The sequence below is a fragment of the Sesamum indicum genome, linkage group LG16, assembly GCF_000512975.1.
Source record: "Sesamum indicum cultivar Zhongzhi No. 13 linkage group LG16, S_indicum_v1.0, whole genome shotgun sequence".
In the NCBI taxonomy this organism is placed as follows: Eukaryota; Viridiplantae; Streptophyta; class Magnoliopsida; order Lamiales; family Pedaliaceae; genus Sesamum; species Sesamum indicum.
The window spans coordinates 3,649,294-3,787,017 of record NC_026160.1 but is presented as its reverse complement, the minus strand read 5'-3'; the positions used below and the strand labels follow the sequence as shown (position 1 = coordinate 3,787,017).

General features: G+C 35.0%; 8 protein-coding genes, 2 long non-coding RNA genes and 1 pseudogene across 17 annotated transcripts in view; 6 read left to right on the top strand and 5 right to left on the bottom strand.

Annotated features, from left to right (window-relative positions):
• LOC105178682 (transmembrane emp24 domain-containing protein p24beta2) lies at positions 17,707 to 20,675 on the top strand. Of its 2 annotated transcripts, none has more exons than XM_011102212.2 (5): positions 17,707 to 17,837; positions 17,963 to 18,184; positions 19,478 to 19,664; positions 19,767 to 19,874; positions 20,249 to 20,675. In XM_011102212.2, the coding sequence occupies exons 2-5, from the start codon at positions 17,963 to 17,965 to the stop codon at positions 20,380 to 20,382; spliced, it is 651 nt and encodes a 216-aa protein (XP_011100514.1). In that variant the 5' UTR covers positions 17,707 to 17,837; the 3' UTR covers positions 20,383 to 20,675. The 2 variants fall into 2 exon arrangements, with proteins under 2 accessions (XP_011100514.1, XP_011100513.1); XM_011102211.2 differs by having other exon boundaries at positions 17,708 to 17,832.
• On the bottom strand, positions 22,187 to 27,731 carry LOC105178680 (acetyl-CoA acetyltransferase, cytosolic 1). Its single transcript, XM_011102210.2, has 15 exons — positions 27,585 to 27,731; positions 26,969 to 27,027; positions 26,561 to 26,659; positions 26,285 to 26,458; positions 26,014 to 26,119; positions 25,248 to 25,386; positions 24,773 to 24,850; positions 24,627 to 24,692; positions 24,083 to 24,168; positions 23,492 to 23,591; positions 23,272 to 23,382; positions 23,141 to 23,182; positions 22,917 to 23,003; positions 22,546 to 22,651; positions 22,187 to 22,421 (listed from the first exon to the last, which is right to left on the bottom strand). Exons 2-14 carry the CDS (start codon positions 27,000 to 27,002, stop codon positions 22,562 to 22,564), a joined length of 1,212 nt encoding a protein of 403 aa, XP_011100512.1. The 5' UTR covers positions 27,003 to 27,027; positions 27,585 to 27,731; the 3' UTR covers positions 22,187 to 22,421; positions 22,546 to 22,561.
• On the top strand, positions 31,009 to 31,614 carry LOC105178708. Its single transcript, XM_011102238.1, has one exon. The coding sequence runs from the start codon at positions 31,009 to 31,011 to the stop codon at positions 31,612 to 31,614; it is 606 nt and encodes a 201-aa protein (XP_011100540.1).
• Positions 43,312 to 51,267, bottom strand: LOC105178679 (uncharacterized protein sll1770). Of its 2 annotated transcripts, XM_020699426.1 has the most exons (19): positions 51,249 to 51,267; positions 50,948 to 51,082; positions 49,916 to 50,517; positions 49,665 to 49,808; positions 49,322 to 49,447; positions 48,852 to 48,939; positions 48,680 to 48,773; positions 48,192 to 48,285; positions 47,687 to 47,741; positions 47,461 to 47,552; positions 47,197 to 47,367; positions 46,729 to 46,785; positions 46,536 to 46,619; positions 46,085 to 46,169; positions 44,804 to 44,865; positions 44,644 to 44,715; positions 44,436 to 44,540; positions 43,621 to 43,762; positions 43,312 to 43,497 (listed from the first exon to the last, which is right to left on the bottom strand). In XM_020699426.1, exons 3-19 carry the CDS (start codon positions 50,501 to 50,503, stop codon positions 43,424 to 43,426), a joined length of 2,133 nt encoding a protein of 710 aa, XP_020555085.1. In that variant the 5' UTR covers positions 50,504 to 50,517; positions 50,948 to 51,082; positions 51,249 to 51,267; the 3' UTR covers positions 43,312 to 43,423. The 2 variants fall into 2 exon arrangements, with proteins under 2 accessions (XP_020555085.1, XP_011100511.1); XM_011102209.2 differs by lacking the exon at positions 51,249 to 51,267 and having other exon boundaries at positions 50,948 to 51,242.
• Positions 61,122 to 72,890, top strand: LOC110013256 (annotated as a pseudogene).
• Positions 61,380 to 66,987, top strand: LOC110013267 (asparagine--tRNA ligase, cytoplasmic 1-like). Its single transcript, XM_020699410.1, has 6 exons — positions 61,380 to 61,506; positions 65,069 to 65,079; positions 65,571 to 65,765; positions 65,867 to 66,028; positions 66,166 to 66,224; positions 66,942 to 66,987. The coding sequence occupies exons 1-6, from the start codon at positions 61,380 to 61,382 to the stop codon at positions 66,985 to 66,987; spliced, it is 600 nt and encodes a 199-aa protein (XP_020555069.1).
• LOC105178678 (AP-1 complex subunit gamma-2-like) lies at positions 77,780 to 84,618 on the bottom strand. Of its 4 annotated transcripts, none has more exons than XR_002288422.1 (8): positions 83,449 to 84,618; positions 83,131 to 83,294; positions 82,448 to 82,502; positions 82,130 to 82,293; positions 81,450 to 81,504; positions 80,233 to 80,355; positions 78,015 to 80,132; positions 77,780 to 77,879 (listed from the first exon to the last, which is right to left on the bottom strand). XR_002288422.1 is itself a non-coding variant. In XM_011102208.2 (8 exons), the coding sequence occupies exons 1-8, from the start codon at positions 83,467 to 83,469 to the stop codon at positions 79,877 to 79,879; spliced, it is 720 nt and encodes a 239-aa protein (XP_011100510.1). In that variant the 5' UTR covers positions 83,470 to 84,618; the 3' UTR covers positions 77,780 to 79,876. The 4 variants fall into 4 exon arrangements, 2 of the variants coding, with proteins under 2 accessions (XP_011100510.1, XP_011100509.1); XR_002288423.1 differs by having other exon boundaries at positions 77,780 to 78,091; positions 79,179 to 80,132; XM_011102208.2 differs by having other exon boundaries at positions 77,780 to 79,918; positions 80,037 to 80,132.
• LOC105178677 lies at positions 84,658 to 88,812 on the bottom strand. 2 transcript variants are annotated; one of them, XR_002288420.1, is made up of 5 exons: positions 88,373 to 88,812; positions 88,167 to 88,259; positions 86,985 to 87,343; positions 86,685 to 86,859; positions 84,658 to 86,427 (listed from the first exon to the last, which is right to left on the bottom strand). It is a non-coding gene; the product is annotated as an uncharacterized LOC105178677 (long non-coding RNA). The 2 variants fall into 2 exon arrangements; XR_849156.2 differs by having other exon boundaries at positions 84,658 to 86,859.
• On the bottom strand, positions 94,812 to 96,313 carry LOC105178676. 2 transcript variants are annotated; one of them, XR_849154.2, is made up of 3 exons: positions 95,879 to 95,941; positions 95,668 to 95,782; positions 94,812 to 94,922 (listed from the first exon to the last, which is right to left on the bottom strand). It is a non-coding gene; the product is annotated as an uncharacterized LOC105178676 (long non-coding RNA). The 2 variants fall into 2 exon arrangements; XR_849153.2 differs by lacking the exon at positions 95,879 to 95,941 and adding an exon at positions 96,135 to 96,313 and having other exon boundaries at positions 94,814 to 94,922.
• Positions 103,587 to 104,453, top strand: LOC105178706. Its single transcript, XM_011102237.1, has one exon. The coding sequence runs from the start codon at positions 103,587 to 103,589 to the stop codon at positions 104,451 to 104,453; it is 867 nt and encodes a 288-aa protein (XP_011100539.1).
• Positions 134,871 to 137,724, top strand: part of LOC105178675 (switch-associated protein 70) — a 7,181-nt gene continuing 4,327 nt past the window's right edge. Inside the window, exons 1-5 of the mRNA XM_011102205.2 lie at positions 134,871 to 135,039; positions 135,178 to 135,282; positions 137,138 to 137,199; positions 137,300 to 137,383; positions 137,528 to 137,559. Of these exons, the coding sequence (XP_011100507.1) occupies positions 135,016 to 135,039; positions 135,178 to 135,282; positions 137,138 to 137,199; positions 137,300 to 137,383; positions 137,528 to 137,559 (307 nt within the window). The 5' untranslated portion in view covers positions 134,871 to 135,015. The remainder of the gene's footprint in view (positions 135,040 to 135,177; positions 135,283 to 137,137; positions 137,200 to 137,299; positions 137,384 to 137,527; positions 137,560 to 137,724) is intronic.

Genomic DNA, 137,724 nt, shown 5'->3' with positions numbered 1-137,724 from the left:
CCCCCCAACTTTGAGGGGGAGGTCCACTTGCTCCTTCTCGGAGTAGGAGGTTCTTCTAGGGAGTGGGAGCTTCCTCATTCCTTCAGGGAGGATGGTATTTGAAAGAGACCTCCGTACGTCTCCGAGGGAAAATTGACTAGTCCTTAGACAACCTAAAACACATAACCATCTATTTTTCAGTTGTTGGTTTTCACGCTAATGCTTCGACTCTTTCAATATGCAGATGCGGTTTTCTTGGTCTTGTTGTAATTGGGATGTGGACATTCTTTAGGCGTCAAAGAAATGGAGAGGACGTTAACGCGGCATACAGAACACTATTGGCAGCATTTGTCTATCACATTTGGCAAGAGCGTAATCATTGGAGATTCCAATAGCTTTGGCAATCGACTAACTCTTTAACTCGTATAGTTGTCGAGGAGATTAAACATAAGATTGTTAGTACTGATTTATTAGTTAATGTTAGTACTACAGTGGTGTTTAGATTATGGAGGATGCCTTGGTCCCATACATCGGAACCCTCTAATTGATTGTATTGTACATTTGTACACGTTTATTTATCTATGCAATTTATCGCTATCGAGAAAAAACTTAAAAGGCCTTATTCTTGGGCTTTGTGATTTACTACTTGTCAGTCTTGATTTGAAGGCTAAGCCCTAGTCTAGCCATCTTTTCATGTGCCTAGGGGGGAGGGGTGCTGGTAACTGCCTTCCCGCACACCCCATACTCTTGGTAACCGCCCAATGAGAGGTGGTTATTTGTGCTTCAAAAAGGTTAACCACCCACCTTCTCCTCATTCTTCTACAAAATTTTCTCTTTTCTTACCCCACCATGATCTAGAGAAAGTCTTCTTCCTTATCATTTTGTTAGCTATTCTGTGCTTCTAAGTTCCTTCATCTTGCTCCTTCTTTTCCTTCCATTCTTTTTCCTTTAGTTTTTTGTGTGCATTTCTTCTCTATTAATGGTTTTTTCGGACGAACATCTATGAGGTTTATAGGAGAGAGGTTGGCAGGCGATAATCCTTCTGAGGTTACTTCTTGGAGAATGGGCCTAACCTTGTTCGCTTTTACCAATGCCTGAGGTGGAGCCTAAAGCAGGCTGTTGCCACCACTCGTCATCTTATATGAATCTTCATAGGGAGAAGGGAAAGACACGGGGGAGAATGAGGAAGAGGAGGGTTCTTCCCCTAGAGAGGAATAAAGGGATGAACCAGAGGAAGTGAGTGATGAGGAGGAGAGGGAGGTTTGTGCATTTGTGGGGCACTGGACCCTACCTCTCTTAAGTTGGCTGACGTCCGTCGTTTGATGGAGGAGTTTGGCATTCCCCCTGATTATACTATTTATGTTCCCTCTCCCTATAGTCACTCTGACTCTCCATTTCCTAACTATCTGTGTTTCTCACCACCCAACTCTGGCCTAGCCTCTGTTTTCCTATCCCTGGTTTCTATGAAGAGGTTGCCTATCTTTTTCGGGTCCCTCTTAACCAACTAGTTCCTAACTCCTTTAGTTTGATGGCTAGTTTTGCTATAGTCTTTAAGTTTAATTTTGCCCCCGTTTCCAGGGAGATCTTCTTTCAATGTTGTTATTTAAAGCGTTCCAAACTTGGGGATTTTTGCTTGCTCCTAATTCACTTAAAAGCTAGAAGGGTGGTTGTTTTTATGTTTTGCCTCCTCAACGATGGGCTCTCCTTCACTAGTAGATCCATGATCTTCAACTTGTTATTCCCTTTGCTTTAAAAGATAGGACTACCACGATCTCTCTCCTTTTGGAGGAGTTAAATGATAAACCTTATGACTATAAAAGCTTGATAGATGAGAAACTTCTACATCATTTCAAATTGAGTCCTTGTGCTGCCCCTTTGGGAGAACCTTTGGGTATTCACATTGTCCGCGTGTTTTTTTTCCTTCTTGACTTTTCAGTCATGGAATCTTGATGCCATTTTGTGTACTTTGCAGAAAGGATAATGTTTGTCAAGCTACTCTAAGAAGACTGGGTTGTTCTGCTGCCACCCCTTCCTCCAAGGTCCCTAGAGGAACACCTGCTTCCAGAGACCCTAGATGAACACCTGTTTCTAGTGGCCTTAAAGGAATAGGCCAGCTCTTGTGGGTCTAGGGGGGTCTTCTAAACATGCCCGGGTAAGTTCTTTGAACCATCCTTCTCCAGCACTTCCTTCAGGTTCCACGCACATCGTTGTTACTCCCCACCTCCTCGTAATGTAGGAGCTCATCTACAAAGCCTCCACATTTGCTACCTGAGGGGAGTCTTTACAATCGCTAAAGGAGGTGTCTACTTGTGGTGACAAACGACTCTTATTTGCTCTGTCAAAGGAGGAGGTGGACAAGCTATTATCCTCTAGTGTGGCTAAGGTCAACAGTTCGATTATTTTCTTCGTGATATTCCTCAAATTATTTAGCTCTCATATTTAGACTTATGCACATTTTTCTATCCCCGAGTAGCCATGCTGTGGGGGAGCTTCTTTCATACCCCCAGGTAATACCTTCCCCCACTTCAAGGGGACGTCCAAAAGCAAAAACTGGAGGACCGTATGGAGTGTCTGGTGGTTGAGGTAATCAAGTTAAAAGAGGCAAAAAATGAGGTAGGGAGTAGATATCAACAAGTTGAAATGTAGGCCAAGAAACTATAGAAGGACTCCTAGCCCTCACGGAGAGCCATTTGAAGGAGCTAATGAAATAAACAAACTGGGGTCGTTTGGACTTCCCCTATACTAAAGAAGGGCAGTGTTATCTGGAAACTTATTGGCAGAGTCGCCTTCTTGAGTACCAAATCGAAAGATTTTTAGGGAGAAGTGGTGAGGCTAGTTGCGCCTTTCCTATAGCATAGTTTTTAGGCCTGTAAGAAACAGTTCACAACTAAAAGATACCCTCCGCTACATGAGGAAGCCTCTTTTTTTTAGCTTTGAGGCGGCTGTAGATAGTGTCTCCAACCCCTTTGCTGATATTCCTGGGCCTACTACTGAGACCCCCTAGTTGATTCAGGTAATCCATGTGCTCGCTTCTTATTCCTCCTTAATGAGATTTTTTCTAAACTATTTGAGCTCTCTCAAAAATATTTTTCAAATGATGATTCAGATCATATACCCGGGGGGAAGGGGGTTGAGCCGGAGGTACAACGTCCCCCTCCCTCTACGGACACACCAGCAACTGTCCTAGCGGATGCTTCTAAAGGGGATCCCTCTAAGCCTGTTATTGGAGACACCTCCAACCTCTCTGAAGGGCCTGCTGCTAAAGGAACCCGTCCTTTGTCTGTGCAAGAAACTAGCAAGAACATTAAGAAAGTCGAGCATGCGGGGTAAAAGTGATCTGTACTTCTTAAAATGATTTCTTTTTATGTGCTCTTTTTCCCTTCATCATGAGATGGGGATGAAACAATTTTTCTACTTTTTTGTTTTTGAAAATTGTAGTTTATGACTATTCTTAGTCGATTTAGCTAAAGACCTACTATTGCATTCATCTCTTCTTTGCCTATATTTACTTTGAGGGTTGGACCCCACATATTCTGTAGAATTGTTCCATACTTGTCTATAATTTTTTATGTTTCTATGACAATGCTCTTCCTGAAGTTTGGTGTAAGACAAGGTTTGCTTTTGAGGAAAATATCTACCTAGAGGGCAGGGATTATTTTTTCGAGAGCTGCCTACCTGAAGAGCAAGGATTAATATTTTAGGGGATGGCTGCCTGGGGTGGTAGGGCATATTTTTTAGAGGGATGCCTGCCTAGGTGGCAGGGCTTAGCTTTTAGGAGGATGTCTCATAGATAGAATCTTTTGAGATTATGCACGTTCTAGGGCCTAGTCAAGGGGCGACCTTCTCCGTCTTCAAATTTATATGCTCTATGATCTAACATACCCATGACCTTACATGGCCCTTCCCAGTTGAGATCTAGTTTTCCTACGGGTTTTAGGCTATCCACCCTTCAAAGGACTAAGCCCCCTACTTGAAAACTACGGGTTTTTACCCTTTTTTTGTAAGCATTGACCATCATGTTTTTGTATCTCTATATGCAAAGAAAAGCTTTTTCCCTTAATTCTTCCCGGAGGTCAAGGTTTTCCTTGAGAAGTGCAGTGTTGTTTTCCTATAGGTAATATGAAATCCTATGAGATGGCATTTCCAGTTCAGCAAGGATGGTAGCCTCCATTCCATATACCAAGGTGAACGGACTTTCGCCTATAGAATCTCTAGAGGTGGTTTGAATGCCCACTAGACACTAGTTAACTCTTCAACCCAATTTCCACCTGCATGATGTAATCTTCTTTTGATCCCTGGTACCAGTATGCGATTAGTAACTTCTACTTGTCCATTTACCTGTGGGTGAGCTACTAAAGTAAATGTCTGCTTGATGTGCAAATTCTTGCACCAATCTTGTGCTTTTCATCCTTGGAATTGTCGGTCGCTGTTTTAATTTATGTTTTGTGGCAGCCTAAAGCGGCAGATGATATTTTTCCTCACAAATTTCATAACTTCTCCTTCCGTAATTTGTGCAAGGGGCTCTGCCTCTACCCATTAAAATAATCAATAGCTACTATGAGGAACTTCTCTGACTCGGGGCCAAGAAAAAAGGTCCCACTATGTCCATGCCCCACTGGGAGAAGGGGCAGGGCGAGAACATGACGATGAGAGATTCCGCCGGCTAATGTATAAGAGTAGAGTATTTTTGGCATCGTTCACATCGACTTACACACTCGTTTGGCATCTTCTTTCATTGTGAACCAGAAGTAGTCAGCCCTTAGAGTTTTGTTAGCTAGAGCCCCTGTTCCTGCATGGGCTCCACAATACCCACTATGAATCTCTTTCAGTACATGTAAGTCTTCTTCTCAGGACAATCATTTTAGTAGAGGATGTGTGAAGGATTTTTTGTATAAGAAGTCCCCCTGCATTAAGAAGCAGGATGCTCGGACCTTCAATCTAGCAGTCTCCCATCTATTCTCCAAGAGATGTCCTTCTCTCAACCAAGCTACTATGGGTGATCTCTAGTCCTCCATGGGGAGGATAGTTTGCACCTCTAGGGGGTTCTGGACCTTAGCAAATGTTGTATAGTCATCAGGTTCCGCAGTCATCCAAGGCACTTCCCAACTTGGATAAGTAATCCACCTTGGTATTTTCTTTCCTAAGAATTTGTATAAGTTAGAAGCTTTCAAACTTCATCTTTAATTCTTCTATTTGATGTAGATATTGCACCATGTTGTCTTCTTTAGCTTCATATATTTTGTCCATCTGTCTCACCACAAATTGGGAATCTGAATAAGCGATCAGGTATTTGGCTCCGACTTTGTGAGCCATTCTCATGCCAGTTTCAAGAGGCTTGTATTTGACTTCATTATTTGAGGCTTTGGAAGTTAAATTTTTACAGCAAATTCCATATCTTCCCCTTGATGGGATGTGATGACTATACCAGCTCCGCTCCATTATGAGGTGGCTGACCCGTCATGGAGCAACCATACTTCCTTGGTGGGGGATTCCTCTCGGGAAGGACTTGTCATTTCATAGAGGAAATCAACTAGGACCTGAGCCTTAATGGGTGTCCAAGGTAGGGGTGGGCATCGGGTCGGGTTTATCGAGTTCGGGTTTATCAGGTCGGGTACCCGACTCGTCGGGTAGTGTTAACCCGAACCCGAGTAAGGCGGGTACCCGATTAGTCGGGTACCCGTCGGATTCGGGTACCCGGCAGTCGGGTTTCGGGTAATTTTATGCAATTTTTTTTCATTTACCCCAAGGACAAGCCATGTTTTTCATCTAACTGGAGGAATAGTTAATTAGGTGCACAATATCTAAAACTCACCATGCACACCAACTGCAAAGTATGAACAAATTTCACAGCCACAGAGATACTGAAACAATGAAACCAATAAACCGGCCTAATGCTTGACACCTAAAGAAACATACTGCAGCATAAACCTCAAACAAAACACTCTCTACAAAAATCCATCAACAAGAACAAGAATCATACTCCTCTTATTGTATAACATCAAGACCACAGAAGAAAAACGAAACACAAAAATCCTATGACATCAATGTTACAAAAACTGTAAATTCTGTTCAAACAATATCGTACAACATTATCCAGGAGAAACAGTTCAGTCCCACAGGGATCTAAAGAAAACGTCAACACGTATATCACAAACAAACCCACAAACTATTAACTCGCCGATCATCAATTTTACATCCCAAGATCAAAACTTTTACCCATGAACCCCCAAAGCAATCAATTCCAATACACGAGTATCAAAAGAAATCAACAGAGGACAACCCACATCAACCATCAAGTCATTAGCAAACATCATTAGCAAACAACATGAACAAAATAATCCATCAAGTCATTACATTCTAATCATTAATTTACAATTACATGTGAAGTACTCGATCCAAAATAGTCCAAACTCCAAAGTAGTCCAGTCCAATATCAATTATGGTTGAATCAACTCCCAATTTTGTCAGCTCTACAAGAAAACAAACAAAAAAAAAATGAATTGAGATTTATATAAATAAAAATATATAGAATTTAATATAAAACAAAACAAAAGAAAAAATAAAAAGTACCTTGCTCAAACATTTCAATTTCACTTAAATCTTCTTCTATACTTATTGGCTTGGAATCTTTACGGATCCAATCTTGAGCACAAATAATAGCTTGAACAATTTTAAGAGATAGTGAGCTCCTAAATGCATCAAGAACTTGACCACCAGTGCTAAATGTGGCCTCTGAAGCAACAGTTGAGATAGGAACTGCCAATATATCTCGAGCCATCTTTGAGAGAATCGGAAACCTCTGAGAATTCACTTTCCACCATTTTAATATATCAAACTTTTCCCTATACTCTTCGACATCCTCACTGAGATACTTCTCTAACTCTGATTTTACGTGATCTTTTCCTCCTGTCATGTACAACATGTACTCTTGTTGTAAAGAAAACCTGCAAGTCTCGTTCTATTCATCATGCATAAACATTTCCTTTGATGAGGAAGAAGATGAAGAAACACGACTAGACGATGAACCGGGCTTTCTAAAGTTCCTTGAAGAGTGTGGCCATATCTTAACTTGTAATTTATTGAACAACTCATGAAGACCATCCCGTACTCTCTCTTTCATTGCATCACTTTGTCCAATACCACCATATAACATGAAGACCATCCCGTACTCTCTCTTTCATTGCATCACTTTGTCCAATACCACCATATAATTTATCAAAGAAAAATTCTACAAACCCCAAATTGTGACGTGGATCAAGTATCACACCATAATACAAAACTATATTCATCTTTTCAATTGATCCCCAATACTTATCAAATTTTTCTTTCATTTTTCTTGCCATATCACTTAATTCAACATCATCACTATTCAACCATCTTCGGAGAAGCAAATCAACTTCACATATTTCATGAAACACAATATTAGATGTGACATATGAAGAACCGGAAATGCACAATGTGAGATTGTAAAAGTGCTTCAAAAACTTCAATAGCATCTTTGCCCTATCCCAGTCGGATTCAATAGGAACCCCATCAAATGGTTTCTTTGAAAGATCAGTCTTATATGCAAGATCTATATCTTCATAAGCATCAAATGCCCTTTTAAGACATATCACAGCTTCTAACATCAAGTAGGTAGAGTTCCAACTGGTAGGTACATCAAGAGACAATAACTTTTTTGTTTCCATAAATTCAGCGCATTTTTGAAATTTTTTGTACCTAGCCGGAGAGTTTCTCACGTACCTAACTGCCCCTCTAATACGAGATATTGTCTCATGCTCATCCTTCCCTTTCAAACCATCATAAACCACAAGGATGATTATATGTGCCATACACCTCAGATGCACATATTTTCCACCTAAAATATTTTGACCCCAGTTTTCAAGTTTCTTTTTCAAGTGAACCATAGCTCCATCATTAGAAGATGCATTATCAACAGTAATCGTAAAAATTCTATCAATACCCCATTCAAGCAAATATTTCTCAACACCTCTACTAACTTCTTCACTTTTGTGTCCAATAATTGGATAAAAGTTCAAAATTCTCTTATGTAAATTCCAATCATCATCAATAAAATGAGCAGTAAGACACATGTAATTGACTTTCTGAATAGATGTCCAAGTGTCTGTTGTAATGCAAACCCTTTGAGCATGATTTTTAATAAATGACTTAAATTTTGCTCTTTCACTGACATACATATGGAAAATGTCTTTTATTATTGTCCTTCTTGATGGAATAGCAAACATTGGACAAGCCACCGACATGAAATGTCTAAATCTAGAATTCTAAACCATTTTAAATGGGAGCTCATCTACAACCAACATATAAGACAAAGCCTCTCTAATTTTCTCTTGATCAAATCTCCAATTGATAAGAGGGGCCTCTTTTTCGCCTAAATGAATTGATTGAAAAGACAATCTCGTCTGATTGGTGGAAACATCATGAGGTTTATTCTTGCAGGATTCAAAGTAAGAGGGGCCTCTTTTTCGCCTAAATGAATTGATTGAAAAGACAATCTCGTCTGATTGGTGGAAACATCATGAGGTTTATTCTTGCAGGATTCAAAGTGGTTCTTTAGAGGCCTAGTTCCATGTACTTTTGGATCGGCTTTGATTTTCTTACTACAATACTTACATCTAGCCTTTTGTACTTTATCCTTTTCATAGTAAAATTTATGAAAATGATCCCACCAAGGTGATCTAGAAGTCACTACCCTCTTTTTTTTTTCTTAGAATCAAGTGGAAAATCGTCCTAATCCTCTGACATATTATCCATACCCTTATCAATATCAAAGTCAAGATTATCAACATGATCACCACTGACCTGATTATAAACCATGTTCATATTTATGCCTCGATCTTGAGCATCTGATAAGTCTACAGTAGGTGAAGATTGAGATTGAGAATTTGACATCTGTAAGATTAAAACATCCACATGTAAGAATTATGATACACAAGATAGTCTGAGAATATAAGATTATGGATATATAAAATCATGTTTGAGAATCTGAGATATATACTCAACTCGAACAGTAGTTGATGTAATGTAAAGCACAACTAACCCCAAATAATTCTTGTTTAATCGAGAAAACATAGGGAAAAACTACAACTGGAAACTTGCATTACTTTTTGAATTGTTTACATTAACTCCTACTCGCTCTATATGGATGCTCATATCTGCACTCTCTTTCTTATCTCTCATTTCCACACAAGAACAGTCACAGGCATTGAACTAGATTAAAAATCACAAATACATATACACACATCCACATGTAAGAATTATGATACACAAGATAGTCTGAGAATATAAGATTATGGATATATAAAATCATGTTTGAGAATCTGAGATATATACTCAAAGTCTCGAACAGTTGATGTAATGTAAAGCACAACTAACCCCAAATAATTCTTGTTTAATCGAGAAAACATAGGGAAAAACTACAACTGGAAACTTGCATTACTTTTTGAATTGTTTACATTAACTCCTACTCGCTCTATATGGATGCTCATATCTGCACTCTCTTTCTTATCTCTCATTTCCACACAAGAACAGTCACAGGCATTGAACTAGATTAAAAATCACAAATACATATACACAGAAAATAAATGAAAATATACACACAGTTAATAGTTTTTTATGATCTTAAATTCTTACTACATACACATCCTGACAGTTTGTATTGTTACATTAAATAGTTTTCATTTAGCTTCTATTTATAAAATTGAGGGGATATGTAAATAAACACACTTCTAAACTTTGATCCAGTTTCCAGGATGTTCAAACACACCATTTCATCAACTATCAAAATCTATAGACATTACTCATTCAAGAAACAAGAATATATATCAAGTATCAGTCAATTTGTATTCCCATCATCAACACAAAACAACTCTACAATAGTTTGTCAATTAGCAATTAGCAATTTCGTACAGTAATGCCCTGAAACTCATTATCTAAATTCTAAAAGCCTAAAACCCGTAATGCCCTTAAACCAATTGTAGAAAACTTTCTTCAAAAATTGAAAATATAGAGTAGATAATTTTTACAACCCCATGTAGACTATAGTTGAAGATTCAAGGAACCCTAATTCAAAATTGGATCTTGGAAAAGATGTGTAGACAGAGTAACAGCAATGTCAGCAAACGACAGCGACTCACGAGTGGTGGTAGACTGGCTGGGAAGGGAGAAGAGCGACGGCGACTTGCGAGTGGCTAACTGGCTGGGAAGGGTGAGAATCAGACGCAGAGGGAAGAGAGAACTAGTTTGAGAGAGAGGGAACTAGTCTGAGAGAGAGGGAGAACGAGTTCATAAACGGTAAACCCTTTCAATTTTTGCCCCTTTTAATTCGGGTACCCGATCGGGTTAATCGGGTTTGGTTTTAAAAACCGAACCCGATCCGATTAAAAATAGGTGGGTTTCGGTTTACCCGAACCCGCCTTAAAAATCCGAAAAAGCCTCCCCGTTTTACCCGAACCCGATCGGGTCGAGTTGGGACCCGATGAACCCGACCCGTTTGCCCACCCCTAGTCCAAGGTAAGTAAGAGATGTCATACTCGCTCAATCTACTGCTTATTTTATCAGTCTTCCTGAGGTGTCAGGTTTGCCAAAAGTTCGTTTTAGGAGGATGTTGGTCCTTACCCCTATGGGCGCAAAAGGAAGTATGGGCGTAGTTTTCTACCGTGACCACTAGGGCAAGGGTCATTTTCATCAATGGGGATATACCGTCCTTCTGCACCATTGAGTACTTTACTAATGTAGTATATAGGTATCTGTCTCCTAGAGTCTTCTTGAAGAAAGACGGAGCTGACAACCTGGGGGTTATAGAGACATAAAGGTATAAAATATCACCCGATCATTGTTTAACTAGTAATGAGATTCTGGCTAAGTAATATTTGAGTCCCTCGAAGGCTTGGTGACAATCAGAAGTCTATTCAAAATTTTTAGGCTTTCTTAAGGTCTTAAAGAATGGTAAGCTTTTTTCAGCAAACTTGGATATAAAGCGACTGAGAGCTGTTATCCTTCTTGTTAATCATTGTGCTTCGTCGATATTGGTTGGAGCCTTCATATCTAAGATAGCTTTAATCTTAAGGGGGATTGCCTCGATGCCTCTCTCCATTACCATGAACCCCTAGAAATCGTCCTCCTTGAACTCTGAATGCACATTTGGCTGGATTAGGCTTTAATTTGTACTTCCTCAAGACTTTAAATGTCTCTAGATTTACTATGTGATCTTTAGATTTTCTACTTTTTACTAACATATCATCCATATAAACTTCAATATTTCGTTCCAACTAATGATGGATTATCTTGTCTACCAAGAGCTGATATATGGCACCTATGTTTTCAGGCCGAAGGGCATAGCAGCATAGCAGAAAGTGCCAGTGGACGTGATGAAGGTGACCTTCTTATGGTCTTTTAGGTGCTAGCATAATTTGATGATGCCCCTAAGAGGTATCTATCATACTTAATAACTCAACATCAGGATGTGGAATCTACTAGTTGATCAATTCTAAGTAATGGATAGAAGTCTTTGTGACAGACTTTGTTGAGGTCTCAGAAATCTACACACATTGTCCATTTACCCTTGGTTTAAGGAATAATACAAATTTTAGACAATCATTTCGAAAATTATATTTCCTTGATGTGCCCAGCTGCCATGAGTTTGTCTACTTCTGCTTGAATGATTTTATCCTTCTTGGGTCTGAAGTGCCTCTTTTTTTATTTTACCAGTTTCATGCTAGGGTCTAACTGGAATCTATCCCTTTTAAATCTTGTGAGGTCCATCAAAAACATCCGTATTTCGTCAAAGACACTTGACTAGCTCTTCCTTGATTGTTCCTTCCAACTAAGATCCGAGATAAGTAGTTTTCTCAGAATTTCCTGGTGACAACTCCAGAATGAGCAATTCTTCGGTAGGTTGGACTTTGACCGACTTGTCTTTGTGGATGGTGTTCTTTTCTAGGGATAGGGGCTTTATCGCCTATATTTTCTAGGGTTCTTTTGTCAGCAGGTCTTCTAAACTTCCTTTTATCCCTTTTTAATGGATTCTACGTAGCATTTACAGGATTGAAATTGATCCCCATGTACTTCCCCTACTCTTCCTAGAACGGGGAACTTAATGTTCAAGTTAAATGTGGATATCACAGCTTGAAGATGTTGAGTGTGGGCTTTTCCAAGATGACATTATACGCTGATGTGATATCTACCACCAAAAACTCATAAGGCAAGTTTTCCTAAATGGTTCTGTCCCCAAAGATGGTGGTAGCGAGATCATGCCTCGAGGTCGCACCATTTCCCTCGTGAATCCATATAATTAAGTATCCACATTCTCTAGAGTGACATCCCCCAATTGCATTTGATCATAGACTTCTCCAAACAAGGTACGAAACTTCCTGAATCAATAAAGATTCACCTACTTCATAATTGGCCAAAGTGGATGTAATGACCAAGGCATCATTATAGGGGATGGCTAAGTCGTTCCTCTCGGTATATCCAAATTGAATGATGGGGGTTTCAACAACAGTCTCCACATCCAAAATTTCCTCCAAAGACATTTTGTTGAATTCTCGTATTTGGGGCTTCCCAGCCCTATAGGAATCTCCTCCTACGGGTCCTCCAGAAATCATGCGAATCACTCCTTTACGTGCAGGATTAGTATTTTCGGTTATGGGTGCCCTAGGAACTTCTTTCCTAGAACGCTCTGGACTGGCTTCTCCAATCGTCTTTCTTTTATCCTATTCCCCCTTGTCGTAGGGACTTGTACGTCTGGCTTTCTCTCGATACATAAATTCTTGTAGGTACCCATTCTGCATGAGTCACTCTATTTTATTTTTTGAATGCGAGCAATCCTCAATGGTACATCCATAATCATTATGGAAGCAACAATACTTATGAGATTTGGGGCAAGTGGGGCCATGTCTAGCCGTCCTAGGCCAAACTAGGAGACCCTTGCCTTCCAAAGCCATGAGTGCTTGAATAATAGGAGCATTCAAAGGAATGTATGCAGGATTCATCTTTTGGAATATAGGCTTCTTATCTCGGAACTCCTGCTTGGCCTTTCTGGAGGAAGTTTCCTCCTTGGACTCCTTTCTTTTCTCACCACGTCCTTCTCTCTTGGAAGCTTGGGCGTCCTGATGTATTTTGTTGCTTAAGCTAAAAGGACATCAAATCTTGAGGCAGGCTTCTTAGCCAAGGATTTGAAGAAATCCCCATCCAGGAGTCCCTGGAAGGAAGCGCCAGCTTTGGCTTCCTGAGTGGCCAAAGTACCTCCAAGGTTGCGATATTGAATCGATGGAGGTAATTCTTTAAAGATTCCCCCTCTTTTTTTTTTGGAAAGAAAAGAGATTGAGCTCCGTTTTCCTATGCTTCCTACTACTAGCGGACTAATGCAAAAACAAAGATCAAAATTCTTGAAAGCCTCCAATTGCTCCTGCAGGCAATTGGTTAAGCCATTGTTGGGTTGCTCTAGTGAAAGTTTTCATGAAAACATGACGCTTAATCCCATCCATCTAACAATGCAAGAGAGTCGTGTTCTCAAAATAAGACAGATGCTCTTGAGGGTCAGCGTGCCATCGTATTCTGCAATGGCTGGGGTTTATAGTTCATGGGAAGTTCATCCATCATGACTCTTTCGGTGAAAAAGATACCTTGTTGCTCCTCCAATGGCTCTCCCATTACTTGGTACTAAACATTCTGGAGACTCTTCTGAAGGCACTCTAGATGAGCGAGCCATTATGGAAGGACTCCCTTAGGATGCTGTAGAGTATGCCTCTATACTCCTAAAGCCACCAACCTATGGGTAGGGAGCATCTCTTTTGGTTCGTTTCCCATTGTTGGGGCTATCAAGGGTGTGGGTGCAGCGGCCAGCATCTGTTCCCACATAGTAGAAGTGATCATGCGTCGTATGATCACTAGCAGCCCAGGTGGCAATCCACCTGCTGCAGTATCTGACGAGGTGCTATTTCATGGAGATTCAGTTGAGGTATCAACAAGTCTAGAGGATCCTGCCACCACCTAGAGAGCCTGGGTATATCCACGAAACAATCTTTTGCTTGTTTGAAGCATTATTAGGTGCTTCCATTAATCCTCATGTTTTACCTCTAGTTTCCACATTTGGTGCCAAATGATACGTACAAAAAATGAACAATTCAGTGAAATATGGATCTAACTACTGATGGACCAAATTCTTTGCAAGCCTGAAGAGAGGGACCTAGAAAAAAGAGAGCACTTCTATGCGCAAATTAGTATGAGATAATGAAATAAGAATATCAAAATAAAGAGTAAAAATGGTTATGAAATGTGGAATAATGACGAGGATTCAAGAATGATATGTGTAGAAGGTGAGTTCTTGCAAATGAGCACTTTGAAGAAGTAGAAACCAAACCTGATTTTATAGCAGGAGTTCCCTAGTGGTGAGGGGACTGGTGCTCGAAGGTCGGGGAAGGTAGTTACTTTCAGATAGAGCTCCGTGATATCCTTATCCAAGCTGGCTAGCAAGTCCTGCGAGAGTCCCTCTCGAAAGGGAAACTTCACTGAGAAGAGTTGTCTACATTCTCAAAAGTGCATCCCATTTTGGATCTCCTTATCCTATTCAGATCATTTGAGCTTTTTTCCACTTGGGTAAGCGTCTAGCTGGCTACCACAAGGGATTCTGGGCTTACGGGCTTGTTCAGGCTCCATCTTTGTTTGGGCTCGTTCATCATTTTGGGCCTTTATGAGGGGAGGTTTGGGAAAGTCCTCCTCAATGCCTTTATTCATTTCGTGCCTTTCGGGCTCCATGTTGGGTTATATCTTGGGTCAATGATTTGTGATAATACCAGAGAAAATTTATTTATTTGCTTGTTGATTAGATTGAATTTTTTATATTGATTTGAATAAACAAATGAATTTATCTATCTAATTGTAATGCATCTACTATTTTTTCAATACTCGACCAAACAAATATTTTAAATTAATAATAATTAAAATTAAATAGCAAAATCAATAAATTAACATTTTTTATAATTTCAATAAAATATTTATAATCTTTTATAAAATAAAAAAATGTTTAGTATTATAACAAGTATCAGAATAGCACGCTTTAATTTACGCTAAATAAAATTGAGTACACATCACTCAAAGTTGTAAAACATCAGAGAAAATTTATATGACATTTTCTGCCAAACAAGCGAGACTCAAATTATATAGAATTAATTAGCAAATTTACCATAAAAACTCTCTCGCCTATGGACTCCTACAATTCTCTCTCTCCGAATTCACACACTAGCACACCACAAATTACACACACACAACCCCTAGGCTCTAATTCGATAGACGGAGATGGTGGAGACGATGGCGAGGATGAAGGATGTGATGAGGAGGGCGTTCAGACGACGGATGCGTTGAACATGATGGTTGAACGTCTCCAAAAGATGGCCACTGACAATTTTGGCGGTGACTTGAGGCGCCGCCCTACCCTAGGGTTTGCAAGCGCAAAATCAAGGGGCTCTCATGGCGAACATGGATCGATCTTCCACATGCTTGAGTTCTCAAAACTTGCCTATACAGTGATAGATGCCCGCGATAAACAAGCTTTGGATGCATTGCGTGAACTAAACAACAAGTGGACGGAGCGTTTTGGGGAAGAAGCAACAACATGATGCTTTCCGCCATCTAGGGAGGCGATTACCACGCCGTTTTTGCCCAGAGTAAGGAATATTCGGCCACCGGTCAGGCGAGTTGAGAAGACGGAAACACCATATCCGAAACCGCTTGAGCCGGCGGTAGATTGGAGCCAACCACCGTCCACGGATGCCGGGCAGTTAGTAGCTGAGTACGTGTCAAACACTGGTTACGTGACATCGGAAAATCGGACTGCAGAGATGGTTGAAGATGGGGCACTAGACTTGGTCAATATTGACTCGATCAATAATAACACGGTCAACGTGGAAAACGTGAAACAAGATTTGATCAATAATGACTTGGTCAACGGTGACTTGGTCAATAATGACCCGATTAAAATTGACTTGGTCAATAAAGACGCGATCAATGTGAAAATCATGGAACAGGACTTTGTCAATGATGACTTGGTCAACGGTGACTTGGTCAACAAGGACCCGGTCAACGTTGATGTGGATGGGGAAAAGGACAAAGATAAAGATGTAGACACGGTCAATAGCAATGACACTGTTGGATTTGGACAGCAAAGAACATATGAGACTAACTCTACTCATGCCGGCTTATTTATATGGAACATCCCGTTGCAGTCATACCCAATTTCAGGCGCGGATGATAAAATTACTGACGATTTCAACAACTCCTCCCGTAAGACGCTCTCATATATCCCCCCTACTATACAAAATGGGAAAATAGTTACCAAACCTACGATTGATCTATTCGAAACGGAGCTAGTAGGTGGAAAACTACCGCGGTCGGTTACTTTCTGGGAAAGAGACCATACTTTTATCATATCCAAGAATATTCCATGCCCGTCTGGCCTGGATTACGTGATGTTAAGGCCATCATGAACGGATTCTACTTCTTCCAATTCAAGACAGTGGTATATATGGAAGAAGCAATCGAAGGGGGACCGTGGTTGTTCCAAGGGCAACCAATTGTGCTGCAACAGTGGGAACCGGGAATGATGCTGTGAAAATTAAAACATACACAGGTCCCAACTTGGATAAAATTGAGATATTTGCCGGTAGAATTGTGGACAGAGGAAGGCCTAGCACGGTGGCCAGTGGAATTGGCAGACCCTTATACCCAGATGCGATTACAAGAGCATGCACGAGATTGGACTTCGCTCGTGTATGCGTGATGCTAGATGTGAGTTCTAAATTACCAAAGCATATTATCATCATGATGCCTAACGAGAAAGGAGGAGAAATACCATGAAAAATTGATGTTGAATATGAGTGGCTACCTCCTAAATGTACAAGTTGAATGACGTTAGGACATACGGCAAAGGTTTGTGCGTTCACCAAGCCATCCAACCCAGCTAAACCATCGGTCTCTGTCTACGTTCCTAAACGGTACCTGCAAGGTCACCACCCATGCACGATCAAGAGAAAATGCTGCCGACTCAAGGGGTGGACAACCAGAGAGAGGGACGAGAGCTTCCTCGCAGGGAAAGCCGCATTCCTAAAATGAGACCTTCGAGGCCACCACCTATGCATGATCAAGAGAGAATACTGCCGAATCAAGGGGTGGACAACCAACAAGAGGGACGAGAGCATGATCAAGAGAAAATGTCACCGACTCTAGTGGTGGACAACCAAAGAGAGGGACGAGAGCCTCCTCATGAAAGAAGGTTGAGTCGTGAGGAAAAGGGTAACGCAATTGTCGTGTATAGTACGTTTGATGCTCTACAATTGCTAGATGATGCAAAAGATACACGACGGGATCATATACCGAGTCCAGAGACTGGAATACAGACATTACATCATGTGTTAACCTCATTTGGAAGGAGAGCAATCTCAGACAATTAAAGCACACGGAACGAACATCCACCAGCATGGCATTAGTAATAGTCGAGGATATTAGAAAGCGAATTCATAGCATCACCTTGCCTAGATCGATCAGTACACGAGCTTTATTTAGACTAGGGCGTATCCCTTGGCCTGTCAAGGGAGACACCGCCGGATGATCGAATTGTTATAATTTTTCTTTCTTTCGTTTTACTTAATGCAACTTGCCTTTCCCGAAATTATATAGAATTAAAAAGAAAAGAATTAATCATTTGAATTTGTTTCATATCAATTATCATGCTTCCCAACTACTTAACACAAACACTTGTTCTTTGTCTTGGATTCAATTCTGCCTCCAAATTTGAACGGCAATTTCCACTATCATAGTCAATCTCCGAAATCCGCAGTAAGGTCCCTGAAACCTTGTCATTCTTATTCCATTCACCAGAACAGTATTTCAAATGCTTATTCTTTGATTAGTGCATGGATTTTTCAGTTTTATTTCTTTGGTATTTGTGTGCGATTAATGAGTGCAGATGGGAAATGGGTGGTCAAGAATGTTGATGAAAATGCTGTTCTGGATGACAATATGGTTAATGGTGCAATCGAGAGGAGGGTTTGGGATCAGATTTGTGATCGACAGACAGGAGTGTCTCTCCCACAATGTTCTGTACGAGGGTGACACCGTCCATGTTTCGTTTGTTGTCATCAAAGCTGATAACAATTGGATTTATAGCGATGAGGGTGTTGATCTCCTGGTAGCAACTTCCTTTCTTTCTTCCCTTTTTTTTCAGGAAAAACAAAATATTTCAGCAACTGGGATTTCTTGATTTTCTAGTGATTTTGTACACATTTTGGTGTCTTTTTCTTGTCTCTTCTTTGATGATTGCGACGAATTATATGCACCGTTTATGCTGTTTGTTTTCCCTTAAAACTATGTCCCGAAGAAGTGCTATGATTTATCTTACATCTATTAATGTCCTCCAATGATATCATTGCCTGATTCGGTATAATCTTGTAGATTTTGGAGCTTTTGTGTTTATGTCACTGGGTAGATGAGTGGGCGTTTGTGTGAATAATGCTTGCATCAATGTAACCAGTTCACCTTTAGGTAATGTGTGCTCTTGAGGGTCTTGATTCCATGTCCCCTTTCATATTTGTGTGGTCCGAATCTTCTGACTGTGTCCATGGGTGGATGTGTGGAGAGATAATTTGGTGGCTTCTCTTTGACTTCTTGATAAGGGTATGAACAACATTGAACTATTGTGCACGAACCTTGTACTAGCCTTAGATACTAGGCTGAGTGGTAAATGTAGCAAGTGTCATTAAAGTCAATTTCATGTGAGTTGGTATATACGGACTTTTCTTACACGAACCAGCTTTGAAGACAGCACAATGTATAGATTACGCTACTTTAGGACAATGTTGATCCCATACCGCGTGTTTTTGGACCGGTCCTATATAAGAAAAACCCGGTAAATGCTTGCAAGATATATGACTATGATTACGGCTCAAGTTCTCAAGGTTTATCGGATTTGAGTATATGTTGTAATGTGCTAAACTTGATTCCACATGAAAAGGCTTGGGCTTTTGATCGACGAGGTTTGCTTAAAGAAAGAGTCTAGGAAACATAGGTAGAATATGATGGCTAGGCTCATGTTTGCATGACGTGATGAAGAAATCCCTTGCGAGTAATCTGTATAATGTTGTTGTTATTCTTACACATCTCCACTAACAAACTTCTGAAAGAAATTGTTGGGAAGCATGAAAGACACTGTGTCAGAGATGATAATTAATGGTAATTGATGTAGCTTTAACACTACGAACAAATGACAACTACAACAATAGTACTACTTAAAGTCATCCTTAATAACAACAATGGTAATGGCACTATAACACTTGTATTGCATTGTTTGAGTTTTGTCCTGAATCCTGATTGGCTTGACTTGTATTCACATGGATACCATGTTAAACTCGCAGACTTTTTCTTCTTTCAAACCGCTGATACATCTCGAATTTCTTTGGGTTATAAATTATGTTTTAATTATCAGATAAAAGGGCCATCTGGCGAGCAAGTTCATGAATTCCATGACAGGATAAGTGAAAAGTATGAGTTTTTGTCTCAAAGAAAAGGTATTTATCGGTTTTGCTTCACAAACAAGTCGCCGTATCATGAGACCATAGATTTTGATGTGCATGTTGGCCACTTTATGTACCATAACCAACATGCAAAGGACGGTACGATCTCTTGTTGCTTTTCTTGTAAATTCTTCCTAGCTATCAAGTTTTTGTTTTTCTTCCCCAATAGTCCCAAGTAAAATAAGAGTTCTTCGTCTGCAGAACATTTCAACCCCATGCTGGAACAGATTTCTAAGTTGGAAGTAGCTCTTTACAATATCCAATTTGAGCAACACTGGTTAGAGGCACAGGTTGACCGCCAAGCGCTAGGTAACTTTGTAATGATATATAGTTGTACATTGTTCCCATATATGTTATGTTATTCATCGAGGGAAAATGGTGGAGACGAATCACTTATTTTCAAGGGAATTGAGGAACTCGAGTTCATGGCTTAATGTACAAAGAACATATATTCACTCATAGGATACAAAATTCTGTCAGTATTACCTTTGTACAAAATATATATTGGCGTTACAAGAAAAGAAGTGAAACACATTTACACATTCTGCATTATCTCCTGCCAAGAAATATCATTTAAGCATAAATAATCAGATATCGTGCCGTAGTGCTTTCACAGAAGTACAAAACAAACCTTCCATTTTCTTGAACTGCTAATGTGCCACATTCTTTTCCAATGACTGCAGTTAATGAAGTGATGGGCCGGAAAGCTTTCTACAAGGCAATCTTCGAATCATTAGCACTTCTTGGAGCTAGTTTCCTTCAGGTTTACCTCCTTCAACGACTTTTTGAGCGGAAGCTCGGAACATCTAGAGTCTAAAATTTGCATACTCTATTCATTCTTATTCATTGAAACCTTAGGAAGAAGAAAGATCGATGTTGGATTAGACAATGTGAGTGCATATATAGCTCATGCTCGTCGATTTTCTTATGATGTTATTGTGCTCTTTTCATTCTCGGGGATTTGTCATATCGCACCGTGCTAGCTGTGAGTTTCTTGGCGTTGTTGCTTTTTATGCCTTTTTTGAGTGAATGGGATTTCGATGCAGATTTTGTGTATGATAAGTCCTAGCGGCTATGAATTAATCGATTTATGTAGGGATGTTTGCATTAGTTTTTATTTGATGGGAGTAAACTGTAAAGAAAATTATAAGTCTAATTATAGTAAATTTTAGGAGTGTTTGAAAACAAAACCGAAAAGGGCCGACAAACTATGAAGTTGGAATGTTTGAGGCAAAAGTTTAAAATATGTACGGGTTTACCTCTAAGTTATAAAAGTTGGTGGCCATAAGGTTATACATTTGGCTTAAGTGAATTTAATTTAAATACTTTTTTTATTATTTGGAAACAGTTAAAACAGTGTAAAAGTATATGTTGTACATAAAATTTAGGATAAATTACGACTCTTCCTGATGTTTAATATAATTACGAATACTTTCTTGTTGTTTGAAAATTATCAATACTCCCCTGATTTTAATGATCGTATAACAATTAGCTCAATTCGTTAGGTTTTCATCTATTTTTTATAACGAACTGACCAAAATGCCCTTGTGGATAAAAAAATATAACATTATTTTTTTTTTAAATTTTTTTCAGGGCTAAGTGGATATTTTTTTATAATTTTTAAAAAAAAATTCATCCATCCCGTTCGATTTTTTTAATAAGTTTTTAATTTTTTTTTAAAAAGAGAATTCAGTAAAGGCAAAGTTAACAATTTTATACTTACATTCAAGTATTATATAATTCTATCAAATGTAGGAGTATTTGTAATTTTTCAAATAACGAAAATGTAATTGTAATTATGTCAAATTTCAGAGGAGGTAGTTATAATTTACCTAAAATGTATCTCATTCTAGGTAAAAAGTTGAAAATTTTCACAATTTGATGTAATTGCCCTGACATTCATTGGAGTTTCAAGAAATACATAACAGTTTTGACAATAATCTATACCTTATTATTAGTCTGTCAATTTATAATTTTTTATTATTTAATTTAACTTATTTATTGATTTCCCACTCTCCCATTTTTCTAACACTCAAATCGTTCTTTTTTTTTTATTTAATAAATGTAAATTAAATAAAAAAAAAATATAGAGGTACAATACAACATGTTTCAATGCGAAATGCTAGACATCCCCCTCAACAATCGATCACTCTTTTCAGTTTCTACTGATAACTTTTTATAATTTTTTTTATTCTTATTTTAATATTTTTCACTTTTTAATCATATTGAAAATTAAATTAATTTTTAAATTTTTTATTTAATTATGCACACTCTTTTCAACTTCCATCGCATATATATGGATGTAGCAAACATATTTCTAGCTTTTTATACTAAAAACATAAAACATGTGTATATAAATTTATAAATAATTAATCATATAGAAAAAGTATAGTCTTTTATTGTTAAAGAGTTGTGATGATGCTATTTTCTATAATTATACATAAAACGTTTGTTATTTAATTATCCACTATTAACGCACGTTAACCCACCCACTTGTGAATTGAACTAGACCCATTTTCAGACCCGACCCGATACTGATCAAGGGAAGCCAAACAGGTTTCTGGGTTTGGCCCGTTTTGTCATACGACCCAGCTGGGTCCATTAGCCACACATTAACCCACTTTGGATACCAAAGGAACATCTATTGAGAAAATAGTGATACACCCTTTTCTTGCATCAGAAATACACACTCTTCTACAGTCTAAGTACATTGATTTTATTGGGAAGAAAAGGAGAAAAAAATGGGGAAAATAAAATCAACAAGAAGTTATGGAACTGAAAAGTCTAGTTTGCCCTCATGTTCTCGATGCGGCTAACGACCAACGGCAGCTGCAAGATACATCAGCTGGAAGAAGTCTGCGATAGAGACGGAGACAGTTATTAATCTGCGCAGACCAGACCTTTGACGCAAGACTTTGCATTACACAACACAGAAGAAAGACATAGTAAAGACATACCAATATGCTAATCTAGGACTTACCAAAAGTTGAAAAAGATTAGACAAGTTCCAAGACGAGGGCTGAAGCACCTCCTCCTCCGTTGCAAACACCACCGACTCCATACTTTCCATTCTTCTGCTTCAGCACCTGAGACGACACAATGTCACCATGTCAATAAACGTAGCATATATCATCCTGTTCTGAGATCAAACAAGTGTATGAATAGACAATTGAATTCGCCAGCCAAGATGCTCCTGATTTCTAGTGGTGGTTATTAGTAAGTCTGAAACCGCAAGTAGCCAAAAACGGCCTTCGCTCAACACTTGCTGGTGTTTTTGCCCAGAAACAGAAGAACTCTTTTTTTTCCCCAAGAAACTTGAAATTAGCAAGTTCAATGGAGAGAAAAACACACCCCCAAAAGAGTGACCAAGATACGAGCTCCACTGCAACCAAGAGGGTGTCCCAGTGATACAGCACCACCATGTACGTTGACTTTTTCCTGAAAAATATATCAGTTCAGTAAGGTCGAGCCAATCTATCACAACACAATAAGTGAAAAAATTCCATGATAAGTGATTCTCATGCAAACACAAACATGGAAAAAATCAGCACTGAGAGTTGAGGCTAAAAACTCACTGGACTAAGGCCCAATAGCTTCTGATTTGCAAGAGCAACGACCTGACAAAATCACATTATGGAATAAGATGACAGATTTTTAGTTGGCAGACTTTTCTTGTTTATTTAATTGAAGAAGCAGGAGAACATACCGCAAAGGCTTCATTGATTTCATAATAGTCTATTTCAGATGCATTTAAACCAGCATTTGAAATTGCTTTGGGAATTGCAAGAGCTGGTGCAGTTGTAAATAATTCTGGGGCCTGCCAATGTACTTGATTTCAGTTTTCAAACTCCGACATTGAAAATTGAACAACAAGAGAAAAGAAGGGGCCACTTTAAATTCCACAAACAATGCTCATACAGACGTACCTGAGCAGCATCAGCATATCCAGTGATCTTTCCAATGACTTCAAGCCCAAGCTTCAGTGCCTTCTCTCCACTCACTAGAACAAGAGCAGCAGCACCATCACTGCAAAAAGGGATCAAATTTGTTGAGGAAAACTTAAAAATTCTCAACATTTAATATTTTCATCGATCAAAACTTCAAGAAGAGTCAAGGAAGTTACACTACACAACCATATAGATGCAAGAAAGTATAGGGTTCACTTATGAAAAACTCATTTGTCCTTCGCCCCTCCCACACCCGAAAAAGGAGTAAAAATATAAAAATTTGGGGAAAATTAAGTTCCTCGAACATGTAGGAGAAATTAGCAAGTTCATTTTCATATTTACAGAAAGTTCTGAGGACATTAAATATTGGAAATCAAACCCAAAGGGAACGACCAAATTAATGTTTGAGTAGAAAAATGAGATAGGTGCAGTTTAAATATGTCATTCATTTCATATAAATGGAGAAGGAGGTTCTCAGGATCCTACTAAGCTGTGCTTCTCTATTTAGTTATGTTATATAATCAACAAAAACTAAGACTGACTGCAAGAAGGGAGAAAAAGGCTACAGACCTTATGCTAGATGCATTGCCAGCTGTTACAGTTCCACCAGTTTCCTTGAAGCTTGGTCTTAGCTTCCTCAACTTTGCAGCATCAAACTGATCACAAAAGGAAATGTTTACTACCAAGCAATAATGGTGCCCATGAACTGCACAGTTAACATTCCCCAGCTCATGCAAATTCACACACAAACTCACAAGTGTGGTCTCCGCTTTTCGCAATTAGAAGGAATTTAAATGCATCACCAAGTCCCCAATAATCAGATATAGTTTCAGGAGGCAGAAAAAAGTTACTAAGGTTGTTTTAAGGAACTCTTCCATATCCATAAGAGAGAACTATTGAACATTTCTTTCATGTAGTGTGTAAATGACATTACCTTGGCTTGATCAAATACATATTAATACCTTTAAATTAGTGGCATTTTGTTTAAAATCAATGATTTTGAAGGATATGTTGATGGAAATAGGCTGTCCAGTTAGAACTCTGGACAGAGAAACGATGATAATATACTCATAACTGATCCATGTATATACTGAGGAATGATTGGTGAATTCACCTTTCCTAAACCTTCGTCCTTATCAACAGTTGTGGATGGTCTTCCTCTTCCCCCAGATACTTCAACCTGCATGCACAAGATTACAGTTCATAATGTAACAACAAAAAAATGAGCTATGCCTAGCAGCTAAGATCCAGCAATTTTACCGGGACAATCTCCCATGCAAAGGCACCAGCATCTTGAGCAGCAATTCCACGCTCAAAGCTTTGGACTGCATAATCGTCCTGCATAGTTTAAGTATTATAAACATCAGAACAGAACTATGCTACAGATTCAAAGATAGATTGGGAAAAGAACACAAAATCAATTGGTGATTGCAAACAAAAAAGGTCAACGAAAGATTGTTATTCCCCCCTTTCAGAATATGTTTAGATATGACGGTTGAAAATGCAGATCTTAGGTAAGACTTTAACAGGCCAAAAGAAATGGCAGTGGTAAGAAAAACGTTGAGAGAGAGAGAGAGACAGTCCAAATTTCTACTGGTGAGAAGACTACCATATATATCGCTTTAGAATGTAACAACTTAAGTGAACATGAAATAAATTGCCACAAACCCTTGCAAAGGTTGAATGAACTTTTTTGGGACAATATAATCTTTATCAAGACTGAGAATAAACAAACCTGCTGCTCTCTTGTAATACTATGGTGTTCAGCACATAATTCAGCACAAACCCCCATGCCAACGTCATTATAGACATCCCACAGTCCATCTTTCAGCATTCCATCAACAAGAGAGTCATGTCCAAGTCGAGATCCTTTTCTGGAATATGTCAATATAGAGTAAACATGAGAGGTCTTTAATAATGTCAAAACATCAACTGACAAATTACTATACAGTTAGGTTCAACATGTGCCAGGTTAAGGGTAAAATGTGGTTGATCTAATCATTTTACTGCAGTAGCTGCAATATGCTTGAAGTTGACTGCCATTGAGAATGTCAAGGTGCTTTACAGCAAGTTTGGCTTTGGGAAACCATGAAATCTTAATAAATATCATTTAACTTGAAAAACCATTTGGTAAATCTCTAGAGAAAGGTGATCTGTGCCAACAGTATTGTTCTTCAAACTCCACACTCCAAAAGAAGACATTGCAGTCAGTACTTGGTCGGACAGACTCAAAATATTTTAAACATGATCAGCATACGAAAAAGCTTTCACTATCGTGCACTTTGGGAAATTCTAATGATTGCTCCCCTGTTTCCACACAGTCGCAGAATAAAGACAATCGAGATAGGCCACAAAATACCTTGATAGTTATCAGTTAAATTATCATATTTATTCATTTTTTTGCCTCCTTCAGTTAACAACTTCTCATAGAGAGAATAAAGATAAAGAAATTCATTACACTCAGGTTAATAATTAAAGCATTGTCCCTTTGAAATACAAACCTTGCCTCTGCCAGGTACTTTGGGACATTGGACATGCTTTCCATGCCACCAGCCACTACAACATCATTGATGCCCAACTGGATGCTCTGGGCCGCAAGCATAGTTGCTGTCATGGCAAAAACATAATATTCAAGATCACAAAAAAAAAAAAAAAAAGATGGCCTCCCTATTAGGTCAGAATACACCAGCAAATATTCGGTATCACAAATAACGATTGTCTTTCGATTAGGACAAAGTAAACCCCTTCAGACGATTATGCTATTAGCCGAACCTTTCATTCCAGAGGCACAGACTTTATTCACAGTTGTGCAGACAACTGTATTAGGAATCCCTGCACCTATTGCTGCCTGCCTGGCAGGAGCCTGTCCTAAGTTTGCACTGAGTACATTTCCGAAGAAAACTTCTTGTACAGATGATGGATCAACATTCGCTCTCTTTAGAGCACCTAAAAGTTGGCAGGTTGGAGAACAGATTATAAACCATAAATGCTAATAGTTAAGTAAGGCTTTTCCATCTGAAAGATCAAGTAACAAATTCGTAATCTTACTCTCAATTGCAATAGATCCAAGCTTGGTAGCTGATAATGATGAAAGAGAACCAAGAAATCCACCCATGGGCGTCCGGGCAACACCAACAATGCAAACATCTACAATTAAAGCATAATTCATAAGGACAAGAAACTGAACCTTATAAAGATTGTATTATCCAAAAACGTTTGCTTTATGTAAGATAAATGTCCGGCAGCACAATAGACACTGGGGACAATTTTGAACTACAGAGAGATAAAAGGCATCAAAACAAACTTTTAGTTATTCAAACAGAAAGTAAGAAACGATCACAGAAGAGGCTGGAAATGCAGCAGATACAAATAGGGAGAAGGATAGAATCAGAAATCTAACTTGAGCAAACACATACTATACATATTATGGGAAAAAAGGAAGAGCAAAGAAGATACCTCTCGGCTTAATTGAATCCCCTGCTGGCGCCATGATCAACTTTTGTGTAGACTAATGCCTGTTTTATCAAATTCAATCAGATTCAGAAGCAAAAACATATACTGATCTAAGACTGATATACCACATTCGAAACAACATTTTATGCATAAAACTTAACTTCCTCAAAATTCTGAGTAATTATACTGCTTCAATTATGCCCTTAGACTACATCAGCTCACAATCAGTTTCAGTGAACTAATGCATCCGAAATTAATAACAAAAAAATCCCCCCTTTGATATGACTGCATCCAAGTAAACCTCCTTTCTTTTTGCCTCTTTTTGCACCCAAGAAAGACATGTAGATCCCCAGACAGAGGAAAGAGCGAGAGAGAGAACACATACAGATGTACGTACACATATACATACAGATCTCCAGCTCATAAGATCACCCAGTAAAGTAACACTTCAAAAACACATCAGTGATAAAAAAAAATTTAGATCCAACCAGAACCCAGAAACAACCAAAGCGGAAACCAAGCAAGAAGTTCATTCACGTGCATTTTGCATGAGAACTGAAAGGCACTCTTCAAGTTCATTTGATCGGAATAAAAGAATTACATCAGACCAAAAGATTACCTGCAAAATGGCGAGAAGTGAGGAAGTTTTGAGCGGAGGTAAAAACAAGATACAGGGGAGAATGGGAATTGAAGTGAGGCAGAGGTGGGCGCTGTGTATATATAGGGGCCGAGGGGGTTTGGTGGGTAGGCGGTTGTGCAGTGTGTTTAGTGTGTGTATTTTGAACAGTTGACTTGATAGCATTTTCATCTTCACCGGCTTTCTTGACCCACCAATCCCCATTTGCCATTTTCAATTCAAAAAACCATTACAAACCCAAAGCTGCCCTCATTCTTCTTCATTTTATATATTAACTACTATTATAATTCGACACACTCGATGCATGTGCAACGAATAAGTATATAAATATATATTATTTTTATTAATTAAATATATATTATTATAAAAAAATAATTTAAATTTGTACCTCAAAAATTATACATTATGAAGATTTTCAGTAATATTTCTTTTAATTTTTAAAGATTATTTCGAACTTCGAAACGAGCCCAACTTTTCATACGTATGGAGGTCCATGTTATTTTTTAGATGTCAATCTACTATTACGTTTGTCCTCCATTTTCACCCCAAATTCGTATGTTATCCCATTTTTAATGGTAAGTAGGATTTTTGCTACTATATTTATCCTCACTTTCGCTCCATGTTCATCACTTGCTCTATTTTTAATTATGTGCTTGTTTTTGTTTCTAAAAGTTGTGATATGTCCATTAAATTGTATGCACGCACGTATTGTGTGACACGATAATTAATATACATATATATATAATGCAAAATTGTTCAAGGGTAATTTTGGTAACTTAGAGCTTATGCAAGGACATTACAATTATAGAAGTTAGGGTCAAATATTTTATAGACTTCATTACAAAATTACTAATACTCGTTTAGATATCCAAGCCATATCTCACACTAAATCACCTGGACAAAACAGTATTTTGGGAAATAAATGGTGTTAAATCTAATCTTATGGTTCCCAAGACTATAGAATGGAGAAATATCACCTAACCAAGAACTTGGAACCTACCTCCTGGGACAATACCACTTATTCAGCCTATAAAAAATTCAAAAATTAACTAAATTACTCAACATCCTGATGGATCTGTAGGAGTCAAGTTTTGTAGACAAAATTCATTAAAAACAAATAGGACCTTCTATCTCATCCTATTACTCCTTCCAGACATTCAATTTCGGAAATCATTAGATCTACTACCTCAAAGTTTTAAGGAATAAGAATAGATCAAAACATTGCACAGCCAATTTACCAAGATTACGAGGAAACAAGATATCCTAATTCTACACTTTCACAAATTCTTGCAATTACCAAAGAATTTTTAATTGCTAAGAATTTCTCAAAAAAGGCTTTCTTTCAGAAGAAAATATTTCTAATAGGAAATGGTTCATGAGTAGTTATTCTGAATTTCAAAGAGTATTATCAAATCTGAATGGTATGAGTACATGTCATACATTAAACAAAATATTCTTTTTTTCTCTTATTTATTCCAAACATATGGAGATGATAAATTAGCAGTCATCCAAAAAAACTCTTAAAAAATGGACAAAGCTTGATAGGTCAATAATCTCCAATGAACATCCATCATTAGAAGAATCAGGTATCTCTAAAAAAGGCCAAGTCATCAAGTGTCTCATGTTAGTGAGCCATCCACCAGTGAGGTAAGTATGGTTCAGATCAAACAGAATAATTTTTCGAATTTAATTCTCCATTCTATTTGAAAACTATTAAATTGAATAAAAAATACAATTGAAGAAACTTTAGGAAAAAGATATTCAAATCCTTCATCCTCTTCTTTAATAACTCCTAAAGATTCGACTCTTCATATTACTGCTGATAATCTTCTTTTTCAGAAATCTAATGTATACCAAAATTAAATTCCAAAAAATCTATTCTTTTAGGAATTCAAGAAAGATTAAGAGATTTAGGCAAAAAAAAAAGTCATTAATACAATTGAACAAAATCGTGAAGATTCTGATAAAGAACAAATTCCTAATTCAATTTATCCCGTCAACACTTATCACCTTATAAAAATTATTATAAACCAATTCCCCCTGATTTAAAAATTGAAGAAGTCCAAAATTTTAGGTTTTTTAATGGAAGCTCAATATATGAATGGAATTTAGATATATTGTGTGAATACCAAACTCTTAGCTTGTGTAAACAAATGGTTATGGTATCAAATATTTATAAAGAAAGAGCAGGTCTAACAGACGAAGATGCTGCCAAAAATTTTATATTAGGGTTCAATGGTCAATTTGGACCAGAACCACAAATTCTCCTAAATCAGTTCAAGAAGCCTTCAAATTCTTTTCAGAAAACCTGAAAATCAGTATGTTTCCAGGACAACACCTTCCCAATTTGTTCAATTCTACATCAAATTCAATCTCATCTGGATACTGAAAATTGACCACAATTTAGACCTCTTCAAATTGACGAAGAGACAATCATATTTTCTTTGTGAAAAAAATATTATGTTAAATGGTACGACAAAATGAATACAGAAACTTTTGAACGGATAACAATCATTGAATGGTTCAAGCAAAATCCCATAATGTGTAAAACTTCAACAATACTTGGAAAAGATATCAATTCAGATCAAGAGTAATTTCTACTGAAGAAAAAAAATTTGTCTGCAACAATAGCCAAAACAACTACAACAAAAGAAATGCAAAAAATTATTGAAGAAATTCAAAGTAACAAGGAAGACTCTCTATCACCTATCAACCTTGGAGATGAAAATGAAGATGATTGTTTTGGAATATATATTTTGTTAACTAAGCCCGTTCGACCCTACAATTGAACAATCTTCAACCTTGCGTTTCGAGTATAGAATGTAATTTCCAGTTTGGTTTGACCAATTTTCAATTATTACGTTTTGGATTAAACTCAATTCAAACAATGCTTTTAATAAAAAATTATCATCTGTAACATTTTATTTTACTACATGTTTTACCCAAAAAAGGCAATAAGGTATCTGGTTATGTTACACTGAGTGTTTAAGGTCCTTTCTGTTAGGAATGACTAATATATCCATTGGATTAGGATTAGATAACTCCAATTGATTTTATCTACTTAGTTAATTAAGGATTGGATAAGTCCAATTGATCTTATCTACTTCGTCATGGCTCTATAAATAGGCATGAGTTCTCCTTCATTTACACACCACAAAAAACTTGAGAACTCTCCTCTTCTAGCTCATTTCTCTTCTTTCACTTCTGAGTTTTATATTTCGTTCGTTGTTCCAAGCTTTCTTCCACGAGTGCGCGTGTAAGAAAGTAATAGCTGTGTTAACCTTGGGGAGCGATCGGTTTATACTATCTGCACCACGGTAGTATCGAAATTTCGCTTTCAAGGCAGTGGTTTTCCACGGCACAGTCATTCAATATTCCAACAAGTTGAAAGCGAAATATTGTTATAATGGTTGTTCCAATTGCTAAAACACTATCTGACCTCTCCAAACTAGAGCCACTTGACGGGACCAACTATAAACGATGGTCACAAAAGTTGCTCATATTTTTTGAACAATTGGACATGGACTATGTGCTATTCCAGAATCCACCGGAAACTACAGCTGAAATCTCCACTCTTGCCATTACTGCAGCGGCAATTCCAGCAGAAGGGACGACTACAAAATCTGAGCACGAGACAAAACTGAAATACGACAGAACGACTACAAAATCTGAGCACGAGACAAAACTGAAATACGACAGAGATAATAAAACGGTGAGAGGTCATCTACTGAATCATATGAACAATTCCCTGTTTGATTTATTTGTCAACTATAAGAGTGCCAAAGAAATCTGGGCTACAATGGAAGCAAGATACAGAGGTGATGACGCTGGAAGAAAAAAGTACGTCGTCGGCAAATGGCTTCAATTTCAAATGGTTGATGAGAAGCCTATAATGGACCAAATCCATGAGTACGAGAACCTAGTAACTGAAGTGCTAAGCGAGGGCATGAAAATGTGTGAAATTTTACAAGCCAACGGTACTAGTGGAGAAATTCCCTCCTACTTAGAGTGAATATCGCAACCACTTGAAGCACAAGAAAAAGGATCTAACACTTCAAGAACTAATCAGCCATATGAGAACGGAGGAAGCAAATCGTCTAAAAGATAAGGAAACTTCTCTCTTTTCTGTTTCAGTTAAAGCTAACCTTGTTGAGTCTACTGGATTTAAAAACAGGTTTCCCCAAAATAAAATAAAAGGCTTTCAAAAGAACAATCAACACAAGACGTTTAAAGGACCTGACAGCAAGATCCAAAAGCACAAAATATCGTGCTACTGCTGTGGGAAGCTAGGACACAAAGCGTATCAGTGCTACCATAGAAAGGATCAACAAAAGACAAACCAAAATCCAACCACTAAATCAACTCCACAAGTCAACTTGATAGATATAGAAAATGATGAGATCATCGCTGCGGTAGTTGTAGAAGCCAACTTGATAGAGAACAAAGAAGACTGGATACTAGACACTGGAGCATCCAGACATTTCTGCTCCAACAAAGCACTATTCCATGAACTTAGCGACGCAACGGACGGCGAGTGTGTCTTCATGGGAAACTCTACAACCGCCGGAGTCTTGGGTAAAGGAAAGATCTTCCTTAAACTTACTTCTGGCAAAACACTTGCTTTGAATGACTACTATATGTGCCTTCATTACGTAGAAATCTAGTTTCTGGTAGTTTATTGAATAAAGCTGGCTTGAAAATTGTGTTAGAATCTGATAAGGTTATAATCACTAGGAATAATGACTTTGTAGGAAAGGGATACTTATCTGGTGGTTTATTTGTTCTAAACACTGTTTCGCCTGCTATTAATAAAATTTCTTCCAGTTCTGCTTATTTGATGGAATCTGTTGATATTTGGCATGGTAGATTAGGACATGTAAACTATTCCTCTATTAAAAAGTTGAAAACTATGAATCTTATAAATATTTCTGACACAAATGGATGCTCTAAATGTGGAGTCTGTGTAGAGGCAGAATACGTAAAGAAACCTTTTAATTCCATCACATCTAGAAGTACTGAATTACTAGAATTAATTCACTCAGATCTAGCTGATTTCAGAAATACATTAAGCAAGGGTGGTAAAAAATATTATATCTCCTTCGTTGATGATTTTTCTAGATACACTAGAATTTATTTGTTAAAATCAAAAGATGAGGCTGCTAAAATGTTTTTGAAATTTAAGGCTGAAGTCGAAAATCAACTGGATAAGAAGATTAAAAGATTTAGATCTGATAGAGGTGGAGAATATAATACTAAATTCTTAAAAGAATTTTGTGAGCTTAATGGAATAATCCATGAAATGTCTGCTCCATATACACCTCAACAAAATGGCATAGTCGAACGAAAAAATAGAACTCTAAAAGAAATGATGAATGCTATGCTTTTAAGCTCAGGTATGCCTGATAATATGTGGGGGGAAGTAGTTTTATCTGCATGCTATATCCTTAATAGAGTTCCACATAAAAAATTGGATAAAACCCCTTATGAATTATGGAAAGGGTTTGCTCCTAACTTTAAACATCTTAAAGTGTGGGGTTGTCTAGCTAAAGTAGCATATCCAGAACTTAAGAAAACAAACATAGGACCTAAAATATTTGACTGTGTGTTTATTGAATATGCCCAAAATAGTACCGCATATAGATTCATGTGTTTAAATGATAACTCTCTTTGTGAATCAAGAGATGATGAATTTTTTGAACTAGTTTTTCCATTAATTAAAACATCTAGAACGGACATAGCTTCGTCAAGCAATAAATCTCTGTTAACTTCCTCTAATTCTATTGTGAATGAACCTAGAAGAAGTAAAAGACAAAAAACTGAACATAGTTTTGGACCAGACTTTTTAACTGCTTTCATAACGGAAGACCAAGGAAAGATAAATGAAGACTTTGTTTCAATGTTTTTAGTTGAAGACAATCCTAAGACATATACGGAAGCAATAACTTCCATAGATTCTAGTTTCTGGAAGGAAGCCATTAAAAATGAACTAGATTCTATAAAGTTAAATCATACTTGGGATTTAGTAGATTTGCCTATAGGAAGTAAGCCTATAAAATGGAAATGGGTATTCAAGAAAAAATTAAAACCAGATAGATCAATAGATAAATTTAAGGCACGATTAGTGGTTGTGGGTTATACGCAAAAGAAAGACATAGACTATTTTGATACATATTCACCTGTGACAAAGATTGCAACCATTAGAACTCTAGTTGCACTATCAGCTATTCTTGCCTTAATAATTCATCAAATGGATGTAAAAACAGCCTTCCTAAATGGAGACTTGGAAGAAGAAATATATATGGAACAACCAGAGGGGTTTATTATACCTAGCCAAGAAAATAAAGTTTGTAAACTTAGAAAATCACTATATGGGTTAAAACAAGCACCCAAACAATGGTATGAAAAGTTTGATCATACTTTAAAAACTAATGGATACAAAACAAATGTATCAGATACATGTGTATACTCAAAATTGTTTGGGACAGAATGTATTATTACATACCTATATGTCGATGATATGCTGATTTTTGGTAGTAACATAGAAAGAATTGATGAAACCAAAAGATTCTTAACAGCACAATTTGACATGAAAGATCTAGGAGAAGCTGATGTAATCCTAGGCATTAAAATTAGAAAAACAGAAAATGGGTTCTCTCTTAGTCAGTCTCACTACATAAAGAAAATCTTGGACAAGTTCTGTGGTCAAGATGAAATACCAGTCAAAACACCCTATGACACAAGTATATATCTCAAAAAGAACAAAAGTGATAGTGTGTCACAAGCTGAGTACGCAAAAATCATAGGGAGTGTTATGTTTCTCATGAACTACACCAGACCTGATATAGCTTATACGGTGAGTAGACTGAGTCGGTATACCCATAATCCTAATAATGAATATTGGAATGCACTACGTCGCTTGTTAAGATATCTAAAGGGGACTATAAACTTGAGTTTGCACTTTAATAAATTCCCCCCAATGTTAGAAGGATTTTGTGATGCAAATTGGGTTACCGATAATGATGAAGTAAGCTCAACTAGTGGATTCGTCTTTACTTTGGGTGGGGGAGCTATTTCTTGGAAATCTGCAAAACAAACTTGTATAGCTCGCTCTACTATGGAATCTGAATTTATAGCTCTTGAATTAGCAGGTCAAGAAGCAGAGTGGCTGAGAAACTTATTGGGAGATGTGCCCTTGTGGGGGTCAACTGTGTCAGTGTCTCTGCACTTGACTCTTAAGCTGCTATTGGAATTGCCAAGAACTATGCTTACAATGGCAAAAGGAGACATATTCGTATCAGATATGAAGTAGTGAAAGAACTTCTAAAGAATGGGATCATCTCCCTTGATTATGTGAGGTCCGAGAGGAACTTGGCAGATCCTCTCACTAAAGGACTAACCAGGAGAATTATCTTTGAGTCTTCAAGAGCAATGGGGTTAAAATCCCTTAATTGATGAAATATGGTATTAACCATATAAATCCATAGCCCTGTGTTTTGGGTGGTCCTAATAAGGACTTGATGGATAACTCTGACTCTATTCAGAAAGATAGCCTCATAGCTCAGTTGTTGAGTGGTCTATAGACTTTATGAAGCTATCTGTGTTGAGTGTGGAGGTGGGCCGCCTTCTATGAAAGAAAAATGAAAGTTCTTTCTAGGGCACTCATTGGAACCCAAGGTATAAGCGCATGGCCATTAATAGCGCTCGGAACTTTATCGCGGAACAACGAACACTAAGGAATTCATACGTGATTGTGGGGGTCTCAATTTGAACTATCGAAAGTTCAAGAGTCATATCACTCTCGTTAGCCAAATTGATTGCCTCACTTCACTACGCATTAATTCAATCGAAAGATATTAATGCTTAAGTATATCTATTCCTTCACTCAGAAATCATACTCTTCTTCTATATTAGTCATTTGTGGGGGATTATTAGGAATGACTAGTATATCCGTTGGATTAGGATTAGATAACTCCAATTGATTTTATCTACTTAGTTAATTAAGGATTGGATAAGTCCATTTGATTTTATCTACTTATACTTAGTTAATTAAGGATTGGATAAGTCCATTTGATTTTATCTACTTAGTTAATTAAGGATTGGATAAGTCCAATTGATCTTATCTACTTAGTCATGGCTCGATAAATAGGCATGAGTTCTCCTTCATTTACACACCACAAAAAACTTGAGAACTCTCCTCTTCTAGCTCATTTCTCTTCTTTCACTTCTGAGTTTTATATTTCGTTCGTTATTCCAAACTTTCTTCCACGAGCGCGCGTGTAAGAAAGTAATAGCTGTGTTAACCTTGGGGAGCGATCGGTTTATACTATCTGCACCACGGTAGTACCGAAATTTCGCTTTCAAGGCAGTGGTTTTCCACGGCACAGTCATTCAATATTCCAACACTTTCTACATGAAATGCTCTGAATATGCCCTAGATGAGAAGTAAACTCTGCAAAACAAGACGACGTTAAGATCAAGTCGGAAGGAATTCTGGCGATGGCTTTCTGACACTCAAGTCAGTCTTGAATCCAAGGTTTCTAAGAGAAAGAGCGTAAGAGTTGGAGTAGCAAAAGTTGTACTTGATGCATGAGATCCAGTATTTATAGCTATCGATCTGATCGTACGATTTCACGTGCATCCTAGATTCCAAGTATGATCAACGGTGTGCAGTGGGTCGCATATATCCATATAACAGCGATAGATGATGGCCAAAGTAGACAGAACATGCCATATTGTCAAAAGTGACTATAGCACTATCAGTATTGGACATATATCATTTTCATTAAGTACGAAAGTCTCGCAAATACCTTTACACTTAGGTGTCTTTAAGAGTAACATAGCGCCCGGATACTAGAGGTCGAGTCCGTCCAAAAAAGATCTCTTCGGAGACTAAAGGTCTCTCATCAATCTTGCAGGTCTCTAATAAAAATATCGCCATATCACCACAATTATTTTTCATCTAATCACCAGTTATGCGCTTTAAATACTTTTTTTTAATGTCTTGATCAAAAAACCTTAAGAGTAATTGAAATTTAACAATAATATGCATTTGAATAAGCGATGATAAAATTATAAATCCAAACATCACAAGTGCTTTTAAAAAATAATAATTATTATTTTATAATTGATTCTCGCATGATTATTTGATGCGAAAGTCGCGTCAAATTGAACCTAAATAGAAAATAAGATAAAAAAGAAGGGCAAATATGTCAAACCCATATTGCAATATTCATAACTCTATTAAGTATTTTTTTTATTATTTATTAAAGCTCATGGCAAAAGACAAAGTTAATGTCACAAATACCCTATTTGAGCGGTTTTCTGAAGATTGGTGATATAACAAGAAACAAAAATAGGAATTTCCCACATTGTTAGTATACTCAGTTGCAACTTTTGTTTACATTAGGCTGGCATTTATTACATTTAGGCTAAAATACAACCTGACCCCTAAACTATAGTATATTTACAAAACAATCCCCTAAATAATCGAAAAGAGAACAAATGCAAGCAACCCCTTGTGATATCGCGAATGAATAAATTATCCCATTACGCAAAAATAAATAGCGATTTACCTCCCTATATTTTTTAAAATATAATTTACCTTCCTATGTTTTTTAAAATGAAGCAATTTACCTCCCTATATAAGAAGGTAAATTGATTCATTTTAAAAAGTACAAGAAGGTAAATTGCTAAATTTTTTTCATAGGGAGATAATGTGCTCATTTTCAATATCACAGTGGGTAAATTGCTATTCATTCAATCAAAAAGTAACATTAAACTATTGAACAATTACTGATATCACATTTTTATCCTTCAACAAAATATGAATTTCCACCAACACCCTTAAAAATGAGAATTACAATACGTGATGCGAATATTTTACTCATCAAGATCAAGATTTGCAAGTTGGATTATAGAAGTTTTTTTATGGGAACTCCTCTAATCATGATTGCTCGATCCAGATATGAATAACTTACTCAACATTTATTTTCTGTCATCTGGTTAATTATTAAGAACAATTTCCTGAAATTTAGTGTAATTATACGTAAACCCTCTATAGTTTGAGAAATTATATCTAAAATTCTTGAAGTTTGCTCCCATCTAACAAATAAGTTCCTCCATTAGTCAAAATTCACTGAATTTGTTGATACTGACAGAAAAATTGAATGAAAATTTATATTTACCCTCTATTGACTTATTACTGATTAAAAACTACGACAATGTTTTGATTTAACTAAAAATCATGACAAATATTTGATTAATCCTGGTAAAAAATTAACATACTGTTGATTTGTTTTCTGAGTGTTTTGTGGAGATATATAGAGAGAGAAAAACAAAGATAATTAAGTGTGTGTTAGAGATAGTATGTATGTTTGGATTTGTTTTTAGAGATAATTTAAATAAGTATTGTATGTTTAATGTTGTGTTTTGAGAGACAAAAATTACTATTCATTATCAAATCATGTCTCTTTTACATATATTTATGTATATGTATGCGTGTATATATATGCATGAATTTATGCTAAAACAGTTAAAAGCACCCAGGTAAAGTATTTACGAATGAAGGCAAACATTGGGTATATTTTTTGACTCGTTTCGGAGATAACATGAAAATAAAAACAAACATAGTGTAAAGTTTTTCGTATTGGTTTTGTTCTGCCGTAAATTTCTTATAATTTGTAAGTTATAATCATTTATGATGTACGAAAAATCACTTTCTTTGTGGTGCAGAAAAGCCTAAAATTTATCTATTTATACTATTACAAAAGAAAATCTCTGGCCTTACCAACTTTTGAATACTCAAATTTACCCTTTAATTCATTTCTTTCGTTCAAAAAATTTACTGGGCAGAATCCCAACTTTAATATTTTTTTTAATAATCTCACATTTATATAGTTTTTTTCTTCGAACCACATCACTTTTTCTATATTTCTTTTTTTCATAAATTTTTATATTTTTAATGAACCAATAATTATAATTTATTTTTTTCTCTCTCACCTCACTTGACGTTTTTTTTTCCTCACAAACTTTTTTCTCTCTCATCCTTCCACGCAACAATTATTATTATTATTATTTTAATCTTATACTATAAATTTTTTTTATATATTTGCGAAGACCGCATGCAACGACGATTAGTATTGTAAAAAAACATTGAGGCGTTGGACCAACTTGAGCAGCCTGATTTAATACAGCAAACAAACTGTCACGAAAAGAAATTAGAGTGATTAATTTTGGGTGTACTTATAACAACAAATTAACAATGAATGGGGACATATATCTAAATATTTCACCTACCAACCTTTTTAATTAAATTATTCTTTCTTTTTATTTTCTAAAATAAAATTAATGCTTACTTTCTATTAATATTCATACCACCGCAGGTTTTTTTTTAAAATAAAAATTCGGGATGATGTTTATATTTTTCTTTATAAGTATAAAATTATTACATGAGAATATTAAATAAGAGGTAAAATTAAAAGTTTATGTAATTATTTTTAGTCGATTTCATCATTTTTGTCCAGATCCTAACAAAAATATGTCGGGTGCAAATGGTAAATTTTTAGAGTGGAGTTAGGTGTAATTTTATAATTGTTTTAAGAAAAAATATAATTTTATATTTAAAAAAAAGACATTTCTTGGGGAATGAGACTTGAAGTCTTGACTGGGACCCACTAAATGAAAGTCCTATTTTTATATTTATATAATAAATAGTTTGTTATATTTTAAAATATATTATAAATATAAAAAAATTAGATAAAACCAACACAATATTTCAAATAAATAAAAAAAATTAATTTAAAATATTATTGATACGTCAGAAAATCCAAAATAATAATATTATATATTACCGTTTGTGAGCGAAAAAAATCTTCTCTTTATATATATATATATTAGTATAGATACTCTGAAATCAAAGAAATTATAGCAAAGTTTTGTGAGGAGGCTTTTGTTGACTTTGATCATTAAGTCTAACGATGGCGGCTTCACCAAACCCTCATTTACTATTATTATTTCTCATGTTCTCATTGCATTCTTAATTATTAGTAGGTTGTAAGACTTATTACAACCAATCATTATCAATTAGTATTTAAATTTAAATATTCTCACACCCACAATGTGTGTTCTGATATTTATTGAGACATTTTATAAGGTTCGATTCTTGGTAACAATAAATTAGTTTTAACAATCATCACTGATGTGTTTCACATCGTTTATCTCATACAGAGCGGTACACGGGTTGTAGTACGATTGTGTAATTATACAACGTTTTACGTTTAATGAAATTTGGCACGAGAGTATCCGTTATAAAGGCTATGATTATCATATATGATAAAAATGTAATTTTTTATTTAATCACAATATAAAATTCCAAACATCAAAATCATTGATTTGTGGATGTTGTATATAAATTCATATGACCAACGACTATGATTTTTTAAAATATATTAGTTGCTAGATGAATATGCGCTTTTTCGTTCTCATTGTTTGTTTTTTTTGCACATATAAGTATTATTTTTTGAGCCCCTCTTAATAAATAAATGAATATTATATTTTTGTAATTTATTAGACTCGAACGTATTCAAGTCTTATGAAATTGAAAACAAGAAATATAAGGAAAGAAGGGAAGACATACGGCTAAAATGCATTTTATCCTGTGTGTGTTTTTTTATAAATGATTAAAATTTTTTAATATTTAAAACCTGGTCAAAAAATTCTTGTAATCTCAAAAACCCTGCATGAAACGCTCCGTCTATTAGAACTTAACTGAAAGTGGCTCTCACGCAAGGTGAGTGCGAAATATCCTCATAATATTCGAATTCGTTTTTTGAGTGTTTTGTTGTGTTTTGTGGAGATAGAGAGAAAAAAAAAAAAAGATAAATAAGTGTGTGTTAGAGATAGTATGTATGTTTGGATTTATTTTTGGAGATAATTTGAAATAAGTATTGTACGTTTAATGTTGTGTTTTGGGAGACAAAAATTACTATTCATTATCAAGTCATGTCTTTTTTATATATATTTATGTATGTGTGTGTGTATATATATGTATATATTTATGCTAAAACAGTTAAAAACACCCAGATAAGGTGTTTCTGCATGATAACAAATATTGGGTATGTTTTGACTCATCTCGAAAATAATTTAAAAATGAAAACAAACATAGTGCATGATTTTTTACTGCTTTTCACCTATTTTGGACATACAATTGATGATAGGGATAATTATATTCCCTTTTTCTAAAGTTTGGTGTAATTACACGTAGACTCTCTGTGGGGTTTGAGAAATTACATCTAGCATTCATTAGGTTTGCTTTCGTCTAACAAATAAGTCCCTCCGTTAGTTAAAATTCACCTAATTTGCTGATATTAACTATTTGCCCTCGTTTGACTTATTACTCACTTATAACAAGTCAAATAATTTTTTTATAACAAAATTGCCCTCATACGTCTTTACACATTAATGCATGTGAGGAGGATGTATATCTTCATCGTTATAAGAGTAGTTTAGTCCAAAAAAATATGATTGGCCTTTAATAAGTCAATTTTGAGTCAATTAAGGATAAATGTCAATTTTCATTCATATTTATTTGTTAATATCAGCAAATTCAATGCATTTTGAGTAATGAAGGGATTTGTTTGTTAGACGAGAGCAAACTTCAAGAGTGGTAGATATAACTTCTCAAACTATAGAAAATTTACGTATAATTACATCAAATTTCATAGGGGAGTGTAATTATCCCTTGATAATGATACCCCTAGTTGCTTTTATAAGTCACCCCTTTGTTTCTTTTGGTTTGAGGGTATATTTTGTGGGTTTATTTTTTTTTATCTAAAAAGGTAAATAGTTTTGTTCTTTAATAGATTTATTTAAATATCTAAATACCAAAAAATTAAAAAGTTTTAAAATCTATAATTTACATTGAAAATTTAAATTAAAACACAATATATACAAATTAATATAATAACGTTCATTTTACAAATTTAAGTATCTTTATGAATATAAATATTAGTCAAATGTAATAATTATATATTATCACTTAACTTAAATTATTATTTAGTTTAAATGTATTTAAATAAATTTATTATTACTATAAATAATATTTAAATTTATTTTTTATATATAATATAAATCAACCATTTTAGTTCAAATCAATTTTATAAAATATAAATCAATTTAGTATATTAAAAACTTAAAAATAAAAATTAAAAAAAATAAATTTGACAACAACGCCTCGCCAAGAACTCTACCCTACAATTGACCAAATTTATCATTGTCGTCTAAATCTCACCTGGGCGATCACGGCGGTCACCCAGGTAAGGGGGTGACGGCCACGTTGACAACATTGTCGTCGCCCCCTTCTGCGTTGGGTGGTGGGTGGGTGATAAGGGGAGGGGGGTCTGGTGGCAGGAAAAAAGGATAAATTTGGACCGTTAATTTTTTATAAATTCACGATTTAACAGTTGAGATACATTGATTAAATTCTACGACTTTCATGTAATAAAAAATTCAATTATTATTAAAATAAAAAATAATATATAATAGATAAAGACTTAATGGTCTTTTTAATAATAAAATTAACGTTGTTAGCTTTAATTAATGGTGAGAAGCACATGTGCTACATTTAAGAAAATATAGGAAACATCTTATTTTTTAAATACAAGAAAACTTTTAACTAAAATTTTAAAACACACATAATTTTATGCAATTTAGCCAAAGATAAATAATGAGAAAATGGAGCAATTTCATGACCAAAATTGAGGTGCATTATCAGCAGCAGTCCTTTTGGACTTGGATGGCAAATCAAGTGATCACTCATCAGTTAGCAATCCACTTTTGACTTCTGCCATAGACTTGAGAAATCATTGAAACACATCATCAGCTTTTGTCCTAAAAAAAGTCCAGTTCTTTTAGTCACATGCACTTAACCACAACAAATTTATTATCTTTTAGGGGTTAAATTCCATTACACTCTTGAATGTTTTGTTAAATTAGTAAAAAAGAAATACTCATTGTATTTTGAAAATTGACAAAAACCCTTCTTCTGTTTTCAAAATCCCAGCAAAAATATCCGATTCTATTACAAATTAATGGAAAGTGGCGTGGATGTGCTCGCGGTGGGCCAGATTGTCGATTTGAACATTTTTTGTTAATATTTTAGTCCAATTTGATCTAAAATACCCCTTATATAAGTATATAAGATACTAAAGTATTTTTGACAGAAAGGTATAATTATCTATTTTTAAAACAAGAGGGGGGAGGGGGGTTTCCCTAAGTTTTTAAAACACAGACGGGTTTTTTGCAATTTTGCCTATTTTAGGGGTACACATCATACTCTAATATCTTATTCATCCAATCCAACTTGTTTCAAATTTTGATCAGAGTTTTAAAAATTGAGTTGAAAATTTTTAATCGAGTCGAGGTCGAGTAGTTTGAATTTAATGACATAATTTTACCAATCTTTTATTAATCGAGTCCAAGTTAGATGTCAGAACTTGTAAATAAAAATAGCATTACAAATCAGACAGTTCTTGAATAGATTTTTATCAATCGATTTCAACCATTCTTTTATATATAGAGAGAGAGAGGAAAAAAATGGCCCAAATAAAAAATGAATAGGGATTTTATTCAACATTGTAAACAATCAAATAGAACTATTCAACCTCTTTTTTTCTATCCCTTTTTTGCTTTCTTTTTTTAAGAATTATACACATAAATAAATATATATATATATAGATATTTTTCTTGATTAAATCTTTTTCCATCCTTTAAGCAGGTCTAATCAATGGAACAAGGAGAAAAAACCTGTACACATGAAGCAGATATCAAATCATTTTCTCAAATTTATCAAGTCTGCTCACCCTCTGCATGGATCTGATAAACAGAGTGAAGAAAACACCTGCATTGTATTGAAAATATATGATTACTACTACTCACCACCAAGTACAATATAGACGAAAACTGATCGAATGATGGATGGATATATGAAATATGTGTTCGCGGAGACGAGGATCACACTCACCTGCAGCAACGAAAGAACCGTTTGCGATGACTTCACTGCCTTGGTTGCTGAATGTGACCCCAAGATTTAGGAGGGTACCGCCGGCAACGGTATATATGGTTGCCATCTGTAGTACTGTAGCTTTTCTTGCTGCTCTCTCCGACTGGAAATGCAGGTGTTTCAGTTTTCTTTCATGTTGAATTGATTTGAGGGTATAGTCCTTTTTATCGGACAAGGAAAACAACATACGGAAAGTGACATTGTCGATGTGATGGGGGAATGGGATTATCATAATAGTTGAAGACATAACGAATATTTTCCCTAATCAGGGTGAGGACACAGTCTGGTGGGATTCCTTAGACTACAGATAGTCTGGTGGGATTCCTAAGACTACAGATCGTATCACGGGATAAGTGAGTTTTTCATATGGATCAAGTGTGAGAAGATCAAACAGCGAGAACTAAGCTACGTTAGCAGAGGGACCTATATTGTGCAAACGTGTAAGACTCATACCTTTTTGTATTTCCACGCTCAATCTGTATAAGAAAAATCCCTAATGATAGTTAAAATTCAGCTACAAACATCACATTTATGATGAGTTTTGATATCTACACGTTCAAGTGTTTCGTATTTCATTCCATAGTTTGCTATTTACTCTCTTGACCTAGATGGTTGGTTTGAAAGTCAAGAGGGTTTCAATAAAGGACTCTTGGCTATTTTAAGCCAATCTACCTTTGCTTGGACTATGTACCAAAAAGGTAACTGACTCTCCCACCTCTTAGTGAAGTTAGACGACATTGTGATGGAAGAATGGAGAGTGTTAATAAGAACATCACCTCGAGGACTCGGACTCGGAGCTTCAAATCTCCGGATTCAAGCTGTTTCACTATGTCTTCTATCTGCTGGATCCGATAAGGCATGGAGATCGTGGACGATCTTGCCTGGACAAACAATTGAAAATAAAGCACTTTATAAGTCATTGTTCATATAACTATGAGAACATGTAATTGTTGAAAAATGAGAATAAGACGAGAATTGAAGTACATCGTCGGCTTGTTTCCTTATTTCTTGAACGAGTGTCCCAGTACGCTGCTGCTGTCTTAAGTCCAAGAGCTCCTGTACAAAAATTTGACCCATGTCGGAGTTTTAGAGAGATTGTTCATGTATTACATTGATAAGAGCAGCAGCAGAAGTAATGTAGAACCTGAGCATAAGGTGCAGCAATCTTCGGAAAGGAAAAATCCGGGTTGAGAGTATAGCCGATGCCTACAAGAGACATAACCTCTCATTTTCAAAATATCATGAAAACAATACAAGATTATTACGTAGAATTCCACGTTCGGCAAGTTATAAAAAGATCTTTTCAAAATTAGTGACAACCCCTGCAACCATGCATTATATCACAAATCCTCTTGATCATTACGTATTCAAGGGTAAATATGTGATGTAAAATATGGCTGCAAGGTGCTGCATAATTTTTCATTTCACATGCCAAGAATAACCACGATTTAGCAAAATATCGTCAGTTGACTTTGTTGCATAACTACCTCGTTTAAAAGTTTAAGTAATTATAGAAGAGAATCATTTTAATACTGAATACCTTCGGCATGCCCTCTGGTATGCATGTAGTATTCTTTTTGGTGAAGTCTAGTACATGAAATTCTTATCAGTGAGTGGATGGTAATGATATCAACCTTAGGACCTCTTATTTAGCTACTTGGTTTGACTTTGATACTGACTACGTCGACTAAAAATTTAAGCTATTCGAAAGGGGGAATCTTTTCATATTGGGATAGTTACACTTCCATCCCCTAAGGTTTGGTGTAATTACACGTAAACCTCCTGTGGTTTGAGAAATTATATTCAACACCTCTGAGATTTGCTTTCGTCTGACAATAAATCCCTCCATTAGTCAAAATTCAATGAATTTGCTGATATTAACAAAAACTGAATGAAAATTGATATTTATCCTCGATTAACTTATTACTGACTTATTGCAGGTTAAATAATTTTTTCGGACTAAACTACCTTTATAAACGTGAAGATATACCTCTTCACATGCATTAACGCGTGAAAAAGTAGGAGGGTAATTTGGTCATAAAAAAATTTATTTGATCTGTAATAAGTCAATCGGGGATATATAAATTTTTTTTTATTTGTTTTATTAATATCAACAAATTCGGTAAATTTTGACTAATGGAGGACTTATTTATCAGACGGAAGCAAATATCTGGGGTGCTAGATGTAATTTTCTAAACCACAAATATCTGGGGTGCTAGATGTAATTTTCTAAACCACAGGGGTTTACGTGTAATTATACCAAACCTCATGGAAGCGGAGAATAATTATCCCTTTAATATTTAATATCTCTAACACACCTATTAATTAATCAAATTTTGTCAACCATGAGTCTTTGACCACTCATTCTTATCTTCCTCTTCTATTTCTTTTTCATAAAAGAAAGAAAGAGTGAAATATAGATCACCTTCAAGTGTTGAAAACGCCCTCAGCACGAATGTAAAAGTGGAAGGAAAGCGGAATGGCTGATCTGTTGCTATTGCAAATAAATCCTGCAAACAACATTTCCATGCCATTTTAAATTCCAGCCTTGGCAGGACAATCAAATAAACCAGTAACTGATGGGGAGCCTTCCTATGCTCGACTGCTTTCATCAAAAACCAAATTTTATACGAAAAATTATGATAAAAACATGATGTCAGGATTGGTTGGATCGTGCTATCAATTGTAACTTTCACTTAAATAAAGGAGATTGGTGTGATTGGTGCAATTTTCTAAGCAAGAGAAGAAATGAACAGCACCAAGCAGATGTAGGCCAAGCGGCTGATCTTATTTCAAGAAGTGACTTTTTCTAAACTCTTTGGGGATTTTATATTTGAAGAAATGATTTCTGACAGACTAATTGGTTTTCTTTGTACCTCACCAATTGCTGACAAAGTTTGCTGTTGATCGGGTCTCTGGTTTAGCAAATTATCCAAGAAAAACTGCACCGATCTCCTCACCTGAAAACACAACGTTTTTTTTTAAGAATGTCTAACATAGTATTTGTTGTAACATGTCTGTTATGCATTGTTTGACAACGAAAGATGAATTTTACATCAAGCAACATACCGATGTCATGTCTCCTGTGGGCTGAAGTGCTCCAAGATCTATGAGACCTTGCATAACCTGCATGGATAGCTTCTACATTTTAGCTTCTTGCATTATGCCCTTAGTTTTTACAATGATTATGGAGCATTGTAGTAGTTGAAAATGGACATTTTCTGAGCCTAACCATTCTTACAACCGATCAAACCAGCGACGGGTTCAAAACATTGGACCAAAAGACACTTTTGAGCACTTTTTCTCTTTGGTTAAATATCACGACCATTCTTGATGCTATTATAGTAAAAAATTATGTTTTACTTAATACTTTTTCTTTTTCAGAGACACGGATATTATTCTTTATCTAATCTTCCACATGCAACGAGTGTGGTTGACTACAAGTACTAAAGAATTGATGCTCTTGTTCACCAAGGGATTCGCGGCAAGAATGCAAAAGTACCAGACAAATTTAAAATATGAAATAAGAAATTGGACCTTTTTTGCATCCTTTTCATAAACAGCATAGAAAACCTCTAAGAGTCTTTCCTTTGTAAAGCTCTTAATTTCTCCCATCATGCCGAAGTCGTAGTAAATAAGCGCTTCGTCCACATCAATAGCAAGATTTCCAGGATGAGGATCAGCATGGAAGAAACCAGTCTTTAGTATCTGAAATGGTAACAAGAGCGCAGGTAATCATGTAGGAAATCAAACGAGGAAAAAAGGGGTCATCATTTTATAAATTGACTGCAGGAAAAGCACCTGAATTAAGTAGGCTTCAATAGCACGTGACGAAATATTAGCCCGACTGTATCCCCGCGCGTCTATCATATCTAACTGGTTTATCTTAATGCCTGATTAAAATGGTGAAAATTTCAAAGTACATAAGCACTACAGTGTTGAAGAATTTTACCTTTAGGAAGAAATCAATATACATAAACAAATACACCAATGTCATCATGCAGAAAGAAGAGAAATAAAACAATACCGGGAGCATACTCCAACGTCAACACCTTTGTTGCTGTATAATCCCAGTAGACCATCTGGAATGAATAAAACAGTAATACCTTTAAAATGAAGAAAAATTCAACATTGTACATCTTAAGTAGCGTATTATAGGAAAATGACGTTTCAGCAGTATGTCCAAGGTTGCGTATTCAGGGCAAGTCTTCCACATAATGTCTTCTTGATGGTTCTTACAACTTAGAGAGAGAAAATATATGTCGAGAATTGAAAAACATCATATTCTGTTTCTCTTTTTAGTCTCAGTCTCTATAACATTTCTGCAGACCTTATTATGTTCATAATTGATATTAGTTTAAGGCTTTAAGGTCTTGGAGAACGAGAAATAATTTATTTAAGGAAATGCAACAAACAACTATATTCGAAATCTAAATATAAAATATAGCTGATGAAACATATGTTAATTATCTGAAGAATAGAACAAGCCAGAAAGGGACAGAGAGCTTCAAGTCTTTCAGGAGGAAACATACAGGTACTCGGACCCACTTTATATTTCGAAAATCCCGACGAAATCTATCAGCATTCTTTCCTTCATTCACGTAATCAATTTCCTCGTACAAGATCCTAAAATTTCCAGGATATTTAATGAGTCAGATTGAATTAACAGCAGATCAGAATTAACTCAAGACAACAAAAGAACAGGCAAATGCTTTCATTTCAAGGACGATTGCCAGCCCACAGAAACAACACTAAATATAAATTCTTTTTCACATATCTCTAAGTGCAATAGGCATTGAATAATTGGTCAAAGAGCAACTTGCTCTACGTATGCAAAGGATAATCATTGAATTGATCATGAAAAACATGACACAACACCATGTTGAATGTTGAATTTCCAGAATAGAGAGGTATTTTGATTGATATTACTATCATACGTACAGTTTTTGTTCTTTTAAAACTATAGTTACCACAATAATCATCATTATCAGTGAAAAACTTGTTCATTTATACAGCTTACTTAGCACATTCTTCATATATTCCAATCCAATCCCTTGTTGGGCCGCCGAGAGTTTCACTCCTTTGAAAGTATTCAGCGATCAGCTTTAAATTTTCTGAAGAATGGGAATGTTACAATCGGATAAACGAGACATTACACTTATAAAAATTGTCAAAGAGTAGCTAGCACTCACTAAGATCAATGTTGAAAAGTTTCTTTAGTCCTGGTCTTTGAACTTTCACGACTACTTTCTCTCCGTTGTGCAAGATAGCCCGGTGTACCTAACAAAATTCCAAAATTACAATCAGCATAGTTGGGGCATTTGAAACAAATTACAGGCATGTGAAGAAAGTAAATCTTTCCAACTTTTATATGATTGAGACATTGAAATACATATACTTTTCGGTGGATGCTTCTTTCTTGATTTCTAGATAAACTAATGACAATTTGAATCAAAAGAAGGTAGGCAAGAAGGTCCCCCAGGGCACGAAAGCCAAACAAACTTTTGCATATATGTTTGAATGCTGCAATTAGTCAATGCAGCAAAATACGTATTTCGTATTTTTTCCGTAGATGCTTCCAACGAACATAAATTCACAAGATTTATACTACTATGCTGTTTTCCCATTTCAGCAAAAAGAGGCAAAAACAAAAAGCAAACACCTGACCAAGACTAGCAGCTGCAATTGGTAAGTCTTCAAACTCCTTGTACAAAATGTGGATAGGTGCACCCAATTCATTTTCAACGAATTTCTTTGCTTTGCTTGGTGAAAAGGCAGGTACTCTATCCTGAATCATAAGCCAATTTTGTTAAAAGCAATTTGACAGACAAGATTCAACAATTTTTACAAGACAGAAGTAAAATATGTACAACAGCACAAGAACACAAGTTTTATGTGGTTCCAAGATTAACTGCTCCCAAGTTTACAGTCACTCAAGCTGTACCACAAGAATCTGTGATAGAGATATGCGAGCAACGCCATTTCTCCAAGAAAAAAATCTTAACCTGCAACTTCGCAAGCTCATCAACAAATTCTTTGGGAAACAGATCGGATCTAGTTGATGACAATTGACCAAGCTTTATAAAAGTCGGACCAAGTTGCAACACACATTCCCTTAACCATGAGGCAGTACGTCGTCTCCTCTCCCCCTGAAAACCAAGCCCATAACATAAAATTACAAGGATCCAATCTGATTAACCAGGAAATGAAAGAGGCTGCTTTAATATGTTAAAAGTCGTCAATTAACCAAGCCCACCTGCTTATCCTCGGAGAAGCCTCCAACATATGTCCACTTTGCATTGTCCAAAAAGATTCGCGCACGAAGTGAAAGAACAAAAGACCACACATCTATAGTTCTTTGTACTGAGTTATAATTTTCATTGGCCCAACTAAAACCTTCATCTGAAGGTAAAACTTTCAGGTCTTCAATAGGAGGAAGCTCTTTAGTAGTTGAAGTTTTTGAAAGGGGTGGAGTAGGATCTCTCTTAACAAGACTTCTTCCTCCATTCACATCACGTACCCCATTCACATTCTTGGGGGCTCCATTTACGTTGTCTGTTGTACTTATGGATGGAGAGATTCGTTTCTTGACCTCGGTTGCAGGTAACATTTTAGTAGCTCGTCCGTTTGTACCTACTTTTGTGGGAATTTCTGTCTGTTGCATTCTGACTCGAAACCTATAGAATTTCCTAGCTTTAGCCAGATTGTACAAATCTTTGTCAAAATCTGCATAACTATTGTGCGATAACAAGCCTGAAAAACTCAGATCATCTTGCACCCTTCCACGATATGCTAATTCTCCAATGCTACAACAGCAGCTATATGAAGCCAGTATCGCCGCCATTCAAGGTGTTAAACCTGAAGAAGAGCATATAATGACATTGGATATTTGAACAATTCACAACTTCTTAACAGTAAAATCATCAGAAACCAGGTTGTAGTAAAAACTTCTGAACGAAAAATCCGTAAAACAGCAAATGGCTGCAAAGAGAAACGTTATCAACACAGATCTTCTTATCCAACTATCCATTTCCAAGAACTTATAGCACAGACAATTTCACTCTGATATACTTTTAACAACACAGAAAATGTAAGTTCAGTGCAAAGACAAATCCACCCAAAAGAATCACCAGCAACTTCTAACCAAACAAGAACAATACAAACTACAAATCATCGAGCAAAATATCAAACAACATGAATGCAGTCGGGTTTAACGTAGGATCATAGCAGACGCAGAAGCCATAATTCTACTCAAAGCCCTCAATAAAACCAACTTATGGGAACTAACCTTTCAGTTGAAAATCAGGAGAGCCAGAATCAGAAGCACTTATGATTCACTCAGAACTCAAATCCCTTGAAACTGAGCCCCGAAACTTAAAGGGCAGCAAGAAATGAACACAAAGAAAAACGGGCCTCCCACGTTCTTGCAATTTGTACCACGTTTGACAACCAAAACCAAGAATTAGTTAGATATTATGAAGTGAAAGCAAGAAACAGACAAGCTAAATTTCGTGTGAAGCTGAACTACTTATTTTTTCATTTTTAGACGAAAAAGAAACTGGAAATGGCTTTCTTGAACAGCAACCAACCACCACAATGTGGGAATCATCACTTGGCTTTGTCGTTGCCTTGCTTGGTACACTCCCATTGGTCTCAGTTCCTTCTGACGTGTTGCATTCTTCTCCTCTCAGTCTCATCACTCTCATGTACTTCAATTACACAAATTTCGACAGTTACGTCGCATGATATTTTCTCATGGAATGCGTGTAAACCTCGTTTACAAGTTTCGTAATTTTACAATAAGTTTTTGTATAATAATAAGAATATATTATAATTAATTAGATTTGGTTTATTGAGAAATTCAGTTGAATCTGAACTAATTATAAAAATGCAAGATGTTTATTGTATGAATGATATACAATTGAGAGAAATTGATTAATTATATAGCAATTGTGATACACTTGCTTTGTGATTGTTTTGGTTCGATCGAACTTGAGGTTAGAAAAATTTTTTTGGTTTATGTTGTTATTGCTGCAAAAATAATATTTTTTTAATTTATAAAAATGATAATTTTATTTTTTTTATTGTCAGAACTATCAAATAAAATATACTTCTGTTTAAAAAATTTAGTCGTCGCCACACATGATCCTACGATCATATGAAACAGATTTAGTGGGTAATGAAAATTAAAAAAATTGGTAAGAAAAGAAAAAAAAACAGAGAGAGAGAAAATAAATTGTACATAGTCGGGTGAAAGAGAAACATGAAATGTAACTGTGACATTATAAAAAAATGTTAAAATTACTATTCTGTACATATTTTTGAGAAGGAATGAATTAAATGATAAATTTGAGTATTCAAAATTTAATGCGACATAAATTTTTTTTTTATAATAATATAGATATAGATGATAGTTATATTTTTCATTGATTTAGAATTATAGTAATGACATATTAAAGTATTATGAAAAAAGAATATTTTTTTATTATATTAGTTTAAAAAATGGATGATTGAAAGGTTTTATGTATTAAAAAATAATAATTAAGATGAGAATGATAGTAAAATATTTTACAAATAGGCTTTAATTTTCAAAAACTTAAAACTGAAAATGAACTGATTGTAAATGTAGATCTTAATTTGGAGTAGATTTAAACCTTCTAATTTTTATTCAAATTTAAGAGAAACATAATATTCTTTTTTTGAGTAATATACAGACAAATTACATCAATCTAATAATATAACAAGGTACAAATTACAATAACTTACAAAACGTGAGACAAATACTCACATGAAGTGAGATAAATATCCAAATATTCAGTAGAATTCGAGCTCATGATCTCAAACTTGTTTATGAAACTTCAATCTTAGACTTGACAGCTAGGCGAAGACATCATTAGTAGAGAAACATACATTGTGTTTGGATTTGTAATTTGGGTGTTTTGGTTTTGTGTTTTGCAGATAGAGATAGAAAAATAGAGATAAATAAGTATGTGTTTGAGATAGATGGTATGTTTGGATTTGTGTTTTGATATAATATAAAATAGTTTAAAATAAGTGGTGTATGTTTGATGTTGGGATATAGGAGACAAGTTACTGTTGGATGTCAAATCATATTTTTTTTTGTATATATTTATTAATACAATTGTGTATGTATATAATAGTTTGTTTGTTAGTGAAATATAGTATATATATTTAAATTAAGTATCTTTGTTAAATACTTTTTTTTAACATTTTAAATAATAATTACAAATTTAATGAATAATTTACTGCACTGTAGTATTCTCTCGAAAATTATCTTGTTACACCTACAATTTGGATTGGAAAAATATAATATATAAACATTTGAATAATAGATATTTTTAATTAAGTATGTATTATTGGTATATTGTCCTCAATTTTCAAATTTATCAAATATTTCACAGAAGTATTAAAAATTTTGAGTTCGAAATATTAAAATAGTGTAAGTACAAAAAATTTGTAATTAATATTTAGTAAATTGAAGTATAGTAATGTGATGAAAATACATTCGTTAGACCTTATATTCAGATTGATTGATTATAATAGATAATTAAAGTAATAAAAAATATGAATTTCGTATATAGTACTGGTGTATTATCCGCAATATACAAAAGTAAGTAATTTATTGAGGTAGAAAATTTAAAAATATTTTTAGTCAGTAGCATTGATAGTAAATATTTTTAATATCAATATTTTTGTAAGTTAGAAATTATTTTTATATATAATTGTTGCTTAGATTTAACATATAGCATATACATTAAATAATATATAATATACATTATATAGATAATTTAGAAAAATTCACTATATCTCATCTGCTTTGGTGTGGAGTTTATTACTTTATATTAAATAATAATTAAAAATTAAATAAATAATTACATGCACTACAACATTATATTGAAAATGATTTCATCCGCCTTTATATTTGCGGTGAAAATATTTAATTGATAAATCAAATAATAAGTACTTGCATTACGCATGCAGTAATTATACAGTGTTGATAAATCAAATAATAAGTACTTGCATTACGCATGCAGTAATTATACAGTGTCCACACGGTTCAAATTTTAAAAAAAATTTCGTTCAAATAGAAAACTATATTGAGTCCAAAATATGTAAATTATCAAAGTTGAATCAATTAGCATTGATTAGTCAAAAAACAGAACAATTAAAATTATTTTTAATCATGACATACAAGGCTGTCAATTTTTAGGGAATGATGAAAATGTAATTACACAACTGCACGATATATAAGAAACGAATGCATTTGACACTCACAAACTGCTCGATTAGTTGTTTTCTTTTTAATGATTAAATCAATATTCGACTAGAAAGTTTCCCAGTCGGCATTGTATGCCTAAGGACCGTCACGACGGCGTGGTGGTAGTCCTCGTGGTCGCGGCGAGCGCACTGTGCTGTCTCCCTCACTATACGTCTGGGCACCCCGATCAGACTGCACACCAATCCGACGAATGTAGTCAGTCCACGATCCAATCCCCCCCACTTTCGAGCCCATGTCGATACTTCGTCGTGCAACTACTGAGGTATTACGTGCTAGCACCGGGCCACCATCTCCACGAGCTACATGGTCCACTACATCCCAACTGGCGATGTGCGTATGTGACTGTAACGATGGGGCAGTAGAATCCGATATAACAATAGGTGCATCCACGCTTCCTCTCACCGGATTACTCACAGTATTACCACTTTCGTTATTTTCTGCTTCGCTTTGTGCCTCAATAGGAAGACCTGGCAACCTGATGGGCCCCCACACCTCTAACATGCTGGAATAATGTGGCTCTAGGTACTCATAGTACCGTCTAACCAATGAAAAACGCTGTAAAAAGGGTCCAATTATAAATTTGTTAGTGTTGGAAATTACAATAGTATTTTCAAACGATGATTGTTAAGTAGTTGTAATCAGATTGGAACTCAATTTATTCAGTAGCTTTGGGCCCGGTTCTGTCAATCTTCCCTTGAACTGATTCATTCAACTTATCCATCGTCTCACACTTCTTAGCTTGCAACTCACTAGCTACTCGTCGGAATCGACGCCCACTTCCAGATGGACCAGCGGAAGCCTGCGATGGTCCTGGGGAAGAAAAGTATTCGTCTGGGGACGTCATGGGAACAGATTGAGAGAATATTGTATCTTCGTACTCATCTCGTGAACGACGGCTGCCCGATTGAGTGCCATCCATCTGTTCATCGTCTATGTGGTTGGTGCTGTGGATTGTCCAACGTTGTTGTGATGACGAACGCACGAGCCCACCAGTTGCGGTGTTCCGTGAGAACATTTCAGTGCATAGGTCAAAGCGTTGAAGCCCATGCTCAACTATTTTTTTATATTCTGGATTTTCCTGCATTCATTTACATTGTCAAGATATGTAATTAGTTTGTGACTCTGTAAGGACATTGCAATCAAGAAGGCAGCACGAGTAGATGTTTACCCGATACAGCTCCTCCAAGCGTCCTGCATCGTCTGTTATGGTATTCCTTTCTGAATCCCATCCCCACCCAGTCCCCCTATTCAAAATTTTGTTTAACAAACGCCAAGCACGACGCAGCCTGTTAAGTTTGCCCTTAAGTTGTACCGTCATAAGAAGACAACCCTGACTCACAACCGAGTTCATTCGCTCGGTTACATGAGCCCAGACTGACGGTGGAAATGTGGATGATTGGAGTGTGTGTGTGATGAACTTCTCGTGCATTAACTCAATGAACACGCGTTCCATTTTCGTGGTCCATAACACTTTATCATATCGAGATGAGTGGGAGGAACCAGCGTCATTTGGGTGTTGCCTCTTTGTGGGTTGTCTTATATATCAAAGTGTCGTAACAATTAATTACAATCGTTTATATATCCATAAAGAAAAAAACTGCCGCCCATCACAAAGGATTGGAATTATAAACAAACAATCATTATCTCGCTGATGAGTTACTAGAACATAAAACCATGTGTTATTATTTCTGTTAAAGTATAATATTTATACTTTTTTATTATTTAATAAATTATATATAAAATAATAAGTTAATTCTTAAAACTATAAAAAATATAGTGAGAAAAAATGAATGAAAATTAAAATAAAAAAGAAATAACTATTGAAAAATAGTAAATGAGTTCAAATTTGAAGCACATATTTGGTTGCAGATCATGCCGCGTTTCTAATAACATAAGGCACCGTTTATTTATTTAGGTTATTAATCCTATTATTTAACATTTATTTACGTTAGATTTAGTATAGAATTATATATATATTTGTTATATTAAATTAATTGTGTTTTGGCCTCATCAGTCACATAAAAAAACGAATCATTCCTTTGCTATATGGAAAGAGCCAATCAAAAAATTTCATTATATCTCTTCTAAGCATTCTATTTCATCTGATAATTCGTAAGGATAAAATAAGGGATAGAGTATAAAATAGACTTCTTTCTGTTTTTTTATACAAAATTTCTTAAAATAAATTTGAATAAAAATAATATAAAGAAACCTAAATTTAATAAATAAATAAATTGCGTTCAAATTAAATATTAAAATTAGCATATCAAAACAATTGAGACGCCAATTTATCAATTTTCAATTATATATAGTATAGGTAAAGATCGTATTAAAAAATACCTCTGTACTATTAAATTTAATCAATACCTATTATATATTAAAAACGAACACTTACTGTTAAATAGAAAGGGAGTTTTTATAGCACCTTCGTAGTACAAATGCGCAAATTGACTAACATTGTTTTTAAAATTTCACTTTTAACAGGCAAGCTACATTTTTGTTATATAAAAAATATTGATATTCACCAATTATAATAATTTATCAGTAGGATCCCGCCTTTGCTTTGATGTTGAATTAAGCATATACATGAAGACTTATTGGAAGAGATCCACAAGGAGCAACTAGAGGGTTTCAAATTGACTTGAAATTTTTTTACCTCTTTATTGAAAAATAGATTGTACAGTATCAAACATCATCCATAGTGGAATAATGAATTCACATACCTAAGACCATTTCAGGTAATTTCTTCATCAAGTATGAAACGTTTTGATGGTGTATTGCTTATTTCAATCACAAGCTGATACGACAGGATGCCAGCAAAATTTAATAAGAAATCTGATCAAATTATTCACAATGAGAGACTCACATTACTCCCAACACATAATTTCAGGATATCTAATCTTTATTTATCGCAAAATGATACATCAAGAAAGTTCCTAAAAGTTCAATGTAAGCAAATTGAGAGCAATCATCACTGTGCTATGGAAGTGACAAAAGCAATGACACTATTAGTATCTTACAAATTCTATAAGTGTAGATCTTTTCTTGTTTAAGTCTATGCTTCCCCCCTTAATATTCTAACAGATACATATCAGCACATGAAGCATACAACTGGTTTTAGGTTTATGCTATGCCCCAAGCAACCTGAAACATGTTGCCCTCATCTGCTTGTCATATGAAAAGTAATGCCCAATCATTTTCATAGTAAAGCAAACAGCCTACAATTTGAGAGAAAGATTAAAAAGAGAAGAGACTATGACATCCTTGTCATCCTATGACATAATGCTGCAAGTAATCAAGGCCAGATCATCTAGTGCATTTGAGAGTCAAACTACTAGACTTAAGAAGTTGTTCTTGTAACTTAATCTTTTAAGAAAACGGAAACCATCATAAATTCTACTCCTTATGTAGTTAGACAAATACAAGAAGTATGAGCAAAAACCTCAAAGTGGCACATTTGCTGGAGTTATCATATATATCTCTATAAGGTATGAGTTACATGAATATGGAGAAAGGTAGGCAATTACTTGCCACAATGAGTGTTAGAGATGATAGTTACCTAAACAATCCAATCCTCAACTAAAAGATATATCGACAGGAAATTGCCGGACGCACTCCACAACCAATTCTCCGATTGATCACACAGACAAAGTGAAGAATATATACTACCATAAACATTACACATGTTCAACACCTACAAAATTGAAAGTAACATAACATAGAAAGTAACTTAACCAAGTGATAACTGCATTAACAAACATAAATCATCACTACAGATTTCAAACATCAGATTGTTATGAAGGCAATAACAACACATCATTGAATACAAATATAGGTATTCAGTTTTACTTACCGGAAAAGGTACCGAGGTTTCGCTTTTACTGGCAGCTTCAAAAACTTATAAAACGAGATCTGAATGAATTATGAAAGCTTCAATGTGGTGTTTATATCGCACTATATATTGTATTTATAGACATACAACCGTTTGCAGATTATTGTAGATGCAAAATTGAATCACTATTCAATGTGTGAATCAACAGGAACATCAGGAAAAGGTGAAAATCTGACAACAATTTAAAGAAAGAAAGCACTGTGCACATGCAAAAGATCAGATCATCGCAGACAATAATTTAAGGCAAATACTGTTGAACCGTACAAACTTTTCAGTATAATACATCCACACCCAACTCTGAAGACATCAGAAAATTCAGAAATCAGAATTGAATGGAAGAAATCGTGCAATTAAAGTAAAAGAACAAGAAATTGTCGGCAAACTTAACAGAGGAAAATCCGCCCTTTCCCTTGATTGACGCACGGTGTGGAACGAGGACTAGGTGGTGCTTGAGAAATCGATTCCAATAGCCGGCGGCACACCTTTGACGTGAACGGCCAGTGGCGGCGGACTCCAATGGAGTTTGTGGCTTGGTCATCGTAACACCGTCGTGGTGGGAGGACGCGGGTGATAGCGGCCCTGGGCTATGCTGTCGATGGAGTTCTTCTCACTACGCCGTGGTGGGTCTGACGCCGGTGATGACGGTGCTAGGCTGTGGTCGGTTCGATCGGAGTTTGTGGGGAGAAAAGGTTGAAGACGATGACAAGGAGCTGCAATTTTACACTTTAAAAAACACTAATTTCTGTTATGGGCTAGGCCTATATAAAAAAAAAATAGGTTAGTAACCCAATTTTCGTTTTTACACCTAGTCAAGGTGTAAAAACTAAAACCAAACATTGCTGTGTTTTTGGCCCATCTCGGGAATGGGCCAAAATTGGAATCCAAGCACAGCGTTAGTATTTAAATTGATACATGTTTTGTCAATCTAAATCAATATTATCAATTATTAGGGTAAGTTATAGGAACTTTTTATGAGATTTGGCATAATTATAAATATCACATTATTTGAAAAATCACAAATACCCTCTGATTTTAACGAGAGGCTAACAACTAGCCTAATGTGTTAGTTTTCTATTCATTTTTTATCTATTGTGAACTTAGTTTTTCTATCCCTTTTTTTATGATAAACTGACTAAAATGTCATTGGATTATAATTTAATGGTACTCATTTTTTAGAATTTATTAACCAATTGAATAATTTTTTTTACAATTTTTTCATCCATCCCGTTCGATTTTCTTACAATTATTTTTTTTATTTGAAAACAAATACAACAAATGCAAAGTTGACAATTTTAGGCCTCTATAAAAAAAATAATATAATTTTATCGAATATCAGGGGATGAGTAATTTTTTAAATAATAAGCGCGTATTTGTAATTGTGTCAAACCTCAAAAGAGTTGGTTATAATTTACCCTAATTATTAGTAACCATTAAGCAATTAATTTTCACAAGTAAGATGCAATTATATACCTTGCACACCTTGTGCTTGAGTGGAATATTACTGATGCAATTTTCAGGTTATATATCTTAGGGACGTACACCTGAAATTAGAATCAACGCATGAAGCCAATTGGAGAAAAAGATGAGAGTAAGATTCCGATTTAGTTTATCTTGCACCCTCTCGGTTTCTTCCTTTAATTCCAGGGCCGGTAATTTTATGTTATTTTACACCGAATGCCCGAAAAAGATCGATGGTACACCCTTGATCATAGTTTTATGCTTTGATTTTGTTTATTGTTTGTTTTTCACGCTTCCGCCTTGCATCCCTGATCGATTCCCTTCCTTGAAATGGTATTAGAGCCAGGTTTCCTTAATAAAATTTGCAGAAGCTGTTATTTAGCTACCATCTTTAGTGATACTAATTACTAATGTGTGCGGCACACTTAAATACCTGTGCAATTAATATAAATTTAAATAATGAAAATATTAATTAAAGAGAAAAGTATTATTTTAGTCTGCTAAGTATGCCTAATTTTAATTTTAGTCCGATAGCTATATCCATTTTTGTTTAAATCAAGTAACTTACGAAATTGCTTACTTTTAGTCCTCTGGCAGATTTTCGAACAATTTTACCCCTATGAGTGCATATGAACTAAAACTGCCTTTCAAAAGTTGCATAGGGGTAAAATTATCCGAAAATTGCCAGATGACTAAAAATAAGCAATTTCGTAAGTTACTGGACCTAAACAAAATGAACATAGTTATCAGACTAAAATTAAAATTAAATATAATTAGCAGACTAAAATAATACTTTTCCATTAATTAAATATAAAATAATAAAAAGATAAAATTTGTGAGAAGTTGAGAGAGAGAGAGAGAACGAATTGGAAATTGAGAAAAGTTAAAAAAATATTGAAATAATTTAAAATATTCAATTTCTGGTATTATGCACGGTCTTTTATTATCAAGTGGACAAAGTGATCTAATTAAATAAAATTCTTCAGATTACTAACTAATGACATTTGTATAAACTATTTCTTCACATGGGCAGAGTAATAAGAAAAATAATATAATTTACCCCCTTACGGAAAAATGCAAGCAATACTCTTGTGATATCGCAAATGAGTAATTTACCCCCTTATGAAAAAACAAATAGCGATTTACCTTTCTGTATTTTTTTAAATACAACACTTTACCCCCTATGATTTTTAAAATGAAGTAATTTATCTCCCTGTATAAGGAGGTAAATTGCTTCATTTTAAAAAGTATAAGGGGGTAAATTGTTATATTTTTTCCATAAGGAGGTAATGAGTTCATTATCAACATCACAGGGGATTAAATTATTTATTTTTTTTAACCGTAAAAAGTAGGTATAAATATGTTTTCGACCCATAAAGTATGCTTGCAGTCACATTTACCACGTAAAGTATAAAAGGTAACATAAATTCTGTTTATACATCGACTATAAATTTTTTGGATATTCTTATCATTTGGGCCCTTATTATATGTTTGAGGAAATGTCAAAACTATATAAAAAAAAACCCAATACAGAAAGTTGGTCAAACGATGATATAATTTGAAATTGTACTACAGTAAATGAAATATAATTTAGGCTCTATTCAAAAATAGATTATCTTAAAATGTAAAATTTTAATTAATTTACAATAAAATTTGGAGAATTTATCTCCACCTAAATAATTATAAACCCAAACTTGAGGATGAAAAAAATAATAAAAACAATTATAAGGGTACTTTTGCAAAATATGAAAATACTCGTTCACTCCCTTTAGTCTAGTTTGTACAAACCTACCATCAAACCTCATTTGTTTTTCTGTCCAGATTCAGGAAACTCTTTTGTAGAAACCCTCAAAATCACTGCTCACAAACCCACATCAAATCCCCTCCATCCCCGGTAAAAAACCTCAAGATTCAAGAAAGAAAAACCACCGGGAAGTGTTGGACTCCACATCAAGGTAGCCCAAGGGAAATGTTGGAGGTCTTCGCTTTGTGCCCACATATCCTCGGCGAAATTAGAAAGAAAAAACAGAGGAATGAACCCGAGAAAAATCTGCCACTTAGCCTCGGTGAATGAGCCACGGTGGAGTTAGTGGTGCAGTGCGCCGACAATTGCGACTCAAGGCGGAGAATGTGATGGGGCCTGATGGTGCCCCTATGCAAAGGCAGCACCCACAGGAGAAGCAGTGGCGGAGGTTGGGTACAACACAGAAAAATCGAAAAAAGAAAAAACCCACTGGTAAAATTCCTCAAAACCACTGTAATCTTCCTTTCATTTCGTTTCTTGAATTTTTGATGAAGAGGGTTTCTTCGTGATGTACTTTTCGGCCGTTGTTGGAGAGTATGCTTTGTGAATCATACTTTCTACGTGGGTATTAGTGGTGACTTCATGATATAATTGCTTGGATAATGTTTGACCTCATCTATTTCGCAATTTCTTGTAAAGTACGGCTATTATCATAACAAGTACGAATGTCTTGTTTAAGAAACTGTACTTTTGGCTATGGTGTGTCCACAAGGATTCTTGCTGGTCTTAGTTCTATGATAGTATTCTAAGTTATTGAAGGATATATGGTTAACGCTTTGTGTTATTATTTACTTATCGTTTTCGGCAATGCAGTCATATGTTCCACGTGAAAGGACTTGGAATGCAAGTCTAAAACTGTTGTTGTACATGTCTGCTCCATTCTTTTGATAGTTAGTTTTAGGATTTTCACCTAGGAGCGAGTTCTGCAATTCAAATATTGTATGTCGGTGATTTCTTTGTTTCTGCATTCTTATTGCCATAACTAATCTATTACTCTATTCCTCCACTGCTCGCTTTTGTTTTCTTTGGATTTACTTGTTATCTAATCCCAAGACTTCCTTATCAAATGTTATCCTCTTATTTTGCTTTCTGAAATGTTGTACTTGATAAACTCCCCACACCTCATTTTTACTTCCTGTTTGATTCTTTATGAAAAAAGATTTGATTATCGTCTGTAATTTTTCTTGCTTTAGTTGTCTCATCGCTCATGTTTTTCTGACACAAAGAACTAGTACTATTATTGTTTTTTAAATGAAATGGCTGATGGTTGCTTCTGTAAGAAATTTTTTAATTAGTGGAAGAATGAAATCAATTGTTGCTCAAAATTGAGACCTTTAAGGTCTATTTTTGTGGTTATCGTAACCAGAATTTGTTTAACTTTCCATGGTTTTGATTTTTCATTATTGAGACTTGATCCACAAATTAGTCTTTAGACTGTAGTCACTGTACTGAAATCTGAGATCCTGCAATTATAATGCTTTCCCCTGACCCTTTACAATTTATTTTGAAGATATCAAGATTGAGCTCAACTCTACTAGTTGCAGTTTATTCTTTTTCTTCTTTTAGTTTGATTGAGCCTTTCTCCCATTGTTCCCTGGTTCCTGTCATATGTTCCATTGCTTACTTTGCAATATCTTCTAAAATAGTGGTAGTTATAAACACATTATATGTCTCCTTTCATCTTCCAATTACAGACTATGCTGAGAAAAGCTGTTTCAACGGAGGGAAAAACTACAATCTTTAACATTTCTGCATCATCAATTGTTATCAAATGGAGGGGTAAGATACTTTTCTTTCTCACTTCTCTTATTATCATCCTTGCTTGGGCCAGCTTGGCTCATCATGCCCAGTTCAGTATTTCTTGGTTGCATTGCTATGATTTATATTGATGATCTTAGTTGTTTTGCTTTCTTTCTCCTCTTTCTTTTCCCCCTTCATTAGTTATAGCCTTACCCACGTTGTACATTGAATTAAGAGTAATTAGACCTCTTTTTTAGCTAAAATCAAGTACAACATATTTTATATGATATTATTAATCATCTTCTAGTTGTGTGGCCACATCATTGTCTTTGGTGCACTTCTTTTTCATATCAACAATCTTGTTAACTGAAGCTTTCTACAGGTTATATTTGCTAAACTGTGGTTTATTATGATAACTGATATGGTTCATTACATTTCCTGCACTCCAAATCATTCTGGCTGATAAAAAGTTAGTGACAGAAGAGGTCTTTGCGTTTGTAATTTTATAAATAGAAGAACAGTTGGCACTTTCGTATTCATGTATCCCTAAAGCATAGAGTCAACGGCTCGTGGCGCAAAGGACTCCTGGAGCCATGGCGCATGGCACATGGCACGCACATGCCTTTGCTAAGGACAACGCTAATGCACAAAAATAATTGATATGTTTATATAATTAGTATTTTTCATAGTGAACAATATAAAAAAGTACATTATATTTCTCATAGATTAGATTTCAGTAAATCTCTGCACTTCTAAAGTAATAATAGTAGATAGATATACTTTATACTATAGTATTAGAAATTAAATATCATGATATCATCAAACTATTAATCAGCAACAATGTTATAATAATTTCAACAACAACAAACAATTAAACCTTATAAATTTCCTAGTAATTACTAATCAAAATAGATAATAGAATATACAAATAGAAAACAGAGAAAGAAGGAAAGAGGAGGAAAAAAACAGAAACTAAGTTGTGCAAAGACAGTTGGCAGTGTGCAAAGACAGTTTTCCTCAAGCATAGTAGTCAATTAGCATAAAGTCCTGATTTTATTAATTAGTCATTTGGTTGATTTATTATTTTTTTTGTCTATTACAAGTTGAACTTCGATAAGTTAATTATGTTTTCATCAATTAATTTGCAATTTATCTTCTTTAGAGTTTGCCTAAATTCTACTAACAAAATTTGAATAGTATGAATTTTCTTCAATACCAAGATGGTTGTTTTTTAGCATATAAAAGTCATACTTTTTCATTTATTTCAATTGATATATCTCTTTGTATATATATTATGAACTTTTATTGTTTTTAATATTGATGCACTGTAATTTGAAGAACAAAATTTTTTTGTATTATTTATCTAAAAGCTTCTATTTCATTCGACTTTTACATAATTTAAGTTTTTATGAAGTATCTTTTAATTATTGATTAATTTAATCCCTGCATAGCACGGGGCACACGCTACCTTATATATATTTCAAGGTTTATTTATACAGAATTTCTATTTTTCACTAAACACTGCAGCTTCAGACTCTTGGCTTTCTTATTCTTGCTGCGTATTGCAAAAACTTGACATTTGCTTTGCTTCAATTTCAATGTTCCTTCAATTTTATTGCTACTTCAAAAGCAGAAGTCTTTGTGAACACTGCCCTGAATGACTTTCAGCCTTGACTCTCGTCCAAGTTAACAACATATAAACTATTAATATGAGCAATTATACATCTACATTACTAATTAGGATTAATTACATTTACAGCTCCTCTGAAAATGGGTAACTACACTCCTCCCCCCTAAAAAAAATAGTTCCGAAACTACACTTACACTAGTCATCCTTTGGGGAAAAAAATTGTTGTTCCTCTAATATAGATTATGTTGGACTGTTGGATAAAGCTAGTAAAAAACTTTACTAGATTGTTATATCTTATATGATCCCTAATATGCAAGTAAGCTTGTTAGCAAACTTCCTTTCCCTTAATGCACTTGTCTCTAATTCCCATTACTGGAATAAAATTTTCTTTTGGTCATGTAGATTTCTGCAGTTGCTAGAATTCGAATTGCCTCAGCATATGCTACCCACATATTCTTCCAGAAGCATGGTTTCCTTTATGCTTTCGGGCCAACATTTCGAGCAGAACATTGCATACTTAATTCTTAAAGACATCTTGCTGAATTTTGGATGGTGTAACCTGAGATTGCTTTTGCTGATATACAGGTGTGCTGATTGTAAGCTTCTCTATGTATTCGCACATAATTTTGGATACACATGAAAAAGAAGGCAATTCAACTTTTTGCCTATCATGCTACATATTCCACTCCTTGAGAAATACACAGAAATGATCTTATAGGTCACTTGTATGCACACTGAAAACCTTTCTGTGCGCTATAATAACTAATGGTGTAAAATCTGTGAGGGTGCAACATATCCTGACTTTGCTATGACCCAGATTTAGTGGGAGTGTTACTAATATTTTCCTATCCTTTTGGATAGGATTAGTTGAGTTAAATCGACTAGTTTTGTAACTTTGTCAACAGATTCTTTTCCTCATCTATAGCTACAGTTAAACAACGAGATTACTAATCCATATTTAAATTGACACTGAACAACCATTGTGTTTCCCAGAAACTTGCAAAGTTTATTATTGGCTATTATAACCTTTTTAAATTCTTCCAAGTATGCTCTAGCTTAGCAAATAACAGAATTGACACTTTTGTAGGATGATATTAAATGTGCGGAAGCATATGTCAGGTTTCTTTGTGAGAGATTGCTTGACCATTGCTATGATGATATGGAGTTCATGACCAAATTTATTTATAAAACTGCCCTCCAACGACTTGAAGTTGTTGCAAAATCCAAGTTTCACAGAGTCACTTACACTGAGGCAGTTGCCATTCTTGAGGAAGTAGCGAAAGTGAGGAAATTTGAGAATAAAGTAGAATGGGGGATTAATTTAGCTTCTGAACATGAAAACTAAATTGCCATATCTTCTATCCATCATCTTCAATTCATCAGCTCATAGATTTCCCCCCAAATTATGATAACGGATACTTGACTGAAGAGAAGTTCAAAGCACCTATTATTGTCTATAACTATCCAAAAGCAATCAAAGCCTGGTATATGAAGGTCAATGAAGACGATAAAACTGTTGTTGCAATGGATGTGCTTGTACCTAAGGCAGGCTCTAATTCTTCTCTCTCCTTTTCTTCCCTTCTCTCCATGACATACTATTTTTCCAAGTAGATTGGAACCTTATGTAATTCATTGATAAACCTTGTTCTGAATTTTCAATAATTTGATTACTTTCTTGCTAGGTGGGGGAACTTATTGGTTGTAGCCAAAGAGAAGAGAATTATGACGTTCTCAAGCAAAGGTAAGAAAAACTTCATTAGCACTATAGCTTCATCTCTAATAGGCACTCCGTAGACTCCCTGGCTGAAGTTTAGGATTCTGTCATACTTGAAAACAATAGTAATTTTATATAGCTAGATTCTCCTTCTGAAACGACAGGAAATTGCATAGAGCCTGGCTCCTCTGTTTCTCTTGTCCTTCTTACAACATATAAACTTGTGTAGTCTTTTTACCTATATAATTTGGTTGAAATTGAAGAAGCCATGATACACTTGAACACCTTTCCGTAATATCCCTTTATTATCAGTGATTCAGGTCCACTAAGTGATAGTAAATGCATAGTCACATTTCCTATCATACCTGTTACTCCAGTTCCCTCATGCCCTCATATTTTAAGATTGTAATTTATTCACTTTGGAAATGTCTAAGTTTCCATGGGCAAAATGGATGGCCTTGTATGCATTTTAGGAGTCTAGTAACACGGGAAGAGTACATTGTAACTTCTCTAATGTATCATGCATGGTAGCAAATATTTCAGTCGAGTTAAGACTTTGTGCTATAAATAGAATGTAGTTGTATCTTTAATGTGGATAACTGAACCAATATTAAGAAATGGATCTCTTCTTAAGTGTATTCTTAATCCACATTTGGTAAGCCTTGCTTACTTCCCTAATGGCAGGACCACTCTAATATTTAGAATTGTTATTGATTTGAAACTTAATTTGCCTTCAAAATTCAGGCTTCGCTTTAAGCATCATAAGCAGTTGTTAGAAAAGGATTATTGAAAATGTAATCAGATGAAGCCTATGTGCTTTTAGAAAATAACTAACTGCATCTCTATTTTCTTTGTGAATCATACTTTGTGTGTGGGTATATACTTGTAGTGGTGACTTCATGATTTCATTGCTTTGAGTAAGGTTTGACCTGACCTATTCTGTGATTTAGTCTAAAGTATGGCGATCATCATAACAAAGAGTAAAAATACTAAAGGTCTTGTTTAAAAGACTTTCACTTTTCTTTGGGCATCTATTGTGTGTGTGTTTCATGCTCTTCTTAGTTATATGATGGCCTTCTAACTTATCTTTTTTAAGCATTGTATTGGTGGTTCGTCTTTTACATGAAGACGTCTTGCCATATCTATGCATTTGACAGTTGGTTTATATTTGAATGTTTTTTCACTACATAGGTGAGCAAGCTTGTGGACTTCTATAAGGGAAGTTCAGAGGAATGGTCGCAGAAGGCGATAGAGCTTGAGGGAATCATCAAGGCTTTAGACGTAAACCCTGTTTGTGATTTATTTATTCAAAATTACCGAATGACACACAACAATACACTAATTCCTCTTATGAACATGCAGTGGCTTACGTTGAGGAATTGCAAACTTATCTATTTGTCTTCATGCATGGTAGCTACCAAGGGGATGTGTATGAGGTGGCAACGAGGAGGAATACTACAGTTGTGTTGGAGGTTGGGGCTTTGAGAACAATGACACAGGTGGTGATTAAAGAAAGTAAAAAATCTTTGCAAAGTGATAATGGTGGTAAAAAGTTTTCTTGGCTTCCACTTTTCATTTCATTCATTAGACATGTTTTCTTTTATGTGCGTGAATTGTTATCTTGAAATCTTGATATTCATCATTTGCATCATAATGCAAAGGTACTTTTCTTTATATCTCGCAAGTTTGTTATTTTGAAAAATATTCTTGGATGGTTTTCCAGTGATTTTCCAATTGATTTACTACTGTGGGTGTTTCTCATCCTTCTTTATTCAGATGTACTTCAGTGTAATTTCCTTCAAGTAAACTATATGCCTTGCTCTTTATGGTATATCAAGTTTTCTGAGACATTTGATTGTCAGAATGTCAATATGTTTGTGTAGCATTTTTGGATTAGACTCTTGGTTCAATTGACATAACATGGAAGTACTCATCCAATTTTCATGTGAAGGACCCAATAAACTATTTCAAGTGTAAAGAATTCCACCTTTTTAAGTTTTCATTTGTCTTCTATTATATTATCAAACTACTACTTTTTTTTTCGAGTTTATCGAGAATGATAGTTAGTAATTTGACAAATAAATGTGATTTAGGAAGCATAAGATTGAGACATGAATGTGCACTTGCGTTATGTGATTGTTGCTCTGAGTAAATGTGGAGTAGTTGAGGCCTAATTTCATGCATTTTGAATTGTTTTGAAATAGAGTTGGAATGTCTCTGCTTCCACTTAATCATAGGAGTTCTTGTGAAATCATATTTGTTTGCCAAAACGCGGCCCAATTGATCCTTATAAGCCTAACACGGGACATGCATCATTTTGAAAAATTCAAAGGCCCTTCCTCTTAGAAATTTCTTTTACCATGAAAAAAAAAAAGAAAGAAAGAATAGCAAGAAAAAGGAAGACTACATCTACTCCGCTGGTTTAGGTCACTTAGTAACTGGGTAACTTCATCACAAATGTTGTTATTCACGTAAAACGGTGACTAGAGCCATGAGTATGCAAAGCACTTTAGGTAAAATGTTTTTTGGTTGAGTAACCGGGTGCCTTCACCACAAGTGTTGTCATTCGCGTCAAAAGACCGAAATACGACGTTTTTTGGTTGAGTAATCGGGTGCCTTCACCACAAGTGTTGTCATTCGCGTCAAAAGACCGAAATACGGCCTAAAGAAAGTAAGTCACAGGCAAAAGCAAAGAAAAAAGAAAGGAAACAAAAGCCGTGACAACAAAAGGGGAAGAAAAAAGGAAAAACAAAATCATTAGTGGCCAAAGAAAAGAAAGAACAACAAAAGTCGTCCCAACTTAGGCAGAAATAAGGAGATAAGGTTATTGTGTTGAAGCGGCGAGTATGGTGACATTTAGAAACCTATGATTTTATGGAAGCTTGATTGTTCTACTCTCTACTTGGCGAGACAAAGTGTTGTGATGTGATTGGCCTCTTACCCTCATTATGATAAGTTAGCGTTTGCATAACGTATTGCTGCATTGGTGTTTAGAGATTATCTGCATATAGGTTATAGGTTACATTTGTTGTTATGGAATATTAGCACAATGTTGAGAACATGTTTTTTGCTGTGTCAAACTTTCGCTTGAGGACAATAATTGTTTAAGTTTGGGGAGTTTGATAAGCTTAGCTTTACATATTTATAATAGCGGATAATAGTATTTCGTTTTGTGTGGGAGGCAATAACTTCAAAAAATTGCAACAGTCCTTTCCTTTTATTTCTGGTTATCTAAAAATTGTCGCATTTCTTGATGGCTATCTGAAAATCCTGTGTAAGAGCCTTTATTTATTCTTTATCTAACTACTGTTTTTGGTTGGGAGGTGATAGATTCTGACCGCGATACTATTTTACCAGTATAACTGAAAATAATTATTCTAAAAATGTTTAAATGCTATATTATAGTTGTCTTTAATTGTATGCATTATTCCTATTAGATGACCATATCAGCAGGGTAAAGAGAACCTCCCAAAGCTACATGAAATATACAATTTGGCTAAGAGATGTTTGGTGGTGGCATTCCGAAGAAGGATGGAAAAATTGATTATGCTGAAGACTCTTTCGCCAGGGAAGGAGCATTTTTTATTGTATCAGGACAACTGCAGGTTGAAACATATGCCTGTGCGCTCAGTCGTGTGTATACCTTCAGGCCAACATTGCGAGCAGAACACTGGCATACTTCAAGACATCATGTTTCTTTGTCAGTGGTTGCTTGACCATTGCTATGATGATATGGAGTTCATGACCAAATTTATTGATAAAACTGCCCTCCAACGACTTGAAATGGTTTCAAAATCCAAGTTTCACGGAGCCACTTACACTATGGCAGTTGCCATTCTTGAGGAAGCAGCGAAAGTGACGAAATTTCAGAATGGAGTAGAATGGGTGATTGATTTAGCTTTTGTTATGAAGGTCAATGAAGACAATAAAACTGTTGCTGCAGCGGATGTGCTTGTATCTAAGGCAGGCTCTTACTCTTCTCTCACCTTTTCTCCCCTTCTCTCTATAATTCATTATTTTTCCAAGTAGATTGAAATCTTATGGGTAATTCTTTGATAAAGATTGTTATGAATTTTCAATTACTTGATTACTTGTGCTTGCTAGGTGGGGGAACTTATTGGCGGTAGCAAAAGAGAAGAGAATTATGATGTTCTCAAGCAAAGGTAAGAAAAGCTTCGTTAACACAATATCTTGATCTCTAATAGGCACTCCAAATTCCCTGGCTTAAGTTTAGGATTTTGTCATGCTTGAAACAATAGTAATTTTATATAGGTAGATGGTCCTTCTAAAACGACAGGAAATTTCATAGAGCTGGGCTCCTCTTTTCTCTTGTCCTTCTTATAGAAACTCGAACACCTTTCCATGATATGCAAGGCTTTATTGTGAGTAATTTAGGTTTACTAAGTGGAGAGTCAATGCATAGTCACATTTCCTATCATACCTCTTACTCCAGTTCCCTCATGCCCTCATTTTAAGATTGTAATTTATTCACTTTGGAAATGTCTAAGTTTCCATGGGCAAAATGGATGGCCTTGTATGCATTTTAGGAGTCTAGTAACACGGGAAGAGTGCGTTGTAACTTCTCCAATGCATCATGCATGGTAGCAATCATTTCTCTCGAGTTAAGACTTTGTGCTATAAATAGAATGTGGTTGTATCTGTAATGTGGATAACCTAGCCAATATTAGGACATGGTTCTCTTCTTAATTGTATTCTTAATCCGCATTTGGTAAACATTGCTTAATTTCACAATGGTAGGGCCTCTCTGATATTTAGAATTGTTATGAATTAGCATCATAAGCAGTTGTTGAAAAAGGATTATTGAAAATGTAGTCAGATGAATGCATAGTAGTCAGTGGCACAAGGCGCACAATGGCGCCAAGGGCTCCTAGAGCCATGGCGCACGGCACGGCACGCGCCTTTTTGAAGGATGGCACAAATATAAGAAATAATCTATATATTTATATAATTAGTATTATTTTGATTAGATTAATGTATAAATATAAATAGTGGCAATGTATGCTATCAATCTACAATAAATACTGACATAAACATACAATAAAATATTGCAATTAATCATCCCAAAAAGAAAACACCAACAGAACAACTAAAACACTCAAAGATTAATAAAATCACATCAATTTCAAAGATTCAATCAGCATAATTAGACCAAAAATTTTTACACTAAATAAATTTAGAAAAAAAGTCCTACCAGTGAACAGCAGTGGCACATACTATGGAAGAAAGAAAAAGAGAAGAACTGAGAAGAAAATGCGTTGAAAGAGGAAGAAGAAAGAAGTGAATAAATAAGACTCAAGAATGAAAGTTACCCATGCATGCAAACTTCTTCATTTGCTAAAATTCCTTTTATAAACCCTAAATTCCTTTTATAATTAGGGTTAATTAACCTAATTTATTGTTTTAACTCATGGGCCTGGGCAGCCCAGCCAAAACCCAGGCTGCCCAGGCGGATTTCTCCATGGCGCACCTGGCGTGCGCTTGGGCAGTCCGAAATGGCGCCCAAGTGCGCGCTATGGCGACGCCATAGAGAAGGCGCACGCTATGGCGCGAGAGGCACAATTGACTACTATGGATGAATGCTACCTCCTTGAAAGAGAGATGTCCTAAACCACTAGACTATGGGGGCCGACTTACCCAACCGCCCTCGTACTATGATCATAGTATGATCAGTTTTCAGAAATCGGCAGTATAATAGAATGACATGATTAGATCCAAAGGATCTTTTCGAATTGTCTAGAATATTTGGATTCATCATTCATATTCATGAGTTGTTCATTAGAATCGACATTCTCTGTATAAATTTTTACTAAAATCAATCTAGTAAGCGGGATCAAGAAGTTATCGTAAATTTTCTCTAAGGATTTAGTTCAGAGGGACAAGTAGAATCTCTTCATCACATGATTCGGGTGAAATATCTTGAAGTTTCTTTTATGTCGTATTGGTAAATGTACATGTATGTTATGTATCAATCAAGTGTTTTTTGTTTTGATAGGGATGATCTCATCATGTGTTTCATTTGTCATTTGTGAGATTTTGTGTTTTGCTTGTGTTGCTATTGAAGCAGCTACTCATTATCTCATTATCTATTATTAGCCGATTGCAGCACATTTAATTATTGGGGTGCTGGTGATGATGACCACAATCACATCAGACATGCAAAGTTTCTCAACACAAACCTTGGTTTATTGAAAATGGTCTGTTGAAAATTTATCATTTTATAGACATTCCCTTTCTCATAAAATATTGACTACTTTTCCTAAATTAATAATTTTCTATGTGATTCTGTAGACTTTGGGAGCATGGATGACATTTGTGAAGTCACTGGTGGAAATGATGCAAATGATTCTGAGTATGAGCTTCTGGTTTGCAGTCCATCCAAAATTGAGGTCAGTAAATCTAACAAAAAAGTGCTGACTATACAATGAAATTGATGAGAGCAATCCAGAAGAAGTGTGGTTGTTAGGAGTAATGGAGAGTGAATATTCAAATTTAAGCATTGAATAGAAGTTAAATGCTTTTATTTTCAAAATCTGGTAGTCAGCTTACCAGCATTACTTTAATCACAAACACTGAGGTGGATTTAAGCTTAACTGCTCAACATCTATGCAAAAAGAGATATTGTATGAGACTACAGCAAAATGATGAAACTGTTAATGTTCCTCTTTTATTAGCAGAACTGGGATTAATATGCTTGGATGAATTATATGATCCCTTTTACTTATTTATATTTAAATTATTTTATTAAACTTTTTATATTAAATTACATATTTAATTGATATATTAATAGTTTAAATTAAATAAAAATTATCTATTTTTAGATTTGAATTTTTTTATTTTTGTCCATATAAATTTTATTATTATTATTGAATATATAATTTACTACAAAAAGATTGGGCACTATTAAAAAACATGGACCGCACAGACTTGGGTATTGGGCTGCTTCTGCATTGGGCCCAAAGCTTTTCTAGGCCGCAACATTTGACTGGGCTGCTCCCGCAACTTGGGCCGCCTCATCTGCGGGCTCCCTCTGCTGGGCCGTTCATCCACACAATTGGACCATTTTGGTGTTGAAATCTGCCAAGAATTTTTGGGCCCAAAGAGTTTTTGTAATAATCTATATTCTTATTTTCTTATTATTTATAACAATCTAAATTCTCATTTTTTTTTATGAATAAACCTCTTTATAATAAATTATTTAATTAATATATTAGATTATAAATTTAGGTTAAAAGTTATCAAGATTAATTTTTTATTTTTGTTACTCGAACGCATTAGAACAATATTTATAAGAATGAATAATATGACCCGACTCGTATATATTTTTATTTATATTATTTTATTAATTTTTTTATTAAATCAGTATATAAAGTATATCTCTTAATAATTAAATATTACATTATTTAATTAATATACTTATAAAATTAGTTACTAGGTTATGAATTTAAAGTAAAAAGTTATCGTTATATGTATAAATAATAAAAGTTTTTATTTTTATTTACATATCATCCCATATACTTTTTTATTATTTATACTAATTTATATTTAAATTATTTTATCAATTTTTTTTATTAAATCAGTATATAAAGTATATCTCTTAATAATTAAATATTACATTATTTAATTAATATACTTATAAAATAGTTACTAGGTTATGAATTTAAAGTAAAAAGTTATCGTTATATGTATAAATAATAAAAAATTTTATTTTTATTTACAATATCATCCCATTTACTTTTTTATTATTCATACTAATTTATATTAAATTATTTTATTAATTTTTTTATAGAATCTTTATATTAAACTACATATTTAATGGATAGTAATAGTTACAAAGTAATAAATTAAATTAAAATTATCTATTCTTAGAATGAAAAGATTTAATTTTTATTTTCTTTATAACTAGAATTTTATTGCTAAAAGATAGAGGGAGTATGAAAGCAATATTTATAAGAATGAAACATTTCATATCTTTTTGACTTTTTATTTATTAAACATCTATATATAAAAGCATCTAATTGCAATAGTAAATTATCTTAATTAATATATTATAAAAACTAAATTATTTTAAATTTATAAACTTAATCTTTTATAAATTGCTAAATTATATTTACGGGAATGAACAATATGACCTCATTAATTTTATTATTATTATTGAATTTGTAATTTACTCTTCTTAATATTAATATATTCAATAATTTGTTAATACAATATTGACAGTTATTTCAAAATTATCATAAATTAGTTAAATCTTTAATTAAAAGATTAATTTTTTATTTTTATTTATAGCTAAGTTTTTTATTACACAAAACATAGAGGGAGTGTCAAAACAATATTTATGATAATAAATCCAATATATTTATTTTTATTTATACTAATTTAAATTTAAACTATTTTTTTATTAAATCAGTATATAAAGTTACATCTCTTAATAATTAATAAATTAGTCTAAATAAAAAATTAATCTTTGATAATTTTCAACCTAAATTTATTGCTTAAATACCCAAATTTATATTATTTATATTTTCAGCTTGCGTCACCATCTCTTTTCTTATAACATGATTGGGTTGGTCAAGTTTCACCGATTTTGTATACTTATACTTATAATTTATATAAATTATTAAAAGGTGTAACTTTTCAATAAAAAGGGTTAATAAAATAATTTAATTTTAAATAAGATAAATAGTAAATAAATTAACGAGATCATATTATTCATTTTCATAAATATTCTGTTGTTCGCTACTTTTTAGTAATAAAAGTTTAATTAAAAAAAATAATTAAATAATTTATAATTTTTTTTAATTTAAATTCATAACCTAGTAACTAATTTTTAATTTAATATTTTAATTAAATAATTTTTATTTTTAACTTTTAAGAGGTGGATTTTTTTAATTTTTAAGAGGTGTAATGTTAAACATATATAATAAAAAATATAAAATAATTTAAATTTAATTCATTTAATAGAAATTATATTTGTGCACATATTATTCATTCCCATAAATATTATTTTGACACCCTCTCTACCTTATGATAATAAAAGTTAGTCATAAATAAAAATAAAAAAATTAAACCTTTTAATTTTAAACTATAAATTAATTTATACAAATTTTTAATTTTATAACCTAGAATTAATATATCAATTAAATAATGTAATATTTCAATTATCTAGATGTGTGATTTTATATGCATATTTGAAAAGAAAGTTAATAAAATAATAATTTAAACTAAATAAAAGAAAGTTATATTATTTATTCTCATGAATCTTTTATATCCCTCGAAATGTGATAATTTTTTAATTTAAGTTTATAACCTAATAACTAATTTTTATTAATATGTTAATCAAATAATTTAATATTTCAACTTTTACTTAGTAAAATAATTTAAATTAGTATAAATAATAATATATTCCCACCCCTCTCTGTCATTTGGTAATAAATTTTATTTTAAAATTTATAATAATTTATAATTGAATTTAACCTAGTTATTAATTTTTACTAATATATTAATTAAATATTTAATATATAAGTTAGTAATAGGTATAATTTTATATATAAATTCAATAAACAAATTAAGCAAATTAATATAAAAATAAACAAATAAATCATACTCATTTCCATGAAAATAAATAAGTCAATAATTAAATTTATAATTAATGTTTCAACGTTAAATATTAATCTATATACTAATATTCTAATTTTCATTATTACGTTAATTAGATAATTTAATATCTTAAAATTTTTAAAATACCAATTCAATAAAAAAATTAATAAAAAATTTAAATTAGTATAATAAACAAACAACCATAAATATTATATATGGATTTAATAAAAACTGTTATTAATTATATTAAAATTAGCATATATAAATAAAAAAATCTATGTGGTCCTATTTACTAATAAAAATTTGTAACTTAATGGTAATTTTTTAATTTAAATTTATAATCTAGTAATTAATTTTAATTAAATAATATATGTTTATGATAATTTGAAATAGTATAAATAATTAAGAAATATAGGTGGTTCTATTATTCATCCCATAAATATTACTTTGCATAAACAAAAGTTTTAGTAATAAAAGTTTAATCATAAACAAAAATAAAAATTTAATCTTTTACAATTTACACCAAGTGTAGTAATTTTTTAATTTGAATTTATAACCTACTAACTAATTTTTATAATATTTAATTTTTAAGACATGTAATTTTATATAAAAATTTTATTTAAAACAATTTAAATTCTAATAACAAAATAATGTATATGATATCATATTATTCATTCCGTTAAATATTGCTTTGACATGCAGTCTACCTTTTAGTAATATAAGTTTAGTTGTAAATAAAAATAAAAATCAATCTTTATATTTTAAAACCAAATAATTTAAAATATTTATAAATTTTTAATTAAAAATATAATCTATATACAGATTCAATAAGAAAAGTTAAAAAAATAACTTTTATCTAAATTAGTATAATTAACAAACAAATATATAGAATCATATTACTTATTTTGTAAATATTGCTTTGACGCCTCCTCTACCTTTTAGTAATAATTTTTTTTTCATAAATAAAATTAAATAATTTATTAAAAAATTTAATTTAATTTGATAACTTAATAGCTAATTTTTATAGTATATATAATTTAATATTTTAATTGTTAAATTTAAATATTGGTTATAAATAAAAATTAAATAATTCTTAATTTTTTTGTAATTTAAATTCATAACCTTATTAATATATTAATTAAATAACTTTTACGATTCAACCAAAAAACTAAATAAAATAATTCAAATTTAAACTAATATAAACATAAATAAACAATAAACTTAAAATTTTTAATTAATATATCAATTAAATAATTTAATATCTCAACTATTGAGTGGTAGTTTACATACAAATTCAATTAAATTATACTATTAATGTAAAAAATTTTATTTAAATTTAAATTATTGATATCTCTCTACCATTTTCAAAAAGTAAATAAAAATTTAATTACAATCTCAATAAAACAATTAATAAATAAAATTCTATTATTCCCATAAACACCACCCCTTCCAAATAAATATTTAATTTAACTCCATATCTATACAGATTCAATTTTTATAAAAATTTAAAATAACAATCCATTCATTAAATCTAGTCCAAAATATATGTCCTTGTAAATAAATGCATTTGTACTAAATTGTTGATTATTCGCTTGTTATTAGATAACTAAAATATATGAACTGAAGATGTAAATTAAAATAATTAAAATATACATTCGATTGGGCTCAGTAGTGCATTATTCAATCCCTACCTACTATGCATTCCTCAAAGCTAATTTTCATTGTTATGTTAATTAAATAATTTTTTTAACAGATGTATCTATATACAAATCCACTAAAAAAAGTTAATACAATAATAAATTTATAATTCCTTTCCGAAAAAATTTATTAGCATAAACAATTTAAATTTATAACCTAATAACTAATTAAATATATACAGATATTTATACCCCTCTACATTTAAATTTTAATCTCTTAATTTATATTTTAAATTAATATAAATGATTAAAAAATATGAGGTCTTATTATTCATAAAAATTATTAATCAGAAGCTCAACTCATAAATTTAAAACAACTCAGTACTGTAACCAATGGAATGAACTTCATTGACTTCTTGGCAATAGGCTGTAGCAAAACGAAATGAATGGTTAGTAAAGAACACAAATAAATGAAAAAACAAGTTTGTTTATTAATCCTGTTTCTTCCCTAAGGTTGAAGTAGGAATGGAAAAGAGCTACATTAGAATGTAGATGTTCTCACCGTGCAAAGTGAATCCGTGTTTGACCGTCACTGGAAGGTTACGATCCTCAGTTCAGCAACTGTTTTGTTTTCATTCCCTGCAAAGTGTTATTACGTGGCTACAAGGCTGTCTTTACAAGGTGATAAAATTGAGAAGCTTGAAGCTCAGTCCAAGCTCGCAAGAGCATAGTGAATACCACAAGAACATATTAATTCCCAGTTTACATGAAGTTTAATTAACAAGACATCTATCAGAATGAGTTACAGAAGGCAAGGCAAGGCAATTAACTTTTTTTCTGATGTCATTCCAATTATGAGAAACAAGGAAAGTCACTTTTTTCAAGATGTCAATCCAATTATGAGGTATAGAAATATGTTTTGCAAGGTGCCTGCAAAGACTGCCCAAGTGGCAGAGCCCATGGGCTCTCTCCAGGTTGGAGGACTCTAACGTACACCCCTAAGAAACAACACAATCAATGCTAGATAAGTTTTTAACATCTATACAATCAGCCAAGCACATTAATCCCATCTCGGCTGATAAAGAGGAACATTAACATTTTCATCATTTTGCTTTAATCTCATACAGTATCTCTTTCAACAGAGAAGCGAATTTAAGCAGTTAAGCATAACTCCACCCCAGTGTTTGGGATGAAAATAATGCTTGTAAGCCGACTCCTAGATTGACAAAAAAGAAAAGTAATATTTGATACCCAAAAACTTCTCTTGATCCATTAGTGAAATAATTATTAGCAACACAAATAAAGAGGCATACAACAGACATGTTATCTCCATAATATACATAAAGCCACAAACAAACACCAAGTGGACCTTTAACTCTTATAACACAAAGAGCTGAATTGACTCTTATAACTACTAATTGTGATGTGTCAACTCTCACCTACCTCACACTCCCATCTTACACGAGTTATTTTGTTATTTTTTGTATATGTGAAAAATATATTGACTATCCACTCCAGGAAGTAGAATCATCATGGGCAATGCCATTTCAAAAAATGCTAGAGGCCATACATTCACATACTTGTACAGATGTTTCAATTAACACTCAGAAAGCAAAATCGCAAATTAGAAACTGCAAACAAGAGATTTCTGTAGAGAGAAGAAGAAACATACTGACCCTTATAACGAAATGCATAAAGGAGCTATTAAAAAAAATAAAAGGGTTACCTCCATTTTGATACTGGAACCAACTATGAGCAGATCAATCAACGCAACAAAAGCATTTAACTTCTCTTCAATGCTGAAATCTGGATATTCATTCTCCATTAGTCCTAACAACCACCTCTCCTGGATTGCTCTCATCAACTTCATTGTATACTCAGTAGTGATAATATCAACCAACTTCACAATATAATTAATGAACTAGGCATGCCCAAAGACATGTAAAGAGAAGTACTTACGACATGCCAGAGAACATGTAAATGAAGTACCTACCAAAAGGGACTGACAAGAACCTAAACTCATGTACCAACATCATGCTCATTATGAGACAGATACTATGTCCATCCCGCTCAAGACCATGTATGCAAACCAAGTTACTGTGATGCATTTCAGATTGTTCTCTCCTCTCTAGACCCAAAAAAAGAAGCAGAAGGTTAAAATGGATCTAAAACAAAAGTATTGCAAACTATAACTTGAAACACTTCGGTTATTGCTCACATAAAAGAATAAAGTTGAGAGAAGTGCCAGCGTTTAACTTTTCCAATTGAGATAAGCATCTTTTCCTTGACGGAGTAAAGACTTCCGAATTGTCAAGGAGAGTTAGTTGACCCTGACCGGACAAAGCCAGAACCTTCCATTTTTCAGCAAAGCACCTTCCCAATGTTTTAACCTTACTGAATGCTTAACACGTAGTATCATGATTGTCAAAAGGTTATTAGTTCTTGGTGTCTAATGGACAGGATTACCTACATCCACCACAAATTTGTGGACAACTTTAACAATCCGCACGCCCAATTAATACAAAAGTCTGGAATTCTGATGATAAAAGAAAATTAAGAAAACTTTCAAAAAGCATGAACATACATTTATCCTTTCCTCCACATCAAGCATGCCAGAATTACCAACCAACATCTCCCGATATTCTCCAATGCACCATACAGCAACTCGAACAAGAGTTTCCTGGTGCAGACATAGCATATATTTAGGACATGAGTGCATGCATACAAGAAAACTTAATCAAATTTCACAATGAATTTATATTGCTGCTGCCATAACATACCTGTCCGCCTGCTGTTTGTACAGCCTTGTTAAGTGCTTTAACAGTATATCCATGGAGGTTAGGAGCATTAGTAATTACAATGATAAGGGCATGCCAGACTTCATCCTTCACATAATTCCCAGCCTGCAACACTATCACAACAATCAATTCTCTCTTTTTAAGTGAGACAAAAGATCAACATAAAATGCTGAGGTCACCCTCTGCCCAAGTCTACAGAAAATTGTAAAATATCATGTTCCTAGACCTCATTGGTCATAGGATAATATATGGCCGATAAGCGAATCTTGAAAATCTAAATTTTACTACCATCAAAATTAAGCTATCTTTGCTTAAAGGCAATATCATTTACTGTTACCAGGCGAAAAGCTCATGACGACAAGACAATAAAATAAAAAATTATAAAGGTTAAGTATCATGTTGGACCAAAAGGTCAATCTGGTTTATTATAATGCAACCAAACTTGTGCATTTGACGCAATAATCACAAGAAAGTACTAGGAAAAGACCTGCTCTTTTTCATTTAGATAAGAGATTGCAATTTTTCAGTTAGATAAGAGATCATCATTTTAACTCTGTGATCCATAACAACCACTTCCTAAGTAACCAACTTCTTGACTTTCTGACATACTGCACTCACACCAATATATTAACTACAACTAGTAATCGTGGCACATTCAATGTGCGTGCAAAATGGATCGAAATTCACTTAATACCTATATAAGTATATAATATTAATTAGATAGGATAAATGTGATTTGTTGTTATACATAATGTATTATGATTTTTTTCAAAAATAAATAAATGAAAATGATAGTTATCGTGAATACTGCAATGTATTTTACAAAAAAAGGCTGGGAAACTTACATAGATAAAAAGTATAATACAATGGAGAGGAGAGGAGAGAGAGAACAATGAGAGAAGGGAAAAGTTGACTTGTCATTTCTATTGATCTAGGGTTAATCCATACATATAGTGCACACCAAGGTGGTTGTTCTACACCCCTCAACCTAAAAAATATAGTATACATGAAAATGAAATCACAAGCTAGAGTTGCATATTTTTCTTGATACTCTAGGTACATGATAAAATAAGAAGGGTTTAATATGATTTCATGCCTCAAAGCTTAACATGGATGCTAATTTATCAATCATCATGGCAGATCTCTGCCTTACAGTGAAAATCAGTGAAATAAGAAATCCAGAAAGGCACAAATTTTACCTGTGTTAGAACCTTAACCATCTGATCAATGCACCATATTTTTTCAGGGGAAAACCTGGCACCACGCAGCAAGATGAATGAGATTCTGTATAACTACAATAAACTGGAGGATACATCATAATTCAAGTTCAACCAATTTATTTATATTGTCAACCTATATAGCAGGTCACGCATGTTTTACTACTTGGGTGATCACAGGCCACAGCACAACATGGAAAAGAAGAGAAAAAATACGTGAGGGCATAGAATTGAGGTAACTGAGAAATATGTGGCGGTGAAAGACAATAATGAGAGCAAAATAAGGTTTTGACATGCAATACATTTTCAGTAGAGGAGCTAGAGGGGCCACTAGTAGGGAAAAAGAAGAAAGACCTTCTAAATGTCCTGTTACTGAAACAATTGTTTCAGAACAAAGCAAATATCTGACCTATAAGACAAAGCAAAATCAATCAATAACCACACTTTCTTAAACCTTGAAAGTTGGAGAAAACAACTCATGCAGAGACCAAATCAAGCAGATATTTTGAAAAGTACTCCATATTTATGAGCTGCTTCAAGACACACGGACACACATTCACATGAAGTCATGAACATAGCATGCTTCAAACATCATATTATAAAACTAATTGGACAAGAAAGTGAGCAAACCTTATAGACAAACTATAGATCATTCAACTTACTTCTCCATAATTGAGCAAATTTTGGCCGTGAGGTCTCCCTTAAATTCTGGTTCACTTACTTCTAGATAATCAACAAGCTCCTTTGTCAAAGGCTTCACATTGCTTTCATTTACTAGAAGACAAACAAGCTCTAGGGCCCTTTTACGGATCGAAGAATCTGGACCCTGCCATCAAATAAGAATCCATAAGCACCCAATTCTATTCTTATCATAGTAGTTAATGGCGCGCGCGAGAGGCGCAACCCTCGCGCCATTTGCAGCCTATGGTGTGTGAGTGAAAATCAGTGAAATAAGAAATCCAGGAAGGTACAAATTCTACCTGTGTTAGAACCTTCACCATCTGATCAATGCACCATATTTTTTCAGGGGAAAACCTGGCACCACGAAGCAAGATGAATGAGATTATGTATAACTACAATAAACTGGGAGATACATCATAATTCAAGTTCAACCAATTTATTTATATTGTCAACCTATATAGCAGGTCACGCATGTTTTACTACTTGGGTGATCACAGGCCACAGCACAACATGGAAAAGAAGAGAAAAAAGACGTGAGGGCATAGAACTGAGGTAACTGAGAAATATGTGGCGGTGAAAGACAATAATGAGAGCAAAATAAGGTTTTGACATGCAATACATTTTCAGTAGAGGAGCTAGAGGGGCCACTAGTAGGGAAAAAGAAGAAAGACCTTTTAAATGTCCTGTTACTGAAACAATTGTTTCAGAACAAAGCAAATATCTGACCTATAAGACAAAGCAAAATCAATCAATAACCAAACTTTCTTAAACCTTGAAAGTTGGAGAAAACAACTCGTCCAGAGACCAAATCAAGCAGATATTTTGAAAAGTACTCCATCATATTTATGAGCTGCTTCAAGACACACGGACACACATTCACATGAAGTCATGAACATAGCATGCATCAAACATCATATTATAAAACTAATTGGACAAGAAAGTGAGCAAACCTTATAGACAAACTATAGATCATTCAACTTACTTCTCCATAATTGAGCAAATTTTGGCCGTGAGGTCTCCCTTAAATTCCGGTTCACTTACTTCTAGATAATCAACAAGCTCCTTTGTCAAAGGCTTCACATTGCTTTCATTTACTAGAAGACAAACAAGCTCGAGGGCCCTTTCACGGATCGAAGAATCTGGATCCTGCCATCCAATAAGAATCCATAAGCACCTAATTCTATTCTTATCATAGTAGTTAATGGCGCGCGCGAGAGGCGCAACCCTCGCGCCATTCGCAGCCTATGGTGTGTGAGTGAAAATCAGTGAAATAAGAAATCCAGAAAGGTACAAATTTTACCTGTGTTAGAACCTTCACCATCTGATCAGGAGTGCAAATTCAATTTCTATCCTGATATTGTCATACATTTATACTTTATCTTCATCTCATTAATAAAATAACTACATATTATAAGCATGTAAACGTATATGGAATTAATATATTTACTAATTATATTAAAAATATTAATTAGCATATTCTCAACTAAAACCATAGACTATAAGTAAACAAATTTTTAAGTAGAAAGTAAGTGTAAAGAAAATATGTGAACAATAAAAGAAAAGAAAGTAGTATATAAAGGGGCAGAAGACGACACACAACATTAATTATAAGATATGCTAGCTCTAAAAAAAAATCCCCTCACCACAATAAAACAAGAGTTAAACCACACTCCCACAACTTCAATTGTGAAGTGAAAAAAACTATCACCTACCTTACACACCCACTCCCATCCTCTAGGAAATTGGGGTAACTTAACATCACTAAAGTATGTAATAAAATCTTTCCCAATCACTCAAATAAGCATGCATATGAGCTTTAAAATATATCTTATTCCCCCACACCGAAACCATGACCACCCTCAAGCATGTTTCAATCCAAATACACAAATTATCCAAGTAGCAATTCTCAAATATCCTTTCATGTCACTCAAGTATATCCCCTATACTAATAAGACTTAATAGTATAAGAAGAGCCAGCAATATTGAGACAAGCACTTGCAGTACAACATACAATATTCAACACACAAGTATACCATTGACTTCATCAAAATAAAATGAAACAAGTCTCAACACTCTCACAAAGGTATCAATGTAATCACTCCACTCATAAAGTGTTTAAGAATTTGGGTTCCACTCAAATCAATACATAGAATGCCATTACCATAGGCTTGCTTGTGAATCAAATGAAATGAAAATTAATACATGAATCAAAGGGTCTTTTCAAGGGTTGTAATGGGGCTTAGGACAAGGTGTGGCAAAAGATAGGCCGAATTGGGGCTTATGAATTCAAAGGAGCGATGCCAACCTAGTTGCTTATCTTTCCAACCTCATTGCCATTCAACTCGATTCAAGTAAGTTGAACAATCAAACACCTCCAATTTTTTCGTTTTCTATTTCTTTTTCTTCTTTCCTTTCGTTTTTTCTTCTTTTTCTTCTTTTTTTCCTCATTTTCTTCTTTCCTTTCTTTTTTTTCTTTTTTTTTCTCAATATTTTCTTCTTTCCTTTCTTTTTTGCTTCTTCTTTCTCTTCTCCTTTTTTCTTCATCTCTTTGTTCTTTCTGTTTCATCATTTGTTTTTCATTTCCTCGTTCTATTTCTCTTTTTGTTTTCCTTGGGGATAGCAGTGCATCCGTTGTTCTTCACTCATTTTCATGTCAATTTACAAGCAACCAAGCCAACACCGTCCCCTTAAATGGGTTCAAAAATCAGTTCAGGAGATAATCAAGAAGGGGGGATGATTCAGCTTATGACGTGGTTTAACCAACAAAAGAAAAGCCAAGGCTCAAATGAGTTATTCTATGGGTGAATTCAAGGTAGGCTCTTTTGAGGTAATGGGGTATTCCTAAGTGCCCTTATCACTTTCATGCACCAAACTTACAAGAATGCGGACTCAAAATGTATTACACAAGCAAGTTCTAGAATGGACACACTAAGTTTGATGCCCTCGATCAAAAGAAATGTAGCACTGTTTAAATGAAAGTGCTTGGGTCCAAAAGCTCACACAAAGGCTTTTGTGTTGATTCTTGAACATTGTTCATTTGATGCAGCCAATGGGACACACTTCACACTACTTTTTTTTTATATGCCACTAGTGCTAGTCTCTCCTGCTTATCTCGACTTATACCAAAAATTCCTATTAATCTAAGGGACAACACAAGACAACAATCAGAAAATTCAAGTGCTACCACAGGATAATTCGCATATTTTTCTCAAGACACTGACTTCCTTCACAAGTTTCGGTGTTCACTAAAAATTGTCAACCCCCAAATAAAAACTTTTAGTCCTCACACATCCACATTCCAACACATTAATTCCCCAACTAATCTAATTCAATTGTCACATTGAATATTGGGCTCCAATCTCTTGTTACTTTATTACAAGAAAGATTGTTTGGCAAGTCACTCTAATCCAATACGAGTAATATGTCATAATACATAGAGTGCACAAGCAACAATAAATCAAAGTTTTGGAAGTTCCAAGTCATATCTTCCTTTATTTTTCTGAAACAAGTCTTTCATAACTAAGTCCTACAGAGATTTGCACCCCTTTCTGATCTAGTTCAATTGTCAAAAAGTATTAATTAGAAACAATGAGCTACAAAAACTAAAGAAAAGATAAATTCAAGCATAGCAAATCTTTTCTACATATGAGAATTGCGAAACTTACCTATTAATCACAAAGCAAGATAAAAATGCAGCAAATTTCATGCACCTCTCAAACAATAATAAAGAAATGAAAGCCATGTAGAGTTGTGGTTGCCGCTATCAAGGGGTGCACATGCGAGGCAAGAGCCATGAGCTCCACCAGCCTACCTTATCTGCATTGCCATTGCTAAAAAAATTGATTAAGCAAGTAGATACTGCTTCAAGGGAGACAAATACATTTTAACAGAATAATTCCAAGACTAGTATGAGCCTCGAGCATCTTGCACCATTTAAGGTAGACTAGATAATTATTTCTGATGAAGATATGTTCAATACAAAATTTAAAACAACAAGGGAGCTTTTAAATGGGTTAGTGAAAAGATGATATAATAAAATTTTGGTGAAGTTGGGATAACGTGCAAAAAGGCTGATAGCAGACTAACAAGTGTCCATGAAATCCTCACAGGTATAAAACAGAAGAAGTTTGATTAAAATTGACGATATACTTGGTGAAAATTCAGGTCTAGTTCCCTTACAGTTTAAAGCCAAATCAGGATAAGTAATCAGAGCTGGTTTGTCCTGATCACCGAAAACAGCAACAGAGACAGAACCGCAGCCAGTTTTTACTATATGTTCCTGTAAACCAGTGCAAAAAAGTTAGTTTGTATGATTGTCAAATAAATAACAAAAGTAAAAACTGGAAAAAGTTGTTCTCGGGATTACTGCCAACTGACTGATCACTCTCCAAATATATACATATGGTGTCAAAAGACTCATATAGGAGCACAATCAAAGGCGGCAGCAAAGAATTAGAATAGATCATCCACCATAATTCCACTAGCTACTGCAACAATTTGCATTGAAATAATTCAAGCTTTTAAAGAGCTACCCACCAATCCGAAGCTCACATCCACCAGCTTGAAAGAATTTGCTAAAAAATTTTCTAGTTTCCATTATTTCCTTGAAGGACAAGAAATTCTCCACTTTCCAGGTGAATGAGCTCCTCTTCCCAATTCCATCTGACTGAGAACAGGCAGTTCCTGAGTCAGTTTCTTGATCAATGAAGTCCTGCATTATGGAAGTTTCTTTCAATATAAGAACCTCAGCACAGAAGATAACAGTATCCTGGACTAGAAATCCAGAATCCTGATCAAAGAGACTAGTGAGTGTCACAAACTCGAAAACAATATCACCTCACATCAGGGACGTCGTTCTAACGACTGAACTAGGGGCCGGCACCACCATTAACATGCCCATTGCTATGGATCCCAACACCATTTGGGATAAGCGGAGGAGGCAATCCAACAGCCATTGGAGGCGTAGGTGTTTACAACCCATGTGTGTGAGGTAGGTTGTGGGAACTTACAAGTGGACTCCCAGGTGGACTTCCTTTACGCTGTTGTATGGCATGTATCTGCCTCAGTTCTTCTTCATGGATACGTGATATTGTCTCGAGCTCCTTCATTGACAAAGCTTCCAGCCCAGCACCATATAGAGGAGCATGCCATGACATCTCTTCCTGAAGTTGAGCCTCTAGATGGCGGATGTATTGCTGCAAGAAAATAGCACTCTATCAGCAACAACATCAAATAATCAGATTCCTTCACATAAAGGAGCTGACATTAAGGAAAATCGTTCAGGGGCTAAAAAGTCATTTTTTAATGAGAGAAAAGTCAATAATCCAATCAAGTACTAAGCTAATTGAGATACTGCAAACAACTTCAGCAAACACAACCTCGCAGGCCTGCAATTTGGACTCCATCCCATCAATATATGCCTCACATCGGGCAACCTTTTCTACAGAATTCTAATAAGACTCCAAGATAAGTCTAACAGTAATAGCATCAATAATGTCAGCTTCTACCCTGACTTTCTGCTGCTAGGAACAATATTTAGACACTCCTTAGCCTTCCATACCAGGACACAAATTCCAGAAAATTGATCAATTAATTCAATATAGATGCGGGCCAAGGAAATTTTGACAACCAAAATTTGCCATGACTAATATAGTAAAAGAAGAGTTGCCAAAAAAAAAAAGAAGTATAGATAAGAATGGTAGGCCTGGTTCTTAATTAATGACTAAACAAAAGTCATAGAAAATGATTTGACAATTGTTTTCAATGAATAAACATTCGTTGGACTAACTTTAAGGCACAACCCATAACAGATATCAGTTTCTTCCTTTTTTATCAAAATTATCATTCCCCATGCCATATAAAATCACGACTCCACCAGAAAATCCACAAATTAATCACATGCAACCACAGATTCACAAATGTTCGTATCCACAAAAAAGATTCAAGCTAAATAACACCATAAAAAGTTAAACAATTACAGAAATATAAAAATATTAAGGAGCTATAAACGATACTTACATTGATACAAACAAAGAGAAGAGAGAAGTCGGCAACTTAATTTCTTTTCCTTTTTTCTTGCCCTTTCTTCTCTACTCTCCGGCTTTTCAAACCCTAAATAAATGAAATAAAAAATCGAGAGGTGGAAACATGTGAGTGTAGATGGGGTTTGATGGTGGGCTCGAGTAAAATGGTGGGAAGAGAACACTAGTTTTGAGGGTTTTTACCAGGTATTCTTTCTTGGATTTTTGTGTTGCACCCACCTACATTGCTGCTTCTCCTCGGTGCACTGAATGGTGAACAAATCCATCTTCGCTTCCATCAACCGGAGAAAAAAACCCAAATGAAAATCCTCAAACAATGGCACTAAACCCTAACCCCTCTCTTGATTTTTTCTCTCTGTTTTTAAGGGTTTTAAGCAGTGGGGTTCAGAAAACTCTTTCAGTTGCCCCTGCTTTTCTTCTCTCTTTGCTCAAGATTGCAAGATCGTTCAAGAATCTCTCTTCTTTGTTACAGCCTCATCTCTACCATGTTCCTCTTTGTTCAAGATTGCAAGATCGTTCAAGAATCTCTCTTCTTTGTTACAGCCTCATCTCTACAAAACATGGTGCTTGATTTCGCATTGCTTTTCTTGGAATTGAAAGCTCTCGTGTTATATCTGGCGGTGTTGGGGTATATTTGGGATAATACGTATATATGTATATACTGGTGGAGGGGCGGCCAATTATAATATATTATTTTCTTTTTTTTTATTTATATTTAAATACAATCACGAAAGGAGGAGAGAATTATTTGGTATTTTTTAGAGGATTTTATGTTGTTTTACCTTTTGTTTTTGGGCAAGACCATCACCAATTTTAATTTAAATTATTTGGTTTGGACAATTGGAATATTAGCAAAAACTTCATTTTTTTGGTAGTTTATTTTATTTTTTTTATTAGAAATTGATAATATCTCATATCCAACTTATTATATATTATGTGTATAAAATTCATAGCCTATATACTTTAAAAAATGTTATACACATAATTCATTTATATTAAAATATAATTATTGTGTTCTAAATATCGATATTATGTGTATAAAATTCGTAGCCTATATACTTTAAAAAATATTATACACATAATCCATTTATATTAAAATATAATTATCGTGTTCTAAATGTCGATAAAAATTATTCGCTTTTTTTCGCTCATTAAGAGAGTGTCATGTTGTATCTATCATATATTTCATATTTAAGTATTCTTTTAGTATTTTATAAAAATATTTTTGTAATTATTTTTATTACCTTTTCACCCTTCATGTTTGGGTGTATGATCATTTAAGTGTAGAGAAATATTGGTTGCAAACTAATCGAAAATTCTTATTTTAAATGTTCTTTTGGCCTTAGGATTGAATAGATTAAATCTCATTCTATTTGTGTATTTTTTTGTTGTTTTTACAATATACATCTATAAATGTATGTGTATATATATGTATGTAATGCAATTAATACTTCAGTCTGTTTTTGAAAAAAATTTAAAATTATTATATTCAATTAATAATAAGTAGTACCATTATGTTTCTACATCACATTTTTTATTCTTAAGTATATGTGTGTATATAAACATGTGTATATAATACAATTATTAGTTTAGTTTATTTTCTTGATTTTTTTTTAATTTTTATATGCAGTATGTTTTTTTAAATTATTATATTCAATAAATAACAGGTACTACCATTATATTTCTACATTACGTTTTTTTATTCTTTTCTAAGAACAATAAAAGGTTAAATTAATCATTTTGATAATACTATTATATAAACTCCTTTTTAAATATTATAATCATTTCGTCAAAGTAGTAAAGATCGCATCTACACTGAAAAAACACAACTTTTCGTCATATATGTAAGAAAGAATAGACTACTTGAAAATACGCCTTTCAGTGAACTTCTCAAACTAGAGAACATGGAGAACATGACACAAGGGAAAATCAAAGCATCAAATATTTGCAATTATACATTTGGTTTTCTGTCATTATAAATTATCAAGAAATGGAATAATTGATGAAAAATAAAAGTGACGATGAAACAGGCACAAGTAATCCATTTTTCTTGTGCAAGCGAAGCAGAATTGATAAAGTTTCCTGCCCGAATAAACACAACAACATAAAGAAGCAAAGTAGGAGATACAAAGCATGAATCCCAGGTACGTATTTGAAATCTGATTTCACAAGCCAAAAATGACATGACAAACAACAAACTCTAAGACCAAGTAAATTAAATGAACATCATTGATGTTTCTTAAATAATTATCAATGCATGGTTGCCTTAGCCCACCACCTTGTTTCTCTTTTGGAAATGCGGTCTGACTTGGGAACAACTCTACAAACCAAATATGCATCGAAATGTTGATCGGTTTAAGTAGTTCCTGACTTATAGGCATAGCAAAATTGATCAACAGCAGCAAAACGAAGTGTATGAGCTACATATGACACGACCATCCATATACCTTGCTAATTTAAAGTATAAATAGTTAATTTAATTGATATTCCAATACATATAAATATATATATATATATCGAGTGCTGATAAATATCAAAACAAAACGTATCAACCAATTGGAACAAACTGTTACAGTAAAAAAATCTAGCTAATCAAGTTACACCACATGGATTACTCTTGACAAATGAATTGGATTATGTTGAGACACAAACGAAGCGAGAAAACATAGTCAAAGAGAGTGCTATTTTTAGAGCACGAAAAGGACACCAGTCTCGAAAAGACAAAGTTGTCACACAATCAATATGTGGAAAGAAAAAATAATTTTGTTAACAGATCTTGGCTTAAAGAGCTCATAAAGGTGTCTATAGATAATATTATCTGGAGAACTTGTAAGATATGATTCTTGACTTTAAAAACCATTGAAGCAATTGACAAGGTTCTCATATCGAGTCCAAGGCTCTAGCATGAGATCCATCCGTTAGTCAAGACCGCAACAAGATCATTTACAAAGATAGGGCACTAGAACTCGTCATGAAAGAAATCTAAGGCCTCCCCCTTAGCAAGGACACCATCCATCCACTGGACAACCAAGATATACAATTCTTATAGTGTTGCATTGTTGTACTTTTGGGCTGTTTATTTGACATCTAAGGTATCTTTAGCTCCCAACCATGCAAAACATGCAAATGGGCAGCAGGTGGAGCAGGGATATTTTTTTCAGAGACACCCAGAAAATGAAGGGGCAACCATACCAAGACAAGCCATATTTTGAACTGTATGTTAAAAAAAAGTTTAGTAGTAGGAGCGGACATCATATCAATAGAAGTAGAATTAATACAAGCACAAGTTTACCCATCCAAATAGAGAAAGGAGGAAGCCAGACAGCCAGGAGAAATAGTTTGTGGTCCATAGATTATACTGCTTCCCAAGATTGCAAAGATTAGGATCAAATACAGTTCAACTCCATAGATTATACTACTTCCCAAGATTGCAAAGATTAGGATCAATTACAGTTCAACTCCCTCTCAAAATGTAAAATTATATTTTTTCTAATAAAATTTTTAAAATTATACTTACACCCCTTTTGAAAATTCTTCATTTACACCTGACCCTTCCGTTAGGGTTTGGACAAAGACTTTAAAAAAAAATACATAATTTTTTTTTGCCCCTCATTTAGCATTCCAATGGATATTTTTTATAATATATGGACAGAAGTCAAGAATTTCTAAGCAACTAGCATTGCAAGGAAACTTAGAGTAATAATTTCATTTAGGCCATTATTTTCAGGAGAGAAGAACCTCAGATTGGAATTGAAGTCAACAATGGTAAATGGAATAGGCTTCTCAAAGTTGTTCTTAGAGTAATCTACACAAAAAGCTTTTGGGGGCAGGGACAACTCACTGTGGAGCTGGTTTGTGTGTAAGTCTAGATTGTTTTGGACTGTAAGATTAGGAAAATTGTGTAGGTTGCAAGAACCTAAGATGCTGTTTGGCTAAGCTTTCCTAGAATATCTTATAAGAGAGCTTATAAGATGTTGGATCTTATTCTAAACATAAGTTCCTAAAGTATTTGGATAAAATAAGATGTCGAAACTTATAAGATGTGAAAACATCTAATGATTATATGTTAGGGTGTTTGGCATAATAAGGTCTTTTATTGATAACATGATTAAAATGGGCATAATACTATTTGAATCAAATAAATTGTTATTTCTTGACATATTTTGCTTTACTAAAACGCTTTTACAAATAGTACATTGGTTTAGTTCCAAACAAAAATTTAGTAGATAATGTTTTTATAGTAAAAGAATAATGAATTATTACCAAAACTTTTTTAAAAAAATAATATATATGTATATTCATGCTAGTCGAATATTAATATAGATATATAATTTATATTTTCTTTGTCAATGCACTGCTTATTTCTAATCGTATAATTTACAATGCCTTGGATTTATATTTTTCAGTAAATATAATATCAAATACCAATATTATTTTTATTTAACTATAATATTTCAGTAAATATAATATCAAATACCAATATTATTTTTATTTAACTATAATAATTTATTATTAAATAATTGAGTATTTTCTCTTTTTTGATTATTAAAAAAATTAAATAGTATTTTTTTTTATTTCTAGAGAGAGTAAGAGTGTGTGTGCGCGCACGCGCGCGAGAGAGAGAGAGAGAGAGAGAGAGAGAGAGAGAGAGAGAGAGAGAGAGAGAGGGGAGAGTATGTGTGTGTGTGTGAGAGAGAGAGAGGGATAGAGTGTGTGCGTATGAATATGGATATTTTTGTCTTGTGATGTATTAATTTTATATAGCTTATAAGATCTTATAAAAAAGTTAGGAAAGTTAAACTTTTTTTTAAAAGAGTTTATAAGATCCAAAGCATCTTATCCTGAGATTTTATAAGCTCTTTACACAAAAAATTATCAAATACTTTATTGAAACTTATAAGCTGTCTAACATTTTATAAATTATTTTTAGCAGCTTATAAGCTTTTTCAAACATCCTCTAAGTCTAACTTGAATAGTTGGGGAAATGAAGACAAACTTATACTGGTACTACTCGGTGTCAAAGGATATGTTGTTGTAACAAAGGTCAAGTATTGTAAGATTGACTATACCTTTGATATTTTCTAGCTGAACAGTGCCACTGAAAAAGTTGTGTGACAGATCGAGAGCTTCAAGCCTTTCTAGTGTGGAGAAATGTAAAGTTGGAAATTCATAGACTGTGCAATTAGCTGGTTGTAGTTAAGTACAAGTATCTGCAAGGAGAAATAGCATTTTTAGTCCCATAAGTTAGGTCCATTTCACTTTTGGTCTCATTCATTACGGGATTAGCACTTTTAGTCCCATAACTTATAAAAATTAACACTTTTACTACTCAAGCACTTTTCCATCTACAATTTAATGATATAGGTCACGTGCCTAGTACATCCCCATTAAGTACTTTTGGTTGGAGGAAAATTTGGTCATTTTTTTCAATAGAAGCATATGAGTACTTCATTGGCCTACTTAATTCACTTGTAGAAGACATGATTATTCTGTTGCTTCTGCTTAGCTTCAACTCATAGAACCATGAGAAACAGAGGATTCAAATTTTGTGAGAAAAGAGAGAAATCGATATATTTTTTGCTCTAATTTTCTTAAAGATTTATTTTTTCTCCTCAAATGTAGTTATATTTTTTATCAAAAAATATTTTGAAATCATCCTAGTTGTCATCAACATGTCACCCACTCACATATTTCAGTATGGTCAGTGAAAAAATGGCAGCAATGTTTTCACGACGTACCTAATCTCCTAGATGGGAAGCTTCTTGGGCAAGCTCCAAAACAACACTATAGCTACGAGGGAATAAATTAACTCAATTATTGGAATAATGAGCGTATGGAGAGCACATATTCTTATAACTTTCATATACTACAAAATCCTTAGCAAACATAATTTCCTGAAATACTGGCATAAGCCCCTTTAGATTTATATAATTTCCACATGCGATAAAGTAAATAGTAAGGCTTCTACACCAGGCATTACAAAAACTGGAAGCCTAGGAAGCAATACATATCTATGGAGAACTAAAGAAAAAATAAGCCAGTTGTTCTGTTCCATTTTGGCCTAAATGGCCTATTATACGCAATTCCAGCTGTGATGTGGTCAATTGCAACACTGTTATTATAAGACTAGTTTCCATGAACAAGTGTTCGGGGTGTTCCAACCGCACAAACACAGAAAGTGATTCTATTTTTGTTTGAAAAGCTAGTTTGATTCAAGCATTATGACTTACTATGAGTAACTTTGTGGAGGTGATAAACGACTACAAACAACTATGCAAGCCACTTTCTATATTATTTATGGAAACTACTTGTTATAACCAAAATAAATTAACTAAGAGCTATCCCACTCAAACAGCAAACTACAAACCAAGTACCTTGCATGCAGTAGCGGTTGTGTCTTCATCTTGCGAGCAGCAAAAATTGTTTTCCAAGCACTCAATTGTATCTGCATCAAGAGCAACAACTCCAAGTTGGCGAGTGGATGTTGCTTTTTTTTGCTTTTCCTTTTCTCTTTTGGATATTGCTTTTTTTTTTTGTTTCTTTTGCTTCTTTTGTTTTTTGAATATATTGCTTTTTTTCTGTTTCTTTTTCTTCTTCTTTCTTTTCTATATATTGCTTTTTTCTGTTTCTTTTTCTTTTTTTTCTTCATTTTTTTTTTCTTCTTTTGTCGATATTGCTTTCCTCATTGGCTTCCTAGTTCTCTTGTGCTTGTCTCCAAGGCATCTTCAGAAATCTATTGAAAAAATAAGAGAAAAGTAGAGAGGTCAGTGTAAGACAACCTATCACTTATAAAAAATCATTGTTGTAGCAGAAATTGTATGGAGCAAACGAACCAGGCAAACTGCAACATTTCACTTGATTCTGCTGCACATTTTGTGTGCACTAATTCAATAGAATGAATTTCAGCAGCAACAGAAATCAATTATGCAGAATAATCCATTTAAACATATTGAAGTTTGCAATTCATTTACGCAAAAAGTTGGAAATATGGAATGTGAGTTGCACGATCGATGCATTAGGTTCAACACGTAATCTACGTTAATTCTTACTTAAACTAAAGCTGAACAATTACATTAATTTGCTATCTAATCCTAGTGACTTACGTATTTCCTTGGAAACAGAACTATTTTCAAGTAACACTAAAATGCACTCCCTCATCCTCTTTCTCCTGCCCAATTTTTAGGGCACCAAAAGAGCCTTAAATGAGTTCTTCCCTTTATCCTTTGTCATTCGACATCAAAAGATAATAGCAGATACAACTAGGATTCAGAATGTAACAACTAGAAACAAGAGCCAAAAAGCAATTATTTTTACGAGAAATCAAAAAACAGAGATAAGAGGAACAATTCTAGTTAATTCATATATTTATACACCATATGTGTGCAAAGTGGTATTAAAATAGCATTCATGGTAATTGAATGAATGAGAACATAGAAAATCTTCATAAAAATGTTCACCAATAGGGGAAGGACAATTACCACATAAGTTTCTTCAGGAACTACCGTAGCCCATACAATAGTTCTTTCCATGGGGTTTGACGTTGTGCAATATGTAACCCCTTTTTCTGCAAACCTTGTGACCACATGTCCTAAGCTACGAAAGCGAAAATATAGCTTAGGCGCCTTGAAGGCGGTGAGTGGATTCCAAAGGAAGAAGAAAAAAAGAAACACAAATAACGAAAGATCCTACCTCCAATTGATCCCAATTCCACCACTTTTGTGTAGCTACAATGGATTTTAGAGCATATTTCCCCATTTCCCACTTCTGCATCTCCTTCTTATATTTTCTCATCTCAGCACCTTCAGCTTTTGAAGCAGCTGTAAGCAGCTTCTCTTGCTATTTTAGAAGAATCAAGTAGATTAAATAATGTGTCACATAAATGAAAAACATGCAAGCACATCCACATATAAACATATTCATATGCAGTTTTTGAGTAATGACTTACTTCTTTCAGTTGTTTCTTTTCTTCCATTAGACGAAGTATCTCCTCCTTTGATATTCTCTTTGGTTTCATTGTTTCATATGCCTTCTTTTTCACTTTTGTATAGCATCCATCTTTATCTTGTCGACTCAGTATTTGACCCACACAATCCATTGTACAGGCTTTGTCTTCACATGCCTAAGGAATCATCAATACAGCAATTTAAATAGGATTATAAAATTAACAATGGATCAATTTACATTAATTCATATATTTTAGTATGGTAGGTGATAAGATGGCATCAAGCCCTATCAATGAAAATTCTCTCTCTTGGATAGCACTGAAACAAACGTGTCACAGGCATGTCAAACGAATACAAAAGAATCCAAAAATATCCTAGCAGCCATCAATATGTCACCACCACTAACATATTTCAGTATGGTGACTGAAAAAATGGCAGCAATGTTTTCGCGACGTAGCCAATCTACTAGAAGGTAAGCTTTTAGGGCAAGCTCCAAAACAACAATACAGCTACCAGGGAATGAATTCACTCAATTATTGGAATAATGAGCATACGGAGGACACATATTCTCATAACTCTCATATACTATAAAATCCTTATCAAACAGAATTTCGAGAAATACTAGCACGAGACTCTTTAGATTTATATAATTTTCATGTGTGATAGAGTAAATAATAATGCTTCTACACCAGGCATTACAGAAACTGGAAGCCTAGGAAGCAATACATATCTGGGAGGAATTACAGAAAAATAAGTTGAGCTTTTCCATTGCATTTTGGTATAAATGGCCTACTATACGCAATTCTAGCTGTGATGTGCTCAATTGCAACACTGTTATTATAAGACTAGTTTTCATGAACAAGTGTTCGGGGTGTTCCAACCGCACAAACACAGAAAGTGATTCTATTTTTGTTTGAAAAGTTAGTTTGATTCAAGCATTATGACTTACTACGAGTAACTTTGTGGAGGTGATAAACGACTACCAACAACTATGCAAGCCACTTCCTATATTATTAATGCAAACTACTTGTTATAACCGAAATAAATTAACTATGAGCCATCTCACTTAAACAACAAACTACAAACCAAGTACCTTGCATGGAATAGCGGTTATGTCTTCATCTTGCGAGGAGCAAAAATTGTTTTCCAAGCACTCAATTGTATGTGGATCAAGAGCAACAACTCCAAATTGGCGACTGGATGTTGCGTTTTTTTCTTTTTCTTTTCTCTTTTGGACATTGCTTTTTTTTGTTTCTTTTGCTTCTTTATTTTTTGAATATATTGCTTTTTTTCTATTTCTTTTTCTTCTTTTTTTTGCGGATATTCCCCTTTTTTCTGTTTCTTTTTCTTCTTCTTTCTTTTCTATATATTTCTTTTTCATTTTTTCCGCCGATATTCTTTTTTTCTTCATTTTTTTTTTCTTCTTTTGTCGATATTGCTTTCCTCATTGGCTTCCTAGTTCTCTTTAGCTTGTCTCCAAGGCATCTTCAGAAATCTGTTGAAAAAATACGAGAAAAGTAGAGAGGTCAGTGTAAGACAACCTATCACATTTAAAAAATCGTTGCTGTAGCAGAAATTGTATGGAGCAAACGAAACAGGCAAACTGCAGCATTTCACTTGATTCTGTTGCACATTTTTTGTGCACTAATTTTTGCAGAATGAATTTCAGCAGCACCAGAAATCAATTATGCAGAATAATCCATTTAAATATATTGAAGTCTGCAATTCATTTACGCAAAAAAGTTGGAAATATGAAATGTGAGTTGCACGATCGATGCATGAGGTTCAACACGTAATCTACGTTAATTCTTACTTAAGCTAGAGCTGCACAATTACATTAATTTGTTATCTAATCCTAGTGACTTACGTATTTCCTTGGAAATAGAACTATTTTCAAGTAACACTGAAAATGCACACCTCATCCTCTTTCTCCTACCCAATTTTTAGGGAACCAAAAGAGCCTTAATTGAGTTCATCCCCTATTCCTTTGTCATTCGAAATCAGAAGATAATAATAGACAGGATTCAGAATGTAACAACTAGAAACGAAGAGCACAAAAGCAATCTTTTTTAAGAGATATCGAAAAACAGAGATAAGAGGAACATTCTAGTTAATTCACATATTCATACACCATATGTGTGCAAAGTAGTATTAAAATAGCATTCATGGTAATTGAATGAATGAGAACATAGAAAATCTTCATAAAAACGTTCACCAATAGGGAAAGGACAATTACCACATAAGTTTCTTCAGGAACTACTGTGGTCCATACAATAGTTCTTTCCATGGGGTTTGACCTTGTGCAATATGTAACCCCTTTTTCTGCAAACCTTGTGACCAGATGTCCTAAGCTATGAAAGCGAAAAAATAGCTCAGGCTCCTTGAAGGCGGTGAGTGGATTCCAAAGGAAGAAGAAAGAAAGAAACACAAATAACGTAAGATCCTACCTTCAATTGATCCCAATTCAACCACTTTTTTTGTAAATTTCAGCTACAATGGATTTTAGAGCATATTTCCCCATTTCCCACTTCTGCATCTCCTTATATTTTTTCATCTCAGCACCTTCGGCTTTTGAAGCAGCTGTAAGCAGCTTCTCTTGCTATTTTAGAAGAATCAAGTAGATTAAATAATGTGTTAGATAAATGAAAAACATGCAAGCACATCCACATATAAACCTATTCATATGTATTTTTTGAGTAATTACTTACTTCTTTCAGTTGTTTCTTTTCTTCCATTAGACGAAGTATCTCCTCCTCTGATATTCTCTTTGGTTTCATTGTTTCATATGCCTTCTTTTTCTCTTTTGTATGGCATACATCTTTATCTTTTCAACTCAGGATTTGACCCACACAATCCATTGTACAGGCTTTGTCTTCACATGCCTAAGGAATCATCAATACAACAATTTAAATAGGATTATATAATAAACAGTGGATCAATCTACATTAATTCGCACATTAAATCTTCTCTTGCTATTTAGAAGAATCAAGTAGATTAAGTGATGTGTGAGATGAATGAAAAACATGCAAGCACATCCATATATAAACATATTCGAGGGAAACCTCCGTACTCGAAAAGCCTTAAAAGATCACTATATTGGCCGTGAATGTCACCTGAAGTAATGCCAAAGATAGATAAGATCATGTTCATGACAGTTCTTCTGCACAGGTCAGCATGACTCTAAGTTATGACAACTGAAACTGATGGACTGGTGAGGCAAATTGATAGCTAGTTATCAGAGTAAATAAACCAGCAAAAGAAAAGAAGAGTAAAGTAAAGGAAAATTAAGAAAGAAGACAATCAACCAGAAAAGTAGAAGACTAAAAGATTGCATTTTCCCTTGCCTTCTCCCCTTTTACTGCTTCAAAAATTGAGATACCAAAATATGGAGACAGGTCAGACATAGGCCAAGCACTTAAGCACTGTAACAAGTATAAAGGGGACTGGCAAGACATGAAAAACGCTACAGTTAAGAACATTGGTTTCTGAAGTAGCCTAATTGACTCCAATATTAGTTAAATTTACTTCATTTGTAGACACAAATACTTCAGAACTTTGATCCATCCACAGGACACTTTATCCAAGCATTGGCAATTTAAGTAACAGCCACAAAGATGTGGTAGAGTTGAAAGATATAGTAACTACACGTAGGGAACTTGTCCAATGAGGCTTCAACCATAATTTGCTGCTATAATTTGCGACTTCAAGTCTCTTTAAGCTGTACAAATCTTATAGTGAAGTAAGTTAAAATACAACTAAGCCAGTTCATCGAGTAAATTGGATTTGTATCAGGTCGTTATCCCCTTCACTTTCCCACTTCAACCCACCAAACTGATGGAATTAGAGTGAAGACTCCCACAACATTTCAACTTGAGCTCACTATAATGTAGGTTCCATCTATAGTGTATGCCCTCACTTCCTCCTGCAAATATCTGAATTTTTAGGAAAATAAAGAATTACAGAAACAATTCTCGACACAACTTTTCAACTATCTCTCTCATTTTTTTAATCAGCTTTCTCTTTTGCTCATTATAAAAGTCTAATCCTTCTTTGCATCAGAGATCATTAATTAAGTTTGGCACTTCCTGTGAATGTGTGATGCCCAGAGAATATTATGAGTAATTCCTTTTCCTTCTAATTCTCTGCAAGAAACTGTGCAGGAACTCTGTTGAGTATCAAGCTATGTCTTCAATCAAGCGTTCAGATTCCATCCTGCTTAGAATAGCTCCCTATTCATCATTGACAACCACATTCATATCAAGAAAAAGCCTCAACCACCAGTATATCACTTATACCTGAAAATGATGCTACATCACTTACCTAGGCACATATAATTGCAGCCTATTGAATAATAGCAATAAACCTTGTTGTCGAGATAGAGAATACATAATCACAGAGAAAGAACCTAAACATTCACGGCCAAAGTCAAAGCCTAAGCCCGTTCAAACATGAAAGATTCTATTGTATGGAACTTTTTCTTAAGAAATTAAAAGATGCCAGCCAGCACTACAGATATGTTTTTTCTTGAGTTGCCACTTGCCACAATAATGAAATCAACATTAAAATATTAATTTTTCATGACAAAGATCATAACAGACAATTAGCAATCTTTTTTTACTAATCATGAAAACTTGCATTTGAGCAAAAACATGACAAGCCAAACAACTCATATAGCTGAAGTATGCAGTTTTTGAGTAATGACTTACTTCTTTCAGTTGTTTCTTTTTTTCCATTAGACGATGTATCTCCACCTTTGATATTCTCTTTTGTTTCATTGTTTCATATGCTTTCTTTTTCTCTTTTGTATAACATCCATTTTTATCTTGTCGAGGATTTGACCCACAGAATCCATTGTGCAGGCTTTGTCTTCACTTGCCTAAGACATCATCATCAATATAGCACTATGCAGATTAAGTTACTGGTTTCTTCCAAAGAGGTTTTTGCAATAAATCGCAATGCTATAAACAAAAATAGTAAACATTTTTTCTTGATAAGTTACATGAACCTAAAGCAACAAGGACAAGTGCCACCTAAGGTGAAACCGTAGCATGGGCATTACCACATTGGAAACTAAAGAGGATCCTAAATGGATGAAAAAAGTTGGGAAATTTCGCAAGTTTTAAATATTTACAAGACTAACCATGCTAAAAGAGACCCTACTCCATATACAGCTATTAGTATTGCTCATTATTTCATCAAGACGCTTGATGTTAACCACTTTGCCTGTATAACTTGGCGCAATAATGGGAGGAATGTCGAACATCAAAAACTTTGAAACATGATGAAGCAAATAACTTCATGCAGCTATAAGTACATGAATGTCAAAGAAACGCACCATATCCATCACGAAAAGCATCCTCTATGAACTTTGATGGAAGAACATTAGCTCCTTTGCACACCAATCCTTGAAACTCTTTGTTTGGTTCTACCTTGTAATAAAATATGTTGAAATAAATTCATATTCTCAAACCAGGACTAGCAACTGAGTAACTTAGTCACCAGCTCATTGGAGTAACTGGTTGACTTAGTGCTAAGAAACTGTTTAGATAGCATATCAACTGTTTACACACACAAACACATGAACATATATATATATATATATATATATATATGATTCCATGTGTGTGTCTTTTACCGGTAAAACAAATAAATATATCATATAACTGCAAATAAGATAAAAAGAGTGAAAGAGATACACAGCAAATCCCTTTCCCCGCACACCATTCTTCCAAACACAAATAGATAGATGCATACACCCTTACATATCCCTGAAAGAGTTGTCTATTTCACTGAATTTTTCTATAGAGTATTTGCAGCAAATTCAAAGAATTAGACGAATTTCCTTCAAAAGAAAAGATATCTTGTTTGACGTGGGTAGAGAAAGAATCGTGGTAATATTCCCTTAAAGAAGCACTCTATTTACATCTCTCAACTTTCCTCTAAAACTCCTCCATATCCAAATCCACCATCAAATGACTGTCCTCCCATCAACAAGAAAATGCACTAGCAGTAAGCAAATTGTTTTAAGCATCCTACTTCAAGACCAAATTGGTCCTTGAATTCACATTAATATTTAATGGTGAAATAATGAAATCGGATAGTTCTCAGTAAATATGGTAAGTGATGAGGATGTCGCAAGGAGATGCTGATTAAAACAAAGCTTTGCCAGATGGTCGCGTATAAGGTCGCAGGTCGATGCGAAGAAAAGGCATGAACAAGATCGCAAAGTGAGATCGCAGGATCGCATGTGGCACATTGTGACTTGATGACGTCTCAAATCGGGCCCCATGAATCCGAATCCAACCCATATTATATATCGGACAGGTGTCCACCGGAAGAATAGCTGAGTCATTGCATAGATAAGCCTGAAGCCGACACCTGTCCAACAGGAGGGTCCCATCTTCACTCACCTATAAATACCCCAAGTCCACACTGAGAGAAGGTACACTGTTCATCTACATTTATATTTTAGATCGCTGAATTTTACCTTCGATCTCAACCTCTGACTTAGGCATCGAAGTATCGTCGTCGGGACGATCCCGACTAGCTTTGTATTTTATTTCCAGATAACAGGTCCAAATCGGTGACGTGGGAGGTCGAGATCATTGATCAAGGTCAAACGTAATCGAGGCGGATCAGTTTGGCACCGTCTGTGGGAACGATTCTGGAGATAAAACAAACCCTAAAACATGGAGAGATTGGAAGGTGGTAGGCGGGCCATTGAGGAGACCGCGAGAGTGGGGAATGAAAGAATAGTCCAATTGACTCAAGACAAATTACAACGAATGATGGAGGAAGCTAGCAGAAATGCCATTTTGGCATACGAAAGAAGAATACAACCCGTTGAAAATGAAAATGCCCGACGAAGAATGGTACGGGAAAGAGAGACCGAGCGGGTTTCTGAGGGGATGAGTAGGAGAGCTCCCGAGAGGAGACGCGCGGCCGCTCCTTCTGAAGTGGGGTCTAGTTCGCATGGTGGATGGTGGAGGCGAGAACTCACGATCTCGAGAGCGGATGTCGATAGTGTAGGCAGACAGATTCATCTACTGGGGAAATAGATTGATGAGCTGAAACGAAGGGGAGAATTAGTTACTCAGAACAAACACTCACTGTTTTGTAATAGAATTTTGAGTGAAATTGTAGGTGCAACTTTTAAAATGCTGGATTTACCAAAATATGACGGTCTGAAAGACCCGCAAGAGCATGTGTCCGCATTTGATTTGATGATGAATCTTTATGGACAAACGGACCCAATTAAAGCAAAACTATTCGTGACTACCTTAACAGGGAAGGCACAAGAATGGTTTATGAGTTTGCCGGAGGGTAGCATTGAATCACACGAGTAGCTGGTGCAGAAATTCATTTTCCATTTTGCGAGTAAGAGAAAGCAAAAAAGGTCAGCGACCTATCTATTTACTATGAGGCAAAAAGAAAATGAGACCTTAAAAAAATTCATGGGGAGATTTAATAACGAGACTCTGGAGGTCCAAGATCTGAGGATTGACATGATGGTAAGTATCCTCATTCACGGGTTGAAGAAAGGACTTTTCGCCTCTGCTCTGGCAAGAGACCCGCCGACCAATGTGGAACAATTGATGCGCTTGGCGCAAAAATATATTAACGAAGAAGAAATGAATGCAATGAAGGATGGGGAGTGGTTAGGTGCTAGAAGGACCCGCGACCACGAATCTGGGAATGATCTAAGGCAAAATGCTGATCGCACTCGCGACCCTCCATACCGACCAAAATACCACCGGTACACACCCTTGAACACTACCCGAACGAAGGCGCTGTTGACTGTGGAGAAATCAGACATGTTAAAATGGCCCCGCCATACGAGATTCACACCAGCTAAGAAATTTTCGGGTAAGTATTGTAAATTTCACCGCGAGCGTGGGCATGACACGGAAGAGTGTTATCAACTAAAAGATGAGATTGAGAGGCTGATAAGACAAGGATATTTTAAAGAGCTGGTGTTAAAATGTCGCGCTGAGGAAACTGTTGTTCGTAGAAGCAGGTCTAGGAGTCCCGACAGAAGGCAGGATAAAGGAAAAGGGATGATGAAAGAAGCTAATCTGGGAGGAAATGCGCCTGTGAAAGGCATCATATATACTATTGCAGGAAGGCCTGAAGGGGGCGATTCGGGGAGATCTAGAAAGCGACAGAATAGAAATGTTCAACGTGGTCAACTGATGGCAAATATTGAGCCAGAAGAAGAAATCACATTTGGAAGCAAGGATGCGACAGGAAGAGCAGGGTCGCAAAACGATCCCATGGTGATCAGACTCGACATAGCAACTTTACGGTCCGAAAAGTTCTGAATTATAATGGAAGTTCAACAGATATCATCCTCCAGGATGTCCTCGTCAAGATGGGGTTAGAAAATGCCGAATTAGAACCTATAAGAACCCCTCTGGTTGGGTTTGGTGGTACTGAGATCATACCACTCGGAACCCTTGATCTGCCCGTGTCTGTGGGAGAAGAACCTCGGAGGAAAACATTGATGATCAAATTTTTAGTCGTAGACACGCTGTTTGCATATAATGTAATCCTTGGAAGACCTGGGTTGAATGCTTTTCGAGCAATATTGTCTACATACCATTTGAAAGTAAAATTTCCAACCAGAGCGGGAATAGGTGAGGTGATTTGCGACCAAGAGGAAGCGCGTAAATGCTACAATTTATCTCTGAAAAAGGGTAAAAGCACGGATAAAAAGAGAAAATTAGACATTACTGAAGGAGGAGACCAGGTACCTGAGGAGAAAGCCGAAAGAATTCGACCGACTGAAACTCACAAAATTGTAGAGGTGATCCAGGGAGATCCCTCCAAGACTACCAGGATAGGGTCGCATTTGGGTGAGCCATTGGAAACCTTGATGATATCGTTACTAAGGAGAAATGCTGATGTCTTCGTGTGGAGCTCGTCTGATTTCGTAGGTGTGGCACCAGAAGTGATTGTTCACAGGTTGAATGTAGACCCTACCATGCGACTTGTGCAACAAAAAAAGAGAAATTTCAGCATGGAGAAAAATTAGGTGATCAGAGAAGAAGTGGAAAGACTATTGAGCGCTGGATGCATTACTGAAGTCCAATACACAGATTGGTTATCCAACGTTGTGGTAGTGCCTAAACCAGGAGGAAAGTGGAGAGTTTGTATCGACTTCACAGATTTGAACAAAGCATGCCCAAATGATCCGTATCCACTTCCTCGAATTGATGCATTGGTAGACTCAACCACTGGATATGAGCTATTCTCCATGATGGATGCCTACCAAGGTTACCATCAAATTTTCATGGCAGAAGAGGATCAAAGCAAAACTTCATTCGTGACGGAAAGGGGAATATATTGCTATAAGGTGATGCCCTTTGGGCTAAAGAATGCAGGGGCCACAACCAGCGCCTAGTGAACAGAATGTTTGAAGATCATATTGGGAAAACTATGGAAGTCTATGTTGACGATATGCTGGTCAAGAGCTCGAGGTCGCAGGATCATATAGTTTATCTTGAACAAACCTTTGCAACACTCAGGAAATTCAGAATGAAGTTAAATCCGATGAAATGCACCTTCGGAGTTGTAGGGGGAAAATTTCTGGGTTATCTAGTCAGTGAACGTGGAATCGAAATGAACCCCGAAAAGATAGACGCAATATTGAAGCTGAAGTCGCCAACCACCATCAAAGAGGTCCAAAAACTTACTGGTAAGCTCGCTTTCCTCAGTCATTTTATTTCTAAATCCTCAGATAGAAATCTACCTTTCTTTAAGGTGTTGAGGAAAACCAAGAATTTTGAGTGGACGGATAAGTGTGAGCAAACATTTCAAAACTTAAAAACATACCTGCGCTCACCACCGCTACTAACAAAACCGAAAAGAAATGAGGTGTTATATATATATATCTAGCCGTGTTGGAGAATGTAGTCGGTTCGGCCTTGGTTAGAGAAGAAGGTGGGGTGCAGAATTCGATATATTATGTAAGCAAGATGTTGCAAGGAGCGGAGAAAAGGTATGCGCAGATTGAGAAGCTAGCACTTGCGCTTATTGTAACGGCCCGCAAATTGCGACCTTACTTCCAGGGTCATCGCATGGTCGTCCTAACCAATCATCCGCTCCGTAATATATTGGCGCGACCAGAAGCCTCGGGTAGGCTTGTGAAGTGGGCAGTAGAACTGGGCGAATTTGATATTGAATATCAAGCTCGTACGGTATTGAAAGGACAAGTTTTGGCAGACTTTATGGTCGAGTTCGTTGGCGAGCCTAAGAGTGAGCCTAGGCAGGATAAATGGATGTTGCATGTGGACGGATCCTCTAATGCGGGAAATGGAGGAATCGGGATATTGATACAAGGTCCTGAAAATATAGAGATCGAGGTGGCAGCACGACTATCTTTTTCAGTCACCAATAATGAAGCTGAGTATGAAGCTCTTATCATGGGTCTGGAGTTGTCGTTGGAAGCGGGTGCAAAAGATCTAGAAGTCTTCACAGATTCACTACTTGTTGCTTTACAAATAGAGGGGACTTATGAGACCAAGAAGAGCGCATGATACTGTACCACACCAAAGCAAAATCCATAATGTCCAAATTTAACAAATGCCAGGTGCATCAGATCCCACGACATGAAAATGACAGAGCCGATTCGCTGTCGAAGTTTGGGGCTACTCTATCAGGAATTAGAGATCGCAAGATTACAGTGATGATCAAGGAAACGTCCGCGATCGCCGGAGGTGTTGATGTTAATACGACGAGCGAGATGCCGTCATGGAAGGATGAAATTGTTCGATACTTGAAGGAGGGTATTTTACCGACTGATTCCATTGCTGCACGGAGATTGAAAGCGAGAGCAGCTCGTTTCACATTAGTTGACGAGCAGTTATACAAGAGGACCATAGAAGGACCATTGTTGAAATGCCTTGATCCAGAGAAAGCTAAATACGTGATGAGGGAAATTCATGAAGGAAGTTGTGGAAATCATTCTGGGGGAAGGTCATTCGCACAAAAAGTTATCAGACAAGGGTATTTTTGGCCAACCCTGGTGAAAGATACGAAAGAATTGGTCAAGAGATGCGAAACTTGTCAAAAGTTTGCAGCACAAATCCATGCACTAGCGACCCAACTGAAACCTATTAAGATCGCTTGTCCCTTCGATCAATGGGGGATAGACATCTTAGGACCTTTCCCCACCGCGCGATCTCAGAAAAAATTCATTGTAGTGGCCGTGGAGTACTTTTCTAAATGGGTAGAAGCAGAAGCTGTAGCTAAGGTGACGGAGAGCAATATGATCGATTTCATATGGAAAAATATCATAAGCCGGTTCGGAGTCCCTAGAGTCTTGATCTCAGACAATGGCACTCAATTCTAAGGAAAGAAAATCACAAATTGGTGTAAAGAGCTAAAATTTCAGCAAAACTTCACTGCAGTGGGGCACCCACAGTCGAATGGACAGGTCGAGGTTGTTAACAGGACCATCCTTCAGCATTTGAAAACAAGATTAAGTTCTAAGGGCTCATGGTTGGATGAATTACCTAGAGTTTTGTGGGCGTACCGAACTACACCTAGATTATCAACAGGTGAAACTCCTTTTTACCTTGTATTTGGTACTGAAGCTCTTATTCCTGCAGAGATAGGCGAGGAATCACATCGAGTGACTATGTATGACCCTGCAACTAATCGCGAGGAACGCTTGCTGGACTTGGAGTTGATCGGAGAAAAAAGAGAGGTCGCATATGCGAAAATGCTTCATCATAAGGGTTTGATGATGAAAAGTTATAACAAAAAATTGAAGCCCAGACAATTCCAAGTTGGAGACCTCATTTTGAAGAAGGTTGAGGTATCAAAGCACGTAGGGAAGCTCGACCCGGGCTGGGAAGGACCCTACAAAGTTACAGTAATCAAACAAAGAGGTACATACCGCCTGCAGGATATGGAGGGTCGAGATTTACCCAGGCCGTGGAACGTTCAAAACATCAAAAAGTTTTATGCGTAGTTATGAACCTGTAAAAGGCCGTCAGCATGTAGATAGAGATCGCTTTTGTACCTGAGAAAGGTCTATTTCAAAACTAATGAAAGGTCATGAATGTTGTATCTGAAAAAGATCGTTTGCATATATAATACCACCATGTTCTTTTTCTGCGATTTATCTTATTGAACGCTTGTTCCTTGTGTTTATTTCTAGAATCTGCAAAAGATTACAAGATCTGAAAAAGATCATTCGATTTGAAAAAGATCGCAGAATCTGAAAAAGATTACAAGATCTGAAAAAGATCATTCGATTTGTGAAAGATCGCAGAATCTGAAAAAGATTACAAGATCTGAAAAAGATCATTCGATCTGTGAAAGATCGCAGAATCTGCAAAAGATCATATGATCTACCAAAAATCGTTCTATCTGGAAAAGAGTGGTGGAACCTATGGATGATCAATCGATCTGCGAAGAATATTTGGAGGTTGCAGGTCACGTGATCACCCGATCATTCGATCTTCCTGACTTGGAAAATGTTGCAGTAGTGTTTAATCTAAACATTCCAGAACGCCATTCACACATTCATTGAATAAATGAAGAAGCTATCATGCATTAAATCGATAAAGTTGATAGACATGGCAAAAGTTTAAAAATCATTAAAAAATATGAGATCAGAAAGCATGAACAGCCAAAATGTGATTATGTCTCTAACCCTGGATCTATACAAAATCACAAGGTCGATCGGTCGAGCTCATTCATCCATAGCCTCCACGTCATCTATTAAGCTTGCGAACTCGGTCCCTTCAATCTGAGGAGATGGCTCTACAGGGTATGGCTGGAAGTTCTCATCTACAAAGGGGTTGAGCTTGCTCTGATCGAACCCTTCAGCAAATGCCTCCAATTTATTAGCTTGAGCCTTGCACTTGTTGAAGCCCTGTGTCATGTAGATGCTCGCCTTGATCTCAACCGCAGTATCGAAGACTGGAGTCTTCAAGAAATCTCGAGCTCCTTCCAGCCTAGCACTGCGAACTCGAGCATCGAACTCAGCAGAGTTCAGAAACTCCTCCCCTACCTTCTGTGCGACCTTGAATGAGACCCGCTTCTTGGCCTGCAGAAAAGCCTAACCTTTGATCCTCTTCACGCACTCTAGCGATCTCAGCACCATGCAGGTCAACGATCTCCTTCAGTCGAGCGACCTCCGCCTCAAGACTTGCCTTCACCTCATCAGAGCATTGGCGTTCCTTTCCCCATTCCTTCTCTTTCGCCCGGAGATCGCTTCGAATCTCGCGATATTTTTCTTGAGCCTCCTGGCGACGCTTGTGAAGGACGGTACATTTGAGCGACAGTGATCGCATGAACGACCCGGCCTATAGAGAGGATACAGATTCAGAAAAGAAGTCGAGACAACTAAAAAAGTAGAAGTCATTACCTGTGCCAAAGCATGAGCACCATACTGCTCCAGTCGGGGATATGGATAAGAAAGAAGTGCAGCTTGGTCGCGGGGTAAGATCGTGTGCCTGTAGATCTCATAAGATTCCTGTCCAGCCTCGCTGTTCAGAATAGTACTATCATCAGAGACCTTCCAGTTAGGAGCAAGTCGAGCCCCGGTCAGTTCAGCAGATTTTTGGGATTCTGTGCGATGAGTGGCCAAGGCAGACAACTCCCACTCCTCAACCTCCTTCAAACGCTTCAAGTTTTCGTCTTCAACAGCTCGAGCAGCGGCAGCCTCCTCTTCGGATCGCCTGTGGAAGAGTGGTCTCCCATGCCTCGACCTAGAAGGCGACCTATGCTTTCGTTTCGGGCGACTAGGGCCAGCAGCCGCACCCTCGACTTGCGAGCCAACCATCTCGGTGCTGGGGGAAGCACCTCGAATAGGAGGAGGAAGGTCGTGAGGTTGGACTTCCTCACTGTCGATGTCAATCGGAGTCTCCAGCCTTTGCAAGTCAGCTGTTGGGGTGGCCGAAGTGTTAGGATCGGGTCGCTGAGGAGTGACGCGACCTGGAGCCCGATCTTGTGGTGGAGTGGGTTGGACATGTTCACGAGTAGCTCGCTCCTGGCGAGCTTGAGCACGCTTAGCCAGACGACCCAACATAACTTTGGTCTCTGCAAAATTGCGACCTCGAAAAGTTAGCAAATAAGAAGAAAAAAGGAAGAATCACCTAATGACCCGGTGATGGGTACAAAGGCACGAGACAGGCGCGCAAGACAGAAAATCTCTTCGGTCAGCAACTTTTTTGGAAAAAAGGGGTTAGAAGTGAGACTATTAATCAAATCCCCATCTAGACCCTCTCCTTCGGTAACTGGTTCAGGTTTTTCTACGGACCACTTGAGAGTAAAAGGCCACTGTTGGCCAGGTGGAGGTCGAACGAAGACGAAGCGATCCTTCCAAGGACCGGTATTGGATTTAAGGGGCTCTAGATATCTACACTGTCTACGAAAGGTGAGGTAGAAGAAACCCCTATTGGCCGAACTAGTGGAGGTAGTGAAAGAATAGACCGACCAAAAATTATCAAAACTGGGGTCGAGGTCGAAAGCTCGCATTATTATGACAAAAAGTACAATGTGGCTGATGGAATTGGGGGACAGTTGCATAGGGTTTAACCTTAATCCCCTAAGTATGCGAGCTACAGGGGGAGCTAGAGGCAATCGCAGACCGGCCTCGAAATGGCCGATCGATAGAGTACAAAAACCTCTAGGAGGTGTATGCATGCGATCAAAGGAACGGGGGATCAAGACCTCAAAATCATGCAGGATGAAGTCTTTTTCCTTTATTTGGGAAATGGATTGCTTTACTTTGCTTACAATACCGATCCAAGGACTGTTATCTAAAGATTGTTGATACCTAACATGCTTGGGGGTCTCATCGTCAGATGAGTTGTTGGAAGGATTTGATCTAGACCTCGACCTAGATCTAGACCTAGATCTAACTACAGAAGGACCCTCTGGTTGTTCATGCAAAGGGAAAGTCGCAGAAATAGAAAAGGAAAAGCTCGAGCTAATGGAAGACATGGTACCTTGATGAGGTCGAGGAGGCAGGTCGTTGGGAGTCTGGCAACGATCTTGAGGACGAAGTGATGGAGCAGGCGGATTTTGAAAGGGAAGGGTATATATAGGCTACTGTGTGGAAAGGTGCGCCCTGCTGAAGCGAGCGGATGAATGACAAGTGGCGCTTCGATGATCGAGCTGTCGCGCTCATTAATGCGACGTTTGGGCTTATTGTAGCAAGACCTTTCGGTTACTGATCTTGGATGACGGTACATGTGCAAAACTTCAATCCTCGATTATCATATTGCATTAAACACGCGACCTTACAAGGATTTCTTTCGACCTAAATTGGAAGAGACATACTTCTTCCTAATGCAATAAATTACATTTGAAAGAAGTGGGGGAATTGTGATGAGGATGTCGCAAGGAGATGCTGATTAAAATAAAGCTTTGCCAGATGGTCGCGTATAAGGTCGCAGGTCGATGCAAAGAAAAGGCATGAACAAGATCGCAAAGTGAGATCGCAGGATCGCATGTGGCACATTGTGGCTTGATGACGTCTCAAATCGGGCCCCATGAATCCGAATCCAACCCATATTATATATCGGACAGGTGTCCACCGGAAGAATAGCTGAGTCATTGCATAGATAAGCCTGAAGCCGACACCTGTCCAACAGGAGGGTCCCATCTTCACTCACCTATAAATACCCCAAGTCCACACTGAGAGAAGGTACACTGTTCATCTACATTTATATTTTAGATCGCTGAATTTTACCTTCGATCTCAACCTCTGACTTAGGCATCGGAGTATCTGGAAATAAAATACAAAGCTAGTCGGGATCTCAACCTCCGATGCCTCAAAAAGTATCTGGAAATCAAAATCTTAAAGAATCAACAAAAAGAACAAAACAAATAACCAAAACCCCAAAGAATCAACAAAAAGAACAAAACAAATAACCAAAACCCCAAAGAATCAACAAAAAGAACAAAACAAATAACCAAAACCCCAAAAAATCACCTGGGTTTTAACTGGATGGGTTGCTAAACAATTCTGGTACTATTTCCACAGCCTCAACATGCTAAAATCTGTAGAACCCGTATGATTTTCAATTCTAAGAATGTGGGTTGGCAATAGCAATTTGAGAGATTACGTAATTAGGAGCCTCAGGAGGGAGGAGGAACTAGAGTTTTTGTTGTTTGTCGAGTTTATGAAATGACGAAATGTAAAGAAATGCACAGCACACCATTTCTCTCTCTTCCTCTCCCTTTCTATTTTTTATTATCCCATCTCTATTCGAATAATCCTTCTACTTTATACTAATTAATTGTCTTTTTTAATATTATCAATTTTATATTTTATATCATTAAATTTATTATTTTATATGGAGTGTATTATAATTCAACATATTTATTTAATTATCAATGTGTTAGTGATGACAATATTCGATTGTTTTTTGTTCTTTTTTTTTTGTAAATACAATAATTAACTAGATTTAATTATCTTAATATCACTGGCATCAATATTAAGATAATTTTTCTGCAATATTTTTACCATAAGAAATGTATGATTATTTTAGGCCGACATTGTAAAAAAAAAAGACTTTGTATTAGGCATTATGGTATCTAAAAGAATTCAGTAATTTGTTCAGATAAATTAATTAATAACTTAATTAAATTCAAAGACCTAATTAATATTTTTTTTTATTATATTTCTAGGTAAACTAAATTTTGATTTTAGTTAATAATTATTTAATATATATTAATGTTTTCAACGGTTGGATTTTTTATATTTATTTCCTCACCACATAATCCTGATTTTTTTTCTTTTCCCTTTTTTGTCACACGTACTTGGGAAACCTCTTTGGATTTTATATAAAATTTATATAAATATTTAGTTGGTTATTTATTCTTACTCAAAAGATTTTTCTTAATAACTTAAATTTATTTGAGCTTAATAATACATTAAGTTTGAATTCTTTGAAATTTATTTACTTATTTTTTGAATAACATAAATTTCCCCGGCATTTTAGCCTTCTACTTTGCAAGATAGATAATTATGACTTTTTGAAGATCTAATTTTTGGATATGATTGTTTATCTTTATCCATAAGATTCATCAGATCTTTTGGATAATTATCTTTTTTTTTTATTTTAAATTTTATTTGAATTTACATAAGTGTATAATTGTTATCTCTATCTAAAAAAATCTAAAAATCTTTGGAAATAAATTAGTTAGTAACATCATTTACATTTATTTTCTGTATCTCATAATATTAAATTTTCTTACATAATAAGAGATAAATTAAAACTTATGCAAAATATAGAATTCTAAATTTGTTTCCTAGTTAAACAGAAATTGGATATATTAAAGATTCTAAGTTGACTCGGACTCTTCAACTTGAGTTCCAACCCCTATATATACAGCCCCACACAAGCCCTCTACATCAATCGTTCTCTTGCTTTACTTTCATAATATTCATTATTTTTCATTTTTAAATATTAATTATTTTTCTTTCTCCATCCTAAAATGATGTGTAAATAAGTAAAAGATTTCAATAAGAAAATTTTGATGAAAATATTGATATCAAATTTGATTATTAGAAATGAGCTCCAATCGAATATTTATACATTTGGCTTTTCAAATGGACGGAAAAGATTAATTTCAATGGTGTGGTGAGAAGCTTTAAATAAACTCTTTTAAAAATATTTTTAAATACCGTAAAAGCTTATAAACTTATATATAGAACTTTCCTAAAATTTTTCTTAACTTCTATATTTTTCTAAAATCTTGCATCCACAAATTTTCATATTTATATAAAATATTCTAATTTTTCTTTTAACATTCTATATTTGATGTTGCATTTAGCGCTTTTAATATTAACCTATATAGCTTTGTACATCCTTTTAAAACATGCCACTTTGAAAGTTGTTCATATATGCACATTTCTCTTATTTTTTTCTTGAAAATTGAAAAGGAGATTTTAAATATTTTATCAACTCAAGAAGTTCAGAATTAGAAAAACACTGAGCAATGTACATAATGTAAGAGATGGATTAGAATACATAAAAGAACTTTTTCGATTTTGTCCAAAAATCAATAAAACACTAATGATGCAATAAATATTAGTCTAACTTTAAGTTATTTTAAACTTTAAATTATAAAATTAATTTTAAAAAATCCACAATATCTTTCGCATATCCAAATATATCTTATATAGAAAAATATGAATACTAATGATGCCCCCTAAAATTATTGGTTCAAGTCCACAAGTTAGACTTTCTAGCTTAGTCGGGTAAGAGCCCAGCTGGCTCATCAGTAGAACCAACAGGACGGATAAGGCCCATCAGTAGGAAAAAAAGGCTCACAAGCTCACTTGTTATCTTATCGAACTGGCAGGCCTAAGAATTAAGCCAATTTTAATCAGACACGTCATCATACGGCTAAGAGGCCACATCATATAGCTTTCCAACACATTTCTACACATCACCCTAGCGTATCTCCAGGTGGTTCCAACTAAATCGGTGGGTAATGAGCTGGAAAATTCACAAATAACCAACTCCCGGATTTTTAGCAGGAGCAGCTCTAGCTTTACCAGTTTGTTCAAATTGCTAGTCCGAATCAAGGGCCAAAGTCCAAACTCACGATTTGACAGAATATGCAAACTTGACAGTGTTCAGTCCAGCTCATGTATCTTAGTCAATATTTATCCACATCAACGGTTTGTTGCATATGACAACCAACTCAAAGAGCTTTCTAATGACGTACGGAACTCAGTAATTGACCCTGTATCCAACTCTATTACAAGCTTATAAATAGAGTCCTTGTGCAGTCATTTGGTAACATCACTCTTCACTCTCAAACTCTCACTATCTTCTCCATTTTCTCTCGGTTCTTAGGCTATTCTAAGTCTATATTTTGCATTCCACATGAATATTTATCATCTTTAATAATATCTCACTATTATTCTGACGTTATTTCAAGTTTTTCTTTTTATTTCTTCATAAATCGTTACTGACTTAAGCCTCGAAATGCTAACCTCTATTTTGCATGGCTAGTCCTCAAATAATCTTAAAATTTTCTTAAAGATCCTTCGACTCTTGTAGTGTGGCCAAATTTGTTGTACGCATCATTGGCGCCATCTGTGGGAACACTTGAGCTTTGGCGTGAGAAATGAAAAATTCCAAGATGGAGGTGACTACAGATCCTATGAGGGAGACTTTTCCTTCCCTGTTGCATCTAGACTTACTATTCCACCTACCAATCGCACTTTGGGAGATGCTAACGTCCATAATCCAGATCCAGCACCATGGGCTAATGCTCTTGTCCCGGCTCCAACTTTTGACCAAGCAACTGAACCTGCTGTTTTGAACCTAATCTTTTGTGAGCAGTTTTGTCAGTTCATCATGGAGACCATCAACTCAACCCTCTGTGGTTCTCAAGCCAGCAGAGTAGGTCCCTCTTCCCAACTGGAAAGAGGGGGAACGCTAGGAAGCTAAGGAATTGATGAGTAGATCCCTGCTGGACTCCAGTAGGATTAATCCACCCCCGCAGATTTTGCAGGCAATGAGGTAGCTGGACATTAGCCCCCTGGTATCTGGCAATCCCTAAAGAAGGAAATGGTGGAACTTCACCAACAGGTGACAAAAGAAACCATGCTTGCTGACCATGGCATTTCTTTCAGCGAACACTTCATGGTAGAAGAACTTCCTGCTCAATTCTGAGCCCCTTCACATCTACCTGCTTACGATGGTACCACTGATCCAGCGGATCACATTCGTAAGTTCGTAAACGCAACCTTGCTGCACAGGTATACTAACGGTATCAAGTGTTGTGTTTTTCTTATTACACTTAACAAATTCTGTCTAATAATGGTTCGACCAGCTTCTACTGGATCAATTATATCTTTTGCAGAATTCAGTTTCCTCTTCCAACATCAGTTCGCTAGTAGCAAGAAGTACAAAAATTTAACCATCAGACTTTTTGGGATCAAGCAAGAAGAAAAGAAAACTCTAAGGACCTATGTGCAGCATTTTGATATAGCCATCTTAGAGGTCCCTACAGCCCTCTAGGAGGTGCTGGTCAGTCCGTTCACTCAGGCTCTTCCTGGAGGGCCTCTGTTCGAATCATTAGCTAAGAAACCATCTACTGACTTTTTAGACATGCTAGCTCGGGTAGAAAAAATATATGAATTTAGAGGACGCCTAGTTGGTGAAGAAGAATGGACGTGACAAGAGAAAGGAGATTGAGTCATTTTCTACTCGCAGACCAAAGGAAGAACCACAAGGGCCTTTTAACCCCCGTTGATTCCAAAAATGATCATTACGCACCTCCAATAACTAGTCTTGCAAGGACGCTTGTGGTGATTGACCGATTTCCTGCCGTGCAGTGACCTAAGGTTCAGATGAGGATCTTCACCTCCCAAAATCTAAATACTTTTGTAGGTATCAGATGAGGATCCTCACCTACCAATCATTGCCGCCAGCCTAGGCAAGAAATAGAAAGACTTATTCAAGTTGGCTTCCTAAAGGACTACGTGGATAAGGAAAAAAAGCGTGAAGAGAAGGAAGAACGTTCACATCACCACAGCTCTCGCAGAACTGAGCAGCAAGACGAAGTCCTCGCAAAGGGAAATATAAAAGGAAGGAGGTCCCAGCTACAGAAACAAGCCTAGAGAATATTCCAGCTAAAGGAATAATCCATATAATAGCAGGAGAACCCACAGACGGGGACTGGGGATGAGCTAGAAATGCCCATGCAAGGGCTGATAGAAATGTTATGGAGATAAACGACAAGGCGCCAATAGGAGGACAAATTATCCATTTTGGTCCTGCTGACGGCCAGGGAGTATATTTACTAAATAATGATGCACTTGTTATTTCTGCCACAGTGGCTAATTATACTAGTCAACGTATCATTGTGGGTTCAGGTAGCTAGTATATCAATAAATGGAGCTAAGGGACATCCCGCTAGAGCCTGTGGATACTTTGTTGTATGGCTTTGCAGTAAAGGTCGTACACCCATTAGGATAAATTTCGGTTCCCCTTCTTTTTTTCTTGTAACCCACTAGGAGGACTAGGATGGTTCACTTCCTAGTCGTGGATATGCCATCAGCATACAACCTGATTCTAGGACGATCTACTTTGAACACTTCCCAGCCTGTTGTCCCTATTATATAAAGCTGAACTTTTTTATCAAAAACAACATAGGAAGAGTCAAAGTTGATCAATACACAACACGAAAGTGCTGCAAGGAGGCAATTAAGAGCAACAACGGCAGGATGGAGGTGGACCCTGTTAGGATAAATGACCAAAAAACCAATTAGATTGGCTTGAATGTAATCTATTCTGAAATATTATTTAGTGAATAAAATGAGTATTCACTTAATTGGCTTATTTATTTGTTGTGCTCATTATGTCTGTTTATATCTGCCTAAACATCATAACAGAGCCCATATACCACTTTAACAACCATGCAGTTAGACCGCGCATTGGATGGTGGTCATGAAATTAACTGCTGAGAGGTTAGGTCTGAAATATTCCAAGTCGAGGACCTCGAGATTGGACATCGAGTATCCTATGGAGACTTGCACAAAAAGTTAAATTCATTTGATGAGTGCCGCATTTCATCGGTGACAGACGAGGTGCGTCTATGCGATCTTAGTGGATTTATTGACTAGGTGTCGAATCGACTAAATTGACTCGCGGGGGTTGTCATGTAGAAGCCTTGAGGGCTTGATCGACATAACTTGGATACCCTGCCAAAAAAGAAAGGACTTGGTTTGCTCGTTTTATCAATAGGGCCAATCGTCCGAGTTTAGCAGGTTGGGTTTCCTCCCTTTTCCATAGGGTTGTTCTTTTGAATTTTGAATTTTTGTATAGGAAAAAGGAGTCATAAAATAGTAATGATTACAAGAAATAAGGAAGGAGAAAGTCAAGCTCTTTGAAAGTTTTGGGGGCTGTTTAATTGATGGGAGGAGGAGAAGGCCATCAAGTCCTTAGTTAGAGGGACTGTTTATGACAAGATATATAAGGCATCTTTCCTTCTAGCAGCTTCACTCTTCCGTTGTGTCAAGGTAATTTCATAGTTCTTCTCTTTTTCCCCTTTTTTCCTCGTCTCTTTCTGATCCGCCATTTTTCTAGTAGGTTGTAAGCGCTTCTTCTGCTAACATCTTATTATCCTCATTCATCCTAGTTAAGTCTTTTTTCTCTCACTTTTTTTAGTTTAATCATGTTTGAGGGGGGTGCATGCGAGCAAACCGTACAGGATTTTTTGATCGATTTAACTACTCTATTAGATGAATACGAGGAAGTCTTGATACTTCTCACTCTAGTCTTCAAGGGCAAAGGTGAGGAGGAAGTGAGTAGTAAAAAAATGAATGTCTAGAGAGGAATCGGAAAGAAGAAAGACAGAGGATATGGTAGTCGCCTCTAGTACGGAGTCATTTAGGATCTTCCAGTCTTGTCTGGAGGAGGACATATGTGCAATTAGGTCTAGGTTTGGAATACATGATCAATTCCTGATTCAAGCCCCTGCTTCTGCTGAGCGTCCTCATTTCCCCCGAGGGTTTTCCTAGTTTCGACGTGGCCCCACTAGAAGCTGGGCTGTGATTTCCTGTTCCTTCTTTCTTTGTCGATGTGTCAATTTTGTTTAAAGTGCGCTTGGTTAACTAGTGCCCAAAGCTTTTAGTATAATTTCTGATTTTTATATTTTGGTTAGGAATTTAGGAGAGACCTCATCAGCTGCTTAATTTCACTCTTTCTTTACATTGAAGAAAGCGAGTTCGGGCTTGTTTTATTTTACCTCTTGGGGGAATGCCCAATTTCATCCATCTGATACCTCTATCAAAGAGTGGAACGTCATTATTTCTTCATATCAGCTCCTACTCCCTGGCGTTTCTCTACAACGTGGGTTTCTGTTGCCCTTGAACTCCATAGGTACTCAATCCATAATTGCCCTACTCCTTTCAAGCTCCTGCTAGATAGCTTAAATGCCTTCCAATACGACCCTCGCTAGCTTGTTCACCCAGCCCTCCTTTCCTGCTATGGATTAAGTCCTAAAGAAGTCATCTTAGGCACTATTGCTAGTACAACTTTTTGTGTATTTTGATTTTATTCTTGCAAGCTTTTCCGATTTAGATGTGAGTAATTGTGCTGACATACCAATGTTTGCTATGATATAGTTCAACCAACTTTTGCAAGATAAGCTCTGAATAAAGGCAAGATCCATGGAACATGTTCTTCTTCCAAGCAACCAGCTTGCATGTGGTTTTGAAATGCCTTCCTGTGCGTTTTGGATGATTATTTTGAGGGCCCGTGATGCCTTTCGGATTCTATCTTCTCTCCTCTCATCTTCTTGATTGTTTGCAGGTTTTATACGATTCTACTCTTTGCTATTTTTAATATATCTTTCTTACAGATTAATTATTTAGCTGAGAAATACCCAGCTTGCATGTTATGTAACAATGTTCCCTGCAAGTGTTAGGATAATCTCAAGTAGGATAGGGAGGGAAGGTTTTTCCAACCCCCGCTAATGTAGGTTGAGTAGTAAAAATAAGTGCTTTATCACATACTTATCTAGATAGGTAGATAAGGCAATTTATTGACCCTGAGCAAATAAGACTCCATTGTGGTAAACCAAGAAGTTTAGGCAACCTGTTATAAAGCATGGAATATTGACTTGCTTTGCCTGGCTGGTGCATGCTTACTTGTTCCAGCTCCTCCTGTTATTAGCAAGGAAGATGTTTAGAGTAAATGAATAAGGATAGAACCCCAGTGGTATATTAGTCTTGCATTATGCTAAAATAGATGTGCCAACACAAGACAACCAGAAACTGAAGTGAGTGTGTCAGTTGGTAGTTACCAGTATAATGTATATGCTAACTGGTGATGGTTGAATTGGATGTAGGTGTAGGTAAGGGGTAGATCATGTTATTGTGAGTATCAACTGATCATTATTATGTAAACACGTTTATCAGCCGGAAGCAACTTGCTAAAGGCACGAGCTAGCTAGGGGTGACCTAGGTATTAGTGGACACCAGCTGGGGGTGCTTTATATATAAGCGTCCACCAGCTAGGGACGACTTATGTAAGAGCATGCGCCAGCTAGGGACGACTTATGTAAGAGCATGCGCCAGCTAGGGACGACTTATTAAAAACATGAGCTAACTAAGAACAACTTATGTAAAATTTTGCGCCAGTTGGGAGTGACCTATTTGAGAGCGTGCGCCAGCTAGAGATGTTTTATGCATAGATAGGTGCTAGCTAGCGGTGGTAATTTTATATGAAACTTTAGCCTGTTAACAACATAAGAAAGGGGGAAAGAATTTCTTTTATTCATGTGAGGGAATGCTTGATTACAAGGATAACTAATTGTAAATAGAAATATTTGAGGAGTAAAACTTTCTCAGATTATAAGCGTTCCATGGTCGAGAAAATTTCCTACCATCGGAGTCCTCTAGCTCGTACACACCAAATTTGATGATCTGAATGACTTTGTAAGGTCCTTCCCAATTAGGAGCTAGTTTTCCTACTGGTCCAAGAGCACCAGCTCGTCTGAGCACGAGGTTTCCCACCCTGAATTCTCTTCTTCTTACTCATTGGTTGTAAGCATTGACCACTCTTTGTTTATATCTTTCTACGCAAGTGTGAGCATCTTCCCGTACTTCTTCCTTTAGATTTAGGTTGGTTCGCAGCAAGTTGCCGTTGCTTTCCTAGCTCAGCTTATGCTGGAAAACGGCTTCCAACCCATAAACCATGTTCAAAGGGGTTTCTCCTATGGTAGATCTAGGATTAGTCCTGTATGTCCATTGTTAGAAATAATAACACAAGGTAAACCATACCTACAGATTACGTTTTTCTAAAATAATTTTAACTCTTCATTTTCTATGATTCGATTCTGCTTCCATTCACTTGTTGAAATAGTCTAAAGCCACAATAAGGAATTTACATTGCGCTTGCGCAGTTGGAAAATGGCCCACTATGTCCGTTCCCCATTAGGAGAAAGGGCAAGGTGCTGATAAAACTATAAATGGTTTAGCGGGGACGTGATTCAGTGGACCATGTCTTTGGAATTGCTCTCAGTTCCTTGTCCAATTTATTTCTTCTTTCTTGAGAGTTGGCCAGAAATATCCTGCTCGTAAAGTTTTGTTTGTCAGAGCTACACTTGCTATGTGAGACCCCACAAGATCCTTTATGTATTTCCTACAATACCTTCTTCTCTCACCAGGCATCAGAGATAAAGTTGGGAAAAACTTCGCTTATATAGGATATCATCCAACAAAACAAATCAAGTTGCTCTACGTCTCAAGCAGACCGCCTCTGTTTCATCAGCAGGGAGAATTCCTTCCGTCAAGTTGTCGAGGAGCAATTTCCTCTAATCTGTATCAATTTGTAAGATGGTTATGTCAGTTTTAAGAGGAATTTTAACGAGAGTTCTTATAGTATTAGTGTGAGTACTACAGTCGGCTAAAGAACTAACTAGTTTGGCTAAGTAATCAACCTTGGTGTTTTATGTGCATGGAATCTCATGGAGTTGGAAGCTCTTCAGCTGGCTCCTAAGCTCGTTTATCTCCTAGAGGTACTCTTTCATTCGATCTTCCTGAACCTCATAGGCGCCTTCTAATTGATTTGTTACTAGCTGGGAATTGGAGTAGGCGATTAAGTTCCTAACTCCTGCATCTATGTCTATCCTGATACCTGCAATGAGAGCCTCGTATTGGTGTCATTGTTTCAGGCTTTGAAGTTGAATCTCAAGGCGTATCCCAGCTTGTTTCTCTCCAGGCTGGTGAACAATACTCTGATTCCACTACCAGCAAGGGTGGAGGATCCATCTACATGTAGCAACCATTTTCCTTTATTCTCTTTGACGACTGTTGCTTCCTTTACAAATTCAGCTAATGCTTGGGCCTTGATAACTATTCTTGGCTGGTAGGATACATCATACTCGCTGAGCTCGAAAGCCTGCTTATCATCCTACTTGAAGTTTTTGCTTTGCCCTGTTGGAATAGGTGACCAAAATTAAATTATATTGACGGTTTTTAGAACTATTCAAGCAATTTTTATTTAAGCAATGTTGTCCCGACGAATATGGTAAGTGTCCGTCTGTTGCGCTAACCATATTACATCAAGCACTGCTTTGATATGCCTACAGATCACTTAATAATCCATGTAGTTGGGCTGCGCATTGGATGGCGGCTATAGTAGGGAGGGAAGAGTTTCCCTCATAGGATCCATTGTCACTTCTATTATCTGAATTCGTCATTTCTCAAATGAAAGCTTAAGATTTCCACAGACGGCTCTAATGATGCGTACTATATTTTTGGCCACACCATAAGGTCGATGGATCTTTGAGAAAAATTCTAAGATCAATGGAGGCTACCTCTACAAAACAAAGGTTAACACTCCGATGCTTAAGTCAGTAATGATTTATAAAAGAAACCAAAGGAATGCTTGAAATAAAGTGATAATAATAGTGACATATGATGTGAGAGTGATAAATATTTGCGTGGAGTGCAAAATATAGACTTAGAATAGCTTAAAAACCAAGAGAGAATAATGAAAATAAGTGAGAGTTTGATTGCACGGGTTGATATTACCAAATGACTGCACAAAGCCTCTATTTATAGGCGTGTACAAAGCAAGATACGAGGGTTGTTGAGGAGAGTCCTATGGAATTTGAAAACCCTTTGAGTTGGCTATTATTTAGAAAAAACCGTTAGTGATTTGGACTTAATTTGACTGAGATACTCTAGATAGATTGAGTCTTGCAATACATGCTGGAAAATTCACAATCGGTTACTTGTGAATTCTCAACTCATTTGCCCTCGATTTACTTGGAACCACTTGGAGATATATTAGAATGGTGTGTCTAAATATGTTCGCAAGCTATATGACGTGTCTATCCGGTTGTATGATGATGTGTCCGGCTTGAATTGGCTTATTTCTTGAACCTATCAATTCAGTAAAATAGGAGATAGACCTATGGACCTTTCTTTCCTACTGATGGCCCTTTTCATTTTTTTTATTTGACTTATTATTTGATTTGTAATATTTTAATAAAGTGTGACCACAAATTGTAGTAAGTAAATTTATTTTTAAATAAAATTATAGAAATTTTATGTCAATATTAAATAATTAATTAGTTTTTTAAATTATAATTATTTGTATTTGAAGTGATACAAATAACATGAAATATAGTCAAAACTAAAATTTAAAATAATAATATTAACTCACATAAATTTTATTTAAAATATTATTATTATTGGGACATAAAATTCAAAGATATAATATTCAAACTTTGATAATAGTAGAGAGAGAGAGAATAATCTAGGATTAGCGAGTCCTTTTAATATATCTGATTTTTTCTAATCATTACATATTCACAAAAGGCATTTTTAGCAAAAGGTGATTTAGAGGATCCAATTTTGCCAATAAAATAATCCAAGCTCAATAAATAAATCGAGAGGAAAGGCACATTCACAAGCAGACGATAAGAGAAATAAAAACAACTGATATTTTGGTCGGACTGAATTAGTCGAATTTGAACCAATTATATAGCAAATATAATACACTTATCGCATGATTGACATACAGTTAAAAAAAAACGACCAATCACATAACAAATGTAATACATTTTCTTTGTAATCGATTTGATTCAATCAAATTTGATCAATGTAAAAATCCACAATTACTTTCATTGATCAAAGTCATTCAAATAACAAGAAAATAGAATAATTTGGAGGGGAGAACCGAAAAGAGGAAAAGAAAATGGATTAAATACACTTTGCACTCTAAAACTATGAAAATATCGCATAAACACCCCTCGATTATGAAAAGTAACAAAACGACTCTTACCACTAGCGTTCGTCCATTAAAAATATTGGAAAAAAATACAAGCAACCCATTGTATCGCAAATGAGCAAATTACCCCCTTATGAAAAAACAAATAGCGATTTATATAAGGAGGAAATTATTTTATTTTAAAAAGTATAGGGAGGTAAGCTAAATTATCTCAAAACACATACTAACTTATCACTACTTTTCTCTCTCTATCTCCAAAACACCAAAACAAAAACACCCAAAACAGTAATCCAAACATTACGTTAATGTTTATTGGTTTAATTTCAATTACGTGTTTTTTAAAATTCAAAACATTTAATTTAATCAAATAGTTTTTATCCAAAATACAAATTTTGTTATTTCTTATAAACATTATTATTTTTAATTATTTTTTTTTAACAATATGTGACTAAATAATTGAAATTTAAGGATAATAATATGCGGCTTAATAATTTATATACACACATATTTGTACTATTATAAAAAAAAAATATTTTATCACACCATTTTTTGAATACCCAAATTTACTTTTTTTTTTCATTTCTTTCCTTTAAAAAAATTGATCAAATCAGTAATTTTAATATTTTATAATACTCTCACGATTATATATATATATTCTATTAACTACCCACTACTCCATCTTTCTCTCTCACATTATTTCTCCACATTTATTATAATGTATAAATATAATTTATGTTTTTCACAAACTTCTTTTTTTTATCATCTCACAACATCTCACAACATGCGCACGGAAACCGCATACAATAATAACTAGTATTATATATATAAAAATATCTGAGTCGATCAATTTTTTTTTAGTTGGTTCAGTCAGTCGGGCTAGTGATCCTATGATCTATTAATTTATCTAGTTTGATCTCCTGTTCGATTTTATTGGTTGCATTTGCACAAATGGAATTACAATATTTATATTATTTGTTGGAGGGTATAATTGGTTTAATTATAAAAAAATATAAAAATATATTTAAAATAATTAATATAATATTAATAATACGAGTCGCTGTTTGTGACAGCAACTCCACCAATTTTTTTTTTTTCTTAATTTTTCGGCCTGGACTCCAAGTCACGGACTACCTCAACTAGGAGTCACGACTCCCCATTTTTTTTTTATAAATTATATTTATTACTTTTATTTATAATTTTAAATTTACAAAGTGTAATTAATCTTTAATTTTATTCTACAATATATAATAAAAATTAAATAATTAATAATTTACTAATTATAATACATAATAATATTTTTATTATTACTTCTTACAATTATTAATTTTAATAATGTATTAACTATAATTAATAATAATTTTAAAAATTTATTAATTAAAAAAAATACGATCAATTATTACAAATACTATGATAATTACATACAAATATTAAAAATGACCTCTCGTCCCACAATTGCGTCGGTGGCGTTGGCACCGAGATCCTCTTATTTCCTCAACCATACATTCTGTGTTGGCTCATTTTTTTCATTATCATCATCATCATCATTAATATGCAATCGACTTGATGTTGTTGCAGAACTAGACTCCACATGATCACAATATGCACTAAATGAGGGAAATAGAATTGGTGAAACGTTATATTCTGGTATATATGATTTATTAATATCAAGGCCAAGATTAAGACCAACATGTGCATAATAAGATTTTGCATGACTTGGCATGTATGGAGCTGATTGAAACCAATCATCTTGTTGCGTCGAATGAGCCAGATAGTAATCTTGAGATGTATACACTTAGAAATACCACTTATATCCACCCCAACATTATCATGTACAATTGAACTAGTGGACATTTGGCTACAACTTCTCCTTTGTCAGTGGGACGTGGATGGTGTAGTTTGATTTGTTGGTAGTGTTTCTTTGAATGCATGACGAACTCATAAATATTGTCTAATGTGACATCATATCTGTCTAACAACCTATTAAGACTTTTGACATTTGTTGGTCTAAGTTGAGTACTTAGATGAAAGGATTATATTTTTCGAGCCTGAAATATGTAGAAAATATAACTTTTAATATAAATAAAATATTTTATATTATACAAATACCATAAAATCCCTCATGCATGCATCTTAAGATTGGTATCCACTTTCCACACGCCTATTAGCAGATGACGAAACGAAACATATTGTTGTACCATTCCCAATATCCACATTTTAAATGTCTTCCGTAGGAAATGGGTGGTCTACGCACAACCATGTCATGTCGTCTCTACCATCTACTAATGTATAGTATGTGTTGTAAGCCCCAATCTATGCCCGTACGCGCTTTACAGGAGATCTGATGCAGGCTCATGTCCCGAGAATATGGCATTTAAAGAATATTTTGTCTTATCCCAAATTGGTGAAGGACCCGCTTGGGATGATGCATTTTCACAATGGCATAGAAAATCAGGGCATGTTGACGTCCACAGCTTAGGGGTAAAATCAACTGCATAGGCCATAATGCAGTCTGAGTCCATGTCATATGGTTGCCAGATAGACTGTAATAAATGAAACGATGTAAATTGATGTTAATTTAATATTTTATAGATATATATAATTTTTGAAGATTAGATTCCTAATCATCCTTGATATCATCCGATATATCTCTCATGACCCAAACAGTTGTTCGTATTGTCTTGGTGAGGTTGTGCATACAATTCACGTATAAGCATACACCATTAGTTGACTGATTGATATTTTTCTTTTTTCAAATATGTGGTGTAGATGGGAGCTTCGGGGTATAATAAATCAAAGATTAGATGTTGAATAATAATCAAATATGGGAGGGGGGGGAGGGGGGGACCATACATGTATTCTAAATGATATGTCCCTTAACATGGTAATTTAGACAAAGCTTATATTGCTCCTTTGCTTTTAGGATAGGTGAAATGCGGCCCCTCATATGGAATAAAGTATGTTATTCAAACTGTGAAGAGCCATACAGAGTTCAACATACCATACCAAAAGGCATGGTACAGTTTGAAGATGACCCGTGAAATTGTTTATTGCACATGGAAGAGCACAGTTCGAAAGCCACCTAGTTTCATGGAGCTCTCCAAAAATTTAATGTAGAAACTAGTGTTGAATGGGAGCTCAAACCTTTCAGCATTCAATTGGTGCATATGTGATAAGATACATCTTCTGGGCATTCAAACCATATATTGATGGGTTTCAATTCTGTTGCAAAGTCATTACTGTTGATGGAACTTATTTATATACAAAGTGCAAACACAAAATATTGATTGCAGCTATCGTGGATGGGAATCAACAGGTACTCCCTCTTGCGTTTGCAATTGTCAATGAAGAATCCTTTTCATCTTGGAAGTGGTTTCTTCAACAGTTGAGTAGACATGTTAGAAAAGGGAGGCCTGAATGTGTCTTTTTTCTGACCGTCACCCAGGTATCGTAAGACCACTATGCAAAAGTTCGGACTTTGGCAACCTCACTAAGTGCATCGGTATTGCTTGAGGCATGCATGTTCTAATTTCAACTGTCAGCACAAGAATGTGTGGTTGAAGGATCTTTGTTAGAAAACTGACTCTGAATATCAAATTAAAAAGTTCAATCGAATTATGGTGGAAATAAAGAGCCACAAATTAGCAGTGCTTGAATTTTTAGACCAGATTGACAAGAAAAATAGACAGCTTTTCATGATGGTGGATGACTATGTGGTATTCTGACGATCAAAATATTAGAATGCATTAATGGGGTCTTAAAAGGGGTTCACCGCCTGCCAGTGACTGCAATAGTCTAATTAAAGCTTTCTCGTATTGTCCACTATTTTCGTGAGAGGCTGGCGAAGAGTGAGTAATGTTGAACAACAACCAACTATAGACGTATTATGCATATAAGATGTTCATACGTTGGCACAAAAAATTTGTTGAACATTGGGTTATGAGATACCATCAATTCCAACAGTCTGTCTCGATCGTTATAAATCGGCAGTATGGACATGGACTCAATATGCATGTTGTCAAAATTGCAAGTCGAGAATGTTCATGTGGAAAATGGACTCAATTTGGCATCCCTGGCTCTCACGCTCAAAAAGTATGCGCTGTATACATGATTAATGCTACTTCAATTGTTAAGGATTATGATGATTTAATGGCTTACAGAAATACATAGTCTAAGTCTTTTGAACCTTTGAAGTCGAAAGATTATTGAAATGTCCAATTTGAATTGGTCCACGATACTACTATTCGCACCTCCACACGTCCTGCTTGAAACCAAACATCAAGTATTCAAAACGAGATGGATTGACCTCAAATGCATCAAAGAGAACAAGCCTAACAAAGAGGAGATACTTCAAGAAGATCAAATGTGCAAGTGCGGGGTAGTCCAGATAAATAATGTAATAGTTAATTGGATTTTTTTAATTAATAAACTTTTAATATTATTAATTATTGCAATTAGTAAACTATTTAAATGTGTATTATTTAATTATTATATTAGTTTGGATTTTAAAACTTAAAGTTATTATTAATTGTAAGAAGTAAATTTAAAATCATAAATAAGTATATAGATATAATCTATATAACAAAATTAAAAAAATAAAAATGGTCCGCGACTCCAACTACAAAACAAAAAAAGGAATTTGTTGGCATAGTCCATGATATTATATTAATTAATTTAAATTTATTAAAATAATTTTCTTTTTTAATAATAAAAAATAATTAAGCCGGGTATAATTGGCAAAAATTATAATAGTTAGTGCAACAGTCACTATAGGCAGTATCTACTAGCGATTCGTAAAATCGTTTTTCAACTTCTCGCTTTAAAAAAACACTTTTGAAGTCTTTAGGATGTCAGTTTCAGCTTCTACTTCTAAACGGCCAGAAAGAAATTTTTAGGCTAAAAGTTATAAGCACCATCGGGAGTTATTTAATTAAATATTATAAAAAAATTACAAATCTACCGCAAAGGCGGTAGAATTGCAAATTTAATGGAAGTAGTTAGTGCTACTAACGAATTTCAGAATTATTTATTTTTTTATAAAAAAAAATGGCATGTCGTTAGTATCACGAACGACATTTGGACCCAAATAGGTAGTCTACTAATGACTTGGGACTTTTTTCTTTTTTTTTTGGTTAATTATATATATATATATATATATATTAATTTTTTCATCAATTATATATATTGATATTATTTATATAAGTAGGCTATGATAATTAATTAATTAATCAATATTTAATTTTTATTATATTTTGAATTTGTATAAAAAATTACAATATTAAAAATAATAATAAAGAATTTTTTAATACTCAATTAATTTTTAATAACATAATAAAATTTGAAAATTACATGCAAATAAAAGAATAAAAGAACAAAAATAATATAAATTTAAAGTTAATTACAATTTTTAATAATGTCCTCTAGTTCCACAAGTGCGACATTGCCTTTGTCTTTGAGGTATTCTTCTTCTTTGTTGAACCACCGGTGCTGTTGGTTCGTTTTGCTCTTGATCACCATCATCTGTTGGAATGTGCAATTGTCTTGATGATGCTGTAGAGCTCGACTGTATTGGATGGCGATATGCACTCAATATCGGAAATTGAATAGGTATTATGCTCTGCTCTTGTGCATATGTTTGTGTGATGCCCAAATTAAGATCAAGGTCAACATGAGTTCAATAACTTTATATGTAAATTGGTATTATGGAGTCGATTGGAACCAATCATCTTGTTGTGACAGTTTAGGCACGTAGTAATCTTGTTGTGGCGGTTCAGACACATAGCAATCTGGAGATAGATATTGAGATGTATGCCCATTTAGTGGACCAGCTATGTCTACCGATTGCGTGTCTCTTTGTGCTATACTCGAAGACCTTCTATTCAAACTTCTTCTTTGACTGTGGTATGTGGACAGAACACTATATTGTGGCGCAGGATATTTAGGAGCCATATGTTGTACTGTTGCTTATTCACATGTGGCAATTTGATGAACATTTGTAGATATGACTCTAATGTGGTCCATGCTTTGATTCATTCCCTCGAGGTTCTGTGATCTATTACCACAGGTTATTTGTATGTTTTTCATTTGATTAGCCTAAAGTAAATAAAAAAATAGTATAAGTTGAAAGAATCGGTATGGCCCGATAACGCGGCGGAAGCGTAAAATTAAAAAATTATTTAAAACGAATCAAATGGGTGTTCCCCTTTGAAATTCCCGGGCGTCCGGTGTTCGTCAAAAGCATAATAATAAATGAAATAAGCATAGAAATACAATATGTAACTTTACCTTTTGTTTCTACAGATGAGTAGCAACGTGCGCTGTTTCCCTTTTTGTTTCTCTTTCATTCACTCTAGGATCCAAATTAGAACTCCTATAATTTGTCCAAACCACACTAAGGAAGAGATATACTTTTTTTTCTATTGCTACATGGAACAAAGAACAAAAAGAAAACAACTCCAAACTAACACTATTATTTAGTGCTTTTGGAATATTTTATATTCTAACTTGAATCCAATTCAATGTAGAACAAAAAAGGAGAACATTTTTGGAGAGAAAAGAGAGCAAATTTCGTGGCTTACGTGTTGGTTATGCATGATATGTATGTAGTTTTCTACATTACATACAATTGAATTCAAAATTCAATAACTACCTAGTTTTCGTCCAAGGAAACCGATACACACACATGATATAACCTCAACCATAATGAAATAACCACTCCCTTATCTTCATCATGGTGAGGAGTTTCAACTCCTTCTTAACTTGCTCCAACCTCCCTCAAATGGGCTTGGACTTCAAGTATGGACCAGACTTGATTTAATCAAATTAAATTAACCCCAACCAAAGTCCATTGAATAATAATTAATTTAAATTATTTTTAACCCAACTAAGTCCAAAGATCCATTTAATCCAATTAAATAAATTTAAGCCCAAACTCTAATTAATTGATCCAATCAATTAATTAAGCCAAATCAAATAAATGAATCCAATTAATTTAAAGGTATTAGGCCCAAAATTAACTAATTTAATTAATTAATTCTTGAGCCATCCATCAAATGGACTATTAAATAACTCTATTAATTTATATATTCTCCTTAAATTAATTTAATTCAATTAAATTAATTTGTTTCTTCTCGAATTAATTCTAAATTAATTCCACCAATTCCATAGTGATTTGTGTGTGGCTCTTTAGGTTCACCCTCAGCTAGACTTGGGCATTGTGTCCAACACAAATAATTAATTAAATTTAATTTAATTAATTATTTCTAATTAACCATTAATCAGAAATGCCCGTCACTATGGGTGGTCGTCTAGCAACGGTCCATGACACTAGAGACTAGGTGAATGTTGGCGTGAACATTTAGACTCTCGAGTTCCATACAGGTATGGTCCTTCCGTTGACCATCTCCCAGCCTTAATCTAGGGCATGGAAATGGGCGTCGGTTCCCATCCTGGACCAAACAACTATGCTGAATACTTGAGATGCATTTACTCTATTGATCGACTAAGTAAACTATTTTATATTCGACCAGTCGCTATGGCCATAGACTTAGAGAGTATAAACCACCTCAAAGCGCATAGGAGATATATTCATCATATACTGATAGGGGATGGATTCTATCTTGAAATCCACCATCCTCAATACATAATCCGACTACACTGGACAAAGTTTATAATAATCACATTGAAGACACAATCATCTCTTGCCAGATCTAAGATATAACCATTATATGTATGCAACTGCATTTGATTCCTCAAGTCTAAGGACTAATCCTATATTATCGGAGTTGGAAATTCAAATTATACCGACCAAGCCTCCAAGGGTTCTATATGACGATTCTTGTGAGTCAGTTGAATCAGCTAAAAACCTTGTCAACTAATTCACTAAAATTGTATAGACACCCCATGTCTGTTGCCGATGAAACACGACACTCATCCAATGAATGCAATACTTAATGTAAGTCTCAATAGGACTCTCGATGCCAGTCTCGAGGTCCTCGACTTGGAATGTTTCTAACTAACCCTAAGAAGTTGGTTCCATAGCTGTCATCCAATGCGCAGCCCAACTACATGTGTTATTCAATTGGTCTGTGGGCATTTGTTGTGACGTTAAAACACCATTCAACGTAAATAGTGAGCACAGCAAATACATGGTGCCACAAATGAATGCTTGCTACATTCATCAAGATAATATCACATTCATAAAGATTGTTAAATGATTCCCAAAACTGCCAATACCAATTGACTTTCTTGTCATCATTTCTAACATAAGTATATAATATTTAAAGGAAATGATAAATATAAATTAGAATGAAGTATGCTTATTAGATATGGCATCACAATTTGCCACTATGATGCATCTCCAAGTTGATACCCTGATTGTACATGCCTATCAATTGATGATGACACGAATCAACATGTTATGCTATTGTACTATTCCCACCCAAATTTTGTATCAATTTCATTGGATATGGGTGGTTGAAGCACAATAGTGTCAATCGTGCTCCCATCAATTGATATATAGTATATGTTGCATGTACCAATCTATTCCCCCATGATTTCTTCGGGAAACATTGTGTAGTTGCATGTCTTGATTGCCAACCATTTTCTAAATATTTTGCCTCATTCGTAATTGTCGGAGCACACATTTGGGATGGTGCATTTCCACAATTAAGTAGAAGATTAAAGGAAGTGACTATGTCTACAACTGTGGGTTGCACCATGCTGGTAACTCTCTAATACATCATAAGTTCATGTCGTATGGTTGCCAGCGAAATTGAAAAAATATGCAATTAGTGCATAAATATTACGAAAATATGACATAATCTCCTAATGCATTAAATGTATTCTTTTCAAAATTTTATAATACCTGATCATATGCCAAGCAGTGAAGTACCTCTCGCATTGTGCGAACAGTAGGTGTAGAGTTGATGTGAATTTTGTAATACCATTCCAGATTGTACCAAGGGGGGTATTGGGTGGAGAAGGTTTTCACCAGTTTGACAGGGTCTCATGTCTACTCGCAATCTTTTTATTTCGGGTGCAAGTGGAATCATGCGTGACCAACCGCAAATCTGTAGGGAATAAGCGTGTAATTTATTAAAAGTGAATTACGAAAATACATATCAAGATACAAATATATGTACTTAATCTTACTAGTAATAGCTGCAGTGCTCCACCGATACTCCCTTTGCCTTTCAGATTGGCAGTATATAATTCACGGTATAGGAATGCCAGTTCAGCACGACTCCAACTGTATGCTAGTGTCGCATTTATATCCTCCATTTTATGGAGATATAGTAGTGACACTGGATTTTGCCGGATTTGTCAGGACACATCACACTACCTAAAAGCAGTAATGCAAATGCCCAGGTATACTTTTGGACCACGTGTATTGGTGTTTCTTCATTTATTGTGATGTCTGTAATGTGGTTTATAATGAAATTAATATAAATGCGGCCACTTTTAAACTCAGTTTCCTCTGCCTGGAAATCTATGTACTCATGCAGTAGTCTAACCATTCATTAGCAGATCATTCTATATCTTGACCACATACAGGCTCTCTATCAATGGGGAGAGCCCATATTACAATGACATCTTGAAGAATGATAGTTGCTTCCCCCGTACGAAAATGAGAAGTGTGTGCTTCGGGTGCCATCTCTCCACAAGTGCTGTAATGAAATGACCATCATATGCATGCTGTCACATCTGTAGACATCGTAAAAGCCAATGTCAAATAGTAAACCTAACACGCAAGCATGGGGATGATTTTCTTGAAAGAGAGTCCAAAAGAAAGAATCAGTACATCTTGTGTGTAATGTCATGTCAAGATCTCCATCCGGAGTATCATCAAAACGATGTTGTGCTTGTTCTCTCAAGGTTGCCGCATTGTGAGGACCATAAATGGCTCTTTGATCCATTTTGAAAATTTTTAGCAAAATGATTTGAAATATAAAAAATAAATTAAAAAATAAAGTATAATTGTAATATTGATGAAATGAAAATATAAACGTAATATCTTTCCCATATATTTATACCCCAATTCAATATTTTTTTTGTGATGTGAGCGTTGACGCTGATGGCAATGGGAATCCCCTGCGTGCCGCATGCATACAACAATATATATCTATTTTTTCGCTCAAATCGTTAGTAGCACTAACGACACCATGTTGTTAGTGCTACTAACGACATACCATTCTTTAAAAAAAGAAAATTTGGAAGTTGCTAGCATTAATTTGCAATTCTACCGCTTTTGCGATAGATTTGCAATTTTTTTTATATTTAATTAAATAACTCCACTTTGGTGGGTGCTTCTAGTTGTTTTGGTTTTTATAAATAAAAACTTTATTTTTTACTACTTTACCCTTATTATAATAATTTTAATTCATTTTTACCATATTTAATTTACTTCTAAAATTTTATATTTAAAGTTGATATCGAAGGTTTTATAATTTAACAATAATAAAATTTAATTTCACATATTTAATATTTTATTTGTTATATCATTTGATTATATTATTATTTGATTAATTAATAAAAATATTTTTTTTTGCAAGGATGCAAGTTTAATTATTATTTATGAATAAATAATTATATTACTTAGTGAGAGCATTATTAAATTAAATATATATTTTAATATTTTTAAAATATAAATATGGAATATACTAATTGAAATAAATTTTTATTATTTTTTACGTAAAAATAATTATTCGTGACAAACAACATGTAAAATATAAGTAAAAATTTAACACATAGGGATTAATCAATCTTTAATTAATTAAATTTATAAAAATTAAATTTATTTTAGAAGTAATTTTTCTCCAAAACTATTCAATTTAACTTTTATTTATTTTTCAATTTTTTTATAAATATTATCCACTTTTGATTTTATTATAAAAATTATTTTTTAATTTTACCAGGCACTCTTATTTAGAGTAGTCTTAGTACAGTGGGGCCCATTTTGTTAAGTATTAGAGGTTGGTTGTAGTTCACGGTAGAAAAGGTAAAAGAAAGAAAAAGACAACTCCGACAAAACACAGTCCAAGGGAACAACCCCAACAGCAGATCATCATATTTATTCTTCTTCTTCACCAAAAACCCTCACCAAATTCAGTCGCATCAAATTTTCCACCCACTGATTTCCCTCGTAATCATCATGGCCTCAAATGGTTCTCCACTTGTCAGTGTTCCCATGCCCGAACATCTCTATTGCTTTGTTTTGTTATTTTTTATTAGAATTCAAATTGGTTATGTTTAGTGTTTTTTTTTTTGTTTTTTTGGTTAATTCTTTGGTAATTTAGGGTTTTGAATTGTGTAGGGAGACGCGGATACGAAATCGAGCTTGGAGAAGATCAAAAGGCAGCTGGCGTCGAGCTCCGGTAGAAATCTACTCCAAGGGCCCCTCCTCAAGCGATCCGAAACGGTAAATTATTCTATTTCTCAGTTTTTTCTAGTTCGTTTACCTTCAGCTGCATTTCTGTCTATTCTTTTGTTTAATTTCGAGGCTCGCGAATTTCGAAGTCACTCATATGGGTATTTCGCTTTTAGCTGCTAAACTGGTTCAACTACTTCGCATTTTGGAATTTTGATGGTTTTTCTTGAGATATGAGTAGAATTGTTTCTATACGAGAGATGGGGTATTAAGTCCAACTGATAGTGACAAGTTCATGAATACATCCTCTCTCATAGTAATGAGAGGAAAAATTGATTGTATTTGAGATGAATATGATACTGATTTGGATACTTGCTTTGTTAGTTAAAGTCTATGCTATATTGGAATGCTAATCTTGTCTTTTTATTGATACATGTCAAGGCTTCAATCTTTATCTATAAAATGTTAATATAATGTACTATTGCCTGATGGTCATAATAGTGTAGAAAACATCATGCATGCCGACAAGAGGGGAGATATGGTTTACTTGAAATCTATTATAGGAGAAACCACACTTAGTATGGATCGTGTTCATGCCACCCATTGGAAGGATCTGCATAAAGGGGGGGCAACTTGCTTGTGTTTAATCAACATATTTATGTGAGTGAATTTGACAAAAGATGACCTGAGCTTTATGGTAAAGTTTTTTTTTGTGGACTCGCTGTCATGACTGATTGAGCGATAAGAGGTTGTAGTTTAAAATGTCCATGAATGAAAGAGCGAGCATAAATATATTACATATCCAGTTACGATAAGTGAGATTTGAAGCTTGTAAAATGGCATGGTGTCTGGGTGTCAAACTCAAGAAGCTTCAATTGCCTTGACATGTTAATTATATTTATATTTTGCTTTTAGCTACTGATTGAAGTCTTATAAAAGAACTAAATTTCAAAAGAAAATCCACACTGCTTACTTCAGAAATTCTACTATATACTTATTTGGCTTTTGTCTATGCACTTCTTGTCCTTTTTCTCTCATCCTTCTTCCCTTCATCTTCTAAACTCAAATTCTTCACCAACACTATTTATATCTCCAGTTTTGTTCTCCTTACTTCCAATCTGCGCTTCTTTTGATTAGCATATGAAATGTCATGAAATCTGTGTAGTTAGCCTGAATTGCTTCAGGAATGATTGCACAGTTGCTATTAAAATTGAGTTTCTGAAATTTAAATATTTATTAGAATGTATAAAACATAGAGTGCCATGGATTGGTGCTCCAATTGAAAAAAGGTTGATGTGTGTTCTTTGGACTGGCATCAGTTTGAGGAAGGTGACCCAGAGTTCTGTAATCTCCTAATACACTTTCTCCATTGCAACCTGGATTTTCATTATCATGTCGACTTTATGGATTAGATTGAGTTATTATTTTTCATCTGTCAGAAGAAAGAGCACTAGTGGAGTTCGATGTATTCTGCTGATTATCATAGCTTAGCTTGGGAACCATCTAGAAGCGTCCAACTCAAAACCATTAGTAAAAACCCCAGACCTTATGGCCTTAGGAAACCTCATAATTTTGGTATGGCACAGTAATTTATTTTCTCTCTCTTAACAGTAATAACCTGTGGCAATGTGCTTATTCTATGATGAGTTTGTACATTAAGGATTAGCACCAACGGAAGTTAGTTGACTGTTACTTTGCTGTCCTTAAAGGTTTGTGTTTTCCACTGGTCTTTACCTCAATAGCTGTTCTGTCCTTATGGGCGCCCTGAGGGACAAAATATGCGTCGAACTCGTCATTGTTCTTTATTGGCAGAAAATTTTGAAAACTGTGTATACCATTTTATTTGGAACTCTAGCCTGAATCCTTCTGAAATATGTGCATTTGCTAACATTATTCTTTTAAACAGCTGAGAAAGTGGAACGAGAGGTGGGTGATTCTAGACCCAACAACTGGGAAGATGGAGTACAAGTAAGAACCTGAATATAACCCTTTTTCTGTTCTTAGGGTTTCTTTCTTTTGGCAATGATACGCTGCCTTTGCAAAAGTATTTATTGATTGGCATGTGTAGGGTCAGGAGAAATGAGCCAACAGTCAAAGGCACCATGATATTTGATGCTAACAGCACTATAACAATTTCTCCTGTGAATTTCCAGTAAGATTCTTGTCTTTGTTCATTTTGATTGTGGTATCAGGAATTGTATTTTCTTTTTTTTTTCTTTTTTAAAATTTTAGCACGTACATACTCATTATAGGATAGAAATGATGCTTACATCTTTTTCTTCTTTCTCTTATTCAGTGGACTACCGAAGTATGACGGCTGTTGTTTCTGTATCCTTCTTAATTTGTTGAATTATTTTTCTTCTTTATCTGAGCTTTTTATCTTTCTTACTAATTCTATTGGAGATAAAGAGAAAAGAAGTTTGGCTATGGTTATGTTAAGCTAGAATCTGAAAATTCCAAACTTGATTGCATAAAATTTTCTTTTAACTCCTT

What these genes read in the sequence shown, in the direction of transcription:
- LOC105178679 (XM_020699426.1), bottom strand. Translation starts at nt 50,503, where the DNA reads ATGGCGGCGATACTGGCTTCATATAGCTGCTGTTGTAGCATTGGAGAA. An exon ending in ATGAAAAGGATGCAAAAAAG is followed by an intron (nt 46,786 to 47,196) that starts GTCCAATTTCTT and finishes CTATCCATGCAG; the next exon opens with GTTATGCAAGGTCTCATAGA. An exon ending in CCACAGGAGACATGACATCG is followed by an intron (nt 46,620 to 46,728) that starts GTATGTTGCTTG and finishes TTGTGTTTTCAG; the next exon opens with GTGAGGAGATCGGTGCAGTT.
- LOC105178706 (XM_011102237.1), top strand. Translation starts at nt 103,587, where the DNA reads ATGGGGAGATTTAATAACGAGACTCTGGAGGTCCAAGATCTGAGGATT.
- LOC105178680 (XM_011102210.2), bottom strand. Translation starts at nt 27,002, where the DNA reads ATGGCGCCAGCAGGGGATTCAATTAAGCCGAGAG. An exon ending in GTATTACAAGAGAGCAGCAG is followed by an intron (nt 24,851 to 25,247) that starts GTTTGTTTATTC and finishes TAAACTATGCAG; the next exon opens with GACGATTATGCAGTCCAAAG. An exon ending in TTGCATGGGAGATTGTCCCG is followed by an intron (nt 24,693 to 24,772) that starts GTAAAATTGCTG and finishes TTGTGCATGCAG; the next exon opens with GTTGAAGTATCTGGGGGAAG.
- LOC105178678 (XM_011102207.2), bottom strand. Translation starts at nt 83,469, where the DNA reads ATGGTGAAGGTTCTAACACAG. An exon ending in TGGTGAAGGTTCTAACACAG is followed by an intron (nt 83,295 to 83,448) that starts GTAAAATTTGTA and finishes ATTGGATGGCAG; the next exon opens with GATCCAGATTCTTCGATCCG. An exon ending in ATTTGCTCAATTATGGAGAA is followed by an intron (nt 81,505 to 82,129) that starts GTAAGTTGAATG and finishes GCGTGGTGCCAG; the next exon opens with GTTTTCCCCTGAAAAAATAT.
- LOC110013267 (XM_020699410.1), top strand. Translation starts at nt 61,380, where the DNA reads ATGAGCCACGGTGGAGTTAGTGGTGCAGTGCGCCGACAATTGCGACTC. An exon ending in TTCTTGAGGAAGTAGCGAAA is followed by an intron (nt 65,766 to 65,866) that starts GTGAGGAAATTT and finishes TCAATTCATCAG; the next exon opens with CTCATAGATTTCCCCCCAAA. An exon ending in TATGACGTTCTCAAGCAAAG is followed by an intron (nt 66,225 to 66,941) that starts GTAAGAAAAACT and finishes TTCAAAATTCAG; the next exon opens with GCTTCGCTTTAAGCATCATA.
- LOC105178708 (XM_011102238.1), top strand. Translation starts at nt 31,009, where the DNA reads ATGGTTGTTCCAATTGCTAAAACACTATCTGACCTCTCCAAACTAGAG.
- LOC105178682 (XM_011102212.2), top strand. Translation starts at nt 17,963, where the DNA reads ATGGGAAATGGGTGGTCAAGAATGTTGATGAAAATGCTGTTCTGGATG. An exon ending in ATGAGGGTGTTGATCTCCTG is followed by an intron (nt 18,185 to 19,477) that starts GTAGCAACTTCC and finishes TTTAATTATCAG; the next exon opens with ATAAAAGGGCCATCTGGCGA. An exon ending in TAACCAACATGCAAAGGACG is followed by an intron (nt 19,665 to 19,766) that starts GTACGATCTCTT and finishes CTTCGTCTGCAG; the next exon opens with AACATTTCAACCCCATGCTG.